This window comes from Jaculus jaculus, chromosome 19, assembly GCF_020740685.1.
Source record: "Jaculus jaculus isolate mJacJac1 chromosome 19, mJacJac1.mat.Y.cur, whole genome shotgun sequence".
Classification (NCBI taxonomy): Eukaryota; Metazoa; Chordata; class Mammalia; order Rodentia; family Dipodidae; genus Jaculus; species Jaculus jaculus.
Window position 1 is genome coordinate 42754311 of NC_059120.1, and position 144179 is coordinate 42898489.

General features: G+C 42.2%; 4 protein-coding genes and 2 non-coding genes across 7 annotated transcripts in view; 4 read left to right on the forward strand and 2 right to left on the reverse strand.

Annotated features, from left to right (window-relative positions):
- The window catches only part of Prok1 (prokineticin 1), a 4426-nt gene extending 4060 nt beyond the window's left edge, over window positions 1-366 (reverse strand). Inside the window, exon 1 of the mRNA XM_004659007.2 lies at window positions 295-366. Within this exon, the coding sequence (XP_004659064.1) occupies window positions 295-366 (72 nt within the window). The remainder of the gene's footprint in view (window positions 1-294) is intronic.
- Window positions 367-25158: 24792 nt separating this feature from the next.
- Window positions 25159-25260, forward strand: LOC123456095. Its single transcript, XR_006634316.1, has one exon. It is a non-coding gene; the product is annotated as a U6 spliceosomal RNA (small nuclear RNA).
- Window positions 25261-39747: 14487 nt separating this feature from the next.
- On the forward strand, window positions 39748-46478 carry Lamtor5 (late endosomal/lysosomal adaptor, MAPK and MTOR activator 5). Its single transcript, XM_004658911.3, has 4 exons — window positions 39748-40168; window positions 40842-40903; window positions 45013-45130; window positions 46017-46478. The coding sequence occupies exons 1-4, from the start codon at window positions 39978-39980 to the stop codon at window positions 46075-46077; spliced, it is 432 nt and encodes a 143-aa protein (XP_004658968.3). The 5' UTR covers window positions 39748-39977; the 3' UTR covers window positions 46078-46478.
- A 1564-nt stretch (window positions 46479-48042) lies between these two features.
- Slc16a4 (solute carrier family 16 member 4) lies at window positions 48043-75652 on the forward strand. Of its 2 annotated transcripts, none has more exons than XM_045138707.1 (9): window positions 48043-48182; window positions 50667-50759; window positions 57225-57357; window positions 57933-58076; window positions 58236-58397; window positions 59622-60137; window positions 62984-63195; window positions 64277-64370; window positions 74817-75652. In XM_045138707.1, the coding sequence occupies exons 2-9, from the start codon at window positions 50676-50678 to the stop codon at window positions 74975-74977; spliced, it is 1506 nt and encodes a 501-aa protein (XP_044994642.1). In that variant the 5' UTR covers window positions 48043-48182; window positions 50667-50675; the 3' UTR covers window positions 74978-75652. The 2 variants fall into 2 exon arrangements, with proteins under 2 accessions (XP_044994642.1, XP_044994643.1); XM_045138708.1 differs by having other exon boundaries at window positions 58317-58397.
- A 3317-nt stretch (window positions 75653-78969) lies between these two features.
- LOC123456166 lies at window positions 78970-79094 on the forward strand. Its single transcript, XR_006634380.1, has one exon. It is a non-coding gene; the product is annotated as a small nucleolar RNA SNORA40 (small nucleolar RNA).
- Window positions 79095-91902: 12808 nt separating this feature from the next.
- Window positions 91903-99660, reverse strand: Rbm15 (RNA binding motif protein 15). The gene is made up of 2 exons (XM_004659009.2): window positions 96694-99660; window positions 91903-92797 (listed from the first exon to the last, which is right to left on the reverse strand). The coding sequence occupies exons 1-2, from the start codon at window positions 99566-99568 to the stop codon at window positions 92775-92777; spliced, it is 2898 nt and encodes a 965-aa protein (XP_004659066.1). The 5' UTR covers window positions 99569-99660; the 3' UTR covers window positions 91903-92774.
- Window positions 99661-144179: the final 44519 nt, after the last annotated feature.

The window sequence follows — 144179 nt, forward strand, 5'->3', positions numbered from 1 at the left end:
TCTTCATTTTACCAAAAGACTCGACTTCAAACTCCTCGGTGCTCTCCTAAGGGATTTAAAGCACGATCTGATTCATATATAGCCCCTTGAAAGCCAACTGTGTTCATCAGAGTGAGGTCTACTGATCTGAAGATAGCATTCATATCCTTCCTGCTGTCTGGTGACCACCTTCCCGGACTCCTTGGCTAATGGTGAGTTGCACTGAGGGCTTCCTACGTGGTCTAGGGCTCACATCCTATGCAGAACCTGACATCACCCCAAAATTCAGACCTGCAGAGAATGTTAGAGACTTACCCCAGTGATCACAGCACAGTCAGATGCAGTTGCCAGGAGGAACATGATGGAGACATGCACAGCACCTCTCATGGTCGCTGTCTGCCTGATGTCTCCCTTCCTCCTCCTCAGCCGCGTGCCCGGCAAGCTCGGCAGGCCAGGCCGTCCTGTGCCTGCCTCCTCCAAATTTATGTATAGGGTCAGATCTAGAGCTGCCTATGGATGCTTCATCTCGAGCTCGCCTCCACGTCAGCAATGTTATTCAGATGAGCACAGAGGCAAAGATGAGACCTGAATCCTTAACAACATCAAAACTAATAAAAATGGACACACCGCGGACCTTGACAGTTGCTCTAACTCTTCCAAGAGCACGGTGCTTGCTTGAGACAGTTGTGTGCAACTCACTCGATATTCATTTCTGTGTCGACATCATTCTGTGCTACTTGAGGCAGGGACACAGTTTTGGTAATGAATTAAAGGATTTGCAAAGTCACCATTTATCCTTCCCCACACTGAGCCATGCAACTTACAGTAATATTTATCCCCTCACATTCAAATCATCAAGGATGAGGTGGTAGCCAGGTATTGGTGGCACATGCCTTTAATCCCAGCACTTGGGAGGCAGAAGTAGGAGGATCACCGTGAGTTCGAGGCCACCCTGAGACTACATAGGGAATTCCGGATTAGCCTGGGCTAGAGTGAAACCCTACCTCAAAAAACCAAATATATATAATCTCCAGGTTTATAGGGTCTTTGCTCTTGATTGACACACAGGGGATCTACTCTGTCACAGGCTCAGGACAGGAGTCAGGATCACTTCAGCTAGCATACAGTTCCTCCCCTCTCAGTGTCCTGAAAGGAGTGAGCTTGGCTGGGCTGCTCCAAAAGGAACCATACTACAGTTCTTCCCGTTGCATGTGGTGAACATGAGAGTGGCCTTCTCTATGAGCCAGCAAACTCAGGGGGTCAGTTAGCAGTCTGCTGGGAAAATGGGTTTGGGGATAGCCTCTCGTGCTGAGAGGAAGCCCTTGGTCCCAGATCTCTCTACTCCAAGCAACACTGAGAGAGATCTGGAATCTTCTATCAGACAATCAACTACTCTCCACAAATGGTGAAAGTTGATTTTTTTTTTCTCCAAGGTATGCTTTACATTATCTTAATACAGGTTAAATATCCCTAATCCAAAATCATATCTCAAGAATTTTAGATAAGGGATTCTCAATTTATAGGTGTTCCGTACACAAATAAAAATAAATAAATAGGGCCTGGCGTGGTGGCGCACGCCTTTAATCCCAGCACTCAGGAGGCAGAGGTATGCGGATCACCATGAGTTCGAGGCCACCCTGAGACACCATAGTGAATTTCAGGTCAGCCTGGGCTAGAGTGAGACCCTACCTCGAAAAATCAAAATAAATAAAAAGACTTCCATAGCCAAGAGATTTGGGGAACAGTGAGTTCTCATGTCTAACCTACCTCTTTCTGCAGAACTTTCTCAGGGCCTTTCATATGTGTTAAAATAAAAATATCAAGTGGGAAATGCAAGTTGAAGTATTTCCCAAACAGATTCTTCCCCAAAGGCCTGTTTTCTCAAAGTGTCTTGTGGGAATGGGTTCTCCCACAGAAGTGCTGCCCGACATTACAAGCAGCGAGAGAACAATGCCAGTGGGCCTGGCACCGTGGCCAGTGCCCCATGGGCAGCCATGCTGGCTTCTGGCCCCCTCTAGCTTCATGGCCTTAAGAATATTGCTAAGTGTCGGACCCCCAGCTGCTGAATGCCTCCACTGTTGCCCTCTTCCCCAGCTCCTGTCCTCCCAACTGCCACAGGAAAGGAGAGTGAGGAAACCTTGCAAAATTAGACCAGGAGCCTTGACGGAAAGCATTTTCTCATTTTCTTTCCTTTGAAGGCTGGTGCTTGGAGAAAAGCCAGCTTAATGAGAACAGGGTAAGGGGCTAGCAGATGGCTCGTGGTGCTCTCAGAAGAGATCTGGAAGCTTCAGGAAGAAGGGCCACTGTGTCCTCTTACGGTGACTCAATTAAGCGTCCACTGTGAGCCTTCCCTGTGTCAGGACCTGGAGCTCCTCAGCACAGGGCCAAATGGCTCTGCAACTCCGAGCTCTGCTCCTCTCACAGAAGTGCCCCAACAATTCTCCTGAAACAACTGGGGTTACTTTCTGGCTGACAGATGTACTGTGGAAAAGGAGGGGGAGGGAACCAAGCCGGCAGGACGCCAAAGAGTCAAAGGCAGAAAGTCAGGAGTGAAGTGAATTGAGCAGTGACTGGTGGAAAGTGGAGCAAAAAAACAATGGGTGGAAAGTGCTACAAAGGTTCTGGGTTTGCTAATGAGAGAGAAGAAGGAAGGTGGGGAGATGTGCAGGGCAAGCCTTTCACGGACTCCCGCCCGCCTGCAGAACGGCCAGGGCAGAGGGCTGCTGGGCGGCCGCCAGCGGCAGCGGAGCACGTGCGGGAAAGGTCACAATCCAGCCTTTGGCTCTGGCCCCCAGGTTCTCTGTTTCAGTTCATGCCTATGTCACAACTTTCCAGGACAATCTGTACAAAGGACAAAAGGGTGGGAGTGAGGGCCACTCGTATGCATAAACCCGGGGATGGAGGCCCAGGCCCCAGACCAGCCCTGACCTAGGATAGGCCCCTGAGAAGGACTTGCGGTCATGGCCATTGGCCGGTAAGTTACACAAGGAGCCCACGCCCGCCACAACATAAAACAAGTGTTGCAACATGCTCTTTATTATTGGGTCCTTGCTAATGATTTAATGAGAGCTGATTGTGCTGCACTTTAGAAAAAGATGAAGAGGGCTGCAGAGATAGCTTAGCAGTTAAGGTGTTTGCCTGCGAAGCCTAAGGACCAAGGTTTGATTCCCCAGAACCCACGTAAGCCAGATGTACATGGTGGCACATGCGTCTAGAGTCTGTGTGTGGTGGCTAGAGGCCCTGGCATGCTCATTCTCTCTCTCTCTTTCTATCTGCCTCTTTTTCTCACTCTCTCAAAAATTTTGTTTAAAAAAAAGAGGGCTTGATGGAGAGGTAATATGATAGAGAATGGAATTTCAAAGGGGAAAGTGTGGGGGTGGAGGGAATTAACATGGGATTTTTTTATAATCATGGAAAATACTAATAAAAATTTTTTAAAAAAGAGGGCTGGAGAGATGGCTTAGCAGTTAAGGCACTTGCCTACAAAGCCAAAGAATCCGGTTCAATTCTCCAGGACCCACGTAAGCTAGATGCACAAGGTAGTGCATGCGTCTGGAATTTGTTTGCAGTGGCTAGAGGCCCTGGCGTCCTCTCTCTCTCTCTCTCGCTCTGTCTCTCTCTTTCTCTCTCTCCTTCTCTCTCTCACATAAATAAATAAAATATACTTAAAGAAAAAGAATAAATAAAGAATAGAACAAAGGAAACCTGAGCATCCAATCTGGACCAGGGCTCTTAACCTGAGGCCTCAGGCCCCGCCCATCCCTATCCCCAGGTAGACCCTAAACAGAATTCAAGTAACCTGGGAACTTGGGTATAGAGAAAAATAATATCTTTATTTTCACTAGCTTCTAACTGAATTTTAATGTTTTCTTCTATTTTAACTGCTAGCCAAAAACTTCATGATGATTCATAGCACTTGTGACTTTGTCACAAAAAAAGTTGTTTTATTATCATATTACTATTGCTACAAATAGCTAAAAATATCCCTTTTCCTTATCTCTACACTGGAATCTGGTGTGTATCAAACCACGTCTAGATTGTCTTACTTGACACATTAATAAAGATGCATATATATTACCACATCACAAATAGATTTTCACAGATACTTTGGTAATTGTATTTCATAATTGATTTCCTTTGTAATCTTATTTTATTTTATACATTTTAAAGCCATTATCTGGAAAGAACCATGGACTTCAAAGCATTAATGATACAAAAATAACCAAGGATGCCTAAAATAGATGGTAAAATCTTAGAAGGGAAAAAAAAAAAGACTTGGTTTAGTGCAGTGTAGGAGCATAATAAATTGAGATTAGCCCAAAGATAACCTGAGTCTAGATAAATCTGCAGAGCAATTGTCAAGAGCGGTGGGGGGGGGGGGGCTGGAGAGATGGCTCAGCAGTTAAGGCACTTGCCTGCAAAGCCAAAGGACTCAGGTTCAATTCCCCAGGACCCACATAAGCCAAATGCACAAAGTGGTACATACATCTGGAGTTCATTTGCAGTGGCTGAAGGCCCTGACGTGCCCATTCTCCCTCTCTCTGCCTCTCTCTCCTTCTCTCTCTCTCTCTCAAATAAGTAAATAAATAAATAATAACTTTTTAAAGGAGGTGAAAAAGGAGAAGGAGGAACCAATTAGAGCAAGGAGGAGTGTACAGTCTCTGGGGATCAGACAAAGCCACAGGAGATCAGACAGAGCCACAGGAGCTCAGAGCAGGGGAGTGTCTGTTCCAGCTGTAGAACAAAATACCTTAGACAGTAATTTATAAACAACAGAAATCAATAGTTCGTGATCATAGTGGCTAAGTTCAAGATCAGTGTTCTGGCAAATCCAACGTCTAGTGAGGCCCATACTCTGTTTCACAGAGGCGTCTCCTTGTTGTGTCAATCATGTGGCAGGAGAAACAAACGAACCCCCTCTGGCACCCTCATCGTGACATGAAGCCCATTTCTGAGGATTCTGCCTCCTAACTAAATCACCATCCCAAAGACCCAACTTCCTAATGCTGTCCTCCTGGGAACTAGGTTTCTATATATGGATTTTTGAAGGAACACAAGCATTCAGACTGTAGTGGGGGACTGTATACACATGTACATAGGGAAAACATGACTCTTAACGTGGGTTCAGTTAGACTTCATCCTAGGTCCCTGAGGTTCCCCAGCCCACATACAGTTAATTCATAATCTCACACTACCTTGTCTTCAGAGCTCTTTGAGTTAAAAACAATAAAACAAGGGCTGGAGACTCCCTAGTCCTTAAGAATTAATCTTCAACCAAGTGACTTTGATTCCTACAGTCAAACTGGGTTTCAAATGATTGGGAGACATTTTATTCTATAACTAAAATGTGTAAGGACAAGACAGCCTACAGTGCTATCAGAGAGCATCAAGGGCCTTCAAATGAACAACGACAACTGGGCCAGCATCTGGTGATCCCCACCCGGTCCCCCTCCTCGGACTGGACCACACAGCTCCTCCCTCAGGACTGCGAGCGCAGCCAGGCGTCAGTCCTCTCCTGGCCACCTCTTCCTCCTCCCGCCATTCTCTCCTGCGCCTCGCCAGTCCCACTCCTAGCCCATTGTTCCAGGGGCTCTGCTTCCTCTCTCGCCCTTCACCTTCCTCATACCAAAAGCAAAGGGGTATCTTCGGTCCTCCTTCCCCACCATGCCTCTTGCCACAGGTATTTACTCTCTCCTTTCAGGATATCATTTTCCTTTTTAAAAAATTTATTTGCCAGGCGTAGTGGCACACGCCTTTAATCCCAGCACTTGGGAGGCAGAGGTAGGAGGATCGCCATGAGTTCGAGGCCACCATGAGACTTCATAGTGAATTCCAGGTCAGCCTGAGCTACAGTGAGACTCTACCTCAGAAAACCAATATATATATGTATATATATATATAGTCATTTACTTACTTATTTGGGAGACATAGAGAGAATGGGCATGCCAGGGTCTCTAGCCTCTGTAAATGAACTCCAAACTCATGTGCCACCTTGTGCATCTGGCTTATGTGGGTACTGGGAAATCTAAACTGGGTCTTTAAGATTTGTAGCCAAGTGCCTTATACCTGCTAAGCCATCTCTCCATCCCAAGGCATCATTTTCCTTTCCTCTAGGTCCTTTTTCCCTCAGGGATTTCTCCCAGCTCCTCTGCACCACCCTACCCCTGGAAACTGCCCTGAGGTTACTTACACACATGCCAATAAACTTCACAGATGCTAAGTGCTAAGGGTCCCAAGTCTGTGCTCCTGACCCACAGCTTTGTGGCCTACAGCTCCTTGGACGTCACTGTGTTGGTACCCTGCTGGCACCCTCAGGACGCACCTGTGCCCTGGCATCTCTTTGCCCCTTCATTCCTATGCCTACCCTAGTGGCTCAAGTTCATACCAGTCAATAATAGGATCAGCCTGGCTGGCGTAAGCAGAAAGGGAATTGAATGAGACTGCTAAGTAGTTAATTTCTGGGTGTCTTGAGAAACAGGATGAAATAAGAACAAAACCCAGAACCACAAACAGTTGCCTAATGAGGAACGGGCCTCGCTAAGCCAGATCTCTGCCGACATCCAGGCCAGGAGCCTTGCCCTTCACGATGCTTAGGACCCGTGGAGGGCTCACGTAGGCTGTGGACTTGTAGGTCCAGCTCTCAACCTTGCCTTCTGCAAGCACAGGCTCATAGCTGCATAAAGGAAAAGACTTAGGCAAATACAACAAAGCCCCACTCTCCTCCTGTCCCACTACACACACGTTAGCTGAACCTGGAAATTTCCTAGACCTGAGTTTCCACTCTTTTTTTTTTTTTTTAACATTTTAGGGCTGATGAGATCACTCAGCATTTAAGGCATTTGCTTGTGAAGCCAAAGGACCCAGGTTCCATTCTCCAGGACCCACATAAGCCAGATGCACAAGGTGGCGCATGCATCTGGAGTTCGTTTACAGTGGCTGAAGGCCCTGATGTGCCCATTCTTTCTCTTTCTCTCTCTCTCTCCATATATATATGCCTCTTTCCTCTCTTACATAAATAAGATAAATTAAAATAATCTTTTAAAAGATTAAACTATTTTATTTTATTTTATTTTATTTTATTTTATTTTATTTTATTTTATTTTATTTTATTTTATTTTATTTGAGAGAGAGAAAGAGACTGAGAATAGGTGTACCGGGGCCTCTAGGCACTGTAAACAAAGTCCAGATGCATGTGCCACCTTGTGCATCTGGTTCATGTGGGTACTGAGTAATTGAGGAATCAAACCTGGGTGTCTCTCTCTCTCTCTCTCTCCATATATATATATATACACACATATATAATAAAGAAAAGAAAAGAAACAAAAAAAAGCCCACTATAAACTTATGCAAGCACATTGGGAGCATATGGCATTCCAGTGTACCAGCACCATGTCGGTTTATAGGTGGCACACACCTGTCATTCCAGCACTTGGGAGGTGGAAGTAGCTGGAGCAGGAGCTCAAGGCCAGTCTTGGCTACGTAGTGAGTTTTAGGCTAGCCTGGACTACATGAGACCCTGTCCCAACAGCAATCGTGAAAGTAAGACCTGAAAACTTACAGAACACACCAGACCAGTGAAAGTCACAAAACCTTCACCTGGGCTCTGCACCTGTCATCCGGCCACCCAGTGTGTACATCAAGGAGCCTACAGGCAGAGAATTCAACTGTCCCCAGGACTTTGACTTAACAAGATCCCCACTGGTTGACATGGACTATTAAGACTGCTGTCTATAGTGGTTTGGATCAGATGTCCCCAGAAGCCCATATGTTTTGTAGGCCTGGTCCCCAGCTGATGGCGATTTGGGAGGTGGAGCCCAGCTGAGGAGGCGTGCTGCTGGGGGGTGGGCCTTGAGGTTTATTAACCCCTAGCTTGGCAGCGTTCACGTGGCTCACTCTCCTGCTGCTGTTTGCCACCTGCCATGGCAGAGGTGATGACCAGCCTCTGCTCATGCCATGCTTTCTCCTGATATCTTATAGTTTCCCCTCAACACTATAAGCCAAAATAAATAAATAAATAAATAAATAAATAAATAAATAAAAATCTTTCCTCCTATCAGCTGCTTTTGGTCAAGTGCTTTATCCTAACAATGAGATGATAACTACAACACCATCTGTCTGCCTGTCTATCTGTCCAAAGAGTCCTGCACCTAGCCTTGAGTCTCCTACACTTTATGGCTGTCACACACACACACACACACACACACACACACACACACACACACGTGGGGGGTTGTAACATATGATTTAGTCTTGCTATAGCTCAGGCTGACCTAGAATTCACTGTCTTGAACTCATGATGATCCTCCTACCTCTGCCTCCCAAGAGCTGGGATTAAAGAGCTAATGTTGGTAATTAAGATTGGAATAAAAGTGCCTATAATTGCCAGTGGCTAGCTATGAAGGGAAATTGGGATTATTTGGTAAATTGTACCCAATAAACTAATGTATCTTGTGAATTTATTATTCAGCAAATTCTGACATGGTACAAAAACACAAATATTCTAGCCTATTTCCAACATAGGATGCTTACTACAGTAAGGAAGAAAGTCCCAGCAGATAAGGGAGCTGGTTGCCATGGAAACAGTGAACAGCTCATTGCTAGATGTATTAAGGGGTTGGGGGCTTAGGGTTGATCATCCATCAAGGAGGGTGGCAGGATATTCCCGGCCTTAGCAGCCTTAAAGATCCTAGAGACTGACTTTACAGATGGACGATGGCCAGGCCATATTCTAGCAGATTATTGTTGCCAGGTATGGTGGCACACACCTTTAATCCCAGCACTTGGGAGACAGAGGTAGGAGGATCGCTGTGAATTTGAAGCCATACTGAGACTATATAGTGAATTCCAGGTCAGCCTGGACTAGAGCAGGACACTACTTCTAAAAACAAGGACCCAGGTTTGATTCTCCAGGTCCCACATAAGCCAGATGCACAAGGAGGCACACGTGTCTGGAGTTTGTTTGCAGTGGCTAGAGGCCCCGGCCTGCCCATTCTCTCTTTCTTTCTCTCTCTCTCTCTCAATCCCTCCCCTCTCTGTCTCAAATAAATAAGCAAACCTTTTAAAAATTATTGTTTTGTTTGGTTGATTTTAGCATGTTGGAGATTGAACCCAGGACTTTGCTTATGTAGGGCAAATGCTCTCCCACTGAGCTACTTTCCCAAATCTTAGGCAAGTGCCTTAACTGTGGAGCCATCTCTCCAGCCCTAAGAGTTCACCACTTGTATCAATTGTTGTTGTTGTTTTTTTAATTATTTATTCTTTATTTGCAAGCAAAGAGAGAAATATCAGCATGCTAGGGTCTCCTGCAACTGAACTTCAGATGCATGTGCCACTGTGCATCTGGCTTTGCATGGGTACTGGGGAATTAAACTCCAGCCATCAGGTATTGTAGCAAGGACTTTAACCTCTGCGCCAGCTCTCCAGGACCTTATTTGTTTTCTGTTTGTTTGTTGCTTTTCAAGGTAGAATCTTGTCCTAGCCCAGATTGACCTGGAATTCACCGTGTAGTCTCTAGCTGGTCTTGAACTCACATCAATCCTCTTACTTCTGCTTCCCCAGTGCTGGGAGTAAAGGCGTCTGCCACCATGCCCCACTGTCCCCATACCTTAGAATAGGCCTTTGATAGGCAATCTGCAGCGATGGCCAGGAATGTGCCATATGTGCAGTAAACAACCCAGGAAGTGAGCCTGGTGTTGGCCACACACAGGAAATCAGACAGCAGTCACTCATGGCAATCCAGGAAGCCAAATAATAACTCCTAAAAACAGTAGCTCCCCAGATATCTAGAACATGATTAATAAATGACATTTTCCCTAATTTTTGTCCACATTTCCAAATTAGTACAAGCCAAAAAAAAAAAGATATGCGCCTTCAACCAATCTCCCAGGATGCCCTGCTTCTGTTTAGCCAGCCCTTACAGCAGTATGTTTCAAACAGAGAATTGGAATCCATTAGTGAGCCTTGAAATCAGTTTAGACCATGACTCATGGGACGATTTCAGTTCATCTTCTGTTTTTATAAGTACGGTTTTATTGGAACTCTGCCACCCCTATTTGTTTCCTATCATCTATGACAGATCTCCTGCTACAAAGGCAGAGTGACAGAGATCCTATGTCCCTGGAAGCCTGAAATGTTTACTGCCTGGCCATTTACAGAAAAAGTTTGCTGATCCCTGGATTAGAGATTTCGAACCAGCAAAAGCCATGTCTGTGGTAGTAGGGCTCAGACAGAACTCAGTGTATGTGGGGAGCCCTGGACAAGGACTGTTGGGCATGAAGAATCATGTGAAGGAATCTGTGTGTTATGTCAACAGATCTTGAGCCAGAATGAGATGAATGAGTGGAGTGGGGTCAGGCCTGAAGGCACCAGGTCAGTTGGCGGCTGTTTCCGTAAATGGGGCAAACCCAAGGGCAGCAGAGAGGAGTGAGGCTACAGGAATAGACTCCAGAGGCATTTGGGTCCTAGACTAAGTGAGGGAGAAAGCCAAGTAGAGAGAGATTAAAGTTAGGGCCAGGCTCACTGTGCAGATACTGGGGCTGTTTGCCAACTTGATTTACACAGAAGGAAAACGCATCACTCATGGTCATGACAGGAAACAAAGAGGCCAGTTACATTCGTTACTTGTCCTGTTGTGACAAAATCCCCACAAAAGGCAACTGGAGGTAGCAAAGGTTTATTTGTGGCTCGTGGTTTGAGGGAATAGTCCATCACGGAGTAGAAGATATGGTGGCTGGTCACGGTGCATCCGCAGTGTAGCAAGATGAATGCTGGTGATCAGGTGCCTTCTTCCTTTTGATTCCATCCGGGACGCTGGTCCATGGGATAGGGCTGCCCAGATTCAGGGTGGGTCTTTATTTCTGTTAAAGCTCTCTGGAAACATGCTCACAGACACACGTAGAAGCAAAGCTCTAGGTCTTCCCAGTCAGAGGCTGGAGGCTGGGTGGGTGGGTGGGTGGGTGGGTGGATGGATGGATGGATGGATGGATGGATGGATGGATGGATAGATAGATAGATAGATAGATAGATAGATAGATAGATAGATAGATAGATAGATAGATAGATAGATAGCTCTTGCTATCTAAAAGAGAAAAAAGAAAAAAATAGGGAAAAAAAGAGAGGCCCTGGAAGAAAGCCTCTCCAACTGACAAGGGAAGCCAGCTGCTGCTTCAACCAGAAAAGGGACTCCGCATGCTGATGTACAACTTTCAGTTTCACCAGCCACAGGCTTCCCAGGCGCACAGCTTCCAGTCCACCAAGTCACGGGGATTTCGTTGGATCGTGGAGGGTGAGGATGGGGGAGGTGGTTCCACTCGGGTCAGAGGAGGAGCAAGTACACATGAGGTCACCTAGTGGTCACTGAGACGTATCATGACCTAAGTGAAGTCTCCGGGACATGGCACCGACTGTCTGGAGCCCTCATGACTAGAGCAAGGCGTCCCAAAGCAGCAGGCATGGCTTCAGCAGTTGCCATGGTCCTGACGGTCTTCAGAGCCAGTGTGGAGCTTCTCCAGGGTGTGGGTCCCATGTTTAAAGCGAAGGGGTGCCATCAGGACAGTCAAGCCCGGGACTAAAGAAGGGGTTGCTTGATTGACAGCCCCCCGAGGCACCGTCGGGGTGGGTCTACAGTTGGCAGCTCAGCTGCTAAGTGACTGCTCTGCTCAGCCTATATGAAGGGAGAAGAGATTTATGGGTGCTCCCAGGAAAGATCTGTCATGATGCTAACATTCTTGACATTTTTAAAGTGGGGAATTGTAACCATCCAGCAGGAATTAAGTTGTTCCTTCCTAATTGATTATGCTCACAGTGTGTTTATATGCAGGTACACACACACACACACACACACACACACACACACACACACACACATGCCCTGGCCTGTGTGTGGAGGTCAAAGGACAACTTTGGGTGCTTAACCTTTCTTTTTTTAAAAAATTATTCTATTAATTAATAAATTTATTTATTTATTTTGGTTTTTCGAAGTAGGGTCTCTCTCTTTCTAGCCCAGGCTGACCTAGAATTCACCATGTAGTCTCAGGGTGGCCTCGAACTCACAGCGATCCTATTCTCTGCTTCACAAATGCTGGGGTTAAAGGTGTAGGCCACCACGTCCGGCTGCTTTTCGCCTTTTCACTTCATTCAAGGCAGGGTTTCTCTCCGGAGTCTCTTCTGCTGTTGATCTTTGCTGTACTCAGCACAAGATTGTAGGAGACTCTCCTGCCTCCACCTCCTCTCTCACCATCAGAAGCCCTCGGTAGCTTCCAGCTTTGTATGAGGAGTCTGGGGAATTGAACTCAGGTACTCTGGCTTGAGCAGCAAGCGCTTTATCCACTGAGCCATTCTCCAGCCCTGACATTGACATTCTTGTTTTTTAAAGTATATTTTTCTTCATTTGCAAGGAGAGACAGGCGGGAGGAGAGAGGCACAACAGGGTCTCTTGCCACTGCAAATAATTCCACTCGTGCAGGCACCACTTTGTGCATTTGGCTTTACGTGGCTTCTGGGGAATGGAACATAGGCTGTCAGACTTTGCAAGCAACCACCTTTAATTACTGAGCCATCTCTCCAGCCCAACATTCCTTTTTTTAACATATTTTTTAAATTTTTTGTTTTTATTTATTTATTTAAGAGCGACAGAGAGAGAAAGAGAGAGAATGGGCATGCCAGGGCCTCCAGCCACTGCAAATGAACTCCAGACACGTGTGCCCCCCCCTTGTGCATCTGGTTAACGTGGGTCCTGGGGAATCGAGCCTTGAACTGGGTCCTTAGGCTTCACAGGCAAGCGCCTAACCACTAAGCCATCTCTCCAGCCCAGCCCAACATTCTTTTTTTTTTTTGAGAAGCAGTTAAATCACTTTATTTTTTTTTAATTTTTATTAACATTTTCCATGATTATAAAAAAATATCCCATGGTAATTCCCTCCCTCCCCACCCCCACACTTTCCCCTTTGAAATTCCATTCTCCATCATATTACCTCCCCATCACAATCATTGTATTTACATATATACAATATCAACCTATTAAGTATCCTCCTCCCTTCCTTTCTCTTCCCTTTATGTCTCCTTTTTAACTTACTGGCCTCTGCTACCAAGTATTTTCCTTCTCACATAGAAGCCCAATCATGTGTAGCTAGGATCCACATATGAGAGAGAACATGTGGCGCTTGGCTTTCTGGGCCTGGGTTACCTCACTTAGTATAATCCTTTCCAGGTCCATCCATTTTTCTGCAAATTTCATAACTTCATTTTTCTTTACCGCTGAGTAGAACTCCATTGTATAAATGTGCCACATCTTCATTATCCACTCATCAGTTGAGGGACATCTAGGCTGGTTCCATTTCCCAGCTATTATAAATTGAGCAGCAATAAAGATGGTACAGCACGTACTTCTAAGGAAATGAGATGAGTCCTTTGGATATATGCCTAGGAGTGCTATAGCTGGGTCATATGGTAGATCAATCTTTAGCTGTTTTAGGAACCTCCACACTGATTTCCACAATGGCTGGACCAGATTGCATTCCCACCAGCAGTGTAGAAGGGTTCCTGTTTTTCCACATCCCTGCCAACATTTATGATCATTTGTTTTCATGATGGTCAGCCCAACATTCTTAAGAGTACTTAGCTCCCAGCCAATTACCATGAGAAAGATGCAGATCTTTCTATTTGTTTCACTCCTAGCAGTGTGACCTTGACCAAATCAGCCTCGTCTCTCTGACCCTCTAAAGGAGGTTGGGAACCAAATAGTCTGGAGTCATAATGGAAGTAGATGCCATACACAGATGTGGCTCTGATTCCTAGAAAGGTTAGATCAGGAAAGAGGGCTCAGGGGAGGCCTGGGGAAGGAGGAAGAAGGACAGGCAGTGGAAAGGCTGGGAGGAAGCCATCATGGTGGCTTCTCCCTCTGGGATCCTCAAAATTTGTCCCTGCAACTTCTCTCTAACACTGTACTGATTTTTGTTGTCGGTGGGCTTGTTTGTGACAGGATCCCATATAGCCTCAAACTCCCCATGAAGCTGAGCTGATCTTGAACCCCTGATCCTCCTGCCTCCACTTCCCAAGGGCTGGGATTATAGGTGTGTATCATAACACCCAAAATTGTACAAATTTTTTATCCCCTCTGTTTCCTATGTATTTCCTGTAAAAGTATAAGTGCTTTTGCCTCCCAGCACCTCTAGGTTAACATGTGGTCCTTCCTTTTTGGTGGGAGGATGAATAAATAACACTGAGAATTGGTCTTTGAGAACTAGTGCGTTCATAAACAGGTTCCAGCAGAACATAGAAGACAGCCTACAGGAGAGGCTCAAGAGGAGAAGGGCAGGGCTGAAGGGATGGCTTAGTGGTTAAGGCGCACGCCTGTGAAACCTAAGGACCCACATTCGATTCTCCAGTTCCCACATAAACCAGACGCACCTGGTGGCACATGCATCTGAAGTTTGTTTGCAGTGGCTGGAAGCCCTGGTGTGCCCATTCTCTGTCTCTCTCTCTCTAATAAATAAAAAACAAAGTATTTAAAAAAAAAAAAAAGGAGAGGGGCAGTGAGATTAGGATGGCTGTGAGACCTTGAGCCCATCTGATGGACATTAAGTAGGGGTTACCAGGTGAGAGGCTGTGCTCAGAACTAACAACTAGGGCCTAGAGGGATGGCTTAGTGTTTAAGGTATTTGTCTGCAAAGCCAAAGAACACAGGTTTGATTCCTCAGAATCCAGATGCACAAGGTGGCACATGCATCTGGAGTTCGTTTGCAGTAGCTGAAGGCTCTGTTGTGCCCATTCTCTCCCTCTCTCTGCCTCTTTCTCTCTTTCTCTTAAATAAATAAATAAAATACAAATTTTAAAACAGAACTAACAACTAACAGCAGTAAGGAGACAAGAACAACCACCAAGCCAGATCATGCCAGTCCCTCCTCCACGGAGCTATCCATGTATTTCTCTGAGTACAGGCAGCTGTCCGTGAAGGTAGGGTCCGGTAGGCTGGAAGATGTGGCAAGGAGCAAAAACTGACTTGTCAGTGAGGAAGGGGGAAAAATTCACAATGATGAGCCCCGTCCACAGTTTAGAGCAGAAGTGCAGTGCAAGGAGCAGTAGTGAGGAAAGGCTGGAGACGTTGGTGGACCAGAGCTCACAGAGGCCCAAGTGCTTAGAGCGTGGTTTTGTGTGTGTCTAGAGGCAAAGAACGTCAGAGCCTCTTGCCACTGCAAACAGAACACTTGATGCTTATGCCACTTTGGGGATCCATCTGTATGTGGGCGCCTGGGGAACTGAATCCCAAGCTGGCAGGTTTTGCAAGCAAGCACCTGTAACCACTGAGTCATTTCCACAGTCCCTAGACTTAGACTTTGAACTACTAGGCAGAGGAATGCCCAAGGGACCATAGGAGGGGGAAAGGACGTAGTGAGGTGAGCTTTTTAGGGAAACACTGATCAGGGATGTTCCAAACACAGAACCTCAGTGGGTATGATCACAGTGATTGTGAGAAAGCTTCTTTTTTTGAACTTGCCAGTGGGCAGACATCCCAAACCTCCAAGTAAACTTCTAGCCCATCTCTCTGGCGAGGTCATGAGTCCCTCATCATGCTAAGCCTCTGGAGGTTAGGAAAGCCAGCCTCACACCTCCCACGCAACCTCCTCCTGCACAGACCTGTCCACATGGAAAAGCCAGTAGACTTACCAACGCTCAGCACAGCTGACAGCTGACGGTTGTGCTCTATGACCATAAACTCAAAAGATTTACTGGAAATCACAGTCTGAGAGTTGCCCCAAGGAAGCCAATCATCATTTTCCAGAGACCCTGGAACAGAGCCATGGGGCTCCATAAACTCCATAGTCCCTCACCCAGGCCGAGCCATTCGAAGGCCCAGGGGTCAGATCCCCAAGATGGCCTGACTCTAGGGCAGGTAGAGAGTCAGTGCAGACAGCAGCCTGCCCACCCTCCCATCTGCGCACAGAGCCGGGATCTTACTACCATGGAGGGAACAGCCCTTCCCCCCAGTGTTGGCGGAGGGCAGCAATAAACAGGAGCTGCTATGGGAATGCTGGGAGCAGGGGCTTTGCGCGGCTGATAAACCTGTGCTGGCCAATCTTCCAGCGCAATTAGTCAGCCTCGTGCTCCCAGGGAGCCCCAGCGTCCCCAGCCCAGCTCAGAAGCTGCATCACTTTTTCTCATTAAGGAATAATCTTTCAATTTATTAACATGCTTAGAGGGTGCAAGGGCTATTACCTAACTCTTGACTATATGCCCTTTCATGCTTTTGAAGTCTGTCATTAAAATAAACAAAAGCAATTAAAAACAAACAATGTTCTTGGTGACACAGAGAAACCTTCTTAGGCATAGGGACATTCACTACTTCCTTCTTTTTCTTCCCTCACAAATGCTAGTGACCAAATCGGCTTTTCCCTAAAGAGTGAGGCCAGTGAGGCCTCTCCGCACAGTTGCATTCTGTGTGACCTGGGGGCCTGGGTTACCTGCCTGGATTCAGTGCCAGGTCTCTGCTGCCTGCGGCATTGCCAGCAGAGATACATCTCAACTTAAATCAGAAAATGCCTGGAGCAGAAAAGAATCCCTTGCCTCTCTTCAACCCAACTTCCCATGAGTCTCCACCATCCACCTTTGCCCTCATTCTTGTGAGAAAACAAAGGGAAAAAAAAAAAAAAACTTCAAGCCTTCTATTTATTTTCTCCAATAACAATGTAATATACAAGGTCTTGCCTGGGATTAAAAAACTAATTCAGAAATAGCAAACAGTTGCATTCCTGAGGCAAATTCTGGTTGGTTTCAATGGCTGCCTAGAGAAGTGTATTAAGACAATGTCTGGCGCCACCTCCAGGCTCGGTAGGAAGAAAGCCAGCCAGCTAATCTGATGCCTGCCAGGCGCAGAATGGGGAAACGATGGCACTCACGCTGTGCATGTTCCAAACAAAGGGATCCACAAAGAAATAACCTATTCATCCTTGAAAATATTAACGAGATAGCAACCGCAGGCCCAGGATCAAAAGAATTTTCAGCTCCTGGCAGGAGGCTCGAAATGTTTTGTGTCAACTCGTGCAATGCATTCAGCCCACAAATTCAGGTCTTCCTGCCATAGCCCGGGTTCTTCCTTGAGAAGCTGTCCACGGACTGCCGAGGTGGGGAGTGGGCTGCACATCATCAGTACTTTCCTCTCTAGCGCACACGGTTCACAGAATAAACTGCTTTTTGGCAAATGTAGTAATGCACACCTGTAATCCCAACACTTGGGAGGCTGAGACAGGAAAAGAGAGTTCAAAGCTAATAAGGGTTACATAGTAAAACCCTGTTTCAAAAAAAGGAAACAGGGGGCTAGAGAGATGTCTTAGCAGTTAAGGTACTTGCCTGTGAAGCCTAAGGACCCATGTTCAACTCTCCAGATCCCATGTTAGCTGGAGGCACAAAGGTGAGTCAAGTGCAAGGTCGCATATGCCCACTAGGTGGCGCAAGCATCCAGAATTGGATTGCAGTAGTTGAGGCCCTGGCATGCTAATTCTCTCTCCCTCTCTCTCCCTCCCTCCCTCCCTCCCTCCTTCCCTCCCTCCCTCCTTCTCTCTCTCTTTCTCTCTCTCTAAAATAAAAAATAAAATTGAAAAATGAAGGAACCAAAAAAGCCATGAATGACTGTCTGTGTCATTTAGAACTGAGCACACACAGGTCCTTGTTTCTCTGTCCTTTTTAGCTGGTGCCCTTAAGCCAAATTATTTCACGTCTCTGGGCCTCTGATTTCCTCTTCCCTTAAATCACCTAACTAGTTCATGCTTAGACTAAAAAACCAGACCCACAGTTTTCATGGTTGTTATTGTCTTCGGAGCAGGGGTGTTGAGCCATCAGCAAAAGATGCTTGTGGTCTGGAGAGATGGCTTAGCGGTTAAGCGCTTGCCTGTGAAGCCAAAGGACCCCGGTTCGAGGCTCGATTTTCCAGGACCCATGTTAGCCAGATGCACAAGAGGGCACATGTGTCTGGAGTTCATTTGCAGTGGCTGGAAGCCATGGCGTGCCCATTCTTTCTCTCTCTCTCTATCTCCCTCTTTCTCTCTCTGTCACTCTCAATAAATAAAAATGAACAAAAAAAAATTTTAAAAAAAGATGATTGTGGTGCTAACATGGTTCCTAATTTTTTCTGTAGAGACTGGGTTCTAGAGAGAAATAGTGCAACCCCCAGTAAATGGTCCAACCCTGGCGTGGAGAACAGAAAGCAAAACCCAGACGTTTGGGTCCCACAGCTAGCCCCCAGCCCCTTCTGTGGCCACGACTAATGGGAGCTGACACACTGGAGTCTAGGACTCATCGCTGGAGGCCAGCGGCAGATGACTTCTGAACCCCTTGTGAGTGCTCGCAAGCAGGGGACCGAGCTGTGCTGGGAGGGGTGGGGGGACGCACCTGCAGACTGGTGAAACCACGACCAAGCCAAGTTGCAAGACCTCCAAGGCACTAGCTCAAGAGACTTGGGCAGGGACAGGAGAAAGGACCTGTGGGATAGGCCAGGGCATGGCTCCAAAGGCCTCTAAGAACATTGCACGTCATGGGAAAAGAGGTGGCAGCATCCACAGTGCGCCCCCAGCGCCTGCCAAAGCAGCAGCCCCAGCCGGCTCCACTGCGCCGTGAAAATCTCGCACCAAAGCACTCAAATTAACTTCTGTCAGAGCTCCCCAGAGCTCCCAACTGGATCGGCCAGACTCTTGTTCTTAAGAAAAACAAGAAAGGAACAGCCAGAATTTGTCAGGAAATTAATTGAGAACAGCAATGAGAGTCTCATGAATTTGTAATTAGACAGTAGTTTGCTTCCTCCAGGGCAGCCTTGGGTACTGGCTTCTTCTCCCTGGAGTCTGATGAGCCAGGCCCTCCAGCTTCTGGGAGGAGACGTCTTGCCACCAGCAAGTAGTTGTTCCCTGGGCAACCAAGTGACAAACCACATGCCCTCACCCACTTCCCGGCCCAGGAGCCAGAACCCTAGACTCCAAGTAATGCCTCTTCCAAGAAAATGTTGCTGGTGTTACATGCGCCTAAAAACAGGCTCCTCGTTTATTCATGATGTTTGGTTTATGTGTTTGCATTGACTAGCGCCTTTCTTTTGCAGAGGATTAAACCAAGCTAGAATCCAAGCATAGTAGAGCTGGAAGGAACCCGAGAGATTAGGCCCTCCCTCCCCTCTAAGGCCCCATCTAGATGCAAGCTAGCAGTTTGATGGGGAAGAACAGTGAGGCTCAGTGAAACCTCAGGGCTGGTCAAGGTCATGGAAACACGGAGAACACAACCTCCCAGTCCACTCTGCCATGTCGCCTCTTCCTCAGTTCTAGTTAACAACCCAGAGTGAGGAGGCAAAGTTGAATAAAACATAGTCCCCATTCCCAAGAGAGTAGTGGGGCAAACAAGGACATAAATGACATGATGTTAATAACACTAATAATGCATGCCTTAGAAATAAGGCCAAGAGAGTACTGCATGTCCTGCCAACCTTGTTTGAGGCATTGTTTCACAAGCCTTCCCAAGCATTGCTTAATGGCTTTGGGGAATATGCCCTGTATCTATGGGCTATTAAAGGCTAAGTCTCTTTTTTAAAACTTTTTATTGACAACCTCCATACATAGACACAACATCCCCTGATCATAATCTTCCAGCATTCTTCTTTGTCCGCCTTCCTGTTTCCACCTTCTACTGAAACCTTTCTTTCCAACTGGTCTCTCTTCTATTTTGATGTCCTCATGTTTTGTTTTTGTTTTTGCTTTGGGGGGGTGGTTGAGGCAGGGTCTCACTCTAGCCTAGGCTGACTTGGAATTCACTATGTAGTCTCAGGGTGGCCTCAAACTCATGGTGATCCTCCTACCTCTGCCTCCCAGGTGCTGGGATTAAAGGTGTGCACCACCACGCCAGGCTTTTTTTTTTTTAATTATATTACACAGGTCTTGTGTAGGTAGCATCACCCATTGTGAGGTCATAAATACAACAGCCACTTTGTGTTTGAAAGATGGCATTCAAAAACATGCTTCCCCATCATTACACTCTTACATCCTTTCAACACCTCTTTCACAATGGTCTTAGAGCGTCGAAGGGTGTGAGAGAAATGTCTCAGTACTGAACGTTCTTCTTGTCACTTCTAAGCACTTTGATGAGTTCTCAGTGTCCCCAGTAGTCACCATCAGCTGCAAAGTGCTCCTTCTCTAACCAAAAGTGAGAGTAGCATTAATATATGGGCATAAACATAAGTAGTTAGATGACAATTTGATGGTCACAGTATATCTATTTATCCAAAAAAAAAAAAAAAAAAAAAACCTGTAGTAGCTTTCCCTCAGGGCTTACAACCTCCCTCGCCATAAGTTTTTGACTAGATTTTCAATACCAGGCATGAACTCCTTCCTGTGGCACAGGCCTCAAATATAATAAGAGAGCAGTAGGTCTTCCCCTTAAGAGGCGTGCCACCATTGTACCAGTTGGCACATTTGCCTATAGGCTCAGTCTTTATAAAGTTGCCTATCACATTATAGATCTATCTGGTCCAGAAAAGATATAAATAATTTGATATAATAGAAAATGCCAAAGCTTATGTCTTGAATTGTCTGGTTTGGTTTTAACTGTGATAGAAGGCACAGGACATGAAAGTCCCCACTTTAACCATTTCTCAGCACGCACCGCAGTGACAATGAGCACTACGTGTCCACGCTGAGCAACCCGTCACTGCATCGATACCCAGAACTTGTTCTGTTTATAAAACTAGATCTCTGCTCATTAAGCAACAAATTCCCATTTCATCCCTCCTTCCCCACAACCAGCCCCTGGAACTAACATTCTGCTTTTGGTCTCTACGAATTTGAATGCCCCTCCAGTTTCTACCATGTTGTGGTATGTGCCAGAATCCCCTTCCCTTTTAAAGGCTGAAATACATTCTGTTGCGTATATGCATCAGTTTCCTTCTTCATTCATCCACTGGTAGATATCTGCTATTATAAACAATGATGCTGTATATACGAGGTTGTACAAATATGTGAGTAAGCCTATTCCTTCAATTCTCTTGGACATATACCCAGAATTGGAATTGCTAAATCATTGAGTAGTAGTCTAAATTTTTAGTCTAGACTTTTTTTGAGGAAACAGTCTGTTTTTCACAGTGACTTATACCATTTTACATTCCACCAACAAAGCACAAAGGGTCCAGTTTCTCCACATCCTTGCCTGCCCTTATCATTTTCTGATTGATATTAGTACTATGGTGATTCTAATGGACTGTAACTTTAATTTGCATTTTCCTAATTATTAGTGATGGTGAATATCTGTTCGCATGTTTGCTGACCTTTTTGTGTATCTTCTCTGGAGAAATGTTTATCCAAGTTATCTGTAACTTATCAAACTGAGCGTGTTGCTATTGAATTGTATTTTTTACATTTTTATTTACATATTTGTCTGTTTCTTTGAGAACAAGAAAAAGGAACATATATAAAGAGAAAAGGGGAGAGAAAGGAAGAGGCAGATAAAGAGAATGGGTGTGCCAGGGCCTCCAGCTAGTGCAAATAAACTCAAGATGCATGTACCACCTTGTGCATCTGCTTTACGTGAGTACCGGTGAATTGAACCTGGGTCATTAGGCTTTGCACACAAGCACCTTAACAGCTGAGCCATCTCTGCAGACTTAATATTTCTTCCTAAGTATATATGAATACCCAGTTCCCCAGACTTCACATTGAGCCAGACTACTTATTGGTCCCTTTATCCATGAATTACTAAGCCCTTGGCAAGTATCCATTCTAGATTTTGTTTTTCATTTTAGATTTTAAGAAACTCATGGTGTTTTTGTTGTTGTTGTTGTTGTTGTTTGTTTTTAATTCTTGAGCACTATGTTTTGACAACATTATACCCAGTTTCGTGGAAATCAAGGTGAAGGTCACTTCTGGTTGGAGGACTCACAAGGTTTATCCCTTTTGAGATCAGCCTTGTAGTCCATATAATGACTTCTGATAGGGAGTAATGAAGCTTGGGGCATACAGTTCAGACCCTATAAATGGAAAAAACATGCCACTATAGAACACACTAAGAAATGTCTAAGACAGGAACTTTTTACCAATTTGCTTCCTTTTTTGTGTGTCTTACCCAGCAGAGGCTTATGGCCAGCAGAGATGGGACACATCTCTATGAGAAAGCCCAAGGAACAGTGTCTTGGCTCCCTCCCACGTTATTTCCCTTCCAGACTTTCTTGAGAGGTCCTGGCTCCTGCTTGGGTGAGCCAGCCCCTCCCCTAAGCTCCCAGTGCCCATTTCCATTACCCCACAAGGAGCTTAAAAGACCTAGGCCTTTCTGCCACAACCATCATCTCCCACTCAGTCTTAACTAGGGAATTACTTTTCCTGGCTGTTTCTACCCACCTCATGGAGCCTCTGTGAAATATTTCCTGACACACTCTAAATGTTGCCAGCATCAATCACAGGATAAGCAGCAAACAATCCTGAGACAGAGCAGCCATCTCTGTCACATCCAAAGTGGTATTAATCAGCAAGCCACGATGAGATCCACAGCCCTGGAGTGATCTTAGCTTCGGTCCCTGCCAGACTCTTATCTCCTTTGGGTGTATCTGCCCATGGTTGGTGCAACGAGTCAGAATTTAACATTGAGACTTGTATATTCTAAGCCTTCCAGGCATGCACACTCACCCTGGGTTTTTGGAGTGATAATATTGTGGCCCCGGGACTTTCTAACCCATAGCCACAGCGTGTCCTGTGCTTCTTCGAAGTCGTGACAGGCTGCATGTTATTGCTCACTGTCCATGGCTCCATTTGTGTTCACTGGCAAGTCACACTCACAGGCAACCAGGAGGCAGCTCAGCTCACTGAGCACCATGCACCACAGAGACCCTCTGCCTGCAGTTTGCCTATCTCTCCGCCCATTCTGAAGCCTTGGCTGTCCAGACCCTCAGACTGTGCAGTCCTGCCCCTCACCTGTGACCCAGTCTCTATAACAAGGGAAGGGCATGGCTTCCATGGGGTGAGCAGGGATCACTGAGGCTCACCAAGGATGAGGGAGGGGGATGGAGAGAAGGCACAGCAGGGCTGCCTGGGCCGCTTTTGGACCCTAGTCACTTGCATGTGCTGTGGAATGGGGAGCTGATAGCAGGCTTTGGGTCTGCCATCTGCATCTGATTTCACCCTTTACTAATAACCATGGACAAGGCAACCTCCTTAAATTTAAGTTTCCTGTGACTCAAAATGACGCAAATAACCATACTTACTTAATAGGCTTCTGGAGCTAAACACTGTCCTGTGTCACCTAACAATGCTTGCCAGCGACAGGTAGCCTCCGAGATTATAATGGAATTGAACGCCATAGCCATCTTAACATGTTAGCACAATGCATTGCTTATGTTTGTGGTGACCTTGGTGTGACAGGTAGAGTATGCAATGACAGGGAGTCCACAAGATTATAATGGAGCTTGAAAATTCCTATCACCTAATGGTATATCCAGAAGCCATAGATTGTTACTAGAAAAATTTCAGTGCCTGGGTGGGATACCTTCCAGTGAGTTGTTGGTGGGGAGGTCCCTGGTGCCCCAAAACATTACAGGCCATTGCCAAGGCTCTTGGTTGCCCACCAGAACTAGGTGGTAAGACCCTACTGCTGAAGACTCCACATGGTAGGCTGCAGGTCATTGAGAAATCAAGGTGGAGCTGAGCTGAAAACTTCATTCCTGTGGGCCAGCTTACAGAAAGCTGGAAAAAGCTATGCTGCATGCAGCCCTATGGAAGGAAGAATTCATTAACAGTGGTAAGCAGTAGTGTACTTTGCAAGCCTTAAGATTGGCCAGCCAGGCCAAATGTGCCAACTGGTGCAATAGTGGCATGTCTGTTATGGGGGAAACCAAGCACTCTCTCATTGGACTGGAGGCCTGCTCCATGAGAGGGAATACATGCCTGGTACTAAAAACCTAGGCAAAAGCCTATGGCTGGGAAGGTCATGAACCCTAAGGGAGTAATTCCTGCTGTTGTCTGGCTAATTGTATATATTATGCTCACCAAACTGCCCTTTAGACACTTTTTTTTTCTTTTGGTTTTTCGAGGTAGGGTCTCACTCTAGCCCAGGCTGACCTGGAATTCACTATGTATTGTCAGGGTGGCCTTGAACTCACGGTGATCCTCCTACCTCTGCCTCCCAAGTGCTGGGATTAAAGGCTTGTGCCACCATTTCTGGCCTCCTTTAAGCATTTTTAAAATGCTTATACCCATATATTAATGCTACTCTCACTTTTAATTTTTTTATTTATTTGAAAGAGAGAAAGAGAGAGGTAGATAGAGAGAATGAGTGTGCCAGGAGCTCCAACCACTGCAAACAAACTTCAGATGCAGGTGTCACCTGTGCATCTGCTTACCTGAGTCCAATTGAACCTGAGTCCTTTGGCTTTGCAGCCAAGTGCTTTAACTGATAAGCCATCTCTCCAGCCGTACTCTCACTTTTGGTTAGAGAAGCTTCTCTTTTCAGATTGCAGTGACCTCTGGGATGACTCAAAAGTCACCATGGTGATAAGAAGTGACAGTGGAGTGTTCAGCACTGAGACATCTCTATCATACCTTTCAAGGCTCAAGGTCCATTGTGGAAGAGGTAGCAGAAAGAGTATAAGAGCCAAAGGAGTGCTGGAGAGATGGATTAGTGGTTGAGGTGGCCCACCTGCGAAGCCTAAGGACCCAGGTTCAATTCCTCAGTACCCATGTAAGCCAGAAGCACAAGGTAGTGCATGCACCTGGAGTTCCTTTGCAGTGGCTGGAGGCCCTGGTGCATCCATTTTCTATTAAAGGAAAAAAAAGAGCCAAAGGAAAGGTAGGACTGCTTACAATGTAATCTTACAGACACAAAATTCATGATCTCACAGTGTCTAACATTACCTACACAAGACCTTCATAATAGAAAAAGATGATGCCATCAAAATAAATAAAAGAGAGACTAGTTGAAAGGGGTAGGGAATTTGATGGAGGGTGGATTTGAAAGGAGGAGAATGGAAGTGGGGGAAGAAATTATTATGGTTTATTGTCTATAATTATGGAAGCTGTCAATAAAAAGTTTTGTGGTTTTTTTTTTTTAATGTGTATCACCTACCTGTAATCCCGGTGTTGGAGAAGTAAAGACAGGTGGAGCCCTGAAGCTCACTGGCCTACTCTGGCCTAATTGGTGAGCTCCAGGCCAATGAGAGACCCTGTCTCAACGAAAGAGGTTGGCAGCACATATACTAAAATTGGAACAATACAGAGAGGATTAGCATGGCCCCTGCGCAAGGATGAGACACAAATTCATGAAGCGTTCCATATTAATCCAGGCATGGAGGTGCACTCCTTTAATCCCAGCACTCAGAAGGCAGAGGTAGGAGGATCACTGTGAGTTCAAGGCCACCCTAAGACTCTATAGTGAATTCCAGGTCAGCCTGGGCTAGAATGAGACCCTACCTGTTCTCATTGCTTCAGAGTGTGCTCGTTTTCCTTATAAAAACAGTTTGTAGTAAATGAGTTGGTGGTGTTCCACCTGGGGCAGCCTTCTGCCTGTATCTTGCCTTTACTTCACTCTTGAATACATCACTTTCTTCTGGAATTGGTTTAATCCCATGTGGTTTGGTTCATGATGGCCCCTTGATGGTCAAAGGCCACTGTGAATGTAGGCAGGTAGCAGGCATGTTGCAACTGACTCTGAAACAAAGGCTGGTGAGATGGCGTAGCAGTTAAGGTACTTGCCTATGAAGTCTAAAGGCCCAGGTTCAATTCCCCAGTACCCACATAAGCCAGATGCACAAGGTTGCACATGTGTCTGGAGTTCATCTGCAGTGGCTAGAGGCCCTGATGTGCCCATTCTCTCTCTCTCTCAAATAAATAAAATATTTCTTTCTTTTTTTAAGTGAAGGAAAGCAAAGGTTGAAAACTGGGTGATGGTTGTCACTTGTTAGTCAGGCACGTCCCACCCCACCTTAGCTACAATCTTGAGAAGCAAAGTGCCAGAAGCTGTGAAGCATCTGTCACTGAAGGCAATGAGATGACCACAGCCTCAAGAAAGCCCATGTCAGCTGTGGAGGAATATCAGATATGGATGTCAGGGCCACAGCAAAGAGTGTGTTTGCAACCCTGAAAGAAAAGGCCGGGCCTGACTACAGTGTTAGTGTTGGGTGGTTTAAATGACCCAGGAATCATGATTTGTTCCATAATGTGAATGTGAAGCGTGGGGAAGTCAAATGCAAATGCCAGTGTGAAGGCAACTGAGAATTTCTGGAAACTCTAGATAAGCTGATTGGGGAAGAAAATTACTTTCCAAGCCAGGCGTAGTGGCGCATGCCTTTCATCCCAGCATTCAGAAGACAGAGGGAGGAGGGTTACCATGAGTTCGAGGCCACCCTGGGACTACATAGTGAATTGCAGGTCAGCCTGAGCTAGAGTGAGACCCTACCACAGAAAAAAGAAAAGAAAATTACTTTCCAGTAATTGGAGTGTGTTTTTCCCGATCTATGTAGATGTATACACACACACACACACACACACACACACACACACACACGTGATCTGTGCCGCTTTCAGATCATCCCTTCTCTGCCTTGACAGATGGGATTATACTCATTTCTCTTCTTCTGTGGCAAATGAAATCCCAATGAGACGTGTGTGTGTGTGTGTGTGTGTGTGTGTGTGTGTGTGTGTGTGTGTGTGCGCGTCAGCCAGCCATAGTGGCTTTTGTCTGTAATCTCAGAATTTGGGAGGCTGAGGCAGGGTTGTCCTAAATTCAAGTGTCCTAAGTTGTAGCCTGGGCTACAAAGTGAGATTCTGTCTAAAAATAAATAAATAAATAAACAGGCTGGGGAGATTTCACAGTGGTTAAAATTGCTTGCTGGCAAAGCCTGCCGACCCAGGTTCAATTCCCCGACCAACCCACATAAAGCTGGATGCAAAGCGGCACAAGCATCTGTGCTCCCGACATAACTACAGCACGGTGGGTTAGGTGGACCCAGAAGAATTCAAAGCCAGGGACCAGTTAGTCTGACATTCCTTTGCAGCCTAGCAGCTCATTTCAGCAGTAAGAGACCTTGTCTCAAAGAAGGTGGAGCACACCTTGAATTTGTCCTCTGACCTCCATACACTGTGGCACACGTGCCCATACAGACATAAGTTAACAAAAATTTAAGAAAGGGAAGAAAGAAAGATACCAGGTGGAGCAGTGCATGACTTTAAGCCCAGCACTCAGGAGGCAGAGATAGAAGGATCACTGTGATTTCAGGGCCAGCCTGAGACTACATAGTGAATTGCAGGTCAGCCTGGGCTATAGTGCGACCCTACCTCAAAAAAAATAAATAAATAAATAAATAAAAATAAAGAAAGGAAGGAAGGAAAGAGAAAGAAAGAGAGAGGGAGAGATAGAGAAATAGAAGAAGAAAGGAAGGAAGGGAGGGAGGGAGGAAGGAAGGAATGAAGGAAGGGAGGAAGAAGGAAAGAAAGGAAGAAAGAAAAAGAAGGAAGAAATCCCTCTTTGGGTGAGACAAGTGGAAAAAGAGCCAGAGAACCTGCTGTACATGTCCTAGACATTGACTCTGCTGATCAATACTTCTCCCAGCCTGTGCAGGAGGTTATTTACTTCATATTCTCTGGTCCCGGAGTGATGGACTGTTCTTTCCTTAAAGTGATCTGTGCCACTTTCAGATCATCCCTTCTCTATCTTGACAGATGGGATTATACTCGTTTCTCTTCTTCTGTGGCAATTGAAATCCCAATGAGACATTTGTGTCCCTGTCTCTGGCTCTCTCCTGAGGTAAAATGCTGATGGCCCAGAATTAATGTGGCAGTTGATTTACTGATGTTTAAAGGCACTAGGGAAAACACTATGGTCACTGGGGAGCAGGATAAGAAGGCAGCCCTTGGCCACTTTATGGGACTGGCTCAGAGGTCTGCATTATCTAAGCTGGTTGGGAAAATATTGTTGCAGAGATGCTGGCTCACCCGGGATCAACTTCCTAAATAGTTGATCTCAGCCTAGGAGTCCCAAGGTCATGGCACCCTCACAATTAATCTCCCCAAACCTCATTCATTTCATCCATAACATGGAGCTTGAGATCTCTCAGGAGATGGTGGTGGGATTAAAATAAGATATTGTATATGACTAGATGTGCTTTGCAAAAGCTAAGGTTTTTTCATCGTTAAGCACAAGAGTCAATGTCAAGTTTCTAAACACTACAGCTGAGACCTTAAGGAGAAATCTGTAGCAGTGAGCATTCCTCATTGGCGGTGGTGCACACACCTATAGTTCCAAAACTCAGGAGACAGAGACAGAAGAGTCATCAAAAGTTCAAGACATAGCCGGGCATGGTGGCCCATGCCTTTAATCCCAGCACTCGGGAGGCAGAGGTATGCGGATCACCATGAGTTCGAGGCCACCCTGAGACACCATAGTGAATTCCAGGTCAGCCTGAGCTAGAGTGAGACCCTACCTCAAAAAACAAACAAACAAAAAAGCTCAAGACCAACCTGACTATACAGTGAATACCAGGTCATCCAGGGTTATGTAGTAAGACGTTGTCGTAATAACAAAATAACAAAAACAATGAGCATCTTCTGCCCCGGCTGTTACTGGCCCTCTAGTAGCCAGCCTCTTTCCTGATGCCTTGAGAGTTGAGGGTCAAAGAAGAGACCAGACATGTGTTGAGCACCTCGTACAAGCCAAGTGTTTGCCTAAGCACCACAATGGAGTGCTGATTACTTTTACCATCGCTGTGACAAAAATGTCTGACAAACGCAACTTAAGAAAGGATGGGTCTGTTTTGGGCTCACAGCTTGAGGGCACAGTCCATTATGACATAGCATGTGTGGTAGCAAGAGTGTGAGGTGGCTGGTCATATTACATCCACAGTCGGGAATCAGGGAGACATTTGCTAGTGCTCAGCTTCCTCCTTTTTATTCAGTCTAGAATGCCAATCCATGGAATGGTGCTGCCCACTTTGAGGTGGGCCCTCCCACCTCAGTGAAACTTCTCCCTTGAGGACATGTTCAGAGGATCATCTCTTAGGTTGATTTTCAATCTCACCAACTTGACAGCCGAGACTAACCATTACGAAGAGGGAAGGGAAAGCAATCAAATTTGGAAAAAGCCTTGGCCTGAAGGTTTCTCTGTCTTGTTTTTTCTTCCTCCTACCCATTCTTTTTTTCTCCCTCTCAGAAACAGCTCAGTCCCTGATTGGCATGGAGACAGATGTCTGCCTCCTAAGTCCTCTCCTTAGAATCTGGTGAAGGGCAACAGCAGTGTTGGGCACTGGGGCAAGCCAAATACACACAGCCTATGTTTGGCACCATGACTGCAAAGTATCTCTTACCCAAAACTCAATGTGATATTTTTGTTTATCTCTCTAGCTCACTTATTGTATAGAACCACAAGCTTCTTGAAGAAAGGAACCTTGTCTGCTGCCCTACTATCCCTGGCACAGGGTTTGGCCGGCCAGGGGCAAGGGATCCATAAAGTAATAGAATTCCAGGTCTACAGTGAGGCCACAGCATGAAATGGGCTCTTAGCTTCAGGCACACCATGTAAAACGGTCAACCCTGTGGACTTTCCTGTTCAAACAGGCCTCACCCAGCGGAGAGGGCAGAAAGTACCTTCCCCCTAACGCTGCCAATAGAGCTGCTCCCAAAGCTGCCCCTGAGCTGAGAATGTCTGACCCGAGCGCTCCTGCACCAATACAAAATCTCTCTGGAGGTGACACTTCATGTCTTTTTTCTAGCTCGACACACAGCATTAACAAAACAGTTACGGAAAGTAGAACGTTCCCTCCATAGGCTCCTTTACAACTAAAGCCAGGTGTGTGGTCCAGGGTTCACACCCAAGTTTGCCTACACAGGACCTCAGTTCTGAGGCCCTGGGAAAATTCCACTTTGCTGGCAAGGGCAGCAGCAGGCGTGCTTGGCGTTAGAATCGCAGGGGTATGGGCTGGGTTATGTTCTGACTGCAGAAGTGATTATGGTGCTACGGGCAAGTGTGAGCGCTGTCCTGCCAGGGGCGGGGGCATTTTCTTCACATGTGCTTGGAAGTTTTGTTGGGGGAGCTTACACGGAGCTCTCTCGTCTGCCCCACACTCCCTGAGCTGCCCAGTGTCATTTCCTATTCCATAAGCCAAGGTCAGCTCTTAGTACCTGCCACCAAGATCAAAGTGCTAGCTTAATTCAGTTTGCTTTTGCTATCACTTCCTAAGATCCTAACAACACAAACAGAGAGGGTGCTTTTGTACACACTGTCTCCTGGAAATCTCACAATACTACAAGATAGCACTATTTATATTCCTTACACAGGAAAGCTTCTGAGTTATCAAGGCATCAGAGGACCTGTTCAGTCTCACAAGGGGATAATTAAATGTTGTAATCAGAGACAAGCTCTTAAAACTAAACATGGATTCCAGGATACATTGTGGCAGTCATGAAAAAAAAAAAAAAAAGTGTGCTGTGCCTTGTGCCAGGGTGGGCTTAACTGTGCAGATCATGATGACTCGACAAAATTCTGCTCACTGAGGCAAGAGCTCACAGTGCTTTACTAAATCACTGAACAAGTGGTGAAATGAAGACATGAAAAATATTTCACGATGCAAGAAGGACTTTCCTAGAGCAAGAGCGGCGCTGGTTGAGAAGGGAAGGGAACCTATTTTAGCCACAATCAGGCTCTCTGAAATCAACCTGGGGCTGAGAAGTCAGACCACCAGTTAAGAGTGGCACACAGCCAAAGCAGATGCAAGCCAGCATTTGACTAAAAGGCTCTGTGCACAGGCCTGCTTCAAATACATTTAATACAGGTAATTTCTTTTCCATTTATTTTTTCAAGCACTTATTTCATTTACCCAATCCCAAGGCCAATAAATCTTGACATTAAGGCTGATTTGATGTGCGATGCAGACAGTCTAATTAAGGCTAGGGTATTTTATCAGCTCCTCTAAATTTTCTTTTCTCTGGTCTGCAATTTTTTTATACTGAGGTTGATCTCTTTTTTATTCATAAGGACTTCATTTTCATTTGTCATGGCTGCATTAACTAGGCATCTAATGAAGGCTTGGATATAGAAGTCTGCATCTCATTTATCCTTGGTAGCAAAATTAATAAAGCAATGGGAAAATAGCATTCTGTACTGGAACATTGTTAGCCCACCCTGAGTCACCTAACATACCTTTTACCATGTCATTCAGAATCAGGGTTCAGCTCTAAACTTTAGGGAAAGCAACCAGCCACCTTCCATCCACTGACAGACTCATAGTCGATTCACCTACCCATCCCATGGCTTTGAGAGGCTGGGGTAAGAATGGTCATGAGCCTATTTTCCCACTCACTTCCTCAATATGCATTTTATAAATAAGGCCTAGATATAAAAATAAAATAGATCGAAAAACCAAAAAAAAAAAAATATCCAAAAAAGCCAGGCGTGGTGGCACACATCTTTAATCCCCGTACTCGGGAGGCAGAGGCAGGAGGATCGCCTTGAGTTCGAGGCCCCCCTGAGACTACAGAGTGAATTCCAGGTCAGCTTGGGCTAGAGTGAGACCCCACCTTGAAAAACAAACAAACAAATAAATAAATAAAAATAAAACAGATGCAAGGCCCAGGTCAAATGGGTCATGCCACCATCACTGGCCAATGTCCAAGGAAAGAGAAATGTCTTAGCCGAAAAGCAACGGTGAGAGCGAGCCTCTGGGTGGGTGACCTTCCTAAACAGTCCTTCTGTTAACCTGAGGCTGCCAAGTGTTTGTGACATCTTTGACTTGTCGGCTTTCTGCACACATGAATGTACTGGTGTCCTAGGGCTGCCATAATGAACCACAAACTGAGTGGCGTGCCCAACAGAGGCTTCTGGTATTACCGGTCAAGGGTGGTTTCCTTCTGGAGGCTGTGAGGGAGGGATCGGCTCTAAGCCGCCCTCCTTGGCTGTCTGTTTCGGGTGAACTCATTGTCTGGCCTCCGTGCGTGTCTCTGTGTTCAGCTTTACCCTTTCTGAGGGCACTAGATTAAGACCCTACCCTGCCATCCTCTTTCCAACTTGATTCCCCTCTGTAAAGACCCCATCTCGAAGCAACACCACACCCTGAGGGACTGGGGGATTCTGTTAGGAACCTAACAGGTGTTGAGAAGAGACAAGTTTCAACTCACTAACAACAAGTGTCTGTGAGGTGGGTTTAACTAAAGCTCCGAGACAGTGTCTGTAGGGATGCAGTACTGGAAAGAATCCGAAGTTTAAGTGTAACATTTTCCCTCGCTGAACCTGCTTGCTTCTCTGCAGAGTAGACGTGGACTGGGTTCCCACCGTCCCTCTGTTGAGTTCTTTGACTGTGTTCATGATGAAGGGCAGGGTGAGGCACAACAAGAGGGAAGGTGACAGCTCAGCTCCATCACTTTCAAGCAGGGTGACCTTGGGTACATTACAGTCAGTTTTGTTTTTTGTGGGTTTTTTTTGTTGTTGTTGTGGGGTTTTTGTTGTTGTTGTTGTTGCTTTTGAGGTAGGGTCTCACTCTGGTCCAGGCTGACCTGGAATTAACTCTGTAGTCTCAGGGTGGCCTCGAACTCTCGGTGATCCTCCTACCTCTGCCTCCCGAGTGCTGGGATTAAAGGCAAGCACCACCACGCCCGGCTTTGTTATTTTGTTTTGAGACTGGATCAAGCTATATGCCTCTGGCTGTCCTGGAACTTGCTATGCAGAACAGACTGGCCTAAGACTTGTGGCTACCTGAGCACTAGGATTATAGGCAAGTGACCACATGTCCAATTTACATACTTGTCACTAGTTTCAGGTTTTCAACAATAAAAGGAAGGTAGTAAGGGCTGGGGATGTCATCAATTGGTAGAGTACTTGCCTAGCATGCATAAATGCTCTAGGTTAGATCCCCAACACTGCCCACAGCTAGGAATGGTGGCCCGCCCCGGGAATTTTAGGGCTCAGCAGGGGAAGCAGGAGGGTACTCTGCTACATGGGCTACAAAAGAGAGAGAGAGAAGCCGGGTGTGGTGGCGCACGCCTTTAATCCCAGCACTCGGGAGGCAGAGGTAGGAGGATCGCCGAGAGTTCGAGGCCACCCTGAGACTACAGAGTTAATTCCAGGTCAGCCTGGACCAGAGTGAGACCCTACCTCGAAAAACAAAACAAAAAAAAAAAAAAAAGAGAGAGAGAGAGAGAGAGAGAGAGAGAGAGAGAGAGAAAAGAAAAAATAAATAGAGAAAGAAGAGATGGAAGGAAGGAAGGAAGGGGGGAAGGAGAAGGGAAGGAGGGAAAGGGAGGGGAGGGGAGGGGAAGGGAAAGGAAGGAGAAGAGAGGGGAAGGGAAGGGTGGGGAAGGGAAGGGAAGGGAAGGGAGGGGAGGGAGAAAGAAGGGGAGAGAAGAGAAGGGAAGAAAAGAAAAAAAGTAATATTAGCTACTTCAAAATAGGTTGTGGGTCCAGGCATGGTGGCACATGCCTTTATTCCCAGCACTTGGGAAGTTAGGAGGCTCTTCATGAGTTCAAGGCCAATCTGGGGTTATAGAATGAATTTTAGTTCAGGCCTGAGCTAGAGTGAGACTCTGCCTCAAAAAAAAAAAAGAAAGAAAGAAAGAAAGAAAGAAAGAAAGAAAGAAAGAAAGAAAGAGGGAGGGAGGGAGGGAGGGAGAAAGGGAGAGAGGGAGGAAAGGAAGGAAGGAAAGAAGGATAGGTAGTAGGTTGTGGGGACTAAGGAATCCTGTGGGTTGTCTGGCACATGGCTGTCACTGCCCACTCCCCCGCCTGCATATGGACTATTAATGACATTGATACTTTGAGCAGGAATTGCCTTTGGATCTAAGGCTCAGGACTCTGGTGTCCCCTGCTAGAAGGCAGGACATGCTCACCCTTCTCACTCCCACCAGGGTGCTATGCTGTAGCTTCAATGGAGTGAGATGTTTGAACTGGTGAGACTTTGGGGATCCTTGTGACATGCTTTTGTCATCTTTACCTTACCCAACTCCCACCTCATTCTATTTCACTCCACATTCATGCCTTTAGAGTTTGAGCTAGAAATTCAGGGAACTTCTTTTTTTTCGTTTCAATTTTTTTAAATTAACAATTTCCATGATTGTAAACAAAATCCCATGGTAATGCCCTCCCTCCCACCACTTTCCCTTTTGAAATTCCATTCTCCATCGTATCCTCTCCCCTCTCAGTCTCTCTTGGATTTTGATGTCATGATCTTTTCCTCAAAATTCGGGTAATTTCTTTACTTGCTGTATTTTTTTTTTTTTTTCAAGGTAGGGTCTCACTCTAGCCCAGGCTGACCTGGAATTCGCTATGTACTCTCAGGGTGGCCTCGAATTCATGGCAATCCTCCTACCTTTGCCTCTCAAGTGCTGGGATTAAAGGTGTGCACCACCACGCCTGGCTTTTACTTGCTGTATTTTATAATTTTACATCAAAATGTGTAACTTTATCTAGAAAAGTCAAATAAAAACTACTTAATTATCTCATTTACCAGCTTTATAGAAAAGTTATGTAGGTTCAAACCCACGGACACTAGAGTGCTTGATGTTTACAGCCATGTTTGGCCCTGTCACATCCTCACCTAGATTATAAGCAACTGGAGGAAACAAACAGGTTTCCTTCTGCAGACTCTCCAACAGTGCACTATCCCCTCTTTTATAAAATATCTTAGGTAATCCTCCCATACCCTGCATTACCCTCATGTCAGAGGCACCCTGTGAGACTCAGAGGTCACACTGGTAGCCAGTGATCTGGCCAGGATGCAAACTTACATCTGTCTGACTCTGAGGCCACCTACCTCACTTGACTTTCTCCTTACCATTCTCTGCCAGCTCAGGAGACATACAAAACCCTTTCCTTACTTCAAAGCCTCATCAACACAGGGCCTTGGTGCCCCCTGGTGGATCATAAGGGTTTGTTTCACTGAAGGCCTGTGACCCTCCGCACTTGAGGAATCCAAAGGCCAGAATGAGAGACTCCGGGTGGCAGAGACCTCTGTACCAGAGAGCTGGACCACCAACCATCAAAGCTGTTTCTCCCTCTTTCCTCTCTCCCTCCTTTTCCTTCCATTACTCTCTTTCTTTGGGGGAATTTTGAGACAAGGTCTTGCTATGTAGCTCAGAAGGTTGTCCTTACAACCACTAAGTCATGAAAATCCTTCTCCTCAGTCTCCCAAGTGCTGGAATTACAGGCACGAGCCATCATGACTGGTGACAGCTGTACTTCTTAAGTGATCCCCACATGCTGAAGGATTCTGCAAGGGTCAGGGAGAGGGAAGGAACAGCACTGAAATGGCACACACGATCCAGAGTCTCACTCTCACTCCTAGTCATGGGCTTGCACCTGCCCTACAGCACCATCCGGGGACTTTGATTGCCAAGGATGTTTTATGGGTGAAGGGAGAAAGAGAAGGATAAAAGAGGCTGACATTAGGAACACAATCAAGACGCCCCAGGAAGTGGTGAGTTCCAGTTCCTGTACAGGTCTTCTTTGTAGGAGAAGGAATTTTTAATGTTTCTGAAAAGTAAACATGAAAAATCACAACACAATGAGGCAAACGCTCAGATATGTATGTCGTAGACCTTTTCATGATCACTGCAGAAATGGCTACCAGTATTCAGACTAAGAATAAAGAATCATTGTGGGGACTGAAGAGATGGCTTAGTGATTAAGGTGCTTGATGGTGAAGCCTAAGAACCTAGGTTTGATTCCCCAGTACTCACATATGCCAAGCTGGCTCATGTGTCTGGAGTTTTTTGCAGCAAGTGGAGGCTCTGGAGTGCCCTTTTTTCTCTCCCTGCTGCCTCTTCCTCTCTTTCTCTCTCAAAAAAATAAAATTAAAACTTTTAAGAATGAAAACTCATCAATGATGTTCATAATACGTTTTATGCATATATGAAAGTATCCAAAAATGATTTTTAATTTATTTATTAGAGAGAGAGAGAGAGAGAATAGGCACACGAGGGCCTCTAATCACTGCAAACAAACTCCAGATGCATGCACGTCCTTGTGCATCTGGCTTATGTGGCTACTGAGGAATCAAACCTGGGTCCTTAGGCTTCACAAGCAAGCGCCTTAAGGACTAAGCCATCTCTCCAGAACCCCCCAAATATTTTTTAATAGTGTAACAAAAAAAATATTATTAAGTGCCCACAAGCCGAAGAAAGTAGAAAACAATACAAGGTCAGGTGCCTCCTGAAACTGCCAGCCCAGCCCACGGCACTTTGGCTTCGAGGGCTACTCCCTTCCCTCTCCCTACCTGCCCAGGGAAGAAGGAAACAGAGAAAAAAGGCTTGGCCAACCTACCAGACCTGAATCACAAAGAACGCCAGCCCCTATCTTCCTCTTGCTTTCTCCTTTTCCTCTCAAAGGTATTCCTTACCGTTTAACAAGGTACCAAACCTGGAGCCTTTCTGATAATCCTCTAGTCACTGATCTATCTGGTTTTGAGATAATCTGAGATACCCTGAAGCTACATTGGCTATATTATAGCCACTGTTCACCTATAATTATTGGACAATATAGCTAGTCTGAATTGAAATGTGCTATGAAATATACTTAGGGTTTTTTTGTTTGTTTGTTTGGTTGGTTTGGTTTGGTTTGGTTTTTCGAGGTAGGGCCTCACGCTAGCCCAGGCTGACCTGGAATTCACTATGTAGTCTCAGGGTGGCCTTGAACTCATGGCAATCCTCTTACCTCTGCCTCACAAGTGCTGGGATTAAAGGCATGTGCCACCATGCCCAGTTTATATTTAGGATTTTAAGGAATTAGTATGGGGAAAAAATATAAAATGTTTTAGTATTTTTGTTTTGTTTTGTTTTTTGAGGTAGGGTCTCACTCTAGCCCAGGCTGACCTGGAATTCACTATGTAGTCTTAGGGTGGCCTCAAACTCATGGTGATCCTCCCGAGTGCTGGAATCAAAGGCGTGTGCCACCACGCCCAGCTTAGTATTTTTTTTAATCAATTACATGATGAAATATTTTAGAACTACTTTTTATTTGGTTTTTCGAGGTAGGGTCTCACTCCACCCCAGGCTGACCTGGAATTCACTATGGAGTCTCAGGGTGGCCTCGAACTCAGCGATCCTCCTACCTCTGCCTCCTGAGTGCTAGGATCAAAGGCGTGCACCACCACGCCCAGCTTAGAACTACTTTTTTGATATGCAAAACCTTTTAAACTAATTTTGTGGGGCTGAAAAGATGGCTAAGTGGTTAAAGTGCTTCCTGGCAAAGTTAAAGGACCCAGGTTCAATTCCCCAGTACCCACATGAAGCCAGATGCACAAGATGGCACAAGCATCTGGAGTTGGTTTGCAGTGGTTAGAGGCCCTGGTATGCCCATTCTCTCTATCTACCTCTTTCTGTCTTTCATATAAATAAATAAATAAATAAAAATATGTAAAAATTGTAAATGTGGCTCACATTACTTTTGTTCCGATAGTGATGTCAACTTGAGAAAACAAGAGCTGGGCTGAGGATGTAAGTCAGTGGTAGAGCATTCATCTAGTATGTGCAAGGTCCTGGTTTAGTTTGCCAGCGTGGCTAAAAACAAAACAGAAAACCAAAACAGAGTCCAACCCAGCAAACTTTATTACATAGGACCACAAGAGGGCAGAATGGAGATGTCGTTTCTTCAGGAATCATGTGGGCAGGGAGCAGCAGGCTGAGACCACTGGCCACAAACTGCTTCAAGTAGACAGTATTTTCTAATGCTATCTTTTTTTTTTTCTTTCCCACATGGACCTCTTTATGTATCCCAGGCTGCCCTGGAACTCACAATCATAGTTCTAATGCTATCTTATTTATTTACTTATTTGAGATAGAGAAAGAATGGGCATACCAGGGCCTCCTGCCACTGCAAATGAACTCCAGATGCATGTGCCACTAGGTACATCTGGCTTATGTGGGTAATGAGGAATCAAACCTGGGTCCTTATGCTTCATAGGCAAGTGCCTTAACCACTAAGCCATCTCTCTGGCCCTAATGCTATCTTTTAAAGGTTACATTAAACCACTTTTCTAAAATTTGTATGGTCCATAGTGTGTCAACCCATAACTATCCTAATTTGGCTACAGTAGGAGTCTAAAAACCCTAAATTACATCATTCAAATTTGAATTTTAAGGAAGTTAAAAATGTGTAAGCCTAGTCAGGCATGATATCTCAAAACTGGAGTCCCAGTACTAAGGAGGCTGAAGCAGGAGGATGAATGTGAATTTAAGGTCAGCTGGTCTACAGAGTAAGACTGTCAAAAAAATTCTCCAAGCTTCATTGTAATATCTTGATAATGGATAGACTCTAAATTCATGCCCACAAGAGCCTTGGTTCATCATCTGGGCAGTGGATCAGAAGATGGGCTAAGTCAGAAGGCCAGAGAAATACTGAATCACGATGTTAGAGGTTCAGAAAGGTCCTTGAATCCCAAACCCTGGGTTCGCATTTGGAGTTAACCAAAAAATTTGGCAAATCAAACTGAGAAGGATAATTATTGTTGTATTTATTGGGGAAAGTGCAAAACAAAGGAAAGGAAAGCGAAGACACCCATGTTGTCTGAGAGCCCATGTGGTGGCCTGGAAAAAAAAAAGTAAAAAGAGCTCCTGCCACGTGGAGGGCAGAAGGCAGTGGGAGTAGGACTCAGGAGGTTCTCCCCTCAGCTCAGCCCAGCCAGTGGCGAAACTCACCAGACCTTGGAGGCTTACATGTAGTCAGGTAGCACACAGAGAGGGGGTCTACTTCTGGCTCAGCTCAGCCACACAGACAGCCATCGGTCTGGGCTAGGGGCTATCTTAGGAAGAGGGTAGCCATGATGCCAAGTTCTGGGGGTAAACTATAAGAATATTTACCCAACAATGCAAGAGGAAAGGAGAAGAAGGTCGGGAAGGACAAGGAAGAAAACCACTACAAGCAATCTAATTGGACATTAAATTAGTGAAGTCAAGGTAGAGCTATAGTATGAAATGTTTTGCAACTATGGCAAAAGATGTCATGAAAAGATATGCAAAAAATCTGTGAATCTCCGCTACAAAACAGTATGTGCAGCACATCAATTTTGCTTTTTATACAGTGTAAGTATATACTTTCAAAGGCAGCCATCTGAAAAGAATATTCGCTAGGGGATTAGCTGTCATCTCTAAACAGAACTCTAAAAGTTTTGGGCTGGAGAGATGGCTAGGTGGCTAAGGCACTTGCCCGAAACGCCTACTAATCAGAATTCGATTCCTCAGTAACCACTTAAAGCCAGATGTACAAAGTGGCACATGCATCTGGAGTTTTTTTGCAGTGGCTGGAGGCCCTGGCAGGCCCATTCCCTCTTTCCCTCCTTGCAAATAACTAAGTAAAATATATTTTTTTTTAAGTTTTAAGTTATTTTTAGTATTCCTGCCTAAAGTATCCCTTCATTATGAGTTAGGACTTAAGTATTAAGGCAGAGGGTATGGAGATAACATAGTCGGTAAAATGCTTGCTACCATCTAGTACAAGCTGGGTGCCATACCATCTGGAATCCTCGCGCTGGGGAGGTGACAATAGATCCCTGGGGCTTGCTGGCTAGATAGTCTGACAGACTTAGTGCCTTTCCCGAAAAAAAAAAAAAAAAAAAAAAAAAAGAAGACTGAGGAAGCCACCCAACGACGACCTCAGGCCTCCCACACACGTGAACACGCGTGCACACGTACATGCGTAAAAGCAACAACAATGAACGTCCCAATGCAAGCCACACACACCAATATCTTTGTTAAGATCCCGGCAGTTCCCCAACCTAGTGTCGTGAGCCCCTGCCCAGCGGCGGGCCGGGTGTCTGTTCCCGGCGCAAACCCCCCAGCCCGGATGAGACCCGGCCCGACCCGCCGGGTTACTGTAAAACCTGTCCGGCCCGGCCTACGGCTGGAAGTCGTTTGAACGAAATCCAAAGGTTAATCCCGGTGCCAGGCCAGCACCAGGGCCCTGAGGCCAGGTTGCACACCTCTCTGCCAAAGGAGAGTAACCTGCCTGCTACGTTAAGCAACCAGACTCCGGCCGCGGGCCCCAGCACAGCTCTCTGCCTGGCTCCAGGAGGCAAAAGTGTAGTGATGCCTTCCGGTAAAAAACGCGGACGCTGCGTCGCGATGAATTTAGTCCCTCTGGAGTCGCCGTCCGGGTACGCGGCTCGCCCGGGTCACGTGACTGCGTCTAGTGGCGGAGTGGGGCGCGCTGAACCGTGGGGTCCTGGGCAGACAACTGGTGGGATGGAGGCGACCTTAGAGCAGCACTTGGAGGACACGTGAGTAGTGCGGACAGCTTCTGCCAGTCCTGAGCCCACGGTCGGGGGACTTCAGCGCGACAAACGGCACGAACTGCGAGTGTGCCGGGGCGTTTTGGGGACGCCGCTCCCCACACTCTCCGGAGTGTTTTGCTATCCCTGGCAGCTGGGGGAGTCCGCTTTAACCCCCGAGGCGCGAGGCGGGTGACCCGGAATCAAAATCTAGTCGGACTTCATACACGTCCTGTGTGCTACAGGCCAGAACCGCGTCCAGGCAAACTGTGTGGGAAGGATGTGCCAGGTGTGTATAAACGCACAGCGGTCTCCTCCCGTGTGTGCCGTCCAGTCACTGACGCTTAGGTATTCGTTCCCACCACTGGCCCTCACTCGCTCACATCCCCTGGGAGCCAACTCCTGTTATCAACAGTTGTCTTAAACGAACTGCTGTACTAAAGCATGCATCTGTACCAAGGGCAGAATCCTAAATACTGCCATATTTGTGGCTGTCTTAAGCATGGCACAGTCTTTTCTCTCACCAGAGAAAAGTCTTTAACTTTTTACAATTTTTCTTTTAGGTGGATAATGAGCAAAACTTATGTGAAGTAGTTAATACCTAGTCCATAGAAAGCTTGGGTGTGCTGTAATTAAATATTTGGTCACAGCTGATTCCTCTCTCCCTTGTTTCTGGAATTAGAATGAAGAATCCATCCATTGTTGGCGTCCTGTGCACAGATTCACAAGGACTTAATCTGGGCTGTAAGTGTTTCATAATGTCAACTTCCCTTTAATGTTGACCGGAAGTCTCTTGTGCTAGTATTTTCTGGGTTTTATTCTTGATATTTTGCCACTTGTATGAGTACACTTGTGAGAGTAGAGATTGTCTTCAAATCAGACTAGAAAATTGAAAATTGCAGTTTTTGAAAATTTATTTGAGAGCGTGTGTGTGCAGCTCCAGGGCCTCTTGCTACTCACTGCAAACAAACTCCAGACATAAGTGCCACTTTGTGTATCAGGGTTTATGTTTGTGCTTGAGAATCAAACCTGGATCATTAGGCTTTGCAATCAAGCCATTAACCCCACGCAATAAAATTTTTTTAAATTTTTTTTAATACTATTTATTGGAGAGAGAGAAAGAGGCAGAGAGAGAATGGGTACTCCAGGGCCTCCAACCACTGCAAACGAACTATAGATGCATGCACCACCTTGTGCATCTGGCCTTACATGGGTCCTGGAGAATCCAACCGAAGTCTTTTGGCTTTGCAGGTAAGTGCGCCCTAACTGCTAAGCCATCTCTACAGCCCAAAAGTTTACTTTTTATTTGTTTGTTTGTTTTAGTTTTTCGAGGTAGGGTCTCACTTTGGTTCAGGCTGACCTGGAATTCACTATGTAGTCCCAGGGTGGCCTCGAACTCTCAGTGATCCTCCTACCTCTGCCTCCCGAGTGCTGGGATTAAAGGCGTGCACCACCACGCCCGGCTCAAAATTTTACTTTTTTTTTTTTTTTAAATATTTTTTGTTCACTTTTTATTTATTTATTTGAGAGCGGCAGACACAGAGAGAAAGACAGATAGAGGGAGAGAGAGAGAATGGGCGCGCCAGGGCTTCCAGCCTCTGCAAACGAACTCCAGACGCGTGCGCCCCCTTGTGCATCTGGCTAACGTGGGACCTGGGGAACCGAGCCTTGAACCGGGGTCCATAGGCTTCACAGGCGAGCGCTTAACCTCTAAGCCATCCCTCCAGCCCAAATTTTACTTTTTAAAAGACAGAAATGGGGCTGGAGGGATGGCTTAGTGGTTAAGGCATTTGCTTGCCAAGCCAAAGGACCCAAGTTCAATTCTTCAGGACCCACGTTCGCCAGATGCACAAGGGGGCGCACACGTCTGGAGTTCGTTTGCAGTGGCAGGAGGCCCTGGCATGCCCATTCTTTCTCTCCGTATCCCTCCTTCTCTGTCAAATAAATAAATAAATAAAAATATTTTTTTAAAAAAGGCAGAAACGTTTTCTGGGTTCTAACACAAACAAGTTCTCCCTACTAGAGCAGTATTTGAATCATTTTTAATGGACTTCAGGTAACCACAGGTGATATTTGTTGAATGCATCCCATACTCAGGTACAATTAGGGATTATATGTACAGTGTCTCTAAGTGTCACAATAACCCAATAAGCCTATAAAGCAGATGGTGCCATTAGTACAACTACTCTTTACAGTTATCAGTAGGTAGTAAAATAGGGTTTTATTGTTGGGCATATGTAAATTCCACATCCTGCACTCCCATTTGCTAGCAATGTTAGTTGAGACCAAAAAGAACCTGTTAGAGCCTCAATTTCTTTACTTTTAAATTGTTCTAAAATGATGATAATTATAGAGTAATATGTATTGAGTTCTTGTTTAACAGTCACCATTATACAAATTCACATGTTCCTCAAAACAACCCTCTATGGTAGATGATAAATTGAGACATGGAGCTTAAGTAACTTACCCAATAGACAATTAGTGGTTGAAACAGGCTTTTCACTTGATTCCAGAGCTTCTTAATCATAGTATGATAAAACACTCTGCAAGGGGTCTGGAGCGATGGTTTAGCAGTTAAGGAGCTTGCCTACAAAGCTAAAGGACCTTGGTTCAATTACCCAGAACCCACATAAGCCACCTGCACAAGGTGGCACATGTGTCTGGAGTTTGTTTGCAGTGCCTGGAGGCCCTGGCATGTCCATATTCATTCTCTCCCTCTTTCTCTCTCTCACATAAATAAAAATAAAATTTAGAAAACTCAGCAAGGATCAAGACATAATGTTCAATAAGTTGTAACAATTACAGATGAGGACATAAATCCAGAGAGGTAAATAACTAGCATTTAATTAATAAATGTCCGAAGTAGTTAGCCCAGGAATTCTTACTCCTAGTACAGGAATTTTTGGAACTCTGAAATTTTACTGGAAGGATAACAGGAAAAAAGTAATGTGTGCCTCAGTTTGTTTTATACACAAATCAGTCATTTAGAGAAAAAGGTAAACTTTTTGAAGCATTGGTCAGGTGCACTAATAAAGCCAAGTGTAAAAATCTAAAACTGAGAGCCGGGCGTGGTGGTGCATACCTTTAATCTCAGCACTCAGGAGGCAAAGGTAAGAGGATTGCCATGAATATGAGGCCACCCTAAGACTACATAGTAAATTCCCGGTCAACCTGAACCAGAGTGAGACCCTACCTCAAAAAACAAAAAACGACGACAAAAAAAGCCAGGCATGATGGCACATACCTTTAATCCCAGCACTCTGGAGACAAAGGTAGGAGGATTGCTGAGTTTGAGGCCACTCTGAGACTACATAGTTAATTCTAGGTCAGCCTGGACCAGAGTGAGACCCTACCTTAAAAAATCAATCAATCAATAAATAAAACTGAGTGAATGGAGCCTTTAAGGTCTGAAATTACTAAGATTGCAATACCTTCAAGACTGCACTGTGTGTAAGATATTCTATATAAACAGTGAATCCGAATATTCTAAGGTTTTTTAAATGTTTTATTTATTTATTTGAGAGAAAGAGAATGGGTATGCCAGGCCTGTAGCCACTGTAAATGAACTCCAGGTTCATGTACCACTTTGTACATCTGGTTTATGTGGGTACTGGGGAATTGAACCTGAGTCCTTAAGCTTCACAGGCAAATGCCTTAACTGCTCAGCCATCTCTCCAGCCCTAAATTTGTGTGGTTTTGTTTGTTTGTTTTGGTTTTTCAAGGCAGGGTCTCACTGTAGCTCAGGCTGACCTGGAATTCACACTGCATTCTCAGGGTGGCCTTGAACTCATGGTGATTAAAGGCGTGTGCCACCATGCCCGGCTTGTTTTTTTTTTTTTAATTTGCATGTGTGTGTGCACACACATTCACATCAAGGTATCTTGTTGCTGCAAATGAATCCCCACCCAGTTTTAATGGGCGGCTAGAGAATTAAATCCAGGCTGGCAGGCTTTACAAGCAAATACCTTTAACAGCTGAGCCACCTTACCAACCCCACTGTGGTTTTATTGTCAAGAATCTATGGTAAAATAGTAATGTACTTGGGACCCAACACTTACACAAACTAAATCAATACTAAAAGACAATTATTTGGGAATGGGGGAAGTGGCTTAGCAGTTGAGGCACTTGCCTGCAAAGCCAAAGGACCTAGGTTCGATTCCCCAGGACCCACGTAAGCCAGATATAGAAAGGCAAGCACAAGGTCCAATATTTCACTAGGTGGGCCAAGCATCTGGAGTTTGATTTTAGTGGCTGAGGCCTTGGCATGCCAATTCTCTCTCCAAAAAAAAACAATAAAAAATAACTTATTCTAGCAAAAGTAATTACTTACAGAATATTCACATAATACATTGTCATAGCCTTAAGCTACTCCTAAGACTTGTGTTCTTTGAGGCTGAACTTAATAAAACCAGATTTCTCAAAAAAAAAAAAAAATTAGTTTCAACAAGTTTTTTGGCCTTTACTGAATGCTTCTGGTCAGTCTCACCTCTGAATTTCTTACTGGCCTCAGTGATGTTCTTATACAGTGATTTTATATCTTATAGACTGACTTGAATCATAGCGTCTTTATATACTTAAAATGGTGATGGAAGTGACTTTGAAAACTGAGTGTCATTTACTACTCTCTCTATATATTTTAGAGTGTCATTTACTATTGATTAAGAACTGTTTCTTGGCCTCCTCGCTTATGTAATTAGTGGATATCAGAGGGAAAGAATTGGTAATTTCATGTCAGTACTTCTCCTAAAAGACCATGAACTGAACCTTTCTTTTAGTGGCTAATTCTGGAAGAGATACAGCTATATCTCTATATTCATTGCAAGACAATTAACAGTACTGTCCTCATTTTCCAGGCCGTGGTACCCTGTCAGATGAGCATGCTGGAGTGGTATCTGTTCTAGCCCAGCAAGCAGCTAAGCTAACGTCTGACCCCACTGACATTCCTGTGGTATGTCTAGAGTCAGATAATGGGTGAGTAGATATCAGCAGCTCCTTCTCATTCTTTTTGTTCAGAAAACCCCCAGGGAGATCTGCCTGTATTCATCAGTGATTGAGTTAGTGTTCCATAGGACCAGCTGGATCACTTCTAAAGATAACATTCCTTCAGGCCACATGATCTTGAAATGAAGGGTAAAACAGGTCACGAAATATTAGTTTGCCAAGAAAAAGAAACTAGTAAATTGCACAAAAGATGATTAGTTGAAGAATAAGAACTTCTAAAGTAACAGAAATATTAAGGATATTCTTTGTAAAAATGCTAAATGAAGAACACCATAATAGAAAACTATGCACACTGAATTTTTTTTTTTTTTTTTTTTTTTTGGGAGAGGGCAGAAAGAATAAAAATGAATTTATGGCCAGGTGTGGTGGCACACGCCTTTAATCTCAGCACTTGGGAGGCAGAGGTAGAAGGATCGCTGTGAATTCGAGGCCACCCTGAAACTATATAGTGAATTCCAGGTCAGCCCAGGCTAGAGTGAGACCCTACCTCAAAAAAAAAAAAAAGCAACAAAAAAGAATGTATGTGTAGTACGTGTGCAGATGAGAAAGAACCAGGAGGCTGGGTATGTAGCTCAGTGGTAGCATGTACAAGGTCCTAAATTCCACTCACCATTACCCTCCCTCCCCCCCCAAAGAAAAATCAAAACCCTACAAGAAAAAACACTATCATTGTGAGTAGTAGGGTTAAAGATTTTTTAAAATGTATTTTATAAGTAGACTTGCCTATATTTCCCAAAGGCTTTGTGCTCATATGTTTTTGTATATGTAATAATGTCACTGTTTTGTGTCTTTAATCTTACACTTCAGTCCACATGCTAAAGTTTTACTGTGTGTTTTCCTCTTTGCCTTCCTCTAGGAACATTATGATCCAGAAACATGACGGCATCACGGTGGCAGTGCACAAAATGGCCTCTTGACGTCTCGTGTCAGTTTTCCAGCAGCCTGTTATAGGGACTCAATCCTACCTGTGCTAATTATCTTGTAAAATTATTAAAGTTCTAGAATTTAGGCCATTCATTTGCTGTGCAGTATACACCTTTTTATTTATATGGTAGCCAACCTAGCAAGAATTAGTAAGGGAGAGTCATAGTTTGGTCATCTGTTGTTTTACTTTTCTGCCTCACTGTGTAGTCTAGCATTGCCTGAAACTCACTGGGTCCAGGCTGCCCTCAACTGCTGGTCCCTCTGCCTCGGCCGCCTCTGTTCAGGAATTGAGGGCTTGTCTGCATGCCTGGCTGAAGGATAAGGTTCTGAAGTGGCAGGTCCAGGTCACATGTACATAGGCTTTATATGTTCAATAAATCTGTTCAAAGGAAAAGTTTGGCTCTTTTCTGATTCTTCATTTTTTTTTTCAATTATCAGATTGTAAAATTTTCTTATGTGTGTGATGTGTGTGCACATTTGTGTGTGTGGAAGTCAGGACAACTTTGAATGTTGGTCTTGCCTCCCACCTTGTTTCAGGCAAAGTCTCATTCACTGATCTGTTTACCGGGCTAGCTGGCTCACAAGCAGATTTTTCTGGTCTCTACCTTCCTTCTTGCTGTACCAGGATTACCAAAGCCCACTCTGTCTGCCTCTTTCTCTCTCCCTCTCTCAAATAAAAACAAAATATAAAAAGTTTTAAATGCAAAGTTAAAATCTAGCCAAGTCTGCATTTTGTACTATTCCTCAAATCTTTCTGTTAACATAGTTATATAAAAGATATGAAGGGGTTCACCTCTGAGGACTTTGCCATCCTCTTAGCTTCTGAATTACTATTATTCCACATTTCAAATCTGGTCTCAGGCCTTCAGATCACAACAGTCTCAATAGCAAGCTGAGCCCCATCTTGTGACTAGTTTTGCTTTTAAAACAGCAGTACATGTGCTGCCAAAGAAACTGAAAATGGCTTGCTGAAGCTACTTACTAAAAATGTTTTCTGGGGTATATAATTAACAAAGAACTCTTTGAAAGGCATTCCTCTGCCTCTGGATTTGCCTTCTCCTGAATGTTTACTTGATCTCTACCACCAAGCACTACATAATTGCACAATCTCCCCAGTTACATTTACTGACCATCCTTCCAGTCTGTCCTTCGGCAAGCATTTTTATCAAAAAGTACTACTTTGGATGAGAGGATGAGAAGTCTGCTTTTAAAAGGAAACATTCATAAACATGTTCAGGTTTTCCAGATAAGACAAGAAAAATATACTCTGATTTAAAATCTGGGGAATGTTGGTTGTGGAGATGAAAGGCAATTTCCTGTTGGCTTTTTTTTTTTTAATGTGGAGGGTGGGGCAAAGGAAGGAAATTGGAATAAATGTTGAATTATCCAGATAGTTTTCTAGGATATTCAGCCAACAAATTGCAGTAAGAGAAAAAAAACTTAAACTAATATTAATATAAGTGTACATTTTTCAGGGGAGACATCAGTGGGTACCAAAAAGATAAAACAGAACTTTAGTAATTGGAATCTTTAGTGAACATAAGAAAATGACCACACAAGCAGACTGAACTTACTGGACTGTTTTCTGTATGCACACATGTCAGTTACAAGGGACAGAGCCCAGGGTCTTTACACATGAACTGCATTCCCAACCCCAAGACTGCCATTTGTGCTCCTGGAAATTTATCTCCCACCTCTGGAAGAGTTATGAATTTCTCTTTTAAAACAAGTGGTCTCTTTAGACTCTCTCTGAGGAACTTCAGACAGGCATATAAAAATTCTGGAGCCCCATCCCCCAATCATGAGAAGTCACCAGAAAGATTTTCTCCTTGGTTTATTTCAACAACTGCTTTTGGCCCAGTGGAGAAAAAAAGTCTACCTCCTAGGCAAGTGGGCAGGCCAGCTTGAGACACTCTCAAGTTACCTCCTCCCTCAGGAAGTAAAGTCCACTGGCTCTGCCCTGCTTGACTCCACAAGGCTCACTTGTTTTCAGAGTGCAGTGGAAATGAAATGTCTTTGATAGAGTAACATTCTAGGAAAGTACATCATTTTTTCCTTGGAAACTTGTCTGTAGAGAACTCTGCCAAACATACCAAAGGTAAGGTGGAAATGGAACTGTGTGTAGGGTTGGTTTGCTCTGGGGTTTGGGGTGACTTCTCTGTCCAGCCTGCTCACTAAACACATGCATGCACAGTCACACTTTTTGTATGCTTCAGGTTGTTTCTCTTATCTGAAAAGAAACAGCATGCCTTCAAGGTGACAGTGGGAAATGACTACAGTACTCATTCCTCAGAACACATTTTCCTTGCATGATCTTTATGTGTGTGTGTGTGCTTGTATGCACATATTGTGCATGCATGTGAAGGCCAGAAGTCAAATGAGATGGTCATTCTCGGGTGCCATACACATATTTTTTAAAATTACTTATTTGCAAGCAGAGAGATGAGAGAGAATAACAATGTGTTATGCCAGGGCCTCTAGCTGTTGCAATCAAACTCAAGTCGTTAGGCTTTGAAGGCAAGCTCCTTAACTGCTGAGCCATCTCTCCAGCCCACCATCCACATTTTGTAAAGCAGGGTTTCTCACTGGCCTGGAGCTTGCCAAGTAGGCCAATCTGGCTGACCAGCAAGTCCCAGGGGTCCACTTGTCTTCACCTCCTCAGTGCTGGGATTAAAAGCACATACCAACATGTCTGGGTTTTTTTGTTTACTGTTATGAGATTGGGAACAGATTTTAGATGTAGGCACCACTTTATGCATCTGGCCATAGGTACTGGGGAATCAAACCTGGACCAGCAGGCTTTGCATGCAAGTGCCTTTAATCATGGAGCCATTATCTCCCCAGCCTGTTTTTTAACTATTATTTTAGGTAGGGTCTCACTCTAGCCCAGGCTGACCAAGGAACTCACTCTGTAATCCTAGGCTATCCTCAAACGTGGTGATCCTCCTACCTCTCTGCCTCCCAAGTGTGCTGGGAGTAAAGGCATGCGGCACCATGCCCAAATGTTTTTTTAAAATATTTTTATTAATTTGTTTATTTAAGAGAGAAAGAGTGGCACACACCTTTAATCCCAGCACTCAGGAGGGAGAGGTAGGAGGATCACTATGAGTTCAAGGCCACCCTGAGACTACATAGTGAATTCCAGGTCAGCCTGGGTCAGAGTGAGACCCTACCTCGAAAAACCAAAAAAAAAAGGGGGGGGGGGTCAGATAGAAAGAGAATAGCCACACACGTGCTTCTTAACTAATGCAAGCAAATGCCAGACACATGTGTCACCTTGTGCCCCTGGCTTTATGTGGGTACTGGGGATTCAAGCCCAGGTCCTTGGGCTTTGCAGGAAATGCCTTAAGTACTGAGAAATCTCTCCAGCCCTTTTCATTTTATTATTATTTATTTGAGAGGCAAACTGAGAAAGAGGCAGACATGGAAACAGTATGGGCACACCAGGGCCTCCCACCTCTGCAAATGTACTCCAGATGCATGCAGTACTTTCTGCATCTGGTTTTACATAGGCACTGGGCAGTCAAACCTGGTTCATCAGGCTTTTACAATCAAGTGCCTTTAACCACTGAGCCATCTCTCCAGCCCTTGTCACTTTAAGGTAAGTGTTCTGGGTATCTACCTCATTAATGAGCTATCTTCCCAGTGCTAAACACATTCATTTACTGAACTGTGTGATGGTAGCAACACTAAAACATCACTTGTAAATACGTCAGCATTTCTCTCCTAAAACCAGTAATCTGCAGAAGCAGATTACCTCCTTCATACCGAAGGGTTTTTTGTTTGTTTATTTAGGCTTTTCAAGGTAGGGACGTGCTCAAGCCCAGGTCGACCTGAATTCACTATGTAGTCTCACAGTAGCCTCCAACTCATGGCGATCCTACCTCTGCTTCCATCACCATGCCTGGTTTATACTGAAGATTTAACCTCTGTACAGTACTATTACGGGTCATATTCAAATTTCCCCAACTGACCTTTCTAACTTTTTTCTAATCTAATATCTATTCAAGGAACAGATACTGTACATTGCAGGCATAGCTACTTAGTTTTTTAAAACAGCTACAATTTAGCAAGGGACTTCCTAAATCCAAGGCCCTTTTTTGCTTAAAGTTAAAAGCTGGTCCACAGGACTGGGCTCCTGGTAGAAATGGCTTGTAGCCTGGCAAATTCTGAGGACAGGTGGGAAGAGTGCTGCTCCAAATCAGGTGAGGCTTTGCAGTTAACTGAGCACTCAGTTACATCAAGCAGGCCTCACATATAACTAAGAAAGAAAAGAAAAAATACAGAACATTTTAAAAGCTATAGATGTGTTGGCACACACCTTTAATCCCAGCACTCAGGAGGCAGAGGTAGGGGAATTGCTGTGAATTTGAGGCTAACCTGAGACTACAGAGTGAGTTCCAAGTTAGCTTGGGCTAAAGCGAGACCCTACACCCCCCTCCCCAACACACACACACAGTTTAGCTATAAACCAGGAATTCTAGGCCAGCCAGGGGCCAGGGCTACACAGCAGCTTAAATCAAATTTCTCGACTAAATCAACTAAGTCTTGGGTGTGTCACGTGCTTTTCTGCACATAACAGAGAAGTGTTATGACGGAGAGAAAGAAGGCTCCACCTTACACCAAGGCCCTGGATGGAGGATGGGGATGGATGATTGTATTACATTTTTTCCTGGTAAGTACTTCCTTTCCCCTTTTCAACTGTCTAAAGAAAGGCTTGAAGTATCCTAACAAAATCACTAGAATTTGAGTGGATAGGGAGCCAGGAACTGTTCCAAACTGCTAATCATGCTGAACCCAGACCCAAGCTATTCTATACTCTACTCTGCTTCCTGATCATTCCTTAATCCTTGAGACTACTCCAGGCATGATCAACAGTTCTGCCCTGGCAGCATGGCAATTAGGATTTGGGGACAATTTTAACCATAAGAGAAGTAGCACTGGGTAGTGCTCAGATGTGCCCAGTTTGGCCACACGTGATGGTATATATACATGTTATCTCGGCACCCAAGAGGCAAAGGCAGGATGATTGCTGAAGAGTTCAAGGCCAGCCAGTGACACATAGGTAGGGCCTATCTCAAGACAAAGTGCCCATCTCAGCACAGCATGAACATAACATTGCTGGCGGTAATCCTCTGTTCTCTGAAGGATAAGGAACATTTCAGCCTGCTGCCAAATTCCCAGGCCTCCATTCACTAACTAGACTTTGACTCAATGTGTATACGATGTATGTGGAAAAGAATAGACTTCTTGCCCTCAGCCTTCCAGAAGCTGTAACAGTGATGATATGCACCATCAGCATTCCCATTCTGGAATGTTGGTGAATCTCATCTCAGAGTAACACCAGGCCTACAATTCTTAAGTGTCCCCAGATACACTTTGAGATGCACTTACAAAAACATCCTGCTGCTCCCCCACCCCCCCGGTTGGCTCCGCAGCAGTAAGAGCAGGTCTTGGTTGCTCTCTGCAGCACACTGAACAAGAGCACTACAATCTCAGAGGGAGAAGATATTGCCTCCACTCTGATGACAAGGCAGGGAAGGCAGGATGCCCCAGCCAGGGTTCATGTATTGTATCTCCTGACAAAAGAGTGTAATTTGGTAAACACTGGCTTCTTCATTAGCAAACAGCATGGGATCTCTTCTTCACCAGAAATACTACTAATAGGAAAATTAAGGTTGTTTAAAGCTTGAAGGTTCTGCCTGGCTAAGCCATTTCTCAAATCATGACTTGCAGAGTTAGCATTATTGGCAATAGTATTTAGTTCTCACCTTTCTCCCCCAAAACCACCCTTTCCTATATTATCCTCAATGAATATGATGTTATTTGATTTAGTTGCTGCTAGGAAAAACTTCCCACAACCAGTTTAACAAACAACATCTCTTTTGGGCAATGCAGCTTATTGAAGCACAGAAATATGTACCAAAATGTTAACAATGGATTCAACCTAATTCCTCACAGGTGGGATGTGGTTTCTTAGAGGGCTGGGCTGTATTTCTACATGACTTACAAGGGTGCTTGTCTACAACAGATGAGCTGCAGAAAAAGTAAAAAAAAAAAAAAAAAGAGTAAAAAGAAGCGGCTTTGGGAGTTTCCCCAAAAGAGGAGATTCTCAGAAATAACTTACCACACTTTGTAACTATGAATTTTTGACTATTTTTGTGTTTAGTCTGTTGATAGTTCAAATGAGGGCACAGGCCACATCCAAACTGTCCACCAGTATATGCTCATTTCTATAACCTAGTCATGGTATATAGAACAGTAGGGAATCATTATAGGATGGACAAAATTAGAGGCTGCATAAGAGAGCCAGGTGTGGTGGTGCATATCTGTAATCCTAGCACCTGGCAGGCAGTGGCAGGAGGATCATCAGTTCAAAGCTGGCCTGGGCTACACACTCTCTCCAATACACACACACACACACACACACACACCACACACACACACACCACACACACACACACGTTAAGAATGTTGGTTCTTATTTTGAGGTTATGCAGTTCTAATGAGAAAAGTTAGGCAAGGAAGTAGCATTTCAGATGTAAAGCTTTGGTTGTGGAATCACTAATGGACTAATGAGGGTTGTGCCCAGACAGATCTATTGAAGAAATGCTGCATTCTAGATGAGGTCCCCAAATTAAGGAATAACCAGAATGAAGAGAAAATACAGAACGTAACATATCAAGGAGATGAAGCTGTAAGATGTGATGACAAGGAACCAGGAAGGCTTGGGCTGTTGGTTTGAGCTACTTGGTGAATGATGAATGCTATCCCCTGAGTTGGAGGGCATAGACAGTTTGATGGCTTAATTGTGGACAGAGTATCAGTGATTTGTAGCCATGAATGTGCTTGATGCAATGTCTCTGCATCTGAAGCATAGGGTCCGCACACTGAACACATGCATCTCCAACAAACAATGTAGTTTGAATTTAAGATGGGGGTGTGAAATCACCAGGGAGAGGGAGAAGGGAGCAGGAAGGACATAAACTTAGGGAATATCAATGTAGGGAATAAGAAGAGCCCAAAGAGGGCGAGATAGGGAAGAGAGAAAAAAGAAAAAGATGTGTGTTGCTGCTGAGGTCAAACATAATAGAAATGATAACAATCGGGATAGAGAGATGGCTTAGTGGTTAAGGTGCTTGCCTGTGAAGGCTAAGGACCCAGGTTCGATTCTCCAGTACCCACATAAGTATGCACAAGGTGCATGCATCTAGAGTTAATTTATACTGGCTGGAGGCTCTGGCATGCCCATTCTATTTATTTACCTAAATAAAACAAACATTTAAAAAATGACAAAGGAGCTGGAGAAATGGCTTAGCAGTTAAGACCTGGTTCGAGGGTCAATTCCCCAGGACCTACGTTAGCCAGATGTACAAGGGGGTGCATGCATCTGGGGTTCGTTTGCAGTGGCTGGAGGCCCTGGCATGCCCATTCTCTCCTCTTTCTATCTGCCTTTCTCTGTCTGTTGCTCTCAAATAAATAAATAAAAATAAACAAAAACAATGACCACAGTCTAATGGCTTAGCAAGAAAGTCTCTGATAACCTTGGTCAGAATCCTTCCTGAATATGGGGGCTAAAGCCAGTAAGCTTTGGTTTTCAGTGGAGTGATAGAAGACAAGAAAGTAGACTTTTTCTTGAAGAAGCTGTCTGTGAAGGTAATAGATAGGATGATACCAGTGAGGGGCCTAGAGTAAAAAGAAGCTATTATCAAACAGTATATCTGATAAAACCTGGAACTCTGATTTCAAAATAGGCAACCAGGACTGCCTCAGACCCCACCTCCCAGTCAATTAGAATGATCTGGTAAGGAACCTTATGGGGAGGGTGGGAGAAGTCCAGTATAAAGGGCTCTTACTGGGTTCTACCCACCTAACTGCTCTTAAAAATGAAAGTGAAGGACTGGAGAATATCTAGGTTTTTGTTTTGTTTTGAAGACAGGGTCTCATGTATCCAAATGGCTTGGAACTCCATATATACCTAAGGGTAACCTTGAACTGATCCCCCTGCCTCTACCTCTTTAGTGCTAGAATTGCAGATGTGTGCTACCATGCCCAGTTTTATGTAATAGTGGGGATAAAGCCCAGGGCTTTATGCATGCTAAGCAAGCACTCTACCAACTGAGCTATATCTTTAGCAGTAGGCTTTTATTTGAAAGTGAACCACTTAGAATGCCTGATGAGGACTCTTAACAGGACTGAACCCAACCAACCTCGGTCCAAGGTACGAGGGTTAAGCACATTAGTAGACTGACATACTACTCTTGCTTGGTTAAGGGAAAATATAGGCCTTAGGAGGATTTTTAGTACTTTCAGTGGAAACAAAGTTAAGGAAAGGTAGTTGGGTAGATGCAAGAGCTTTTTCTGCCCTTGGCCTTCCTGGTACTGAACAGAAAACAGGCAGATCTATCTACTTCACAGCTACTAAAGCCAAACATCAAGGACAGATTAAAGAAGAAAAGTTCTGAACTTAGGACCAACAGCTAGCTAAATATTGATAGTCTGGGAACAAGAGCATTCTGTGGACACTAGCACAAAGCTCATGTCCACAGCCAAAAAAAAGGAAGCTTTAAGAATGAACCCTCCATGGAAGCCAGATGCACAAGGTAGCACATGCATCTGGAGTTCATTTGCAGTGGCTGGAGGCCCTGGTGTACCCATTCTCTCTCTCTCTCGTCTGTCATTCTCAAATAAATAAATTAATTAATAAACAAAATTTAAAAAAAAAAAAAAGAATGAACCCTAACATCAGTACTCCTTGCTCATGAGGGCACAATCACTTTAGTTTGATCTAAGATGAAGTTCAGGGTACTTTAAGATTTCATATATTTTCTAGCTTGATTTCTTAATAATGTCTTAGAAGACAATAAATTTCCTGAATGGAAAACTTGATTAAGTGTCTTTCCCACTGGCTATATTTACAGCCCTAATGTCCACAACATTTTTTCCCTTTTTTTAAAAAAAAGTATTATTTATGAAAAAGAGAAAGAGGCAAAGGCAGAGAGAGAGAGAATGGGTGTACCAGGGCCTCCAAACCACCTTGTGCATCTGGCTTACATTGGCACTACGGAATTGAACCTGGGTCCTTTGGCTTTGTAGGCAAGCACCTTAACTAATAGGCCATATTTTCTAGCCCATATTTTTTCTTTTTAAATAAGGAAGGTTGTCCTTTCTATTAAATCAAAATAAGAAAAAATGATGAAGGTCTACCTACCTTCTCTTGACCTCAACTTCTGCAGCCTCTAAGCAATGCTGCCAGTTCTTAGTCTCTTGCCAGAAGGAGGGGAAGATCTTGATTTAGAAGTAGGGTTGAAGAGTCTATGAGGATGTAGGCCTCTGACTCTGCTGAGGGTATAGGTAGCAAACACTGAGAGTAGGCATGGGTAAGGGAAAAATGAGTTCAGGTCTGGACAACTCTGTCAGTTTCAAGCTCTTGGGAACACAAGCTAACGAAATCTTTTTTTGCTATTTAAGTGGCAAATATTAACATTCCAACAAAAATCCTAAATAAACTTTCATTCTTACTTCAGAAAGAAATTGGTTCACAGTATCCAAAGTTACACCTATAATGGGAAGCAGAACCGAGATGCAAACAAGAACACCCGGTTATAGACCTAAAGTCGCAGCCATGCCATTCGTATGTGGTGGGAATCAAAACCTTAACAGTTAATGCCTGAGCAGAGGAGTAAGTGAAATGAGTGCAGAACTACAGGGGAAAACATGCACCTGGTGGAAAGAGCAATCAGTTAAAGGAAACCTAGGGCTTCATGGTTCTCAGTGAATGCCTGGCCACACTGAGGTCTGGAAAAACCAACTGGAACAAGGAGAAGGGGAAGCTAGGAAGCCCTTGGACACAGTGTGCATAAAGTGGCACCTACCTTTGAGAGTGAATATGAGCCCTGGCTAGGTCTCCATTTTAGTTTCCCTTTTGTACTCCCTGGAGGGATAGTTTGCCTGGCAAGCAAATGAGAAGGAATAGTTGTTCACCAACTTCAGGCTAATTAAGAATTCTAAGAAACTGAAGGAGGAAATCCCACAGCAAGGTGAGGCGGGGGGAACAATTTGAATGGAAGGGAAGGAGCGTTTGATGGAACAAAGAAAAGGGAAAGGATGGAGCCCAAGACCCAACCACAATACGACCAGAGTCTGGCCAACCCTTGCCATCCTGGCATTGCTAAGCATTTTCTTTCATTCTCAAGTGTTCCAATTTGAATGACAAATTATATGGACACTATATATTGAGGACTACTCACGAGCAGAATACAAATGAAGGTAACTTAAGAACTCACAGAAAAAATTCTTATTTTTTGGACAAAGGCCTCTCTCCCACAAATGTACCTGGAACTGCTCACCTTCACAGATGCAATGGTAATGGGTAAGAAAGCAGTGGTGGATTTGGAGTCAGTCCATCTGGACAGATATAAGAAATTTAGCCTCAGGTACCATCTTTGGCAATTTTTTTTCCTCTCAAAACTTCAACTTTAGAGCTGGAGAGGTGGCTTGGTGGTTAAGGTGCTTGCCTGTGAAGCCTAAGGACCTAGGTTTGATTCCCCAGGACCCATGTAAGCCAGATGCACAAGGTGGCATGTGTGTCTGGAGTTCATTTTCAGTGGCTGCCATGCACCATTCTCTCCCTCTCTCAAATAAATATATTAAAACAAACTTCAACTTCAGAATCTGCAATACTGACACAGCCACTATACCACAGCTTTGAAATGAGAATTCAGATACTTTGATGAACACCCTCAGCCACTTTAAAAAGGAACAGAACTGGCCGGGTGCAGTGGCGCACGCCTTTAATCCCAGCACTTGGGAGGCAAAGGTAGGAGGATCGCTGTGAGTTCAAGGCCACCCTGAGACTAGAGTTAATTCCAGGTCAGCCTGGACCAGAGTGAGACCCTACCTCGAAAAACCAAAAAAAAAAAAAAAGGAACAGAACCATTCCAATAAGATGTAATGAGAAAGCACTGATAAAATAAAATGGGCCCCTTCTCTTCCATATAAGACATAATGAGGAAGCACCAATTAAGCAAACAGGTAAGTAAGTACTTAAGAGCTTGTACAACCGAAGCCATAGCAGCTGCTGCCCTGTCTGTACTAGTTCCCTTCCCACCTGAGACAGTGTTGGTGTGCTCTGATTTAGGTAAATGTGTTTGTGATGGGGATGACCAAGACGTTTGCAATTTTTTTTGTGGTCTTTCAAGAAGAGTTTGAAGCTACCGCAGAGCAAATTGGTTGGATTGGATCCATCATGTCATCACTTCGTTTTTTTGCAGGTAAACAATAAAACTGTTGTCAATAAAACTGTTGTCCATGGAGAATAACCACAAAGGGCAATTCCATGAAATTCTTTTGTCACTTAAGACTAAAGTATTGCTAACATTCAGGTTCATTATTAGTATGTATTAATATACATATGTAACACTGAAAAAAATTGTACTGTTTAGGTTCTACTCAATTTGATAAGTGAAGAAAACTAGAATTCAAAGAGTTAAAGAATTCAATTACTTAATTCTTCATTCCATTTTACATGCCTTATTTCCCATTTGTTAATGCTTTAACATAAATCCAGAGAGCCAAGACCTCAATCTGGAAGTCAAACCATTCAGTTCAAAAACACAACAAAACAAACAACTATGAGCTCTAATTTTAGTTGGCACCATAAAATGAAATTAGTGACTTAATCTCGTACTAGTCAGAGACCATGAGTACAAATACATTTTGTTTTGTACACCTTTTATGAACACAACACTCCCAAGTAGTCTTGTCTTCCTCTATTCATTCAAATCACGTCAAAGGATCAGGGACTCCAGAGCACTCACCTAGCACTCACTACCTTTTTCTTCTTAAGGTCCCCTGGCTGCAATTATTTGTGACATACTTGGAGAGAAAGCTACTTCCATTCTTGGGACTTTTCTTGTTTCCAGTGGCTATCTGGTCAGCAGCTGGGCTACAAGTATTCCCTTCCTTTGTGTGACTATGGGACTGTTACCTGGTAAGTCTACTACAAACAGATGACTATAAGAATTGAAGTAGGAATATTCTCTTCTACTGCCCAAGCATGAGCTTAGATTTATTACCTCAGATCCAGAACATTCCATCTGGTACCAAACAACTTAATGTGAAAGTTACTCCAAACTTGTTTTTTTTTTAGGGTTGGGGTCTGCTTTCTTGTACCAAGTAGCTGCTGTGGTAATTACCAAATACTTCAAAAAACGACTGGGTCTTTCTACAGCTATTGCCCGTTCTGGAATGGGACTGACGTTTCTGTTGGCACCCTTTACAAAATTCCTGATAGATCTCTACGACTGGACAGGTGAGTCAGTCTAAGTCTCTAAATGACAACCTCTGTAAGATCCAGTAATTTTGATGACTGGAAGTGGAGCTTTCAGAGTACTCAGCTCTCTCCTCTATGAAGCCCTGGTGGCCTCAAACTTGCAGTGATCCTTCTGCCTCTGGCATGCACCACCACACCTAGCTAAGAGAAAACTTTTATAAGGTACTGCCATAGCATACACAAGAGCTTAGGTTTGAACCTCGGGATTTAAAAAAGGCAAAAAAAAAAAGTTGGTATTGCCAGAGAGGCAGAATGTTACCTAAAGGAAACATACTCTTCATTGAAGAACACATGACAAGAGATCTTTAGTGACTTGGAGGCTTTGCCAGCTCACATAAGCAACCAAAAATTCACCTTGGTATTCACTGTCTGAAGTGATGGAAGATGAAAACACCTTGAAGTGACAGTGACACCCCAGGAGAAACAAGGCTCCTTTCTCCTCTGTTCCCTCACCAACTAATTTACTTCATAATTTCCTCCTAAAAAAAAAAAGAAAAAATCTGCACTTTCTTCCATCATACTAAAATAGATGAAATGGAAAAAGTAGTACTGTTCCCTAATAATCTTCTATGTATAAACTTGTATTATCACAAAGACCACTCCATAATTTTCTTTGCATCTGAAATACTTGATAGGATGGTAGTTTATACAGCTTGTCCCCTAGAATTACCCTAACACTGTCTTTGGTCAAGACATACTGAATTCAAATACTTTGCTTTAAAAGCAAGACTAACATCTGCCTTCTTTCAAGAAAAAATTTAAAAGTATAGAATGAAAGGCTGCTCCCTTTTCTAAGGTGGTTTCCACAATTTCCATCAACCAATTCTTAATGTTTTCCCCTTTTAAACTTTTTAACAATTTCATACACAATAGCGTTAATCTCTATTGAAAACATGCTATAATTTTTTAACATTCAGAATATCTGCCCCAAACACACCCACTGGTTCCCCCTCTTTTATCAAAAGGTACAATTTCTCTTCTCCCATCTCATTTCTTGGACCAGTCTCCTGGTTTTCTTTCTGGAAGTGGCTCTATTTTTACAGTAGTGTATATGGCTAAAAAATGTTTTCAGTTAAACTTGGAAGGCAAGGTAGTATTCTCAAATTCTGGGATTACATAGCATGGTATCTTCTGAGCCTATGAACAGAAAATGTTGTGAATTGGGGGTTATTTTTAACTTCTCAACTTCTCTCTTGTATTTAGGTGCTGTTATATTATTTGGAGCTATTGCACTGAATTTGGTGCCTTCCAGCATGCTCTTACGGCCCATACATATCAAAAGGGACAGCAATTCTGATATTAAAGACAAAGGTAGCAAGTTGTCTGAGAATGGTCTAGAGATACTGTGTGGGGCAGAAACACCAGACAGCACTGAGATACAAGAGTCTTCCATCAAGAACAGTGCTATGAAGAAATCTGAACATGATAGAAGCTTAGTTGTCTTACAAAATCAAGAGGAAGATTTCAACAATGAGCCTCACAGAAATAGTCTGTTACTAAGGAGTAATGAAGAAAGTCACAATAATGGGACTATTTCATGGAGCTGCATACAAAAACTCTTTGATATTTCTCTCTTCAGGAATCCTTTCTTTTATATATTTACTTGGTCTTTTCTCCTCAGTCAACTAGCATATTTCATCCCTACCTTTCACCTAGTAGCCAGAGCCAGAACACTGGGGATTGACATAATGGATGCCTCCTATCTTGTATCTGTAGCTGGTAAGAACGCCCACTTCAAATTTAAGTAGAAAGGGAAATGAGCCTTCTTTCATAAAAGTTTATTTGAAAATTGAAGAAAAAACAAGAACAGCTATGGAAGGTCCAGAAAAAGCAAGTTTCTGAGGGTAGGAAGAACACCAGGGCATTTCCTTACACAGACTTGTCACTGTACCTTGCTCAGATTCTCCTTCCAAATAGGGGATCCTTACTTGTCAGCTCATTTACATGTGCCTTGATAGTGGGTATCATTACCTTTCTGGGTAGGCACAAAACTTCAAAAAGCTGCTGCAAAGTGACAGCACTACTTGGGAAGGAGACAATCCTAGCGAGAGAACACAGTGCGCTAACTGGAAGGGCGCTTCTGAAGCCTGACTTCCCAGCAGGAGGCTTGGCTACACGTTTTGGCTGTGGGACCTTCAACAAGATATTTTGCCTTCCTTATCCACAAGACAGATATCATAATAAGGTTGTCAGGATTAAAAATATAATTCAAGCTGAGTGTGATAGTGTAAGCCTTTAATCCCAGCACCTGGCCGGCCTAGACAAGGAGGATAACTCACAGTTTGAGGCCAGCCTGAAACTAGAGTGAGTTCCAGATCACTCTTAGCTAGAGTGAGACCCTACCTCAGGGAATAAAAAAACAAAAATAAGCAATGCATGTGGAATTTAGTGTAATGACTGGCTCACAATAAATGTTTTATAATATCCTATTAATATTTGTAGCTAAGTATATTTCCTTTCAAAATAACAGACAGATAATTATGGCTATTCATTAATAGATTTGAAGCTATTCATTAATAGATTAGCTAATATTTAAAATAAATTAGAAGTTAAAAAAATAAGAATGACCATTTTGTGTTACCACAAAATGCTTAGATACTGAGTGCTTAATCAACAAGTTATAGATTCATTTGACAAAATAGCAAATCTGAAAATATTACAAAGGGATGAAATGGAGTTGGTTTCTTCTAATCTGGATATTCTCAACAGTTCAACACTAACTTTTCTCCTTCTTGGGAAAATGAATTTACCAAGCCCCTATAAAGATAAATTACACCTTGTTTTAAATTTGTTTTGGTCAGATAATATGGACACAAGAGAAATATCTAACTAATTTTTTTTGTTCATTTTATTTTATTTATTTATTTGAGAGCGACAGACACAGAGAGAAAGACAGATAGAGGGAGAGAGAGAGAGAGAATGGGTGCGCCAGGGCTTCCAGCCACTGCAAACGAACTCCAGATGCATGTGCCCCCTTGTGCATCTGGCTAACGTGGGACCTAGGGAACCGAGCCTCGAACCGGGGTCCATAGGCTTCACAGGCGAGCGCTTAACTGCTAAGCCATCTCTCCAGCCCTAATCATTCTTTTAACACTATAATATCTAGCAGACTCAATTTAGATCAGACTAAGGCTGCACAAATGGGACAGAAAATGGTAATATGCAGTATTAATATGCAGCCTAGGAAATAGCTGTAAAAGGCATAGTAGCATCCACTATCCACTTTTGTTCTCCTTTTTTATATATAGATTTTTTAAGAATACATTTAAGGTTTTTATTTATTTATGAGATGGGGGGGGAATGGGCACGCCAGGTCCTCTAGCCACTGCAAACAAACTCCAGATGTATGTGCCACCATGTGCATCTGCTTACATGGGACCTGGAGAACCAAACCTGAGTCCTTAGGCTTTGCAGGCATGCATCTTAACCACTAAGCCATCTCTCTAGCCCTTGTTCTCCTTTTTAATGGAGTGAGTGGTTGAACCCAAGGAAGAATGTGAGACCATACCAACTGCAGCTCATGCTGTTCTCAATGTAAATTTCTTTCAATGTTTAACTGCTGTAATGTCTTGTAATAGGATAATTGATAAAAATGCTGTTATCAAGAAAATAAGTGAAAAAAAAGTGATCTTAATCTTATTCAAGTTGTACCATATCTTGAATGGTCCAAATGTTTCTGCATTTCTTACAAAGTTTCAAATTTAGTATAATCTGAAGTATTTAGAGGTTTTAATTCCCAAAGCTTCCTATGCAGATATAAGAAATGTAGACTTTATTATGGTTTTTTCTCTAGTATTTCACCATATGACTTCCTTAGAACAATAAACTGAGGATCAAGTAGTCTTTCAGAAAGCTTCACATTCTCACTTGCAGAAGCTTGTAAGATGAAGGGACTTTAAGGCCTATTTAGCCCTTGATCCTTTGTAAGCAAGGACTCACCATTTGGCATATGAGCTTTCCACACACACATTAGGAAAAAAAAAAAAATACCCTGGTGGGGTTGGGACATGAAAGCACTTAAAGGTGCTCACTTATAAAGCCTGCTGGCCTCGGTTCAACTCCTCAGCACCTATGTAAAGCAGCATGCAAAGTGGCACATGCATCTATGATGCCAATGCACTTATAATGGTAGGAAGACCCCTAGAGAATCCCAAGTTTTTCAGGTCAGCTAGTATGACATTTGATTGTAGTCTGTTTGCAGGGGCAAGAAACCCTGTATCAAAGAAGTGGAGCACAGACACTTGAAAGCTGTCTTCTGACAACTGTAGCATGAACACACACACACACACACACACACACACACACACACACACACACACAAACATGTTAACTTAATGGTTTCCTGTCTAGCTGGAAAAGCCCTCATTTTGGCATTTCATAAATGTGTTTAGAATAAGAAAGTAAATTATAGATCCTATTTTGGTATACAGATGAAACCACGTTTTGTGTATTCTTGTCTCACTCAGGAAAGCAACCTTATTACTTAGAAAGATGCCTCATGCATTTACATACTTTTCAATGGGGCTAGGAAAATGGATTTCCTGACTTTGTGTTTATTGTTTCAGGTATCATTGAGACAGTCAGTCAGCTCATTTCTGGATGGGTTGCTGATCAAAACTGGATCAAGAAGTATCAATACCACAAGTCTTACCTCATCCTATGTGGCATTACTAACCTGCTTGCTCCTTTAGCCACTACATTTCCGCTACTTATGACCTATACTATCTTCTTTTCCATTTTCACTGGTGGTTACCTGGCATTAATACTTCCTGTACTGGTGAGTAGACACATTAAACATCTTAGTTCATTGTACTTTTTTGGGGGGGAGAGGGTGTTTCAAAGTAGGCTCTCTCTGACCTGGAATTTACTATGTTGTCAGTCTTAGGGTGGCCTCGAACTCACAGTGATACACCTATCTCTGCCTCCCAAGTGCTGGGATTAAAAGTGTGTGCCACCATGCTTGGCTAACATCTTAATTTAAATATCAGTAACAATCTTCCCAAAAGAGAATACAAATTCTGTTTTATTTTTATAATTTAAGGAAAGCAACATGAGGCCTCAGAAATCCTGTATTTAACTATATCCTATCATTATTCATGGGAGGAAGGATGAGAGGACTAGCCACACCACATGGACCAGGAAAGGAATGAAAGCACAGAGCTAGCAGCAAGATTCCAATTGTCTTATGTTCCATCCTTTCTTTCAGTTTTATGGGTCTTTGGCTCCCACTGGGGCAAACTCTTAATTCTTCTAACAAGTATGGCTCTCTCTGTCTGAGGTCACTGCCTTAGTCCTGTAGTTTAAAGGGCATTGATTTTGTTGTTTAGAACTTGCTTCTCCATTTTTACTTCAAATTGACTTAAATTTTAGACTCAAATAGAACAGAAATACGTATGCCTAAGTTCTCGGGATACTGTATGAGGCTTAGGCAAAATTCCAAGTTCCTAAAGGTAAAATCAGCTCTTTATGGTATCTGTCTAATGTTTTAGAAATCCATGGTTGGTACTCAGCCATGGACGGATTCCGTATCACTGTCAGCTTAGATGTCTTGGAGAAGGAAGATTACTGAGGTTCAGTGGGGTAAAAAGAACTCCTGAATTACATAAAAGGTTAAAATAAAACCAAACACCTATTTTCTTCCACTAAAACTAAAACTGAAACACTGCCTACTTAGCCAAGTTATGATTCTGTACTTGAATTTTGCAATTTTCAATACTGGGGACATGAGGCCATCCAAATTACATCAGAAGTTAAACTGTTCAGTTTGAGATTACATAAATATCTGCCCCTTTGTAGGCATCAGTCTCTATATAATTTCATCCTTAGTATGGCTAACACTGAATTCTAATTTCCTACAGGTTGAACTATGTAAGAATTCTAGTGTACACAAGTTTTTGGGATTTGCTGCTTTCTTTGCTGGAATGGCTGTCCTTTCTGGACCACCTATAGCAGGTAAAAACTAAGCCACATTCTGATCAAATTATGATAGTATCAGGCTAGAGTAATTGATAACTCTGACTTTCCTGTATCTGCTCTACTCTATCACCAATAAAGAAAAATGTGAGAATTCACGAGATAGGCACTAAGAAGATTCTTAGATTCTCTTGAGAACTTGCTACAAGGAACAAATGCATGACTACTTATCTGGGGAGACAATCCAGAGTTTCCCAGAGCCTCGAAGACCTAGGATTCATGAGAGAGAAGGGAAAGGGAGGGAGGGAGGGAGGAAGGGAAGAAGGAACGAAGGAAGGAAGGGAAGGAGAGAGGGAAGGAGGAGAAAAAAGATGAAAAGAAAAGAGGGAAAAGGAAAGGAAAGGGAAGTACAAAAAAGGATGGACAAACACCTTTCATATGATCAGGAGTCATTTTTAAAAAGCTTAAAGGCAGTAAAACTGACCCTTTTGTTACCTGTTTAGCACCAGGGCTACTCAGATCTGTTCAAAGAAAAGCAGCCAGTGTGGTGGCACACACCTTTAATCCTAGCACTCAGGAGGCAGAGGTAGGAGGACTGCTGTGAGTTCAAGGCTACCCTGAGACTACCTAGTGAATTCCAGGTCAGCCTGAGCTAGAGTGAGACCCTACCTTGAGAAACAAAAACAGAAAAGGGAAAGAAGCTCCTCACATTCTAGGTAAACCAAGGGTGCAGAGACACAAGCAGGCTGCTTAGCCTAATGTCCATAGAAAGAATCTTCACAGAAAGGATATTAGGACCACTGGTAAACATCACATACAAAGACATGTTTGGCAAGCTTTGATTGTTTAAACTAACTTTAAAACTGAAATGGAATTCACTGTGTAGTCTCAGGCTAGCCTCAAATTCACAGCAATCCTACCTTTCTGCCTTCCAAGTGCTAGGATTAAAGGCATGAACCACCATGCCAGGCAAAGTTTGCATTTTTAAGGAATTATTAAGGGCACGTACACATGACACTCAAAAAATACAAACAAAAAACAATAAAACTAGGATCGTAGAGCTGGAGAGATGGTTCACAGTTAAAGGTACTTGTTTGCAAAGCCTCATGGCCTAGGTTCAAATCGCTAATACCCACGTAAAGCCAGATGCACAAAGCAGCACGTCTATCTGGGAGTTTGTTAGCAGTGGCAAGATGCCCTGGTGTACCCCTTCCCTCTCTCTCTCTGCTTGCAAATAAATAAATATAGTTTTTAATTAGGCTAGTAAAGTATATTTATAAGAGGAATAGCCATCACTAAATATTCTCAAGGCAAAATTCATACAAACATGCAACCATCTTATTTGCACTTATGAATACACCCTTCCCCATGTTGCTTTTCAGCCCACACTTCATACCTGTCAAGCAGTTAAGTCAAGCCCAGAATTGTTACATAGTAACTGGTAAAAGGAAGCCAAACAGCAGGCTTTCCTAAAGAAATACTCTATGACTAATACAGGGGTCAGTGTGCTAAAGAAGACAGCTCAAATACAGTTTGCTGACACATTTTTCTAACATGTTTTAATACAGGGTCTCCTAGCCTGGGTCACATAGCCCAGGCTGACTTATCTTCTTGCCTTCACGTCCCAAGTGCTAGAATTATAGAAGTGCACCCTCTATGCAATGCTGGGGATCAAACCCAAAGCTTCAAAGCTTCATGCATGCTAGTCAAACACTGTACCAAGTAAACTATAACCCCAATTCGCAGAACGTTGTTTTTTTTTTTCAGGGTAGGGTCTCACTCAGTAAGCCAAAAGTACAGCCAGACATGGTGGCTCATGGCTTTAATTCCAGCACTGAGGAGGCTGAGGTAGGAGAATTGCCATGGCTTCAAGGGCAAGTCAGCCTGGGCTAGAGTGAGACCCTGCCAAAAAAGAAATAAATACATGAAAAAGAGAAGAGGAATATAGTAAAGTAAAATAACAAACATATGATAAAGACAAATAACAAAAATTACAATTGTTGGGCTGGAGATATGGGTTAGCAGTTAAGGCACTTGCCTATGAAACCAAAGGACCCAGGTTCAATTCCCATGAAAAGCCAGCTGCACAAGGTGGCACATGCATCTGGAGTTTGTTTGTGATGACTAAAGGCCCTGGAACACCTATTTTTCCCCTGACTCTCTCAAATAAATAAATAAAAATTGAAATTAATTTTTTAACTTGATTTTTACTTATTTATTTGAGAGAGAGAAAAAGGCAGAGAGAGAGAGAGAGAGAGAGAATGGGCATGCCAGGGCCTCCAGTCACTGCAAACGAACTCCAGATGCATGCGCCCCCCCCCTTGAGCATCTGGCTTACGTGGGTCCTAGAGAGTTGAACCAGGATCCTTTGGCTTTGCAGGCATATACCTTAACTGCTAAGCCATCTCTCCAGCCCAGAGATTAATTATTTTTACTTATTTTTTTATTAACAACTTCCATGACTGCAAACAGTATCCCACGGTAATGCTCTTAATTTTTTAATTACAATTGTTTGATGTTATATATGTTTTTGTATACAATATACAATTTTTTTATTTTTAGTTGTTCGAGGTAGGGTCCTGCTCTAGCTCAGGCTGACCTGCATATGCAATTTTTTTGTTTTGTTTTGTTTTTGTTTTTCAAGGTAGGGTTTCACTCTATCCCAGGCTGACCTGGAATTCACTATGGAGTCTCAGGGTGGCCTCGAACTCACAGCAATCCTTCTATCTCTGCCTCCCAAGTCTGAATACACAATTTTTAAAGAGTTCAATGTATGTGGAACCAAATCAAGTTTTATGAGCACCACTTCCTAAAAATAAACACCCTCGGTTGTATGGGCCTTGAAATCAATCATATTTTAATTAATTAAAAAATTTTTTTTGAGGTAAGGTCAAGCTGGCCTTAAACATGCAATGTAGGAAAAACTGGCCTTGGACTCCTGATCCTCCTGCCTCCAGCTTCCAACCACTAGAAATACGGGCATGTACCACCATACCACCAGTCCTGCCCTCTTTTTAACATTTTTCAAAAACTTTAACTTACTTATTTGAGAGGATGGGAGTATCAGAGCCTCTTGCTGCTGCAAGCAAACTCCAAACACATGCACCCCTGTGTGTATCTGGCTTTATGTGGCTACTGGGAAATCAAACCTGAGCCATCAGGCTTTTTAAGCAAGTATCTCAAATGGTTGAGCCATCTCCTCAGACCACTCTACTTTTTTTGTTTTTTAAAAAAGAATAGACTACAACAGAGCAAATTAAAAACAGAACAAGTCACTTTATTGTAAAACTTTTATTTCATGTACCCATCTGTGCAATAAATATATATATATCTTACCACCAGTCAGTAAGAAAAAAATATATCTACCGCCTTTACCTAAAACCTGGAATATCTAGATGTATATGTGAAAATAAATACAAAACACGTGATAAATATCTATATCCACTAATCCTAAGATTATTACAAAAGCAGTCATAAGTCTACTAGTAAAAGCTTATGTATAGATTTAGTTTAGGAGTTGCTCACTGTATCTCAAATGAGGTTATGATTAATACATAACTCAGGTAAGTTTCCTTCTCTATACCAAGATGTTTCATTGATAATATTTTATGCATCTTGTTTGAGTGAGAAATTTTAGGGAAGTCCTTCTATAAAATCATTCCTCTGTGAAATGACAAACAAGACTTTACCAAAACCATTAGATCCATTCCTAACTTTTGATTTCAGCAACAACTACCAAAGAAACACCACAAATGTTGATTTATAGCTTTTGGGCTGGGGATGCAGCTCAGTGGTGAAGTCCTAGCTTAGCATATGAGAGAGGCCCTTGGTTCAATTCCCAGTACTGCAAAACCAAGATAAAAAGCAGATTAACTCAGTTCTTAAATGGTGTGGACTATTACTGTGTTCTTCTTTTAATGCTTACTGATGATAAAGATACTATATTCTCAGTTAAAGTTAGATCTTCAGAACTGTATAGGTCATTTCTTTTACTTACCTATATCTGTCATTACCAAATTGAAAAGATAAAATTCCTATAAAAGAATAAAGACATTTTTAAGTAGGAATCTAGCAAACAGTAAATCCTCAGTCAAAACGCTAGTTAAAAGTGGTAACAGTGATTTTATGAAAAATATACTTCTCCTTCCTGTATAGAAATGAAAAAGAAAAAAAAGTTAGTTATTCATAACATTTTAACAATTCAAAAAAAGAAAAAAGCATGGAAAATCTATATGAACCATCTAACTTTAAAATATATATACTTTAAAAACTAAGTAGATTACATGGACAATAAAGTTATTTGTAAGCCTTACTTATGATGAATATAATATATATAAGCAGCTACAAAATTACTTAAAAACACAGTTAAAACTGACAGGGATTAAAAGCACAAAAGTGAAAACAATAGTCCATACGGCACAACTCTTACCTACTCCAACCTTTGCAATAATCAGGAACACATCCAATTTGAGTTAATAACATGGCCACAATGATAACTAATTCAATTTCAAGGATGTTCCCAGTTCCCTGGTCCTGGTAAGTCAGCAGACCTAAGTGTTGGCTAAAAGTCTTTGTTCATCCAAACCTAACTACTCATTTTGTTTTTGTATTGTGTGTGTGTGTGTGTTGGCACACATGTGTGCACATAGTTGCACATGAATATAAAGGCCAGAAGTCAGTCAGGTGTCTTCCTCAGTCATTCTCAACATTGTTTTTTGAGACAGGCTTTTGTGTTGAGCCTAGAGTTGGCTGATTTGGTGAGACTAGCTAGCCAGCAAGCCTCATGATCTCTTCTGTGTCCACTTCCCCAGTTCTGGGGTTACAAGTGAGCAGCACTACATCTGGCTTTTACATGGGTGCTTGGGATCCAAACTCTGGTCCCACTGCTTGCATGGCAAGCACTTTACTCACTGAGCCATCCCCCCCAGCCCCACTAACTGCTGCTTTTTTTTTTTTTTTTTTTTGCTGGTAGATGCCATTCAGTACCACACCCTGCACCACAACACAGCTGTGGAAGGTTGTGGGAGATGTCTTATTATTTTAAAATCTCATGTTTCTAGACAACCTTGGCTAACAAAACCTACAAATGCACCAATATAATAGACAATGCTTTGGGCAGAAAACCAAGAATACAATAATAATCTCCAACATACAAGTCAAATATAACTTAATAACATAAAATTCCTAATCTTGGGGCTGGAGAGATAGCTTAAGGGTTAAGGTGCTTGCCAACAAAGTTAAAGGACCCACATGAACCAGATACACAAGGTGGCACATGTGTTTGGAGTTCATTTGCAATGGCCCTGGTGCGGCCATTCTCTCCCCCCCCACATCTACCTTCCTCTTACTTAGATCTCTCAAATAAAGTTCCTTAAAAAATAATTTTTTAGCCAGGCATGATGGCGCATGCCTTTAGTCCTAGCCCTTGGGAGGCAGAGGTAGGAGGATCACCTTCAGTTCAAGGCAACCCTGAGATTACAGTGAATTCCAGGTCAGCCTGAGCTACAGCAAGACCCTACCTCGGGGGGGGGGGGGGGAGACTAATCTTGAACCTAAACTATGAGGTCACAATATACAGTTTCACTTCAAGATAAAACCACAGGCTATATTAGCTGCCAATAAAATATAGCTGAATGAAGGCCAGGTGTGATGGTGCACGTCTTTAATCCCAGCACTTGGGAGACAGGGGTAGGAGGATCACTGTGAGTTCCAGGCCAGCACGGGACTACAGAGTGAGTCTCATGTTAGCCTGGGCTAGAGTGAGACCCTACCTTGAAAATAAATAAATATTTGTTTTATTTTATTTTATTTTTTTTATTTGCAAGCAGAGAGAGAGAGTAACAGAGGAGATAAGACAAGAGAGAGAATGGGCATACCAGGGCCTCCAGCCACTGTAAACGAACTCCAGATGCATGCGCCCCATTGTGGATCTGACTTATGTGGGTACTGGGGAATTGAACCTGGGTCCTTTGCCTTTGCAGGCAAGCGCCTTAACCACTAAGCCATCTCTCCAGCCCAATAAATAAATTTTTTAAAAAGGTGAATGCAGTTCCCATTCTCCCACTATCACTCATTCCTAATAACTACATTATGCTAGTATGCACTCAAACACTTACCTAAATCACAAATGAAAACTTTCTTAAATTTTCAAATTCTAGTCTGATAATTCATTGAGCAACTTTAGCTCAACATTCCGCTACATGGTGCACACAGAAAACAAACACTTTTCTCTCAGAGTCTGGCTATGATCAAACTCTAGATTGAGGCCAGGTATGGTGGTGCATGCCTTTAATCCCAGCACTTGGGAGGCAGAGGTAGGTGGATCTCTTTGAGTTTGAGGCTACCCTGAGACTCCATAGTGAATTCCAGATCAGCCTGGGCTACATAAAGATCCTACCTCAAAGAACAAACAAAAAAATCTAGTCTAATAATTCTGTAATCATGAAGCAACTTAGTTCGGCACTCAAGCTACATGGAGCAAAAAGAAGTCACACACTTCTCTCTCAGAGTCTGCCTATGGCTCTTCAGCATTCATTCTGCCACACACACCACTAGGACTTCAAACTGAGAACAAAAGGCTAAAACCTCTAAAATTATGAATTATTGGAATCTGCATTCTTCTACTTCGTTCTTGGAAATCTGATTTGGCCTACTGTAAGTCCCATTTGGACATAAGAAGTGAGTGAAAGAGAGAAAGCACAGCAAAGTTCTCTACCCTCTATAAATTATAACCTATCTATTGCTTTAAGACCCTGAGCTATGGGATAATAAAAATGTTTACTCAAAATTTAGAAAAGTGACTGCTTTCAACATGTACACATGCATACTCGTGGGGTTTTGTAAAAGGACAACTTTCAACTTCTACACCATTTAAGGTGTGGTGATTGTGTGCCTCCCCCTGCCCCACCCCATTCTTACTCTGCTATTGTTCTTTCCTGTATAGGCCATGAGCTGCTGGGAAAGTTTTCCTGTCTGTGCCTCCCATCTTACTTCAGAGTGCTGGGATTACAGAATCCCACTAGGGCTTCTGCTTTTTAAGTGAGGTCTGGGGACTGAATTTGGGTTCTCAGGCTTGAGTGTTTTATCCACTGAGCCCTAACCCCAGCCTCTAAAAAGAGCCTTTCAAAACACTACTTTTTTTAAAATTTTTTTTGTTTATTTTTACTTACTTATTTGAGAGCTACAGACAGAGAAAGGCAGAGAGAGAGAGAGAGAGAGAGAGAGGGAGGGAGGGAGGGAGGGAGGGAGGGAGGGAGGGAGGGAGGGAGGGAGGGAGGGGGGGGGGAGAATGGGTGCGCCAGGGCCTCCAGCCACTGCAAATGAACTCCAGATGCGTGCACCCGCTTGTTCATCTGGCTAACGTGGGTCCTGGGGAATTGAGCCTTGAACCGGGGCCCTTAGGCTTCACAGGCAAGCGCTTAACCGCTAAGCCATCTCTCCAGCCCTCAAAACACTACTTTTAATTTTCTGAGGTAAGGTCTCTTATAGTACCGGTTGCCTAGAACTTGCTACATAGCCCATGCTGTCCTTAAACTTGAGGATCCTCCTGCCTCCCAAATGCTGGGATTACAGGCTTGTGTTGGTGTCACTATGCCCCAGTTAAGAAAACATTCCTAATCCTGGAGAGACTATAACTGGCTGTACTGAACAACAGGTTAAAACTATTAAAGAGATATTATCTCTCTTGCAAGTACTTGTCAACCTCATGAGAGTCATCAGAAATGACTGAGAAACAGGCAACTTTGCACCAGCTATGTGTATTATACAGATATATTTTTTAAATACTTTATGAGAGAATGGATGCACCAGGACCTCTACCCACTACAAACAAAATCCAGACATATGTGCCACCTTGTGCATCTGGCTTTACATAGACACTGGAGAATCAAACCTGGATCCTTTGGCTTTGCAGGCATGTTCCTTAACCACTAAGCCATCTCTCTAGCCCAATACAGATAAACTGTAAAGTCATCCATTCAAGCCTGTCTCTGTCCCTTTAATACAAGTCATCTCATGACCTGAAAAATCATTCCCTATCTATTCCACCCTCAGTTCAAATACAATATTGAACAAAACTTCCATCTAATTCTTACTCCACCATTTACCAAACGTAACCTCTACAGTTTTACAAGTCATGTTATTTATCAACTGAAAACTTCCCTGTAGTCTAAAATTTTATTTGAAGAAAAAAAAAGTGTTGATCAACATTTTGGTCTGTTTTAAGTCCTTTTAGGGGATTTGAGTAGAAGACAAGTGACAAAGCAAAGCAAAGTCCTTTGTAGATCATAAGAATACATTACAACTGAAAAAAGCAACGTTAAGTATTCATTTATCTGGGATTTCCCTTTCCTCAAAACAGCAAAGTCCTCCCCCTATGCTGCTCCATTCTGACCCACCAAAAATCCATTGTAATAGCCCTCTATGATGGCTTAAAATGATGATGAGAAAGAGATGGTGAGTACTTCCTTTGCAAATATAACACATTTACAAGGCCAAGACCAAGTGTCAAAATGCCTCTTTTATCAAAATTTATAGCAGAGCATTGGCATTTAAGTGCGCCTAATAAATCTTACTGCGAATTCCTGTCCTGGGGCCTTTACTAATTTCCATCTAAAAAGGCCCCAATATTTAAATTTGACAAACCACGTTCCAGTATCTTACAGGACACTCAAAATAAAGGGTAAGGCTACTAATTCCTAGCTGGTAGCCCAAAGGTGCAAAAACATCAGGGAAGTTTGCCAACTATACTCTTATCAGAGCTAGAGTTTCTGATTCAAACTCGCCAAAGAATTCTCAGCTACTTATTTGAACTAGCATCAAGGAACTTTGGGATAAAGAATTTTCTGGGTATATTTCTATGTTTTATTAAGATGACTGATGTGAACAAAATAGTAAACCCTAATAGAAAGGATTCTTAACTCAGCTCAACAATCAAGTTTGGAAATACTGGGTGATAAATACTTCTTAGGATGCTAACTTCCTTTTTACATGGCTTGACTCCTAAAATGATGTATAATGATTGAAAGTGTGAACATTCCTAGGTATAAAGATATAGACTCTGTCTTCTCTACTCTTCCCCTTCCCATTCAATAGGATAATAGTGTGCAAACTGTGAAGCTTTAGTATGCTATTTGTGATAGAAAACATGAAGTGAAATATAAAGTATAGAATTGTATCATAGTATTGATAATCTTACAAAAATACAGTTTAAGCATCTTTAATACAAAATATAAAATGCTCCAAATAATGAAAATTCTTTTGAGTATTGACATAATGTCAATAGGAAAATCCAATATAATTATTTCATATACAAAATAATTAAAATTATTATTGGCTGCTGGACGTAGTGGTGCATGCCTTTTATCCTAGCACAAAGGAAGCACAGGTAGGAGGATTGCTGTGAGTTTGAGGCCATACTATGAGACTAGATAGTGAGTTCAAGGTCAGCCTGGGCTAGAGCAAGACCCCTACCTTTAAGAACAAACAAACAGGGTTGGAGAGATGGCTTAGCTAAGCGCTTGCCTGTGAAGCCTAAGGACCCAAGGCTCGATTCTCCAGGACCCACGTTAGCTGGATGCGCAAGAGGGCGCACACTTCTGGAGTTCACTTGCAGTGGCCGGAGGTCCTAAAGTGCCCATTTTCTCTCTGCCTCTTTCTCCTCTGTCTGTTGCTCTCAAATAAATAAATAAAAACAAACAACAACAACAAAAAAAGAAGTCCCCTTAAGGAGCTTACTTAAAAAAAAAAAAAGAACAAACAAAAAAGATTACTTTTGGCCAAAAGACTTCAAGGCCCCTCCCAGTCCTACTTTACAAGAAGCCTTTAGTTAGGAATGTAGCTTGCTGACCAAGGGCTTGCCTACCATGTACCACAGGCCCTTGGTTCAATGCCCAGAGACAGAAACACATACCATTTAGATTTCAGGGAAGACTCTTTAGCCCATGTGATCAAGCAGTTCATTCTCATGTGTTCTCATAGCCCCTGAGCCTTCCTTCATAGGACTTACCAAATATAAAATTTATGTGGTTAAAACCTATCTCCCCACTAAACTGTAAGCTTTGTGAGAGTAGAAACCATGCTTGTTTTGGCTCAACATAATCCTTAACACACAGCATATTATCAGAAATATAATAAGGACTCAAATTTTACCTCAGTAAAAGGAAAAGTATTCAGTCTGTTTTCATTGGAAAATAGTAATTCATAATTATTACATTCCTTGTAAGAATAGTGGTCTTGTGGTAACAGTCATCATAAAATGAAATGATGTACGTCCCTAATTTTCTTCAACCTCCATTATAAGTTTTGAGTCCACAATGACTTTTTCCACAGAGAAAAGTTCCTAACTTAGATGAAAATGATTCAGCGTCCAGAAAAAGACTGGCTCACAGTAGACAGCACAGGAGGCCCTTCCTTCAAGGTATACGAATGTTGAGAATTATGAATGGAAAATTTGTTTCACTAACAGATATCATTCCTTCCTTCCAGGTTTGTTATATGATTATACACAGACATACACAGGCTCTTTCTACTTCTCTGGCACGTGCTATCTCTTCTCTTCAGTTTCCTTTTTCTTTGTACCATTGGCTGAGAGATGGAAAAGCAAACAGCCTGACAAGAAAGAGAACTACAATCAAACAACAGCTTAACAAAAGAAAAGTTAAACAAACGAGTCACTGGAAACCAAAGGTCAGAAAAAAAGCTTCTGCAAAATTAGGAACTAAGCTGAGCACTCGGGAGGCAGACTTGGAAGGACTGTGGTGAGTTTAAGGCCAGCCTGAGACTACACAGTGAACTTCAGGTCAACATGGACTAAAGTGAAACCCTACCTCAACATCGCCCACAAAAAAAGATTAGGAAGTAAAGCAGATAGTTTTCAATATTCTGTCTTGTTCTATTAGCATTGTAAAGAATTCCTAGTTGGTAATGAAATAGTAATAGCAACCTAAATTGTTTGTTAGGATTCAATCAAATAGACTACAAACTGAATCAGGTGAAGTAGCTATCTAGGCAGTAAATAAAATCAGAGTGTACTAATATAAATTAACTCAAGCTCTCATTTTGTTATGGCAATTCAGTCATTAAAACATGTGACAACAGAAAAAAAATGTGATTTTTTTTCCTTTAATATAGCCACTGGTTGACTAGAACTCTGGAATCTGAGTAAGTATTAAAATCTTGATTAGTGACTAAAATTATCTCCTCTAAGAAAAGTTTATCATTGTTTATGGAATAGAAGCAATCCATGTTTTACTTTTATATTATCTTGTCTCTTAAATTTCTGTGATATGTAATAAAAATTAAAATTGCTTGAAAACCATAAACAGATTTATCTCAAGATCACTGACTGGTACTCCTGTACATCTAAACAATATTACCTTTTTACTACATCTAATTAAAATATTCACATTAAACATCTAAAGATGTCTCTTCAGAAGTGCAAGTTCCTTGTGAAAGATAAAAAGATGGATTCAATAGGCCATGTTTAAATTAATGGATGTGTGCTATACATAGGCTAATTAAAAATGCCACTTAGACTAAGCATTTACATGTAGAGAGAAAGCCCTTCCCTAAGGTGAAATCGCAGGGGAAGTGACAACATGAACACTGCTCATACTGCTAGCCTGACAAGCCACAGGTTGATGGTGACAAACATGGTGATCAATCAAAACCTATGAAAGCCAAAATCCAGAGGCTACAGAAAACTCAACACTAAACTAGACTGCCAACAGGCCAGCTATGATTCAGGGAACGTTGTGGAAGAGGGGGCAGAAAGACTGTAAGAACCAGAGTAGGTATGAATAACCTACACTTCCCCGCTACCCCACAAGGACTGACTGAAGCCTTACCATAACCCCACTGAGGAGGGGCTCCAGGGTATGGGTGCTAGAGCGAGGGGATAAAAGAGAACAACCTATTAAAATCAATATAAAATAAAAAAATAAAGGCTTAGCAGTTAAGGCGCTTGTCTGCAAAGTCTAAGGACCCAAGTTTGATTCCCCAGTACCCACATAAGCCAGATGCACAAGGTAATACATGTGTCTGGAGTTCATCTGCAACAGCTGGAGGCCCTGGCGCTCCAATTAGCTCTATCTGCCTCTTCCTATCTCTCTCTCTCTCTCTCTCTCAAATAAATGAACAAATATATATATTTTTAAATAAGCCAGGTGTGGTGGCATATGCCTTCAATCCCAGCACTCAGAGGCAGAGGTAGGAAAATCGCCCTAAATCCAAGGCTATCCTGAGACTACGTAGTGAATTCCAGGTCAGCCTGAGTTAAGTAAGGCCCTACCTTGAAAAACAAAACAACAACAAAATTAATATATAACCTATCACTGAAGTAGACTTAAATACACCCAACATGACTCAGGATTTTATAGAAGAGGGAACAGAAAGATTGTTAAGAGTCACAAGTTGGGACATCTTGCCCAGAGGCATTGCCTCTCCCCAGTTTCAGACTGCTGCTCCCACAGTGCATAACCCATTTTATCCTTATGGGGATAACCTGCAACTCCAATGAGGAAGGCCGCCTTTGGGAAGGGGACAGGGATGAGGGAAAGGATGGTACCAACACATGTTCCCATCTCAAGTGTGTCCATAATTAATAAAAAAATAATATATAAAAAAGAAAGCCCTTCTCTAATCAAGAAGACAACTTGTTTTCTGGCATTCTCATACATATCTGTAAGCCCAGCACTCAGAAAGTTGAGGCAAGAGCATCTTAAGAGGCCAGTTTGGGATAACACAGTGACCCTGTCTTCAAAATAAAAACAACTTTCTCTAACATTAATCTTCCTTAAAATTTCCCTCAGAATGCTACTTCAGCTGTTATAACTATTATTATTAATTTATGATATCTCAGTGCTTTAAAATATCTATTGATAGCTAGGCATGGTGGCACATTCCTTTAGTCCCAGCACTCAGAAGGCTGAAGTAGGAAGATCAGCATTAAGTTCCAGCACAGCCTGGAACTATAGAGTGAGTTTAAGGTCAGCCTGGGCTATGAAAAACCCAAAAATCAAAACAAAATAAAATATCTATGGATTCCTTAGAAAGAAAAGCCCTAAACTGAATGCCTGAATTTAGTTCCAAGAAACTGCTTGTTTCCACATACGCCTTTGTACAAGCTCTGAGTTATGTCCCCATACCCCATATGTCTAAATAGAGTACTTTATGAGCTCATATCATTAGGCTGAAAAATAAACAATATATTATTGTATTATATATATTACAAACCTCAGAAACAAAGTAATCCGAGGTAAAATCTTAGCTGTCCCAAATACAGTTAAGTAGTTAGTCTTATTTCAAGTGTAGTTATTACATTCATCTTCTCCCTCTCCTCCCTCTTTAGAGACAAGGTCTTACTATATAAACTAAGCTGACCTCAAACTCCCAATCCTCCTGCCTCAACCTCCTGAGCACTGAGATTATAGGTAAGCACCACCACAGTCACCAACATATTATGAATTTAAATATATGTATATGTTAATAGCCTTTTTAAGCTTTACATGTAAAACATAAATAAAAACCAAAAACATTTATCCCTCTTTCACAGGGCACTAATATTAAATCCCAACTTGGGTGCTTGTTACCATATGATCTCATAAGTTACTCAACCTCTCTGAGCCCCAGTTTTCTGCCCTGTAAAATGAGAGAGAGAAAAAAAACCAATCAACTTCACAGATACATTTTGAGGATTAAATGAAAATGTACTTCTCAAGCAATCATAAACAGTCACTAGTACTTTCTTCTGCTTTCTATGTAAAAAAAAGATAATGAGGGCTGAAGAGATAGATGGCTTAGCAGTTAAGGCACTCACTTGCAAAGCCAAAGGAACCAGGCTCGATTTCCCGGAATCCATGTAAGCCAGAGGTACAGGGTGGCACATGTATCTGGAGTTCATTTTCAGAGACTGGAGGCCCTGGCATGCCCATTCTCTTTCTCTCTCACTGTTTCTGTCTCTCCTTCTCAAATAAATATTTTTTAAAAAAGATAATAAAAGTAATCAATGATTTGCTAGGAACCACTCTCAACTCCCCTTCTATTTTAAGCAGCAATTAACTTCAAAGGACTTCAACTATCCAAAGCAACTAGATTTTTTCCTATTTCAGGAAACTGCATATTTTAAGTAGGAACAACTAAAAGATTCCAAATTGAATTCTGAGACAGGCTCTATCAATCTTATGCAACAGTAACGCTCTTCATCCCAATCAATGATAACAGTACCCTCACAACCTACAGTGTGAATTAGAATGGCCTAAATCTAGTTTAAGGCAGTGACACACACCTGTAACCCCAGAACTCAGAAATAAAGGCAGGAAGCAGGAAGAGCACAAGTCTGAGACTAGCTTTAAGGTCTCAGAGTACGAATTAAAAACAAAAAAAGAAGAAAAAAAAAAAAAAAGAGCCGGGCTTGGTGATGCACACCTTTAATCCCAGCACTCAGGAGGCAGAGGTAGGAGTATCACCATGAGTTCAAGGCCACCCTGAGACTCCATAGTGAATTCCAGGTCAGCCTGGGCTAGAGTGAAACCCTACCTCGAAAAACAAAACAAAAAACAAAAAAAGTGTAAATCCCTAGCTCTAGAAAGCAAAGGCCTCTGTAATGTGTTCACTGTACTAACCATAAACTTATAATGTTCCCAGTACTTGTGTTTTCGTTGAACTGTTAGACAAAAACTTAAACATAGCTGCAAAAATAAATCTTCTCTGCAACCCAGAGCTCACTGTTGGGTATGAGCCTAAATACACATAAGGAGTATGATACCCAAGACAGTTCAAATGATGATGATATTAGTAAGAACAGAGAGTTGGAAATTTAAAAGCAAAAAAACCCTCCTGATGTTCTTTTCACTATAATGTTGTTTTCATAGACAAATACACATTTCTAGGAATCCATAATATAGGAGGAGTATAACCCCAGTGTATATGTAGTTTTAACAAAAGCATAATTGTCACTACACATCTTTTCCTTCCTCCTCAAGAAATCAGAGACAAGAAGGAAACAAATGTTAGGCTTGATACACATTATGTGCCTAAGTCAGAAAATAACTACTTCAACAGCTAACAATACAACTCCTTGAAGTGTGCACTTTAAAAAGAAAAAAATTATTTCCAAGTGGAGAGGAAGAGAGAGAGAATGGGCATGCCAGCCACTGCAAACCAATTCCAGATGCATACACCCTCTTGTACATCTTGCTTACATGGGTACTCAGGAATTGAACCTGGGTCCTTTGGCTTTGCAGGCAAGCACCTTAACTGCTAAGCCATCCCTCCAGCCACTATTTTTTTTTTTAACAAGTTCTCATTAAGTTACCCAACCTGGCCTTGACCTTTCTCCACAGCTCAGACAGTCCACCAAATTTACAATTCTTCTGCCTCAACCATCTGAGTAGCTAGAATTATAGCCATATGCCACCATGTCCAGCTAGTGTGCATATTTTATATAGATTTAAATTTTTGGACTTTAAAAGACTGTTTAATTGGGCTGGAGGGATGGCTTAGTAATTAAAGCATTTGCCTACAAAGCCAAAGGACCCAGGTTTAATTCCCCAGGACCCACGTTAGCCAGATGCACAAGGGGGCGCACACGACTAGAGTTCATTTGCAGTGGCTGGAGGCCCCGGTGTGCCCATTCTCTCTCTCTCTCTTTTTCTGTCAAATAAATAAAGTAATTTAATTAAATATGTTTTTTAAAAAAACTTTCTGGGGGATGGAGAGATTGCTTAGTGGTTTAAGTGCTTGCCTGTGAAGCCTAAGGACTGGTTGGAGGCTCAATTCCCTAGGACACACATAAGCCAGATGCACAAGGTGGCGCATGCATCTGGAGTTCATTTGCAGTGGCTGGAGGCCCTGGTGCAACCATTCTCTCTCTCTCTGCCTTTTTCTCTGTTGCTCTCAAATAAATAAAAATAAACAAAAAAATTAAAAACTGTTTTATTGATAATTTTCATAAATGACATAATGTATTTTGAGCATAACCCTCTTCCATTACCTTTTGTCTCCTGATCCCCTTCCACTGAATCTTTTCTTCTTTCCAATTACGTCCCTCTTCTATTTTGATATTTTTTCCCCCTCCTCCATCATACATGACGGAAGACTGGTAGGCCCAAATACCACGCAGATCTTCTGCAGATAACAACGTTATTATTATTACTTGGTGTTTGGATACAAACTCATGTAGCCTATATGGCCTCTAACTATGTAGCTAAGAATGACCTTGCACTCCTGACCTTCCACCTCCATCTCCCTGATGCTAAGATTGCAAACATGCTACCTTGCTCATCTTAATCTTATTTAAATCTTCATAATCCAACCTTCAGAAACAAGTTATAAAGTGCCCATTTTCAAACGAATAGACAGAGTCAAAGAGATTAAATATCCAGTAAGTAGTAGAGTCTTAATTTAAACATAATGATACAAATCCCTTTATATTACTTTTGCCTCTTGGCAAGTAACAACAAATTCTGAAAGCAAATTTCATTAAAACCAGCTATAAATTTGTTTTAAACCCAAATTTGCCTAGAATTTAATTTATAGATTAAAAATACAGAGTATCCAAGAACCAATCTCTTCCCCCAAAATCATCATACGAGGTAGTCTGCTATACACTGTAACTACAATGTAGGCAAACGCCCTCCTGACCCTCAGGCCAAATCCATTTCATCACAAATATTATGTGCCCAAATTGACTCAGGTTTATCACCTATGGACTTTTCACCATTTTGTTTTGTTTTTATTTTTCAAAGTAGGTTGTCATTCTAGCTCAAGCTGACCTGGTACTCAGTCTGCAGTCCCAGACTGGCCTCAAACTCACAGTGATACTACCTCTGCCTCCTGAGTGCTGGGATTACAGGCATGCACCACAATGCCTGGTCTGACCTGTGGTTTTAACATAGACACACAAGCAAAAAATAATGTACTTGGAATCAGCTATTAAAATCAGTTCAAAAGTCTTCATGAGAGATACACTGTCCATAACTAATATCACTAAGGAAAAATAAGTAATTTCTTTTAAAAAATGAATCTATGGCTGGGTGAAAACAAGATTTCACCTGTTTAATGTCAGAACCAACGAACTAAGTAAAATTTAAAGAGCAACAGCTAAGAATGTCTTCTAGTATCTAGAGTTTAATATGTTATCTATAAACAAGAACCTATAAATCATAAAGAATTTGTATATTATTAAAGCTAATTTCAAGCCTAAATACTACAGGCGTGCAACAAAGTCCTATGCAGCCACAGCAATAGCATGACTAAACCAACTGGCAGGTGTTAAGTTCTACAAATATTAAGTGTCTGGAGGAGAACAAATTCATGTGGTCCCATAGAGGAACTCATCCTGCTCATTAACTAAGAGAAAAGAAAGGCTAAAGAGAACTGGTCAATAGTACAGACCTCGTTTTAAAATACAAAGAAGAATCAGACTGCTACAGATTGGTTTATAATTCATACAGACTTTAAAATGTCCTTTATACATATTTTCACTTATCAGAAAAGCACAAGAGTATAAAAACTAAAACTATAATTCCTCAAATTAAAAAATAAATGGAAAATGATAACTATATTTAATTCATTTCTTTACGAAATGTAAAGTCAGAGTCACAAGAAAAATAAATCCATATTTAAACCCTCATGTTTAGTGACATGATGTCAGTTTCCACTCAGATGAAAATTACTAGTTCCTATTTGGAAAGTGATACCATGTCACAGTTAATAAGATATGGGTTTATAAATATGGCATTAAAAGAAACTTACCCATTCCCTTTGTGTAGCTCTGACTTCTAACCCCGTCTCTATAGAAAGAGGAAGACAAGTTGCCAGTATCAGAAGTCTGACATTTAGAACTCATCTTTCAGTTGCTGAGTAATAAAGCCAGATCCCAAAGTCGGCTATAGGTTTTGGATTGTCAGTAGTTCCTAAAAAGAAACCCGGGAGGAGAAAAAGATGTTTAACCAATTACTGTACTTAGGAATGCTATCTTTAAACTTGCCTGTTAAAAAAGAGAAGGGAAATCCAATTACTGTATATTAAAATCAAGCCAGTCATGGTGGCATAAGCCTTTAGTACAGGACTCAGGAGGCAGAGGTAGGAGGATCTATGAGTTCAAGGCCACCCTGAGATTGCACAGTGAATTCCAGGTCAGCCTGGGATACAGGGAGACTCTACCTTGAAAAACTAAATATGTATGCATGTATGTATGTATGTGTGTATGTATATATGTATAGAGTGTTTTAGTCATTACTAAAGAAAAGCAAGCAAACAGAATAAAGAGTGACTCTGAAGGTTCACAATACCTTTAAATTGCTACACTAGAAGAAAAAGCACTATTGATTACCAATCAGTAGTTCCAATGACCAAATCTTAAAGTCCAAATGATTTATTTTTATAAAATGAATTTTCAGTAAGAATATGACATTACAGAGAGTAAACTTCATAAATGAAATTTGTCAGGAGGCTGAGGTCATAGCTCAGTAGAGTGCTTGCTCTAGCCATTTATGAAGTCCTAGGTTCAATCCTCAGTTCCACCAAAAAAAAAAAAAAAAAGGTTAAAAGGCTAAAGAAGAAAACATAATGATGTATGTCAGGACAAATTGATGATATATTTAGCTCCACTAAAATCAAATCACATTCGTGAAGATAAATCAATGTATATCATAAATAAACCCTTGAGAACTTTTCTAGAGATGCTAAAATTGCAGTGTATGAAAATAATTCAGCAGTTTTTCATTAGATATCAACATATTTGCTTGGCAAATATATCTCAGAATTTTTATTATAAAAACTTACGCATTTGGCTGGAGGGATGGCTTAGCGGTTAAGGCACTTGCTTGCAAAGCCTAAGGACCCAGGCTCATTTCCCCACTCACATAAGCCAGATGCATAAGGTGCATCTGGAGTTCATTTGCAATGCCTAGAGGCCCTGGAGCGCTCATTTTCTCTCTGTGTGTCTGCCTCTCTCACTCTCTCAAATAAATAAATTAAATAAAGAATACCAGATGTCTTTTAAAAAACACTTTACAAATTAAAAATATCCAGCTGGAGGGCTGGAGAGGTGGCTTAACAGTTGATACTTGCCTACAAAGCCAGATGCACAAGGTGGTGCTTGCATCTGGAATTCCTTTGCAGGAGCTGAAGGCCCTGACATGCCCATTCTCTCTCTGCCTCTTTCTCTCTCTCCTTCCCTCCCTCATTTTCTCAAATAAATAAATAAATAAATACCGCTGGGGAGATGGCTTAGTGGTTAAGGTGCTTTGCAGACAAAGTCAAAGGACTCAGGTTCGATTCCCAAGTACCCACGTAAAGCCATATGCACAGGTGGCACATGTGTCTGGAGTTTGTTTGAGTGGCTAGTTTCCCTGGTGCATCCATTCTATATCTACCTCTGTCTCTCTCAAATAAATAATAAAATACTTTAAAAAATAAGCCAGGCATGGTGGTGCACACCTCTAAATCCAGCACTCAGGAGGCAGAGGAAGGAGGATTGCCATGAGTTCAAGGCCACCCTGAAACTACATAGTGACTTCCAGGTCAGCCTGGACCAGAGTGAGACCCTACCTCCATAAACCAAAAAAAAATAATCATTCCTCTTAGTAAATTCATATAATGTGATCTAAGAGTCTTCTCTGAACATATACATTTGACCACACCTCTAATACACATGAATTTTAAGATTTTTGTTACCATATAATTTGATATGAATTACAGATTCTTCATTTTTTGTTACTATGTGAAGAAAATCATTTTATGAAGTATAATTAAAAACCAAAGACACTTAAGAACCATTCCTCAATCCTGCCCATATCTACTCTACCAAAGAAAACCCTAAGGCTGGGAGCAAAACAGTGACAGAACACTTGTCTCTTATATCAGGGTCCTGAGCTCTATCCACAACACCACAAAAATATTGAGTAAAGTAAGTAAAAAAAAAAAAAAAAAAAAAAAAAAAACTGGGTGTGGTGGTGTACACCTTTAATCCCAGCACTCAGGAGGCAGAGGTAGGAGGATTGCCGTGAGTTCAAGACCACCCTGAGACTCCATAGTGAATTCCAGGTCAGCCTGGACCAAAGTGAGACCCTACCTCGGGAAAAAAAAACAAACTGTATCTATCAAGTTTTCTAAATCCATGGGGCACCTATCAGCAGTTAGTCAGTCTCTCAAATATGCTCATCTGTACTTGTGAAATAAAAAAATGTGTAATAGTAGAATAGGAAAGGGGAAAAATGTAAGCATAACAAAATAATCAGGAGCCAACCAAGAAATGCAAAAATAGCAATACTTCCAGCTGTCTCAGTGAAAGACACTAGTTATTTTCTGGTCACTTGAAGCTCACTACTTCAGAACTTTTATTCCTACTTTTCTCATTGAAAATAAGCAAACCTATGTAGATATACTTAGGTGGGTTTTTTTTTTCAAATCCTGAAAACAAAGCAAAATATTTAATAGTTCACAGTAAATGTAACCAACACACAAATTTAGAGATTCTTATGCATGAAGAATTATCAAATTTTTAGCACACAGAATACTTTTATGGACATCTAAAGCAGTACTTCTCAAACTTTTTATATGTGAATGAATGGAGCTGGGGATCAAACTCATGGCCAGGAAGCATTTGTCAAACTTTGATGTATATATAAAACAACTTCACATCTCCATACCATTCAACAGATGTGGGGTGAGGTCTTGCAATTCTACATTTCCAATAAGCTTCCAAGTGATAGTAATGCTAGTGGAATAGGAACCATAATTTTGGTAGCAGGGATTCAAGAAGATTCTGCAATACCTACTATATTGCCCAAATTACACACACACACACACACACACACACACACACACACACACACACAAAATTAATTTGTTTTCAAACACTTTTTAAAAGGTTGATTGTGTTTGGGTACGTGTAAGCTTTGTCTCTATAGAGCAGTGGAAAAACAATCCTTGGGTCTTTGGAGAGTGCCACTCTAACCTAGATCAAGTAAATCCAAGGATCTTAGATAATGGAATTAAAGTTCCTGAGGGGATTCTAATGTACAGCTGCCAGGACTGAGACCTCTGCTACAGAATGAAAAAAAATTTCAATTAAGAGATTCAGGTTACTTTTGTGTTTATATAAAGAATATAAACTGGGTGTGGTGATGCACTTGAAATCCAGCACTTGGGAGGGGCAGGAGGATCAGAAATTCAAGGTCATCCTTGGCTATATCGAGAGCTGTAGGCTAGCTTGAGCTACAGGAGACCCTGACTCAAAAATAAAATAAATAAAAAACCACATGTAAAATATCTTTGGCTAGGTGTGGTAGAGCACACCTTTAATTCCAGTACTTGGGAGGCTGAGGTTGGAAGATCACTGTTGAGTTCAGAGCAGCCTGAGACTAGTGAATTGCAGGTCAGCCTGGGCTAGACCGAGACAAAACCTCAAAAAGCCAAAATATATATACATGTATGTATATATTTATTTATCTATCTTGGAAACCAAATAAAACTATTGGTAATTTTTAGAGACTAAAATGTAAGGGGTTGGAGAGATGGCTTAGCGGTTAAGGTGCTTGCCTGTCAGAACTACAGACCCAGGTTTGATTCCCCAGCACCCATGTGGTCAGATGCACATGGTGGCGCATCTGGAGTTTGTCTGCAGCAGCTAGAATCCCAGGCCCACCTCTCTCTCTCAAAAAAATAAAAAACAAAACTTTTTTTAAAGAATGTAAGTCAATAGCACCAATTTTCCCAGTATGTTTTACATATACAGTAAAAGGCTGAAGAGATGGTTCATCATTCAAAGGCACTTGTTTGCAAAACCTAACTGCACACGTTCGATTCCACAGGACCCATATAAAGTCAGATGCACAAACTTGCACATGCACCTGAAGTTCATCGGCAGTGGTGGAAGCCCTGGCTTGCTCATGCCCATAACCATACCCATACTGACTCTGTCTGCCCTCCCTTCCTCCCTCTCTCTCTTCCTCACTCCCTCTCTCTCTCTCTCTTGCTCGCTCGCTCGCTCACTTTTTTTTTTTCTTTTTGGTTTTTCGCCATAGGGTCTCACTCTGGCCCAGGCTGACCTGGAACTCACTATGTAATCTCAGGGTGGCCTAGAACACAGGAGATCCTCCCACCTCTGCCTCCCGAGTGCTGGGATTAAAGGCATGCGACACCACGCCCGGCTTCTCTTTCTCTCTCTCTCTCTCTTTCTCCAATAAGTAAGAATATTTTAAAAACAAAGTGTGCAAAAAAATAAACATATAAGCAACTCAAGGGGTTAATTTTGCCTATAATAATAGTTCTATTGTGGACACAGTTGTACCAACTTATGCCCATCCATAAAAACTCATATGTCTTTTTCCTGGTTACCTGCAGAAAAGTCAGGTAACATTTACACAATTAAAGTTTTCTTCAACCTGTGATGTCTCAGTCCTATAAGTAACCTAGTTAATAAATAGTAGTTATAGATGATGGTCCATTAATTAAAATAACTTTCATGTCTACACTTTCCTATACTTTAACCCCAGAATTACTTTCAATTTTGGGGGGATAGTTGTTTGTTTTGTTTTTTCAAGGTAGGATCTCACTCTAGCTCAAGCTGACCTAGCCTTCACTATGTAGTCTCAGGGTAGCCTCAAACTCACAGCAATCCTCCTACCTCTGCCTCCTGAATACTGGGATTAAAGGCGTGCACCACCAAGCCCGACTAATTTTTTTGTTTTTTGTTTTTCAGGGTAAGGTCTCACTCTAGCCCAGGCTGACCTGGAATTCATTATATAGTTATTTCAGGCCGGTCTTGAAACTCACAGAGATCCTACCACCTCAGCCTCTTGAGTGCCGAGATTAAAGGAATGCACCATCACCCAGCAGAGAACGCCTTAACTGCTGAGCTCCAGCTTTCAACTTTCAGACAGACTATAGCTGCATTACTTAATAATATATAAAAGATATATATAAATATATGAAAATTCAGGAATACCTTACAGGTGTATATATGTTACCCAAGGAATGAAGCTTTCTGGTGTCACTTTAGTGTTTCTTCTGAGTTGGGGGGAAGGGATAAGGATCAAGTCCCAGGCCTTTCACACGCTAGATAAGTGCTCTACTAGTAAATTAAATCCCACCCTCCATCTTTCCTTTAACCTTACATAAACAGTGGGCCCCTCTTTGTAGACTTGGTATAAGCCAAAATTAAATATTAAGCAAGACTAAATGCCTCAGAAAAATAATCATGATTATAAACTATAATCTTAACAATTCTTCTTCTGGTTTTCTGTTTTCCTATAATACGGGGTCTTGCTATTTAACAGCCCAGGCAGAACTTGAACTATCCCGCCACCAAGTGTTGAGATTATAGGCACGAGCCACCACACCCTGCCCTTAAGTGGCAATTTTAAGTGATAGCACTTGGGATTGTGTTCCATAGGCTGCAACCATTTTGCGTTTATCTTCTGGCAGCTCCTCCTCCCAGCTCTGAAACAAAACATTATTTTATAGTCTCCTGCCTATACTTTCAAGCATCACCACTCTTCTCATCCCTTAAATATGACACAATCCTGGGTTCCAAACCTCAGCAAACTACTCTCTATAGGCCAGTGTTATTAAACACATAGCCCCACTCACCAAGAACACAACAGAACTACCCAGGGAGCTTATAAAGGAATAAAAACTCCTGGGCCATGCTGGTTCTAACAAAGCTCAAGGTGTCTGTGGTAGAGTAAAGAGCCTATTTCCCAAGTACTGGAAATGTTGATACAATATAGTTTGAAATTCCCTACCTTGGCAATTGGTTAGCGTAACATATTTAAATGAAATTTGCAACTCAGATCTTTGCTCTAATTTATATGTTTAATCCTATCCCTGGCCTACAGAAAAATAGCAGGCAAAAACAATGACAAAAAGAGCTTTAGCTGGTACAAATGCCTTGTTAAGGTCCTGGTTCCATCACTATCAGATTAACATGTGGTGAGACTTAAACAATGTGTGTACTTTGCACAATGCTTGGCTTTAAATAGGTGTTCAATAAATGACTGCTTATCAATATGCTACAAGTGATCACTTATCTCCATTCCCATCCTCCTCAAATTGGCTTAACCTATTTTTGCTGATTCAACCATCTTCCTACACTTTCCCAAGCTTGAGTCTGCACTCAATCTTTTCCATCCTTCAACAAGCTGCTTTATTATTCTTTATTCTGCCTCCCATCTGTCAACCCAATCTCCCTCTGCCACTCTAATCTTTCTCAAGCAAACTCTAATGTAAAGCCTTTCCTGACCATTCTTGCTTGAAGAAACCTGTTCATACAATCACACCCATTACCACCCATAAAAATTCATTAGCAACTGACCGTGACATTTTTCCTATTGTAACTTTCCCCTGATAGTTAACTATTAACCTGTTTATACCTATTTTCTCCAGTTAGTATAGAAACTGCTACAGCTAGTAGAAGAGATACTTTCCTCAATTTCCTACTGCCAGTACCTTAGTTAAGGTAGGGTCTCACTCTAGCTCAGGCTGACCTGAAATTCACTATGTAGTCTCAGGGTGGCCTCGAACTCTTGGCAATCCTCCTACCTCTGCCTCCCAAGTGCTGGGATTAAAGGCATGTGCCACCAAGGCCAGCTTTCTTTTTTTGAGGTAGGGTCTTGCTTTAGCCCAGGCTGACCTGAAACTCACTATGTAGTTTAAGGGTGGCCCTCGAACTCACAGCAAGCTTTCTACCTCTGCCTCCTGTGTGCTGGGAGTGTGTCACCACACCCAGCTGGCCTTAGTTCTTAATATACAACTTCAAATGTTTATAAAGAAACCTCAACTGGAAGACCAATAATATGGCCACTTAAGTGGAAGCATGCTAAATTATTTTACCACAAACTCAAACTTCCTTACCTGCTAAAACCAAGCTTGCCTCAGGCTTGAAAAAACTTTATTATTCAATAAGTCCTTTAAGTCCTTAAGAATAAATTCAAGTTACTAATAGATGCTGTAAAGCCAAGTGTGGAGGCACACACTTGTAATCTCAGTTTTAGAGAAGTGGAAGCCGGAGGACCTTGGGTTTGAGACCAGTCTGGGTTTTGAGATGGCAAGACCATCTCAAGAAACCATAAACAAATAGTTTACAAACAACTGGCTTAAGCTATGAAAATAGAAATTCATAAAATCTGGTTTGTTTTACGCAAATCAAGACAATCCTTACTTTTATCTTTAATATCACAGCCAACCCCTTCAAAATGAACTCAATTCAATGTAGGTGGTCCTAGAACTATATGATTTAAATAAATTTAAATTCAGATATGAAAGACAATGGGAAAATATACAAATACTGCAAATGGCAGTTTCCACGTTTTAAAATCAGAACATGGGATCTAACTCTCCACCAGCCAATTTTACCTTTTTAGTATAGCTAGGAATTCACAGATACTAGTCTCAAAACAGTGTCATGCTGTGCACCTTCTCATTTTATATAACATGGTCTTCTACACAACTATACAAATGCCCTGCACACTTTTCCCTTATTCTTGAAATGAAACCTGAGACATTAGAAAGTTAACCAACAAACAGAAATATATGTGTAATAATAATCCTCCTTAATCTCCACAGTGATTTAAAATATTTCCTTTCTAAAAAACTCCTTAATGGGTTTACAATGTGGGCTAGCAAGAGAAAGAAAATAAACTGAAAACTGACATTTCCAACAGATTAGAATGCTTAAAGAAATATGAGACCATTCAGCAAAGCCTTAGGTGGCAACTACCCTATAAGCAAACTTCTGTTTAAAACACTTGGAAATTACAGAGTGAGAATCTGGAAAAAAAAAAAAAAAAAAAACTTCCCTTTGCCCCTTTTACAATATGGTACATAAACCATCCAGCTAAACAATACAAAGGGCTCAAACAAACCTATAGGAAAAATTAACTAGCAGAGACCACATACTATGGTTACGAGATTAAGTCTTCTAGAAGAGATGAAGAAAAATTCTGATTCCATTTAAAACCAGGCAAGAAAACCCACAATGTAGGATATTCTAATAAAGTTGTGCTTGTGGTAACTTGCCAAAGCCTCACACTTCATTAATGTGTAGGTGGAGGCTAAAGAGGCTGGTAAGACTAAGCGGACAATCAAAATGGTTAAGGATGGGCTGGAAGGATGGCTTAATGTTTAAGGCATTTGCGGGCAAAGCCAAAGGACCCAGGCTCAATTCCCTAGGACCCACGGTATCCAGATGTACAAGGGGGTGCACATGTCTGGAGTTCATTTGCAGTGGCTGGAGGCCCAGGCACACCTATTCATTCTCTTTCTCCGTCAAATAATAAAAAAAAAAAAAAGAAGAAAATGGTTAAGGTTAACAGCAGACAAGAAGTCATACTTTCTCAACATGATTTACTCATTTCCTTCAAGCTTCAGTTGCCTATTTTTATAAATCAATCTCTGTGGGACATGAAAAAAAATACATAAACCATTTTGGCTAAAATATCATCTCCCGTCAAAAATGGCATCCCTTATTTTGTTGTTAACTCTTAATTTTGAAATTAAAAAGTTTAGTTTGTAAATGAGGAACAGTTTGATACCAGTAAGTCCTGCACCACTGAATCACAGCAAAAGGTAATCACCACGGTTAATAGGTAATGTCAAGAATTTAAGGGCCACCAAGGCCTAAATCCTTAACCAAAACTTTAACACCTTGGCTCCCACATCAATGGAATTTTTTTCAAATGATAAAATACACTTAAAAATAACAACTAGGAAAAAAAATATATCAACTTGAACAAAGTTCCAGCCTAGAATTTTTTAACTATACCTAAATGAAAAAGAAACTAATTACGGTAGCAGTACTTGAATATTCCATCCAGAGAAACATACCCAAAACATTAAACGCCCTCATCCTATTAGTTATAATGCATTTTTTTGACCTCTAAAAAAACCCTCTTACCTGTTCATAAGAGTTTATACAGCTGTTTGCCACCGGAACACCACCTTGCAGAATATAACCGTGACATCCTTGGTTGATAATCACCTGTTGCCTAGCAATCATCATCCCGCATGGAGACTAGGGCTCTTCCATCCGAGGTTAAAATTCAAAACAAGCCCAACAAGCCTGCATTTCAAGGTGGTCTTCGTCTGCAACTAGTTAAGTTTAAAACTGGCAAACAACCATGGTGTCTGAAGCAAAAGGTGCAGCATTGCTGGCTTCCTCTTGAACTCCAGCGTAGTCACTGAGCACCGAAGTATCCTGCTGCCAACAGGGGAGTTGTTCTCCTGCACTGGGAACAGGTTTCCAAAGCTCAGGAGCCCCTGTACAGGATAATGCAGGAACTAAAGGCAAACACTTTCTCCTCCTTAAGGATGCCTCCATTTTTTTCCTCACAATCTGTACTACCAACCGAAGTGACTGGGCCTGAGTGTGCGTTCGTACCTATGAAACCGTCACGGTGCGTGCACATCCAAGGCATGTGGAACCACAGGTCAAATAAGGCACAGATACCAAGTAATGGTTCTAATTACAAACGCTAGCTCTCAGGAACTCTTCATCCATTCAGAACTAAACCCATCACTGCATAACTCTCGTAAGAAGCCCCTGGAGATGGAGGAGCTCCTCAAATGTGTCAGGAAAGGCTTTATTAACATCATCATTTTAACATTTTTAAAGCAAACGGAGCAATTCTCCTTCTTTTGGCAATTTGGTGCAAATGTTAAAGTGCAAGATAAAGCAATTCAAACTTTTCTTCAAATTAAAAATGAAACTAAGGCCAAACGTGATAGGTGAACAAAATAAATCAAAACTTAAATTTCAGCAATTCCAGCTCTTCAAACCAGCAAAGCCCCCGACTCGCGTGCACTGTGGTGAGGCTTAGGGTGCTTGCCCCAGCTTCTTGTGTGCCAGCAAACAGCACCATTCCCTCATCACGTTGAGGACCGAGAAGCAAAGGATCCCCTTCACTGCAAACAAAGGGGGTCACTGTAACACTATGATCCTTCAGAATTGACACACCGTGATAGTCAAAATGAAATTGATGGTCTCCCTGCTTCTTGCTCAAAACATACAAGATCTGAGCAGCAGCAAGTACCCCCTCCGCTGCAAACAAAGGGGTCAAGGTTTGCCGTCAATTCACTTCCAGGCAGAAAAACATTTTCCTCAAAAGAAACAATTTATTTAGAATAAAACAAAAGCAGCTCGACTGTGAGCGCATGTTTGAGTGACAGCTACTTTAAGCTGTGTGAGCCATAAAAAGGGTTTTTCTTTACTTTTCCAGAAATCTTGTGTACACAGCACAAAGCAAAGAGGTCATTTTTTCCACTTAAAACACCGGCATTGGCATCACAATAGCAGATACACAATGTTAAGCTGCCATTTTAGTAAAATGTACAAAATACTAAACAGATTAGCTTTCTTCCATCAGAGGCCCATGTAAACTCCACATAAGCCACAACTTCTCTTCAAAAAGGTCCATTAGTGCTTTGAATTCCATATCTTCATCCGCTGTTCACCAGTTTTGCTTGCGGGGGGGAAAAAAAGGTTATTCAGTACAAACGTTTACAATATTAAAAAAATATACATTTCCCCTATGCCATTATAGATGAACATAATATTAACAAGACCTTCCTGGATGGTCCATCTCGACTTCAAAAAGCACCAATAATACCCACTGGCACAAACCTTGAAATGAATTTACTGTATGAATACACAAACAGAACAGCATCAGTTTTTTAAAGGCTGAAATTGAGGATCATAGGAATAAAAAATATCCTTTACCCTCAAATGTGACTAACTAAAACATGGCCAAAATGTTCAGAAAAAAAAAAAGTCTAGTTTATGATCACTTTATAATCATTATCTCCTAAAAATATAACTTAAAAAGTGAAACAATAGAAAGGTGGAGTTTAGGCAAACTTGTACCCTCTACTTTCATTCTGTAATTTACATGGAGCAATACAAACTACTCCATTACTGTAGAAAAGGGTCAAGATATGTTTATAAATCCACCATACCAAAGATAGCAGCTGTTATTTTCTGTTAGGAAAATATGCATACAATTATTAAACAGTAAAAGAACACTTCAGGACTCTCACTTTTCAACTCTGTTCAAAACATGCACACGAGAACTCTTCATCAAGCTTAACACTTCACTGTAGTTACCTGAAATAATTGTCCACCTTTAGGGGTATCATAACCAGAATGTAAACAGAGCCAACTCCAGTTTTTGATCTCATACCTAACTCCTATCTGAAAACCAAACTTTGTGACAGACAAAAATGTCCAGAAATTCTCTCCACATTTCCTGGGCTTTGCTTCCCCTCCTCCTCCACAAAAAGGTCATTAAGGCCCTCTTTTCAAGAGGATTTCCTAATTCTATAACTACAGAAGTTTTGGCAAATGGTTCCTATATGAATCCAAATTGCAGTTCATGCTATGCCTGAAATGGGCAAATTCAACATCTTAAAAAAGCAAATTTAAATCTTTCCAAAAATAGTCAGTGAACATCTGCTCATAAAATAGTTTTTCAATAAACCTAAAAAGGTCTGATTCTGAAAAACACCTTTCATTGCTATATATCAAATGATCTAAAGGGAATCAAAATGCATGTATAACACCTTGGAAATATAACAAAAGCTAATGCAAGCCAGAGAATGGACATTTTAAGAGATAATTCTTAAAGGAAAACTTATCCTCAGTGTGATAAGAGTCCAAGTACACATCAGAAATTTAGGCTTTTGTGTGAAAAATTCTTTATAGGAATCCCAATTACAATTAACAAAATATTACCCCCAAATTAAGTAGGACCATTTGCTAGGAGCTGAGTGCTTGCTCAATTGTCTATAATCTCTGAAGTTGCAATCTTAAAAGTCTTAATTGCCTTATTTTTACCACTAATACTTAACAAGTAATTAAGTAATATTCTTGAATTCTCCTTCTGTTCATTTTAACTGAGTTTCTGAAAAATTAAAGTAATTAAAGAAATAAATTGAAAAAAGAGCTGTTACAAATATTCAATGTGGAATTATGAAATTCTGGCTAAGGAGACTAAGAATTGATTTTAAATTTTTGCTTTCATTCAAATTCTGAAGGTTTAAATTTACAGATACTATGAATCTGCACAACAGATTGGGCAAAACAAATAAGAAATTAACCTGGGCAATGGTACTTTATATTTTATAGATAAGTACCAAACTAACCATCATTACTTTTTTTAATACATACATTTAGAAATAGCATCAAGCCACTATTTCAACAATGAAGCACAAATTGCCCAGATCTAACAAAAGCAGCAATGTCCAATACAGGATTCAAACAAGGATGGATCAAAAATCAGTACGGATCAAAAGCCAGTACTCCCCAATTTGCTGTTACACCAACTGAAGTTTAAAAAAAATGAGAAAAGACACATTTTGATATATAGTAAAATTAGATGTCATGAACTTCACTTTCCAACAGAATAAAACTGTACCCATCTTATCAAAAAGATATTCAGAAGTTAATGGCTAGTTAAATTATTTTAACTGGAAACATTTATCTCACTATAAACTCCATTTACACAGACTCCATTTGCATTCACTCCTGAATAGGTGTCTATTCCATGTCAACTACTGCTTTTTGGAAGCAAAAGGCACCCATAGTCTAAGCTGTAGTATTTCAGATACTTTTCCTATAGGCACACCAAGGATCTTTGTGCTCAATAAGCACATAGTACATTCCTTCTCTCAAAATGTATAAGTTTTTCCAGTTTTAAAACACACAAATCTCCAAACTCAAAAAAAAAAAATTTTTTTTAAATAAATGCATAGTGGAAACTAAATAAGATGATGGAGTAGTGGTGAGGTTTTCATGCTGACATGCATTAGACACCTGTCATAATGGAAAATAAAAATGACATTTCCCTGGGTTATTATTGGTGCTATTTTAAACTACCAGCTTTGATAACAGAAAGAAACCAGTTGGGTTCTGCCAGGTTTTGAATTAGTCATTTCACAAAACAGAAAAAGACCATGATCCAGAAAGTCCTAAATAATCATAATTAAACATTAAAAGCCTTAGCTTAAGTCCTCAGTATTTAAATCAAGGGCAAAAAACCATACTTAGTAATTAGAGAAACTAGAGGTGGTGGCAGAGAGCTAGGCCAAAAAACAAAACAAAACAAAAAACAAAAAAAACAAAAAAAAAAACAAAAACTATAAAGTAGCAGAAGCCCTTATTAAGAACCAGAAGTCCTTAGCTTTTGGGGGACAGGGAGAACCTTTGCAAGTAGGTTAAATTACTTTAATTACAAGTACCTGGGCAAAACAAAGGGAAGAGAGTTCTTACACTGAACATTTCAAACCTCTATAGCTAGGCAGTAGTGAAAATACTAAACATAAAATTTCAAAGATATTCAAAACATTTTAGGTATCACTACCACTGTTTAAATATGAAAATAAAAAAAAAGAAGCAAAATTTTCTCAAAGCATACCAAGGACATTTTACAGTAACTTTCTTAAAAATTCTGCCATCCAGATATGGCTAATTAACGCCCACTGAAAAAAAGATGACTTAAGAGCCCGAAGACAACTTTTCTATTACTGAAACCAGAAATTTGAATCAATACAAAAACAATACCTCATCTCTGATGAACACTTAACCTTTGAAATGTGCAGTTAGAACTGTATTTGCTACACCTCTCAAAGTAAAAACACCAACACACAACTATAAACTGACCAAAGAATTCTCATTTTAAAAGCACCTACTCACTTCTTGCATATAAGATGTAAATGGTTTGTAACACAGTCCTCAATCTTTACTAGTAACAGCTACAAACCAAAAGTGCATACAGGGATACAAAAATTCAAGTAGTAATGATAAAAGTGAATGTTAAAGAAAACTTTCTGGGACAAACTGTGTATTCTTAAGAGATATAGTCAAAAAACTGATTAATTACATACTTTTGTGGTGCTTGATCAAATTTTAGACAATCAATGCTTCTGGTTCAGGAATTATTTATCTATTCATCCATTAAAGCCATTTTCAGTGCAGTTTACCATCTAAATATTGTCAGTGGGCTCTTTTCTCCAAATTCTGATTTTTTCAAAATTCTGTTTGGTCACTTTTGAGATTTTTTTTTAAGCTCAAGATTTAAAAAGAAGAAAAAACTGAAGAAAAAGAAGGAAAAAGTTACAAGGATAGGAACTCCTAAAGTAAATCCATCTTCCTACTACTTTCAGGGCATCCCATTCACTTAAATTAATAGTCAAACTGCTGACTTCTATTTTAAGGAAGTTTATAAAAATATATATATATAAAAGGCTACAACCAAACTAATGAAAAGAAATTCTCATATGATGCTGTATCCCATTACACATCACAAAACAGGAATCATGTCAAAGTAGTAAATACAAGTTACACATGGACTTTAGGACGCACCACGGACAATGATCATGACCAGGTAATCTTCCTCAGATTTGGCCAGTGCCTTGGCAGGGGAATCCAGGAACTGCTGGGAGAACTCACAAGGTGGGAAGGCATGAAGAACCCCGGTGTTTTCTTTGTCTTTGTTGCCTCCCACAGGGAGGCTGATCACCCCAGCTGCCTGCTTTTGCTTTAAATAGGACACAAGGTTCCTAAGTGGCCGCTGAGTAGAGGTGGCAGTGTCTGATGTGGCCGAGGAAGAAGAGCGGCTGTCAGAATTTCCAGGTACAGCTAGAAGAATGGCATAACCATTGGGCCCTGCTACTTTGATGCGACGAGTTACTTCATCCAACTTGGGCTGGTCCAAACGAAGACGCTGAGTGATCTTGAGCTGGGCCACTTTGCCTCCAGTAGAACCCTCCACAAGAAGACTGCTAGCAACTTGGAGGTCACCCTGCAACAGATGCATGTTGGAAGGAAAGTTGCTGTTCTTCAGTAGAAGCATGCCCTGCCAGGCCAAACAGAGTTTGGGAGAGGCTGCTGCAGCAGGAGCTGTCCCCCCATCCTGTTTCTGGGAAGGGGACTTCAGCTTTGATGAAACAGTGCTGGCACTGGATGCATTTCCATCAGACCGGTCCTCTTTTTTCAGAGGGCTTTTTCCCTCAGTGGAAGCAGTTGTGCGGTGCTTCCTATCCCGTTCAGCTGATGCAGAGTTCTTACGGTCTCGCTTGTCACCCTGGCTCTTTTCCAAACTGCCTCTCCTGTCTCTGATTGGAGAGGGCCTTTCCAAGAGAAGACGGGAAGATCGATCATTGTCGCTATTGTAACGATCTCTGCTACTGCTCAGTTCTGGACTGCGATCTGGAGAAGGAGCACAGTGGCGTTTTCGTGGCCTGTCACTCTCAGGAGATCTATCCAGATGCCGTCCTCCACTGTCCTCTGGCAGCCGGCGCTTCCTAGGCTGGTCTCTGCTACTGGGCATATCTCGATCACCTCTGTCCCGATCCAAGGACCAGCCATCTCGCCTTCGATCCAAGCTATCCAATGGCTCATAAGCAGTCACAGCACTAGATGCTGCCCTGGTGCTGCGTTCTCGAACTGGTGGTGGGGGTGGCACCCAATCAGAGTCAGGATAAAGGTCTCTATCACGATCTCTGTACAATAAAGGTGGTGTCCTATCCCGAGCACCCCGCAAAGGGTCAGGTGCCCGATGTCCAAAAGCATCTGTCACCAGTTCATAATGAGTCAAGGGCAGAGGCTGCAGATACTGCTGCTGGTAACGATGTTCTGTGTCTGCAAAGTCTACTCTAAGGCGACGATCTGGGCCACCAAGTGGGAATCCTCGCATATGGGTCCAGGCAGCATGTGCTGCATCTAGGCTTTCATACTGGATATATGCCCAACTATCACCTTTTCGGTAGTCTATGGTACGTATGGTGCCAAATCGGTCAAATTCTCGTGCCAGCGCAGCAAGAGGCACCCAAGGTCCCAAGCCACCCACCCAGAGGCGGGTGGTGGGTGTAGCTTTACCATAACCAATTTTGATAGGATTCCGAATTATAATTTTGCCAGACATTGCAAGTTTGGCTCGGTGAGACATGTCTAGGTTCTCAAATTTGAGAAAGCCATAAGTACTGGTCTGGCCACGAGAAGGCCTCTTGATGTCTACCTCTGTGATGACTCCAAAGCGATCAAAAGCCCTTCTAAGATCATTCTCAGTCACAGTGATGTCTAGGTTACCCAAGAAAAGTGTTCGGTTAGCACGCTGATCATCCTCGGGTGATATCTCATCCACCTCTCGGAAAGGAGCGGCACCTGCTCCAGCGCCCACCCTCGGTTCAAGACTATAGGCTGGGCGCACTCTCTCATAGAACGGGTAGTCTCGTTCTCTCTCCAGCTCCCGGGGCAATGGTGGCGGGGGAGGAGGAGGCAGGCGGCCAAGAGCCAGCTGCTGCAACCGGTAGTCTCGGTATCCCAAAGCAGCGCCACCAGGAGAGAGCGATCTCTGTCCTCCACCCCCTCCTCCTCCAGGGGCGTGTCGGTGCCCACCTACCGAGGACCCGACCACGCTGGCGGACGGAGGGTAGGGATCTTTGTCTAGCGGGGAGCGGCTGCGGCGCCGGCTCACGTACACGGCTTCGATCTTCAGAGGCCGGTCGTACAGCACCAGGCGGCCTCGGGCATGCTTGGCCGCCCGCGCGTCCTCCGGCCGCCGGAAGTTCACAAAGGCCACCCGTTCATCCCCGCTGCCGGAACCCGACAGATGACTGATTTTGACACTTACATCACCGAACCGCTTGAACTCGTGAAACAGTCCGTCCTCCACCGCCTCGTCGCTCAGCTGGGACCCCAACTCGCTGATCTTCAGCGTCTTGTACTCCACGCCGTCCCCGCCGCCGCCGCCGCCGGGAGCCGAGGAGGCGGCCCCGGAGGAACGTGACTCCCCGCCTCCACCCCGGGAGCTGCTTCGAGACTCGCCCCCGCCTGAGGAATTTTTGGTGCTCGGGGAGCTGTAGCTGTGCAAGCGGCTGCTGGAGCTGCCCCCGCCCGTGTCGTACTCGCGGCTGCCGCCTCGGCTGCTGGACTTGTCCAGATGAAGGCTCCGCCGCGACCCGCCGCCGCCGTCCGGCTTCCCGCTGCTGCTCCCATTGCTGCCGCCGGAGCCCCCTAACTTCTTGCTCCGTTCCCCGCGAGAGCTCGAGTCCTCACCACCTCTGGAGCGCTTGGGCTTCACCGGAGAGCGCTCTTTTCCCTTCATCGTCGAGGGTCGCCGGAGGTCGTCCCCGCGGAGCCGACTGACTCGCCACCCCGCGCTCGTTTCACACAGCGGACTCGCACGCCGCCATCTTGGACTCCGCCGCGGCGAAGGGTCCCGCCCCGCAGACCTCATTGGTCAATTCGCTCTCTCTCCTACCGTCTCATTGGGAAAACTCTTTGTCCGTCTTCACATCTCCCCGCGCTCCGGGAAGGCGCCCGCCCGCACACTTTTATTGGGTCCCCGACGCCCCTGGTCCGAAGATCTCATTGGTTGGAATCGTTGTCTATCTTAACGGTTCCTCGCGCCAGGCTGTGGCTCCGCCCCTCGCACGTCTATGGTCACCTGATCCAAAATCCAGAGGCGTTGATTGGACGAGGAGTCTGCCCTGTAACGGTACTTCAAGCGCGGCGAAAGCGGCTGGCCCACCTCCTCTCCTCGTTCATTGGCTTCTGACCCCGTCCTTTAAATCGCTACTTGGGAAGTCGGGCCATCGCTTCTGGAGTTTTTTTTTTTTTTTCCTGAGAGCTTGGCGCTCGATGATCTCGCGAGAGACAAAGCGCTTTCGCTCTCTAGCTCTCTCTCTTCAGACCCGTCTTCCAACTTCTCCAGCGGCTGAAAGAAATTTAAATCTGATTGGACGCTGATGAGGAACTTGATAGGCTAAGAAAGCTGTCCATCATTTTCTTAAAGGGGTAGGCTCGTTACACTGAAGAGTCTGCGTGAAGGTGAAAGACTAGAACAGGCGCTTGCTTTGCGACGTCACGTCGTTGTCGCGAGATGGTGACAGCAGGCCAGGTCCGCCTCCCCGCGCTTTTGGCGCACTCTTAAACGTTTGCTGGGTCCCTCGGCGTACTTGGCTTTGCTTGGATCCTACCTGTGCGGACAGCGGGCTGGGTAGATCACCTTAGTCAGACGTCTCGGGCCGCCCAGCGGACACCATCTTAGTCCTTGCAGCCGCCAAAGCCCCACCCCTGTGCGCAAGCAAGCGTCTTCCTGGGTCTCTGGGGCCAGCCAGTGCCGTGGGTTCAAGGTTCACGGAGCCTCGGGTCACGCCGACGCCCTGGGCGGTGCGGAGAACGAGGAAGTGGCGACACGACTCTCCCGCGCGCTCCCGTCCCCGCCCAAGGCCTCGCAGTGTGACCTCTGCGGCCCGCCGTCGTCGTGGCCCCAACCCAAGGGCCACCGTGACTGGGCGGCCCATTGTGTGTCTTCTCTGAAATAGCTGTGTAACGATGCCCTGCTTCTCCCCGTAAGATAACCTCCACCTCCAGTTCGCGCTCGGTGAAAGCACGTTGTTTTTTCTCTGGTGTCCCACCTTCGAGCAGCCGGGTTCTATGAAAGAATGCAGAAGCAGGTGCACTGCTGCTCTGCCCTAGGTGCACCTCCTTTGGCTCCTGTAATCGGGATGCACTGGATATATTTTTTTCCACACACCTTGATTGTGTCAGACAAGCGCTTGGGTAATGTGCTGGGGACACGAGATTAGCTGTGTAGGGTCTATGCAGCTAGTGAAGGGGCACGAGGCTTTTGCAGAGATGATTCTGGTATGTACCGCCACCACATCATACGACATAGTCCTGTAGGAGAGGCCGGGAGGCGATCTTAAACATGACAGTTTTCAAGGTAGCGATAATGACCCCGAAACTTGGAAGTGCTTTTAATATTAGACACAGCACCCTATTTTGCCCTACTTGAACCATGTCGTTTCGTTGGCAAATAATCCTGAAGTTGATGGAGATGTAGGCTATCTCTTAATTAGAAAAAGGAACTCCAAAGAAGCCCAATATGCAAAGCATAAAACCCACAGTATTGTAGTATTAAAAGTAACTGCAGGCTGGAGAGTTGGCTTAGTGATCAAGGCACTTGCATGCAAAGCCAAAGGACACAGGTTTGATTCCCTAGGACTCACATAAACCAGATGCACAAGATGGCCCACACGTCTGGAGTTCGTTTACAGTAGCTGGATGCCCTGGCACACCCGTTCTCTCTCTCTACCTGCCTCTTTCCCCCCCCCCCTCTCTCTCTAATAAATAAATAAAAATTTAAGAAATTGCTGCCAGGCGTGGTGGCGCATGCCTTTTATCCCAGCACTCAGGAGGCAAAGGTAAGAGGATCGCCATGAGTTCCAGGCCACCCTGAGACTACATAGTGAATTGCAGGTCAACCTGGGCCACAGTGAGACCCTGGGGGGGGGGGGGGGTAATAACTGCTATTAAGGCTTTGTAAAACAGACCTGAAGTCCCAGCTGCTCCTGTGGTAGAGTCAAGAGTTCCCTTGTTAGCCTGAGCTAGATTGAGTTCAAAGACAGCCTGAATAACTTAGATGATGTCTCAAAAAAAAAAAAGTCCTGGGGATATAGATGGTAAAATACTTCATGTATGAAAATAGTAACTGCAAAAAAAATTGCTAAAACTTCATGGTTTAGAATAATGTATACAATAAGGTACCAGTTACAGTTTTTAAAATTGTATGTATATTATGTAGATTTATGCACATATTTTTTATTTCTCCTAATTGACAAACCCTTGAAATTGCTATAGAGATCGTCTTCAAGAGTTGGGGGGTTGGGCTGGAGAGGTGGTTTAGCAGTTAAGCGCTTGCCTGTGAAGCCTAAGGACCCGGGTTCAAGGCTCGGTTCCCCAGGTCCCGCGTTAGCCAGATGCACAAGGGGGCGCACGCTCCTGGAGTTCGTTTGCAGTGGCTGGAAGCCCTGGCACGCCCATTCTCTCTCTCTCCCTCTATCTGTCTTTCTCTCTGTGTCTGTCGCTCTCAAATAAATAAATAAATAAATAAATTTAACAGTTGGGGGGCACTGAGAATCTAAAGTGAGCAAGGGACTTCTTGGCATGCATTATTAAATGAAAATTTTCATTAGGTGCATATTACTCATGTAATTTTAACTTTTTTTTTCCAAGGTAAGGTTTCACTCTAGCCCAGGCTGACCTGGAATTCACTATGTAATCTCAGTGTGGCCTCAAACTCACCATGAGATACCCTACCTCCAAAAAAAATTTATACATGCATACATACATACATAAACACTCTCAAAATAGTGGTCTGGAGAGATGGTATAACAGTTAAAGCGCTTGCCTGCAAACCCTAACACCCCAGGTTCGATTCCCTAGTACCCATGTAAAGCCAGATGCACAAAGTGGTGCATGCATCTGGAGTTCATCTGCAGCAGCTAGAAGCACTGGTGTGCCCATATTCTCCCTCCCTCTCCCTCTCTCTCTCTCTCTCTCTCTCATTTTTCTCTGCAAATGAATATTTTAAATATACACACACACTGGGAAGGCAGAAGTAGGATTGCTATGAGCTCCAGGCCAGCCTAGGAATACAGAGTGAGTTTCATGTCAGCCTGAGCTAGAGTGAGAACGCTACCTCAAAAAAAAAAAAAAAATACCTATCCGTGTGTGCACGTGTGCATGCACATACACACAGACACACACAATATACATACATATATATATACATATATATGTAATATATATGTGTATATATATACATATATATATATTAGAATACTATAAAAAGAAAAAATTTGCAAAGGGTAGGGATATGGCTCTCCATCTCATAAATAAATACATTAAAAGTTTTTTTTTTTTAGTTAGGGGCTGGGGAAATTGCTTAGTGGTTAAGGTGCTTGCCTACAAAGAGTTCAACTCTCCAGATCCCGTGTAAGCCAGATGCACAAAGGTGAGGGAAGCACAAGGTGCAAGCATCTGGAGTTCCATAGCAGTGGCTGAGGCCCTGGCATGCCAATTCTCTCTCTCTAAAATTAAAAAATAATAATAATAAGGCTGGGGAGATGGTTCAGTGGTTAAAGGCACTTGTTTGCAAAGCCTGACAGCTCGGGTTCTATTCCATTCCCCAGAACCCACATCAAGCCAGATGCTGTAAGTAGTGCATTCATCTGGAGTTTGTTTGCAGCAGTAGGAGGCCATGTTTCTACCCCCCCCCCCCAGTAAATAAATAAACATATTTATCTTAAACAACTAGACACTGGGAGATAAAGCATACACACATAGCCACAGTCTATCTATAATAGTACACATACAAAGAGTTCTAATTAGGGGAGTTTAATCTGTCTCAAGGTTAGATGAATACTAAACAGAGTGAAGTTGAGCCTTTATCTTATTACTCCATGTAATAGCCAATCCAGATCAAGTGAGCTGAAGAGTGACTATTTTTAGCCTAAACCGATCAGCATAAAAGATTCATTGATCAATGGAAAAGATGAAAACCAAATCTGTAGTTTCCCAAACCTCACAGCAGAGTTTTGAAGAAACAGAAGAATGGAGGAAGAGAATTGAAGGAGGTAAATATGCAGCACTATGTAGGACACTGTTAGAAGCACTTCAGACTTAGTGATTTGTCACTTGGGAGCACCAGGAAGCTGGTCAGAAGCTACTTGCCCACAGCTGGTAGCAGTGAGACAGATAGCCCAAGGGAATTGGTAGCCTGCCTGGAGCCAAGAGGACTGATAACTTTAATAGCAATAAAAGGCATTACCAGTTAGAGTCAAGCACAGCCACTTATATATGTGTTTGCACACAACAGAATAATGACACTAGGGACACACGTATCCTCCTTAAAAGTATTATCCTTTAGGTTTACTTACATTTGAAATTAAACACGCAGTCATTCAGAACCCATGCTGTAGATAAGTGACATGTTTTACTTTTTCTTTCTAGTTTCAAGGTAGGGTCTCGTTCTAGCCCAGGTTGACCTGGAATTCACTATGTAGTCTCAGGTTGGCCTCGAACTCACAATGATCCTCCTATCTCTGCCTCCCAAATGCTGGGATTAAAGGCATGTGCCATCACACCCAGTTTGTTTTCATTTTTTGTTTGTTTGCTTATTTATTTATTTATTTTGCCCTTTTTTTTTTTTTTTTTTTTTGAGGTAGGGTCTCACTCTAATTCAGTCTGACCTGAAATTCACTACGTAGTCTCAGGGTGACCTTGAACTCACAGCGATCCTCCTACCTCTGCCTCCCCCAAGTGCTGGGATTAAAGGCATGCGCTACCATACCTGGCTGCTTTTTTATTTTTATTTTTTGAGAGAGAGGGAGGGCGGGAGGGAGAGAATGGGCGCACCAGTACTTCCAGCCATGCAAACGAACTCCAGATGCATGCACCACTTTGTGCATCTGCCTTACATGGCTACTGGGGAATCGAACCTGGGTCATAAGGCTTTGCAGGCAAGCGCCTCAACCACTAAGCCATTTCTCCAGCCCGTTTTATTTGTTGTTGTTGTTGTTTATTTTTGGTTTTTTTTTGGGGGGGGTATTTTTTGAGGTAGAGGCTCACTGTAGCTCAGACTGACCTGGACTTCACTAGGTAGTCTCAGGGTGGCCTCAAACTCACAGCAACCCTCCTACCTCTGACTCCCAAGTGCTGGGATTAAAGGCATGCACCATGTCCAGCTGTTTTCATTTTCTTTAAAGCATGGAGCATGAAGTGAGGTTTTAATAACCTCTATGTATGTACCTGTGTCCTAGAAGACAGCTGCAAAAGGATAAATGAGACCCTTGAGTTAGAGGCCAGGACTTTGAACTCTTCTGGTGGTGTTGAGGTGCAATCCAAGTTTTCATCTTGTCTCTGTGCTCAAAGGCCTAGGCAAGGAGGATCTTTCAACAGGTAGCAGAGTTAAGTCAGCCACAGATTCTCTGAGCATAATAACAGCGTATTGATCGATCTCTCCTCTTTGTGTTTTGCCAAGAAACAAGACATAGTATTAAGGAAAACACTGCCATGGCCTTTTTTTTTTTCTAATTTTTATTTATTTATTTGCATCAATGTTGGCTCATTGGACTTGTAAGATTCCAAGACCCTAAAGAAACAGCCCAGTTAGGCTGGAGAGATGGCTTAGTGCTTAAGAAACAGCCCAAGATTACAGCTAGCTTCCTCTAAGAAGTACGTTTCTCCTATTCCTCCTCCTCCTCCTCCTTCTTTTTATTTATTTATTTATCTTTATTTTTCAAGGTAGGGTCTCACTCTAGTCCAGGCTGACCTGGAATTCACTATGTAGTCTCAAGGTGGCCTCGAACTCACAGCAATCCTCCTCCCCTCTGCCTGCTGAGTGATGGGATTTGGGATTAAAGCATGCACCACCTTGCCTGGCTTCCATCTTCTTTTTTTTTTCCTCAATTTTTATTAACATTTTCCATGATTATAAAAAATATCCCATGGTAATACACCCCCCCATTTTTTTCTCTCTTCTTTAAAACCAGTTTTAAAGAGCAAAAGTTTGTGCACAATTTTTATAAATCAAGATGATTTCAGTTCTCTTTCTACTCTTGTTCTTCCTAGGTTTTATTGATTGTATATCTTGAATGCACACAACTATGATTTCAAAATGACTTTATCTCGGGAACTAAGCCCTGTTTTGATTTCCTGGCAGATGCAAAAAGAGATAAAGCTAGCAATTAAATATCTTCTACCTCTCATAACAGTACATTAAAATTTTCCCATCAAGAAGTGAGTGGTCTCTTGTCAGAAAGATTTGTTTGGTTTATTGAGAAAGAGCGCATCAGAGTCCCATTTTGAATTATAAGGGGACATACTTACTTGTAGTTTGTGAGGAGTATTTCATAGATCTTTATTAAAATGTAAATTACATGAGAAGCTGAAGCAGTAGGGCCACCACAAGTTGAGGCCAGCCTAAGCTGCATAGTGAGTTAAAGGTCAGCCTGGGCTACAGAGAGAGATTTGGTCTCAAAAACAAGACAGATAATTAATACAACATAAAGTTCACCCATTTAAAATATACAGTTTGGGGTTGGAGAGATGGCTTAGCAGTTAAAGCTCTTGCCAGCAAAGCCAAAGGACCTAGGTTCACTTCCTCAGTACCCATGTAAATCCAGATGCACAAAGTAACACATGCATCTGGAGTTCATTTGCAATGGCTAGAGGACTTGATATGCCCATTCTCTCTCTCTCTCTAGCTGCCTCTATCTTTTTTAAATAAATAAATAAAATGATTTTAAAAAATAAATGTACAGCCGGGCATGGTGACACATGCCTTTAATCCCAGCACTCGGGAGGCAGAGGTAGGAGGATCACTGTGAGTTCGAGGCCACCCTGAGATTACATAGTGAATTCCAGATCAGCCTGAATTAGAGTGAGACCCTACCTCAAAAAACCAAAAAATAAAAAAATAAAAATAAAATAAATGTACAATTTAGTGATTTTTAGAGCTATGTATATATGTATATGGAGCAATGTATGTATTCTTTAAATATTGTTATAAAAATCATAATGCTATAACTTCATCATTATTAAACCCTAAAATTATATCATTTATTTAGGTAACCTTATAGGGTAATGATTAAGAGCACAGACTCTAGTCCCAACCAGCCTGAATTAAATCCCAGCTCTGCTGTGGGCCTTGGAAATAAGTTACTATTAATTTCAAGGCTTTTGTTGTCTCATCATAAAAATAAAAATAAACAGCTGGGCATAGTGACGCACCTTTAATCGCAGCACTCGGGAGGTAGAGGTAGGAGGATCGCCATGAGTTCGAGGCCACCCTGAGACTACAAGGTTAATTTTAGGTCAGCCTGGACCAGAGTGAGACCCTACCTTGAAAAACCAAAATATTACTACTAATAATAATAACCATGGATTCTTCTTACTGGGAGGATGAAATAGGTTAAAATATAAGAAAATATTAGAAAGTGTCTACCACATGACAAATGCTACATGAATGCTTGATATTACTAACATACTCACTCTTTGAACCTGGTTATCTAGAATTGGATTAGCCATAATCCTTAGTTTATGACACACCATTATCAATTATCCATAGGCCTTTAGGTATTTCATAATTTCTCAATAACACAGTGAACACCCATGAACTCAGCACTCTTATCAAGTGCCAAAGAATTATCATTAATTTCATCTATGTACATATTCCTCCTCAAGCCTAACCACTGACTGCTTGCCCTCATTAATATATCCTGAATCTAATGTTCAATGATCCTTGTTTTTTTAAAAAAACATTTTTTGAAATTTTTTGTTCATTTTTATTTATTTATTTGAGTGTGACAGAGAGAGAGACAGAGAAAGAGAGAGAGAATGGGCGCACCAGGGCTTCCAGCCACGACTGATGAACTCCAGACGCGTGCGCCCCCTTGTGCATCTGGCTAACGTAGGTCCTGGGGAATTGAGCCTGGAATCGGGGTCCTTAGGCTTCAAAGGCAAGCACTTAATCGCTAAGCCATCTCTCCAGCCTTATTTATTTATTTTTGAGAGAGAGAGAATGGGCGTGCCAGGGCCTCCAGCCACTGCAAACGAACTCTAGATGAATACGTCCCATTGTGAATCTGGGGAATCGAACCCGGGTCCTTAGGTTTCACAGGCATATGTCTTAAACCACTAAGCCATCTCTCCAGCCCTCCTTGTATTTTTTTAAATAATTTAAAAGAATTATTTATGTATATGTGTGTAAGCTTGAACATAAAACCTTTGCCCTTTAAAATATTACTTTGATTTTGCTTATACTTATACCTGAAAATATTGTATATGATCTTCTGAGGCTTGCTGTTTTCTTTCATTGTCTTACTATGATTTTTCTATGTCATCATATATAATTATACATAGGTATATATAGTTTATTTTCATTCCTGAAAAATATCCCATTATATTGAATATATGTCTAGTCTTCTTTTGTTAGACACATGAATAACATCCAGCTGGGTTTTTTTTGTTTTGTTTTGTTTTTGGTGTTTCGAGGTAGGTTTTCACTCTGGTCCAAGCTGACCTGGAATTAACTATGTAGTCCCAGGATGGGTAGCCTCAAACGCAAGGCAATCCCACCACCTCTGTCTCCCGAGTACTGGGATTAAAGGCATGTGCCAACACACCCGGCTAATAGCCAGCTTTTATGCTGTTATAAGCAGTGATACTAAGATAATGTTACTCACGTATCCTGGGGCACACATGCAAACATCTCTCTGGAATGGGCTGAGGAGGTGGAGAGTAGGGGATACACAGGAGTGGGATGCCTGGATTAAAGGGTGTATTGAATGTTCATTTTCATAACATAATGTGATATTGTTTTCTGAATTTCTTTTTTGTAATTTTCTTTTCATTTTTTTTTGTGGGGAGGTTAGAGGTAGGGTTTCACTCTAGCCCAGGCTGACCTGGAGTTCACTATGTAGTCTCAGGATGGCCTTGAACTCATGGTGATCCTCCTACCTCTGCCTCCCAAGTATTGGGAGTAAAGGTGTGTGCCACCATGCTGGGCTTTACCCTACTTTGAAAAGACCAAAAAAAAAAAAAAAAAAAAAACATTTTTATAAAGAATATTTTTATTTATTTATTTGAGAGAGAAAGAGGCAGATAGAGAAAGAGAATGAAAATGAGAGAATATGTGCCAAGTCCTCCAGGCACGGCAAATGAACTCCAGACATGTGTGCCACCTTGTGCATCTGGCTAAAGTGGGTTCTGGAGAATCAAACCTGGGTCCTTTGGCCTTGCAGGCAAACACCTCAACTGCTAAACCATTCCTCTAGCCCTGTTAACTTAAAAAAAAAAATTCTTATATATTTATTTGCAAGCAGAAGGAGGGAGAAAGAGAGAACAGGAACACCATGGCTGCTAGCCACTGCAAGCAAACTCCAGATGCATGTGCCACTTTGTGCATATGTCTCTACATAGGTGCTGGGGAGTTGAACCCAGATCATTAAGCTTTTGTTTTGTTTTGGTTTGGTTTTTTGTTGTTGTTGATTATTTGTTTGTTTGTTCGTTTGAGGCAGGATCTCGCTCTAGTCCAGGCTGACCTGGAATTAACTGTGTAGTCTCAGGGTGGCCTCAAATTCATGGCAATCCTCCTACCTCTGCCTACCAAGTGCTGGGATTAAAGGCGTGCGCCACCATGCCCAGCTCCCATCTAAGTTTTTTAACCAAACTGATGGATATAAAATAATGTCTCTTTCTGGTTTTGATGTTTTATTTCCCTGACTACTAGTACAATTGTGTTTATCCTTATTAAATTTACTAGCCATACATATTCCTTAATCTATGAAATATCTATTTCATGTCTTTTCCTCATCCATTATCTTTCTTTTAAAAAAATCTTATTTATTTATTTGAGAGAGAGAAGAGGCAGATATGCACATAGACAGAGAATGGGCATGCCATGATCTCCAGCCACTACAAACAAACTCCAGACACATGTGCCGCCTAGCTTTACCTAGGTACTAGGGAATCAAACTCTGGTCCTAAGGCTTTGCAGGCAAGTGCCTTAACCACTGAACTCTCTCCAGTCCCTAGTTCTCTTTCTTATATGTATTGAGATCCTGTATATTCTTTTTATTTATTTATTTGAGAGCGACAGACAGAGAAAGAGAGAGAGAGAGAGAGAGAGAGAGAATGGGTGCGCCAGGGCCTCCAGCCACTGCAAACAAACTCCAGGTGCATGCACCCCCTTGTGCATCTGGCTAACATGGATCCTGGGAATCGAGCCTCGAACCAGGGTTCTTAGGCTTCACAGGCAAGCACTTAACCACTAAGCCATCTCTCCAGCCCTAGATCCTCTTATATTCTTGATTCTAATCCTTTTCAGGGCACATATGTAACAAATCTTTTTCCCTGCTTGTTAGTTTTCTTTTCACATACCATAAGCTGGTATTTAAGGAACAGAAGTTCTTAATTTCAGATTGAATTTATCAACCATTATAGTTAGCACTTTTTAGATGTTATTTAAGATATCCTCATTACTTCCCACAGTACTGTCATCAGTATTCACTTCAAGCTTTGTTCTTTCTTATAAATTTTATAATCAGTTCATCAAATCCTATGAACAGCTGTCTGTAATTTGGATGTCATTAAATGTATGAATTAATTTAGAAAAAAGTGGTGTTTATAAAATTAAGTCTTCAGTGAACAGGGATATTTTCTATTGACACTTTTAACACATGTACGTAATATATTTTGATCATAATCCCCTCCTGTTACCTTTGTAATCGTCCTTCCCAAAGCCCCTCCCATAGAGCCCCCCTCCTTTTTTTTGTCTCACTCTAGCTAAGGCTGACCTGGAATTCACTATGGAGTCTCAGGGTGGCCTAGAACTCACGGCAATCCTCCTACCTCTGCCTCCCAAGTGCTGGGATTAAAGGCATGCGCCACCACGCCTGGCATTCCCTTTCTAGTTTTAAAATATTTTATTGTTTATTTTCAAGCAGAGAAGATAAAGAAAAGAGAGACAGAGAGAATGGGAATAACAGGGTCTCTAACCACTGCAAACAAACTCTAGATGCATGTGCCACCTTGTGCATCTGGCTTTACATGGGTACTGGGGAGTTGAACCTGGGTCCTTATGCTTTGCAGGCAAGTGCTTTAACTGCTGAGCCATCTCTCCAGTCCCCAGAGCCCCTACTTATTTCCAACTTGTGATGTCTTTTCATGTAATTAGGTCTTATTTCATTTCCTTCATCAAAACTTTTACTTTAGGAATATTTTGTGAGGTTTTGGTTGATTTAAATATTAAATTTCATACGAATGGCATATAAGCATCTAAAAAAGTGTTCTACATCCCTAGTCATCAGGGAAATGCAGATTAAAACTACATTGAGATTCCATCTCACTTCTGTCAGATTGGCCACCATCATGAAAACAAATGATCATAAATGTTGGTGGGATGTGGAAAAAGAGGAACCCTTCTACACTGCTGGTGGGAATGCAATCTGGTCCAGCCGTTGTGGAAAACAGTGTGGAGGTTCCTAAAACAGCTAAAGATTGATCTACCATATGACCCAGCTATAGCACTCCTAGGCATATATCCGAAGGACTCATCTCATTTCCTTAGAAGTATGTGCTCAACCATGTTTATTGTTGCTCAATTTATAATAGCTGGGAAATAGAACCAGCCTAGATGTCCCTCAACTGATGAGTGGATAATGAAGATGTGGCACATTTATACAATGGAGTTCTACTCAGCGGTAAAGAAAAATGAAGTTATGAGATTTGCAGAAAAATGGATGGACCTGGAAAGGATTATACTAAGTGAGTTAACCCAGGCCCAGAAAGCCAAGTGCCACATGTTCTCTCTCATATGTGGATACTAGCTACAGATGATTGGGCTTCTGCGGGAGAAGGAAAATACTTGGTAGCAGAGGCCAGTAAGTTAAAAAGGAGACATAAAGGGAAGAGAAAGGAAGGGAGGAGGATACTTAATAGGTTGATATTGTGTATATGTAAGTACAATGATTGTAATGGGGAGATAATATGATGGAGAATGTAATTTCAAAGGGGAAAGTGTCGGGGGGGGAGGGAGGGAATTACCATGGGACTTTTTTTATAATCATGGAAAATGTTAATAAAAATTTAAAAAATAAAAAAATAAATAAAAATAAAAAATAAATATTAAATTTCAAATTTATTGACATTCTGAATAAGGTGAATAAAATGAAAAAAGCATCAGTCATAGCTATGAGAACATTACATATTTAGTAGTGCTTATAATTTATCACAGAAGTTACTTCCCAAAAATATTAATCACAGCTGGACTGAAAGAGTATTTGTGTCATGTAGCAACATGGTTTATATAAGTATACCACACTATAAGTCTACTGGAGACCAAGGGAAGTTATTTGCCTCTGTGGCATTTGAGACAAAGAACAAGTAGCAAAAGCTATTGAAGTAGATCCAGACCCTGACTTCAGAACAGTGGGAGGAAAAGAAGCAGCAAGCCCCTCTTCTTTTTCTTTGTAGTGTCTCCTTATTTATTCCAGGCTGGCCTCCAGCTTGTGATCCCCTGCCTTAGCTTCCCAAGTGCTGGGATTATAAGCATGTACCACAACCAGCATGGCCTCTTCCTTTTAAAACACCTAGAAGCATCAAACTAATCATATATATATATATATATATATATATATATATATATATATACACACACACACACACACACACACACACACACACACACACACACACACACACACACACATATATATATATATATATATATATATATATATATATATATATATATCTTACAGGCCAAACAAAGACACCTAACTATGCTTAGCTGCAAGGGAAGCTGAAAGTATATCCTTTAAACCAGCTAAAAAGAAAAAAAAACAAAACAGGAGTTTAATTTCTTTTTAACTCACTAGAAACTTCGTATGAACAAATCAAGTGTTGGTACCATTCCCCTCTTCCCTGCCTCCATTCCACTGACGGCCCTCCACAATGGGGTTGCTGATATTCACCACGGGGTTATGGGTCGAGTTGTGACAGCAGCAGTCAGTCAGTCATGGGGGTAGGGGAAGGGCAATGCCTCTGGATACTCCTTTCCACTCTACAGCTCTTACAATCTTCCCACCCTCTCTTCACAAATTCCCTGAACCATGGTGGGTATATTTTAAGGCTACTCTAGTGTTGTGCTCTCAGCAGCTCCTGGATTTCTGCTTTGGTCCTTTCTTCAGTGTCCTCACTGTCTATTGCCATTACCTTAGCGCAGGTTGTCAGGCTTGTCACAGGATCAGTAGTCTTACTTAACTGGCCAATTCCTCTGTGGTTTCACCTGGACCCTGGCTGATGTGTGAGAAGTGGCGCATACAGGAGTTTTTCTTTTAGCCCAATTGAACAGCTTAAGTTTTACTTTTCAGGAAAAAAAAGGGAAAGGAAACTTAGAGTCAACCAGCAGTGTTCTGTACTGGGTGAATTACAAGACATAACACATGTAAAACATATGTCACAAAAAAGGAGTCATTTATAAGATGTCATTTCATGACTTTACTTACATTACCCAAAATAGGGCAAATATGATTATCTTTTTTGTTTTGTTTTGAAATGGGATCTCACTGCCCATACTGATTTTGAACTTGTCAACCCAGCTGTCCTAGGCTCCTGAATACCAAGACTATAGGTGTGAGTTGTACCCAGCTCACATATGAGCTGAAGATATTTGTTTGTTTGTTTTTAATTTTTGAGACAGTCTTACTCTAGCCCATGCTGACCTAAAACTTTTGTTTTCATTTTTTTAATTATTAATATTTTTATTTTTTTGGTTTTTGAGGTAGGGTCTCACTCTAGCCCAGAGTGACCTGGAGTTCACTCTATTCTCAGGGTGGCCTGGAACTCACTGTGATCCTCCTACCTCTGCTTCCAGAGTGCTGGGATTAAAGGCGTGTACCACCACACCTGGCAAAACTTTTGTTTTTAAAGAAGGAGACAAGAGAGTTTGGGGTAAAGGAGGAGAAATCCCATTCTGGAGTCCCAGATTCTCTAGGCAAGAATTTACCCTCAGAATCCCTATGATGCTATGTTGTGTGACTTTTCCAATCTGTTATATAAATCTGCAAGGCATAGAACAGAACTGAGTTCTCCTGACTGTTGTCATGGGATACTTAACCACACTATAGCTCATATGAGCCAAGTTGTTGGAAATGGCATGGTTCTTCCACAGCAGACACTGCCTTCCTGTAAGCAGAAATGGGAACAGATGGGTTTTATTACATGATCCATTCACCAATAGATATCAAATAAAGCCAGTGCTTTGTTTGAGAACATACTCCATGCCAGGCATTCTGCTAAAGCTTTCCTCACATTAACTTACTTTATTCTCACTGTTTTTATTTTTATTTTTTGAGACCATTTTACTATAGCCCAGGCTGGCCTGAAATTTTTTTTGTTTTTAAAGGAGTTTTTTTTTTTTTCAATAAGGAAACTGAGGCTTAGAGATCCCACATACGTTACAAATATTTAAGGAGAATAAGTATGCCTTGGAGGCTTTTTTTCTCCCTCATTCTGTACAAAGCAATTTGTTTTTTTAAGTCATCCTTACATATTATATGGATGGTATTGCTAGTTACCTAACCAATACCAATTCTCTCCTCCTTTGTTGTAATCAAACATAGTATTTTAAGAATGGTATTTGCCCTCTGTAAGGGGACTGATGACCCCTGGGCAACCTAGTGAGATTGCTATTTCAATAATTAAATTTGAGCAAACATAGTAGAGTATTTCATATGACTAAAGGCAGTTTAGAAATGCAAATTATAGCTGGGTGTGGTGGTGCACGCCTTTAATCCCAGCACTGGGGAGGCAGAGGTAGGAGGATTGCCATGAGTTCAAGGCTACCTGAGACTACATAGAGAATTCCAGGTCAACTTGGGCTAGAGTGAGACCCTACCTTGAAAAACCAAAAAAGAAAAAAAGAAAGAAAGAAATGCAAATTATATATGTGGCAAAGGGTGGAGATTCCAGGGTGCTCAATTATTGGAAAAGTTTTTGAAGTCACAGGCAGTTAAGGCTTGATGGACAGCTTCCTGTTATGTGTTAGGCAAAATCCTGTTGCTGTGCTGTGGGTCCAGTGGGGAGTTTAACTTAAGAAACTTTGACATTTTTATATTTTATGTAGTTATTTTTATATTTTGTGTACTCTTTCTGTCATATCTCAAATTCCACTCACCTGTAAAGGTTGGTATGGTTATAACATAGTTTAAATATGAGTGTGTTTATCACCAAGTATGTTTCAATTAAAAGTGGTTGATTTATGGGCTGGAGAGATGGCTTACTGGTTAAGCGCTTGCCTGTGAAGCCTAAGGACCCCTGTTCAAGGCTTGATTTCCCAGGACCCACATTAGCCAGATGCACAAGGGGCGCACGCGTCTGGAGTTCGTTTACAGTGGCTGGAAGCCCTGGTGCGCCCATTCTCTCTCTCTAGCTCTCCCTCTCTCTCTCTCCTGCCTTCTCTCCCTGTCTGTCACTCAAATAAATAAAAATAAACAAACAAAAAAATAAAAAAGTGGTTAATTTAGATTTTAATGTCTGGATATTTCCAGTGAAGAGGGCAGAATAGGGGTCTCACCAAAGAAACCTGAGATGGGAGAGGAAAGGAGGTCAGTTAATACAAGATATTCTCCTTTTCACCCTTTTTCTGTAAGCCAAGATGCATAAGGAGTTTATTAAGCCAAATTAGACCCCTTAAGACAGGTAGGAGGGAGCTGCTGGCAATCAGCAAGGAGCTGACTCCAGACAGGTCCTCACCTCACCCTGTCTGAACCAGAGGGAGCATTGGAGATGGTTGGCAAGGGGCTCTCCCCACTCTCCCTGCATGATCAGGGGATCCTGGGAGACAGAACAGGGACCCAGGAGGATACCTCCAGATAGCATTCCAGGGCCTCCCTTCCTCAAGCACCAGCAAGAAGCCAAAAGCATCTCTCTCACCCCTCTCCTGCTTAACATTTAGACCAGATGACTGAAACTTCTGACTGACGCAGCCATCTGAGATAAGCCAAAGAGGAAACTGACATCATGGCTGATTAAACAAACAGAACATCCAAGCAATAAAATAATCTGAGATGCAAAAATCTCAACATAGTAATACAAGAAACACAAAAACTTAAGGCAACATAACCCCTCCAAAAAATCTGGAATCCCACAGTTAATGACAGTGAGACTGAATTAGAAATGCCAGAAAGAATTCAAAAGAAATGATTATAAGTACACTCTAAAAAAATCAAAGGAAATGAAGAAGAAAACAAACTCCTGGAGGATAACACAGAAATCAGCTTAATGAAATAAGGAGGCTAATACAAGATATGAGTAAGGAAACATTCTGAGTTGCTGGTTAAGGTACTTGCCTATGAAGCCTAAGGACCTAGGTTTAATTTCCCAGTAGCCATATAAGCCAGATGCACAAGTTGACACATGCATCTGGAGTTCATTTACAGTGGCTGGAAGCCCTGGTACATCCGTTCTCTCTCTCTGTCTCTTCCTCTCTGTCTCTCTTCTTCTCTCAAGTAAATAAATAAAATGTTAAAAAAAAAAAAACCTGCATAGTAAGACTCACCAATAGAATGGATCAAGAAGTGGACAGAAGGGCTGGAGAGATGGCTTAGCGGTTAAGCGCTTGCCTGTGAAGCCTAAGGACCCCGGTTCAAGGCTCGGTTCCCCAGGTCCCACGTTAGCCAGATGCACAAGGGGGCGCACGTGTCTGGAGTTCATTTGCAGTGGCTGGAAGCCCTGGCTCGCCCATTCTCTCTCTCTCCCTCTATCTGTCTTTCTCTCTGTCTGTCACTCTCAAATAAATAAATAAAAAATGAACAAAAAATATTTTTTTAAAAAAAGAAGTGGACAGAATGTCTGAGTTTGAAGACAAGGTAGAAGATTTGGAACATTTCAACAAGGAGAAAGATAAATTAATAAGAGGGTATAGCAGGCAGCTTCAGGTTGCTGGGATGAACTTCCAAACCAGGCTCAGTTATGGAGGAAGGGATTTACTGAAGCTTACCAATGGAGGGAAGTTCCATAATGGCAGAAGAAGCTGGCCTCCATAAACAAGTCCACACAGAGAGAAGCCAAAAGCAAGCACCACCAGCATAAATAAGCACACTTCCGGAACCCCAGGCCATACTCTGGCACTTTGTATGTCTTTTGTGTGGAGACAGATTTGCCCCCAAACATGTCTTGGTACTGGACCCTAGGATCTGCCCACAGTGACACCTCCTCCAGCTGAAAATCTAAGTTATAAGCTAATATAACCTCTCCAAAAAATCTGGAATCCCACAATAATGATCAACAATGAGACTGATTGGAAGTAATGCCAGAAAGAATTCAAATGATTATAAGCATGCTCTAAAAATCAAAGGAATTGAAAGAATGGAAAATGGTGTTTCAAGGAAATGGGCCCATTTGCTGATGTTGGTGACCTGACAGGATAAAATTTGAATCAACATTTGTCAGAAGACATGATGGTTATTTTATGCTAATTATAGGAGCAATCCAACAAGAGGACATTACAATTCTAAATACATATGCACTAAACACAGGTGTACCCAATTTCATTAAACAACACTATTAGATGTAAAATCACAGAATAACCCAAACACAATAGTAGTGGGTGGCTTCAGAGTCCCCAGTGTTAACCACTGCACCACTGAACCTCACCAGAGTAGGTTATTCTTACCAGTTGATAGATCATCCCAGCAAAGAAAGAAGGGGGGAGCATTCAAATTAAATGATATCATAGAACAAATGGACCTAACAGATACATACTGAACATTTCGTCCAAAGGCTACAGAATGCATATTCAGCAGCACATGGAACTTGTACTCTAAAATAGATCATACATTAGGACACAAAGCAAACCTTAACGGATAGTCTTCCATCTGATCACAATGGGATAAAACTTACTATCAACAGCAAAAAGGACTATAGAGCATAACAAACTCATGGAAACTAAAATATGCACTATTGAATGATGAATGGGTCAAGGAAGAAATAAAAGAAACCAAAAAATTCTAGAATCAAATAACGATGAAAATACTACATACTAAAACATGGGACACAATGAAGGTGATCCTAAGAGGGAGGGAAATTTATAACTTTAAGTGCCTACATTAAGAAATTAGAGGCTGTCACATAGCTAAATGCTCAAATGTGCACATGATTATGGAGAATAATTTTAAAATCTTACAAAGCCATATATCCAAGGAGACATGGAAAACAATCTTAATGTTCTGGCAGGGGAATTGGCATTGTTGATAAAGCCATTCTCTTCATCTAACTGTCTTTTAGGATGTTCTCTCTTATGGCCATGAATATTGCAGGCAATACAGTATATTCATAAGAATATCAATCTTGGGGCTGAAATGCCTTGATTCTTTGCACCTCTTTTACAAGTCCTTCCATGTAATTACTAATTGGTAAGCAGCAGCTTCCTTCATAGGGTAGGAGATTGCCACAGATGTGCTATCACGATTGCTGCTGCTGTTCCTAGTAATTCTGATTCCATTTTATCAATAAAGCTTGATTTAACAAACAACAACAAAAAAAGAAAGAAAGAAAGAAGGAAATTAGAGGCTGGGTGTGGTAGTGCACACCTTTAATCCCAGCACTTGGCAGGCAGAAGTAGGAGAATCTCTGTGATTTCAAGGTCACCCTAAGACTACATAGTGAATTCCAGGTCAGCCTGAGCTAAAGTGATATCCTATCTCAAAAAAAAAAAAAAGAGAATAGAGAAGTCATAAATGATTAACATTAAGTCATGCATAAAACTTTAGTGAGGGGTTGGGGAGATGGTTTAGAAGCTAAAGGCACTTGCTTTCAAGTTTGATCCACATCCGCCCACATGTAAGGTCAGTCACATAGTGGTGGGGTTGTCTGCAATCCTAATGTGCCTATGGCAATGGGAAGAAAAGCTGGGAGAATAAGGAAGCTCTCAGGCAGCAATAGAGAGATTACCCCCCCCATCTCAAAAGGAGGTTCTGACTGTAGCATGCACACACAAATAAATTTTTAAAAACTACTTAGTGAAGGGAAGCTTTAGCACTGACTAGGTAGTGGGAGAATTGTTTGTTTGTTCTAGTAGTTCAGTCAGTACAGAATGCAGAAAGTAGTTTTCTGATTAAGTTCGGAGCAGTATTTTGTTCAAGAAGCTGACCCTAAACTTCCTTATTGTGTAACTTTGACCTTGGTACCAAATGTCTCCATAAATTGATGCTTTCGTGAGAAAATAGAGGGTTGGAGCCAGGTTTGGTGGCACATGCCTTTAATCCCAGCACTTGGGAGGCAGAGGTAGAAGGATTGGCCATGAGTTCAAGGCCACCCTGAGACTACATAGTGAATTTCAGATTTCAGGTCAGCCTGGGCCAGAGTGAGACCCTACCTCAGAAAAACCAAAAAAAAAAAAAAAAAAAAAAACAACATTAATACAGCCCAAAATATTATTGGCTCTGGATTGGTAACTTTTTTTTTTAATAACAAATACATAAAAGTCTTACCCAATAGGAAAATATATGAGTATAGCATTTAAGAAACCTATTGTTGAAAATAGGTATCCTATGTAACAAAATAAAGACATAGTTTGATTTTTATGCCACATTCTGATAGAATCTAAAAAAATAAAGCTGGGCATGGTGGCGCACGCCTTTAATCTCAGCACTTGGGAGGCAGAGGTAGGAGGCCTGCCATTAGTTCGAGGCCACCCTGAGACTTTGCAGTGAATTTCAGGTCAGCCTGGGCTGGAGCAAGACCCTACCTCGAAAACTCAAAAATAAATAAATAAACAAAACTAGTTAAATATCTTGATCTTGTTAACTTAGACATTGATATGTGAAATTAAAGCTTGCAGAATTGGCACCAGAGCTGGAGTGGAGATTCAGTCTATTTTTATATCACTGTGAGTCCAGGGGAATCTCTTCCAAAGCCTGAGAAAATGGCTAGTTAGTAGAGAGATATCTGTAGTTGCGTTATGGGGTTAAGAAGAAACATAAGATAACTTTACTACTGGCCAGAAGCTGTAATACAAACTATGGCCTCGAAACAGTACAAAATCTACAGTTTTAGTACAAAAGACTATGTAGTATGGGGCATAATTAGCATGAAAGTTTATTACAAGTCATAACTTTGTGCCAGAGGCTTTTAACTTTTCTTTCATCATAATATGAGGTATGAAATTATAAATAAATTTATCACCTTATTATAGAGAACTGTTTGAACTACATAAACAAGGCAAGAAAAATACAGAGAAACAGTTTTTTAGAAAGATCTTATTCTTTGAATAGGTAGTTGGTATAAAATACAGGCAGAACATGTCAAGTAAGGCAGCATAAAGTTTTGGCATTTGTACTTGGTAACATCTTTTGGTTAGTTAGTTTAGATACCTGTGTGGGTACCAATTACCCAACAAAATGGAATCAGAACAGCCGCATTTAATATCATTTTTCTAAAGCAGGGAATATGTCTTAATTACCAATATATCTATAAGCAGTGAATTTAAGATACAAGAAATTAGACAATTATTTAAGTAAAACCTTGTTTGAGACTGAGTATACATAGCTTAAGAATAAAGCTGGTCATTGTTGAGCTAAATTAGTCGATTTTAACATACATTAGAGACCTTATGATAGAAATAAAGTGATTTTTTTTCATCAACTACCTTTAATCATTGAACCTTTGTTTTTGGTTTTTCGAGGTAGGGTTTCATTCTAGCTCAGGCTGACCTGGAATTCACTATGTAGTCTCAGGGTGACCTAGAACTCATGGAGATCCTCCTACCTCTGCTTCCTGAGTGCTGGGATAACAGGCATGCACCACCACGCCCAGCTTTGAACTATTTTTTAAGTTTAACATAGGCATTACTTATGAATGGTAGAATATATGACACCTAGACAAACTATCTATTAGCATTGTTTGATTATTGCAGGCTTTCCTAGGACAGGAGGAGTTTCCTCAGTTTCCCTAAGAACAAAGTTACAATCAGTAAATCTCCTTTAATAATACTTAGACAATAATCTCAGTGATAACCACCCAGTAAAGCAGCATGACCAAGACAGGAACCATCTTAAGGTTACAGTTTTTTGTTTGTTTTTCCAGTATAATAATCTTATTAAATAGTAAAAGGTTGACAAATAGAGGAACATAGTAAACTTGGTTGAGAACTTTAGAGTCAGTTTTTTTTATAACCATTACCATGACCAGATTAATATCAATGAGTTAAAGTTTTTAAATTTACCACCTGAACATTATAGCATCCTGTTACCAGCCTGGGTCATCCTTTGTTAGTCTGATATGAGCCCTAGGTTAATAGTCATCTTATATACCTCAAGGAGTCTGTAATCTGATCAAGTACTTTAAGACTTAATCAACTGTGTCTTTAACCTTCTCTTTAAGCTTACTCATACCTTCACCTAATATGACCACCTTGTAACAATCTTTTTCATCAAATATTTACCAACATTTCAAGTTTTCTATCCAGTTTATCTTCCTTAGCCAGCCAGTTTATCTCACAACTTTCAACAAAAACTTTCTTACCATAAGACTTTTAAAAAGACCATTTCAGGTTTGTTTTTTTTTTTAACTTCTGCTTGTATCTTTTTTTTAAAAAAATGGTTAATTATAGACTGCCTGGATTCTGATTTTCTGTCTCTTTCCAGTTACCTGGGTCAGTAGCCCCCTTAGGCTTCCCTCTTTTTTTAAAAAAAAATTTTTAGAAGGTCAATTATATTAATTTTATATTTTTGATTTTTATGTTACATTTAGATGAGGTTTAAATAAACTCATTAAAATGACTCTTAGAGCTGGGCATGGTGGCTCATGCCTTTTTAAAAAACTTTTTAAAAAATATTTTTATTATTTTTATTTATTTATTTGAAAGTGACAGACAGAGAAAGGGGCAAATAGAGAGAGAGAATGGGCGCGCCAGGACCTCCAGCAACTGCAAACGAACTCCAGACGCATGTACCCCCTTGTGCATCTGGCTAATGTGGGTCCTGGGGAATTGAGCCTCAAACCAGGGTCCTTAGGCTTCACAGGCAAGCGCTTAACTGCTAAGGCATCTCTCCAGCCCAGCTTATGCCTTTAATCCCCGCACTCGGGAGGGAGAGGTAGGAGGATTTCTGTGAATTTGAGGCCACCCTGAGACTACATAGTGAATTCCAGGTCAGCCTGGGCTACAGTGAGATCCTACCTCAAAACAACAACAACAAAAAAAGACTTGATTGTTAAACATTTAGATTTTTTTTCAGTAGTCAGAGTTTAACAGTAGGAAATATAGTATAGTTCAATTGAAGTTTGATTTGAGACATGACAATATAGATAAATTTATCAACTTATTACAAAGAGTAAATTCTGAACTATATGAACAATTAAGGTGAGAAAAAAATATGAAGAATAAAAACTTTTTTTTTTTTTTTTTTTTTTTTTTTGGTTTTTCGAGGTAGGGTCTCACTCTGGTCCAGGCTGACCTGGAATTAACTCTGTCATCTCAGGGTGGTCTTGAACTCATGGTGATCCTCCTACCTCTCCCTCCCAAGTGCTGGGATTAAAGGCGTGCGCCACCACGCCCGGCCCAAGAATAAAAACTTTTAAGTTAACCCATTTTATCATAGGCAACCCAAACCTGTTTTAGTTTAAGTCTCATAACCTTTTCATATCCTTTTAATAACATACCTTACAACAATCTTTTATCTTATAAAGTCTTTTCTGATCCCAAAACACATTTATTTCTGTAGAAGCAAGATTAGAATTTGGGGGCTGGAGAGATGGCTTAGCACTAAGGTTAAGGCGTTTGCCTGCAAAGCCAAAGGATCCTGGTTTGACTCTCCAGGACCCACGTAAGCCAGATGCACAAGGGAGTGCATACATGTGGAGTTCGTTTGCAGTGGCTAGAGGCTATAGTGTGCCCATTCTCTCTCTCATTCTCTCTCTCTGCCTCCTTCTGTCTCACAAATAAATAAATAAATAATTTTTTAAAATTATGAAAACAAAAATATTTTTGTAAAAATATTAGAATTTAGTATACAAATATTGTAGTAAGCATGAACAAGCATGTTGTAAAAACATGAGGTTAATTATTTTAAATATATTATAAACCTGGTTTTAATAAATTAACATCACCTTAAAATATATGTACATCAGAACATTTAATGACCATAAGCATTGGAAAAATTAATAACCATAAATTTAGTCATACATAAGGACAGACTACATGAACCATAGAACACATGACATGACATGGTTGGCCAACATTAGACATGACAACATGAAACAGGGAGAGACATCCTTTTAAGCCCGGCTTGAATTTTTTTTTTTTTTTCCGAGGTAGGGTCTCACTCTGGCTCAGGCTGAATTCACTATGTAGTCTCAGGGTGGCCTCGAACTCACAGCGATCCTCCTACCTCTGCCTCCCAAGTGCTGGGATTAAAGGCCTGCGCCACCATGCCTGGCCCGGCTTGAATTTTAAGTTGACTTTTTTTTTTTTCCTTTTTGTGGCTTGTAATGAAAAGAAGGAGGAAAGGGAAAAGAAAGGAAAAACCCTAGAGGCTGTATAGTGATTTTAACTTTTAGCAAGGAGAGAAAATATAGATATCCATATGTAGAAGAAGTTAAAGAAGCCCAGCAAAGACGGGAGTTTCTTAAGAGGGCAGAGTTTGTATTTGACTTAGTGAGATGGCTTGAATTTGGGGTGACAGGGAGAGACCCTAGAATGTCATGGCAGAACTGTGTGTGAGATGTAGAGTTTTAGAAGGGGCAGGATTTTAGAGGGTTTTGGTGACAGAGGAGAATTTGGTAGGTAGAACAAACAGTTCAAAGGGAAGGGCGGGAACTGAGGACAAAGAAGCCCTGCAGGTAAGGAACCTTGGACCACGTGCCATGTCTTCTGAGGAAGTTATCAAGATCAATAAGAATATTAAAATCAAAAGTACCAAATTTAGGCCAGAGGTGGCTGTTATCTAAGGAATATCGTGGCCAATTTCAATAGAGTCAGAGTCATTTGGCATTCAGGAGCTCAGAAAGTTTAAGCTCCTTTAAATTAGCCTTGAGACATGCCAATGGAGTATTTTTTATAACAGACAACTTTTGACACATTTTGGAGGATAAGGACTAGAGTGGCCAATCTTGCCACCAGGGTCATCTCCCAGGCTTAGGGTTTAGGAGGGAGTGTCCTCACACTCATAAGGCTTGGGGTGTCTGGTGGAATGACACTTGGGAGGCTCCCATAGTCTCTGATCATCCAGGGACCAAAAAGTGAGACATCGCAGAGGAGACAGGGCACCTCCCACCACAGACCAAGAACGAATACCTTGTCCTGAAGTTGTAATTTGATGAGGGTGTGGATGCAGTTGATCACGTGGCCAGAGGCCTCCAGCCTGGAGTTCAAAAGTCCAGTGGGAGAGGGTGAAAAGAAGAAAGGGAAGAAGCCCCAGGTCTCAAGCTAGAAAGATTGAAGGTTTTAGGTCACAGGAGTCTGTTTAGTTCAGAGTAGTGAGCACAGTGAGTTTTTCTGCCCCTCAGAGGGTAAAATATTGGCAGGGAGATAGAGAGGAGAGAGAAAGAAGAAGAGAAAGGGAGGGCATGGCCCCAAAGCCCCAGAGGGCTCTGATTTGAGACATGGTACCAGAATGTAAGGAAAGGGTAAGAGAAAAGCACAAGAAAATATTTGATCTCTACAGACAAGACTGTTTTATTTAGAGAAAACAGTAAGGGGCCTCAGCTTTCCTGCTAGATGAGGGCTGAAGCACTGGGCCAGGCTGGGGGCCCAAGCTTATAAGAAAAACAGACTGGACCAGGTGCAGTTGATAAGAAAATTAAGCTGTTTGGGTCCTTGTTCAGAATAGGCTTCTTTAGCCAGGAATGTCTAAGGGAGTATACACAGATGGTCTCTGGTCCTTCAAGGCCATCTAGGCCTAAGGGGAGCACATCAATCAGGGAAGGGTGCCAAATGTCTTTATTGCCCACAAGCTTTAGGGATAGTTAATTCTTTAGTTTTCAGGGAAAGCTATTATCCCTTCAGTATTTAAACTCTGAAATGCCCAGGGGCTATGATATAGGGTGAAAAACTAGTATCCGGGATCCTAATAATTACTGTAATTGGGGATTGTAGCAGTCAGCCTCACCTTACTGGGCCAAACTACCAAACCAGGCATAGTTATGGGAGGAGGGGCACTTATTTGAAAATTACAGATCAAGGGGAAGTTCCACAATGGCAGAAGAAGCTAGCCCACTTTTACAGATCCATGGCTAAAGACAAAGCCACCACTACCAAAAGGCAAGCAAGTCCACTTCAAGAACCCAAGCAGAACTGAGGCACTTTGCATATCTTCGGCTGGAATTCAGATCTGCCCCCAGTGACACTTCCTCCAGCCAGGTAGCTGGAGATCTAAATTACAAACTTTAATAGCTCCTGAATCAATTGGGGAATATCCATTCAAACCACCATAGGGACAGACTGAGTTAACTCTTGATCCAGATGCTTTCAGACATACAGAAGGAAATCTTGCATTTTTGGAACCGATTGTGGCCTCTATGATCCACCCAAGCTTTGAAGTTCCCAGATCCAGGAAACAAACTTGCAGTCACACAAGGTAAAAGAATGGGCCCCAGAGAACAATGTAATGGGAGAGAATGAGGCTAGAAAGAATGTTCTGGGTCTCTCTTTGGAAAACAACGGTGCTACTCCAGGATCTGGGACAAGTATTTATTTATTTATTTTATTTTATTTATTTTTTTTTGAGGTAGGATCTTACTCTAGCCCAGGCTGACCTGTAATTCACTGTGTAGTCTCAGGTTGGTCTCAAACTCACGTCAGTCTTCCTACCTCTGCCACCTGAGTGCTGAGATTAAAGGCATGTACCACCACGCCTGGTTTGTGGCACATACTTCTACACAGTGCTTTTGCTTGGATGAATTAAGGTGAGAGCAGACTGATCACTTCCTTTTCCACCCACCTCCCACACGTTTGTTACCAGAGTTGTTAGGGTCAAAGCTTGGGCCAAGGAAGGCTCAGCAACACACCCTGAAGAGGCCCAATTAAACCAGCTACGTAATCCTGAAAAGCAGGAAAAGGAGATCTATTCAACGTGGCCATATTCAGAAAAGGAACAAAGAGGTCTGGTGATACTTGCTCAAAAAAACAAAAACTATCTTCTTGTTCTGCCTGAGGCTCAGACTTAAGTAGAAGGCAGGAGTTATGCATAACTCACCAGTCCTGGTCAAAGATGCGGCCCCTCCCATCATCATCGTCGTCTAGGCCCCAGTGACACCAACAAGGTGTCTATGAAGGATTACAGAGTTCAGCTCTGTGTGGGCTTAAACTAACATATGGGAATTGGGTTCTTTTCAGCCTCCCTCCCACCATTGTCACTGTTTTCCAAGTGAGCCACTTTCAACAGCCTTCCCCACAGCTAACCTGGACCCATTCTGTCCCTGTGCGGATCAGCTATCCATTCAAGAGTTTGAGTCATTTTTCCAAAATGCAGCCAGACATGGTGGCATGCATGTCTTTAATCCCAGCAATGTGGGGCTTGGGGGCAGAGTTAGGAGGATCACCATGAGTTCGAGGCCACCTTTTGACTACAGAGTGAATTCTAGGTCAGCCTGGGGTAGAGCAACACCCTATCTTGAAAAACCACAAACAAAACACAACACACACACACACACACACACACACACACCCCAGATGGCTTCCATTGCTCCTTGGATCAAAATTAAAATATCCAACACACAGCCCTTCCCTCCCCATAAAGCCAGCCATGTATCCTATAGTATGACCTCTGATACCACTCCAGCCTCACATTGCTGTCCATCTTTCCAGTGGCCCCCTTTCTGTCCCACATAGTGCATCCCTTCCTCCCATTTTTGGGGAGGTATTTTTCACCTGCATCATCACTTCAGGAATCAGCTCCAGGTCAACTCCCAGGGAAATCTCTTCACTACACTTGTCATACACAGTTTTACACTTGCTGTGGTTATTTGCCTTGGAGTTTAGTGCATTTAATTCCTGTCTATCTCCTGTTAAAGGCTTCATGAGAAGAGGCCTACACATCTGGTTAATCATTTTATTCTCAGTACACAACCAGATACATAAAAACTTTTGTTATGTAAATGAAGGAAAATAATCTCTGACAGTATTTCCCAATATCCTATAAAATGAACCTCAGAAAAAGTTAAAGGAGATTAGAAAATACTTTATATGGTTTCACTCAAACTTCCACCTTACCCTCATGTAGCTTTGCATATAGGATCAAAAAAAAAAAAAAATCCTGTAATAAAGAATGTCTCATGCCGGGCATGGTGGTGCACACCTTTAAGCACAGCACTTGGGAGGCAGAGGTAGGAGGATCGCCATGAGTTCAAGGCCACCCTGAGACTACATAGTGAATTCCTGGTCAGCCTGAGCTAGAGTGAGACCCTACGTAGAAAAAAGAAAAGAAAAGAAAAGAATGTCTCAGGGCTGGAGAGATGGATTAGCAGTTAAGGCGCTTGCCTGCAAAATCTAAGGACCCAGGTTTGATTCCAGTATCCAAGTAAACAAGATACAAAAGATGGTGCATGCACTTGGACTTTGTTTGCAGTGGCTAGAGGCCCTAGTGTGCACATTCTCTCTCTCTCTTTTCGGTTTTTCAAGGTAGGGTCTCACTGTAGCCCAGGCTGAGCTGTAATATACTGTGTATTCTCAGGGTGGCCTCGAACTCTTGGCGATCTTCCTATTTTTGCCTCCTGAGTGCTGGAATTAAAGGCATGCGCCACCACTGCCCAGCAATAAATAAATATTTTTAAAAGAATGTTTCAAGTTATTTGACCACAGGATATAAACCAGAGTTCCCCGGGACATGCTCGGGGCAATATTTTTATTCCCAGAAGATATTCTGGATGTCCATGCTAGTATTGTATCTGGAAACAGCAAATGGCAGGAAGAACTCTAAATCTTTCCTGGAAGAAGTTCCCAATTCAACTGCCCTAAGAATATAGGCAAGTTTAGGACTTAAGATCTTAAACATGCTTTAACCACAAGCACAGACATGCTCTGCAGCTGGAACCTGTATCACTGGCTGAAGAAGGGGCACCTTAGTGTGAGTGCAACAGTTTAGGGCTGACAGAGCCTGGAAAGGAAAGGTGAGGAACATCCTTGAACCTGTAAAGGAGAATCTGCTTTTTTCCCCCTTAATTCCCTTCTGCCCAAAGGAGTCCTTGTATTGAAGGAATACCGTGTATCTAATATTTCTAGCTTATGTTAGTTTAGATGGAGTATAATCAATGTATCTATAAGAAATATAAATGCTCCTAGGACTTTCAGTGGAGCGATAGATGCTGCACTCCCCTCCTCTGAAACTCCAGCGGGGACATTCCTCTGCTGGTAGCTAACAAGAATCCTGTGACTCTGAGGCTGACCCCTTTGGACAATATGTAACTACCTCATCTCAGCAGACAGCTGCCTGTACTTGATCTTATTTGACAGAATCCTACATTCATGGATGTAAATCTCTCTCTGCTTTAAGTGCCGAAGAATTCAGACAAAGGATTGTAAAAGGTATATAAATCCAGCAAAATCTGAGTTCAGGACCTCTGTTGGTTTTGGCGTTAGCCAGCACAGGTCGGTGTGTGAATAAAGGCTCTCTGCCTCTCTCTAGAGTGGATTTTGCCTGATTATTCTCACTGACTCATTAATTCCTATAACATAGTTGTGCGTTGCCTGGGAAACTGAGTCACAAGAGTCTTGCATCCAAACTCCTGGCCCTCTGAGCCACTTACATAGCCGATAGCCAGGGAGTTCCCATAAGGAGGGAGGGAACTGTAACTTAACCTCCATGTATGCGGGAGTGAATGGGCAACTCTGTCTGCTTGTGTTCTGAATTCGAGTTTGTATCCTATGGCTGGGCATCCTTAAGATGCCCACTAAGGCCATGGGATTAAAATGGACTCATTTTGTGGTACCGCAGCAAGTGGCATAAAGTCTCATGGCGGATTGGAATAGTACACAAGTCACAAGCCGAACCTGCTACAGCCAAGCGCTGCCCAAGTTCCTCTGGGACATGGCCAGATGGGCATCAGAATGGCTTCCTTCCAAGGTGACAACCCCATCCCTGGTCTGTCATGTTACAGGTTTCCTTAAGGACCCAAGGGTAACTTCTTATAGATATTATGAAAGAGGGGCTGGAGAGATAGCTCAGAGGTTAAGGTGCTTGCCTGCAAAGCCAAAGGAGCCATTTTGATTCCCCAGGGCCCACGTAAAGTTCTCTCTCAAATAAATATGCAATACTTGAATTAAAAAATAAAGAAATTGTGAAAGAATTTGCTGCAGTTGTTTCAGTTCCTTTTGTCTCCCTTGGCCTGCACAAATGGACAATGGGGCGCTGGGGGAAGGAGGCAGACTGCAGTGCAGTCTCACTGCAGGGTTTAGGCTATCTCGCTGTGCTCCCCAGTGGTGGGGGTCCATCAGAAGAAGTTAAACACTAGGCCTGTGAGGGGGGTCACTGAAGTTTCTGGGTGGCAGAGCAGTCTGAGACTGGGCTATGGGAGAGTGGAGATAAAATTAAACTTCTGCTGTTTGCTTTTCCTTGGGAGGGATAGTAGGAAGATAAACCCTTTCCCTTTTGTTTAGTGATTGCCTGTTGAGAGGGGATTAAGGCTGTTCCCCACAGGGCCTGGTAACTCCAAGGTCAAATCTAGCTATCTGTGAGCATGTGAGTTTTATGGTCCAAAAGAATTTTTCCATGGAGGTCAGTGGTTCATAAATCTTTCATTTGTGTTGAAGTCTTATGCTGAGGTGGTAAGGAGTATCCTAAGACATTGTTCCCCCACAGAGACTGGCTGATGCATTCATGACCCCACTGAGTAAATAAGGAAGAAAGACCAGAAAAGGTAAATAAGCAGAAATAGATCTCTGGAAGACTTGCGAGCAAAATAAAATCCCATGAAACCATAAAATCCTATGAAACCAAGCCACACTAGGGTTGATTAGCAAAGAGAAACTGTCACAAATTTTACAACTGGGAAATATGTGCTTAAGAGATTCTCTTTACTTTTTTTTTTTTAAGATTTATTTATTTATTTATTTGAGAGTGACAGAGAGAGAAAGAGGCAGATAGAGGGAGAGAGAGAATGGGCGCGCCAGGGCTTCCAGCCACTGCAAACGAACTCCAGACGCGTGCGCCCCCTTGTGCATCTGGCTAACGTGGGACCTGGGGAACCGAGCCTCGAACCGGGGTCCTGAGGCTTCACAGACAAGCGCTTAACCGCTAAGCCATGTCTCCAGCCCCTCTCTTTACTTTTGTCCTGATGGAGCATACAACTTTTAATTACACAGACACATGGATGACAGGTCATCTGGATCTGTCAAGTATGGTACTTTTGTTTGTTTATTTGAGATTAAACTGTTTAAAAGGGACAAAAGATACTAACTGGTTTTGTGAGTTAAAAAAACTATGAAAATTATAACCCAGAATAATAGATGCCTCAGCTGGTCACAGACATGACAGGTTATGTACAGAAAGACAGTAAATTGTCTATTCTATGGGGCGAATATGGCTCAAGAGTATTTGGCTCTGGGCAGACACCAACTAATTCTACTTATCTGCTGCTGATGAAGGTCTAATAATACAGGTGTAGCCTTAGGATCGTACTCTGGACAGGCACGGAGACCGCGCTTCAGAAAAACAATGCTTATCAGAGCCACCGAGGAAATAATTCCCTGAAGAAAGTTAATTAAAATGAAGAGACTAATAATTAAGTAAAAGACTTTACTTACTTAGAGATATGAAAGGATGTCAAACTAAAAAGACTAAATAAAGGTTTGATTATTTTTGTCAAGTTTTTAAAAATTAATAATTAATATATTTATTTGAGAGAAAGAAGCAGGGTGGGGGGGTGGAGATAGAGTGTGCCAAGGCCTCCGGCCACTACAAAGGAACTCCTGATATATTCACCACCTTGCGCATCTGGCTTACGTGGGTCCTGGGGAATTGAACCTAGGTCTTTTGGCTTTGCAGGCAAGTGCCTTAACAACTAAGCCATCTCTCCAGCTCTGTCAAGTTACATGTAACCATAAAATTATGAGCTTTGTATCTTTGGACCTAATATTGTCTATTGAAATGAATTTCCCTATTAAATGGGGTTTTGTGTAGCAGGAATGATATAATATATGAGAGGGATTTGTGTATTCTATCAAAGCAGCCAGTTTGTTCATTGGGAAAACATACAAGTTTAACATTCAGACATAACTCTAAATGGGGATTAATGAAGGTTTCCATTGAAAAAGATAATAATATTTTAAAAGGAAAAACTCTTATTATGAACAAAAGAACATACAATCAGGAATTAATTAATAAAAAACTAAAGTTCTGTTTGAAAATAACTTTTAATAACCATCAATAGAAATATAGCAATAGGGCTGGAGAAATGGCTTAGTGGTGAAGGTGTTTGCCTACAAAGCCTAAGGACCCAGGTTCGATTCTCCAGGCCCCACGTGAGCTGGATGCACAAGGGGGTGCATATGTCTGGAGTTTGTCTGCAGTGGCTAAAGGCCCCCATGTGCCCATTCTCTCTCTGTATCTAATAAATAAAACGATTAAAAAAAATAAAAAAAAAGAGGGCTGGAGAGATGGCTTAGCGGTTAAGCGCTTGTCTGTGAAGCCTAAGGACCCAGGTTCGAGGCTCGGTTCCCCAGGTCCCACGTTAGCCAGATGCACAAGGGGGCGCACGCGTCTGGAGTTCTTTTGCAGAGGCTGGAAGCCCTGGCGCACCCATTCTTTCTCTCTCCCTCTATCTGTCTTTCTCTCTGTGTCTGTCGCTCTCAAATAAATTTAAAAAAATAAAAATAAAAATAAGAAAAAGAAATATAGCAATAGTTAAGAGTAAAGCTGGATTTGCTAAGACTTGAATTTTGGTTATGGGAGTTTAATATTTCCTAATAACATCTAATACTGTATTTTAACCAGTTCAATATCTTTTAACTTAGAGGTATCTATGACCAGTCTTGTGGTTAGAAGAAAATGGTTTTTTGTTATGTTAATAAAGTTGGGTCAATCTTTGTTGGCCTTTGAGCCTAACTGGTATCTTTATATCATTTCTTTTTATTTTAATTTTTTTGTTTATTTTTATTTACTTATTTGAGAGCAACAGAGAGAGAGAGAGAAAGAGACACAGAGACAGAGAGAAAGAGAGAGAGAATGGGTGTGCCAGGGCTTCCAGCCACTGAAAATGAACTGCAGATGTGTGCGCCCCCTTGTGCATCTGGCTAACGTGGGTCCTTGGGAATCAAACCTCAAACTGGGGTCCTTAGGCTTCACTGGCAAGCACTTAACTGCTAAGCCAACTCTCCAGCTCTATATCATCCCTTTTAAGAGTTAGAACCCATAATAATTTGGAGAATGCATTTAACTTAGTCTGGCTTCTCTACACTGGAAATGAATGGAAAGGTGTTATAAAATCCTTACTCTTATTGGGCAACAATAAGAGAAACCCAGAAAGTCGGCTATAATTAAAAATAACTTTTACATTGGTGTGTGATGGCAATGGAATTTTAGCTTTGCAGCATAAAAGACATAAAAGTATAAGATAATGTGTTCTGTTAGCAAAATTTATACATTGACCTGTTCATAAGAAATGTTTTAAGAATGTCTTATAAATGTTAATATAGAATGTATAATTATTATTATTTTTTTAATTTTTTTTATTTATTTATTTGAGAGCAACAGACACAGAGAGAAAGGTAGATAGAGGGAGAGAGAGAATGGGCGCGCCAGGGCCTCCAGCCACTGCAAACGAACTCCAGACGCGTGCGCCCCCTTGTGCATCTGGCTAACGTGGGACCTGGGAAACCGAGCCTCGAACCGGGGTCCTTAGGCTTCACAGGCAAGCGCTTAACCGCTAAGCCATCTCTCCAGCCCTATAATGTATAATTATTATGTGACAGAAGTCAGTGATCATAACAAGAAAAAGAATATGCTGATCTTGGAAAACTGGTGAAAATAAAGTATACAGAGTGCTGCTAAAACCAACCAACCAAACAAACAAAAACACTTTTGGCCGGGCGTGATGGTGAGTGCCTTTAATCCCAGCACTTGGGAGCCAGAGGTAAGAGGATCACTGTGAGTTCAAGACCAGCCTGAGACTACATAGTGAATTACAGTTTAGCCTGAGGTAGAGTGAGACCCTAGCTCAAAATAAATAAATAAGTAAATAAAATTAAAACATAACTTAAATAAAGCTTGATAAAAGGCAAATATCTTGCTAGGCGTGGTGGCTCATGCCTTTAATCCCCGCACTCGGGAGGCAGAGGTAAGAGGATCACCGTGAGTTCAATGCCACCCTGAGACGACATAATGAATTCCAGGTTAGCCTGAGCTAGAGTGAAACTCTACCTAGAAAAAAATCAAAAAATAAATGAATAAAAACAAGGCAAGTATATTAAATGTAGTTTAATTACATTTGGAGACATTCATAGTTAATCAATTTTAAATAGAGGGAATAACAGATATTGAAAATGATGTTAATTAAGAGTTTGATTAAAAGATAACTTCTTGATGTTTCTGTGAAAAATATGTATTTATTAACCAGTTATGTAATGATATACAAGTTAAAGTTGTGATCGCCATGTCTCAAAATGTAAAGCTCACTGATGTTAACCTGTGCTTGGTAATGTTTGTAACTCAACCACATCAGCTATGCCCCTCTATCTGTCAACCATTTAACTACTAAAAAACAAACAACAACAACAACAACAACAAAAAAAAAAACCTGAGCCTTAACATCAAGGTTTACTCATTAGTATTTAATCTTCTACTAGAATATTATTATATGTAAGATTCTGTAGCTATGAGATGGTCCCTGTCTTGTTCATGTTGGTTCTGCTAGGTAGTCACTGCTAAGGTTATAAGTCTTATAAAAATGATTTAGTTATTGTGAACATGATCATAAATGAAATTACAAAGCTTCCCAATGGTTAGAGGTACTTGCTTACAAGATTGCTTTCTGTCTACCAGAAGGTCTCTAATGCATGTAAAATTCGGACTGGTTTAGCTCAACAATGACAAGGTTCTGCTTTATTCTTAAGCTGTGTGAAATCAAAGTCTCTGTTGAGGCTTTAGGTAGGTGGTGTGTCATTACTAGTATTTTAAGTTCATTGCTTATAGACATATTGATCCTTAAGTCATGTTCCCTGCTCTAGGACACAACCTCATGTCCAAATGGTCTTCATTCATGAAAATAATCTTAAACTCTGCTGTTCTTCTTCCAGTTTTGAGGGTAATTGTTACCTATATAGGTATGCAGACTAGCCAAAGTTGTTTTTAAACACAGATGCTAAGTTTTTATACTGCCTTGTCTTTTCCTGACATACAAGTTCTAGATCAAATCAATTGATTTAAAGTTGGTAAAATATTATTTTCAGTGCTACTAACATGTTTTGCCTGTACTTGTAACTGACAGATACTTAAAAGATAAAATACATATGCTTTCTGTTCCAGATATGGTATATTGTCACCTGACAACTAACTAAACTTAAATATTAACCAGAATGATTTAAACTTTTGTGCTATTTTCTAACCAGATCTGCCTTATTAACCAGATATGTTCTGCACTTCATTAAGCAGATCTGTTTTGTTTATTAGGTATGTATAGACTCTCTGACTAAGTGATTAATAACCATATGTAGAAACTAAAGTCAGTTGGAAATGTCAGAGTTAAGAAGATAACCAATATTTTGGTTCCTACTCCCAGGTCAAAACACCACAGGAGGGCTGGAGAAGATAGATGGCTTAGTGGTTAAGGCATTTGCCTGCAAAGCTAAAGGACCCCGGTTCGATTCCCCAGGACTCACGTAAAGCCAGATGTACAAGGTGTCACATGCATTTGGAGTTCATTTGTAGTGGCTGGAAGCCCTGGTGTGCCCATTCTTTCTTTCTTTCTCTCTCTTTCTCAAATAAACAAGTTAAAAAAAAATATGACCCAGCTATAGCACTCCTAGGCATATATCCGAAGGACTCATCTCATTTCCTTAGAAGTACGTGCTCAACCATGTTTATTGCTGCTCAATTTATAATAGCTGGGAAATGGAACCAGCCTAGATGTCCCTCAACTGATGAGTGAATAATGAAGATGTGGCACATTTATACAATGGAGTTCTACTCAGTGGTAAAGAAAAATGAAGTTATGAAGTTTGCAGAAAAATGGATGGACCTGGAAAGGATTATACTAAGTGAGGTAACCCAGGCCCAGAAAGCCAAGCACCATATGTTCTCTCTCATATGTGGATACTAGCTACAGATGATTGGGCTTCTGCGTGAGAATGAAAATACTTAGTAGCAGAGGCCAGTAAGTTAACAAGGAGACATAAAGGGAAGAGAAAGGAAGGGAGGAGGGTACTTAATAGGTTGATATTATATATATGTAAGTACAATGATTGAGATGGGGAGGTAATATGATAGAGAATGGAATTTCAAAGGGGAAAGTGTCGGGGGGGAGGGAGGGAATTACCACGGGATATTTTTTTATAATCATGGAAAATGCTAATAAAAATTTAAAAAAAAAAGTGGTCCTGAGGTGTCCCCTGCCTTCTAAACTAGGGGACTGCCTTGTCCTGTTGGGCCAGGAGGGAGGTAGCTGTTTCTAAGGGACCCTCATTTCTCCTCTGGGAAAATGAAGAAGGGACACTCCCACAATTGTATCCTGGCTACCCTTTGACCCTTCACGAGGGGATCTGTGTCAGCTACAGGAAGCCTGGCCATGGGCGGGGGACGGGATGTGAATCGGGGTCTCAGTTAGGAGCCAGGGTTAGAGGCAGCTGTGGACGCCAAGGAGAGGGACCGGCCTGACAGTCGCTGGCCCCGGGATGCCTTCCCACTCATTCACACTTAGGATGTGAAGGAGGGCTCCAGGGCCATGGCCACTCACTGTCCCTTAGGGAGCTGGGGAAGGATGGGCTGGTGTTTCTCTAGTGTCTCACAGAACGGAGCTTGGTGTGCAGTGAGAATTCCAAACATGTTTGGAGATGGAACTTTAAGGCAGGTGGTGGATTTGACACTCGAATCCAGGTCAGCCTCGCTCCAGACCTGTTACTTCTCCACTCAGCTTGCAGCAATGAGTCAATGAAGCTCCCAGCAGCTGCTGAACATATTTGCTAGATACATATGTGTCCACATATGTGTCCATGTGCAGAAGAGGAAGTTTCCCCTGTCTGTCCATCAGAAGGCCCTTTGTGAGCTAGGAATATAGCTCAGTGGATGGGTACTGGCCTAGCATGTGCAAGGCCCTGGAATCCACACCTGCCATGCATGGCATTCAAAAACAAGTTTCTGGGCTGGAGAGATGGCTTAGCCACTAAGGTGCTTGCCTGAGAAGCCTAAGGACCCACGTTCTACTCTCCAGGTCCTACATAAGCCAGATGCACAAAGTGACTCAAGCGTGCAAGGTCACATATGTGTTCAAGGTGGTGCACGTGTCTGGAGTTTGATTGCAGTGGTTGGAGGCCCTGACACACCAATTCTCTCTCTCTCTTCTCTTTCTCTTATTCATAAAACAAAAGGCCAATCCGTTATGCTTGCCTCAAAAAACAAAAAAAAAAAAAAACAAAAAAACACCAAATTTCTGGACTGGGGCAATGGTTCAGCTTGCTTGCAAAGCCTGCAGGCCAGGTGTGGTTTGAAGGTAACTAAATGTACGGTCTCTCATAGACTCAGTTTTTGGTTTTTTTTTTTTTTTTTTTTTTTTGAGGTAGGGTCTCACTTTAGCCCAGAGCTGACCTGGATTTCACTATGTAGTCTCAGTGTGGCATCAAACACACAGTGATTCTCCTACCTCTGCCTCACAAGTGCTGGGATTAAAGGCGTGTGTCACCATGCCCGGCTTCAGGTGTTTTATTAAGCTTGTAACTTGGATCTCCAACTGCCTGGCTGGGGTCACAGGGTTTGGGTGGGGGGGAGGTGGATTTTGAAGTCCAGTCCTAAGATGTCACTGAGGGTGGATCTGAATTCCAGTCCAAAGGTGTGCAGAGCAGTCTGAGCTCTGGGGGTGGTGGTGGCGGGGGGGGGGGGGGCGGTGCAGCTTGCTGTACTTTTGTTTTTGCTGGCTGTTTGGCTGTTTCTCTCTGCTGGGATGTATGGGACCCAGCTTCTTCTGCCACACATGGAATCCCCCTTGGATCTGTAAGCTGAATAAATCCCATTCCTCCCAGAAAAAAAAAAGACCACAGGAGACAATGAGACACTTCTGACCTCTAGCCTCTGGTAAATTACCTGTCTTCTTGGTCAGAGAGGACATGGAAACCTGGAGACTGGGAAATGGACTCCAAGTCAGTGAATCTGCAGAAGGAGAGTCACTGCAGATGCTTCTAAAGGAAGCCACATGTTCAGCACAGCCTTAACTTATCCTAGCAGACGACACAATGTTGAGAGTCCTAGAGAGCTCTTCACAGGTCCCTAAGATTCTCTCCTACAGAGCCACAACTGACCTCTAAAGTACAATGTATTATTAACTATGGCTGCCCATATGGTCTTAAACACACAGTAAGGGAATATAACCACAAAATGTTACAACATAAATTACAATTCAGACCAATAGTTTCCTTTGTCTGATGTTGCCTTACATTACTAAGCTCTATGTTAACTTAAGCCTTCTTCTGTCTAAGTCTGGTCCTGATTAATTAGCCATTGTTGGCCTTCAAATGGAAAAAAAAAAAAAAAAAAAAAAAAAAAAAGAGCTGGGCGTGGTGTCACACGCCTTTAATTCCAGCAGGAAGGCAGAGGTAGGAGGATCCCAGTGAGTTCGAGGATACCCTGAGACTACAAAGTAAATTCCAGGTCAGCCCGGGCTAGAGCGTGACCCCATTAAAAAAAAAAAAAGAGCCAAGAAAATGTAAAAAAAAAAAAAAAAATTAAGGGAAAAGGAAGAAAAGAAAATCCACCCGGGAAAGGTGCAATGATTAAGAATTCTTTAAAAGGAGGTAACTCAAAAAGGAAAAAAAAAATTCTAGAAGTAATCTGATCTACGCTGGTGGCTCAGGATGGGATGTTTGACCAGGCCATGATCAGTCCAATTGGAGGGGTAAAACAGACAATCCAAAGATTGTCAGTACTGGTTATGTTTGCCTAGTGGTTATCAACTTATATTGGTCCAGTCTCTCCTCGTTATGCCTTATTACAATGGAAATGCTTACTTTGCCATTTTTATTTTATGAAATTTACAGTTACCAAGCAGTCCCAATTCTCAGATGAAGCTTGAGGCTTTAGAACTATCTTAAAGTTGGTAAAAGGTTGTGGGGACTTACACAGCTGGTCTAAATACAGTTTACTTTATGAAAAGGTCATGAGTGTATGAAAAAAATGTTTAATGGTTTCAATGTGTGGGCCCATAAAATCAGACCTAAATCTTGTCCCCAATGGATCAAGCCTCACCAAGGAAAAAAGTGTGTTTGGAACAAAGCTGGAGCCCAGCCCTAAGATGTGAACTCTGCTCTAAAAATACTAGTGATGCTGGTTGTTTCATGGTGTTCCCTTGGTATTTGTAACACAAGGAGACCCACTTACCCCTAGGAAACTGGACACACCCCCACCAGCCTGGGGATATGATCTAAATAAAAGATCAGAAGAAGGAGCTACTCCAGCCAGTTTGGACAGCCCCATACTGTAACACATCACTCTAAGTGTTATTAAAGTTACAGGTGCCACTCTGTGGACTCATCACACAGCTGAAGGGAGCTCATCTTACACGATGCAACAGTGTCCAGACCAGCCTCACCCGCACCAATCGCACAACCAGGAACAGATTGGCCCATGTGTGCGGGAAGCCTGAGGAAGTCTGGGGTGGGGAGTGTGGTATGGACATCGCTGCACCATGATCATATGCCATTTCATCCAGTTGGGTTGGCAGTGATACTGTTACTAGTATTCTCAGTGGAATGGGGGCAGTGGCCCCACAGAGTTAAAACTTGGGGGAAAGAACAGCACAGAGTGGCAGAAAACACGATTTGGAGGGGCTATTTGTTTTTCCATAACAGTCTATGCCGTATCAAGGCATACAGTATTGGGAAGCATCCACGAATAGGAATTAAAAGTAAAAAAAAAAAAAAAAATAGGAGTCTCTACACACTTTTAAAATATCTTGTTTGCTAAATTCATGGATAATGTATACCAATAGCCATGTCATTGGTAGACCTACAAAAGCAGCTTAATTCCCTGGCCGATGTGGTTATACAAAACCACAGAGGCCTGAGTCTGCTTACAGCTGATAAAGGAGGACTGTGCGTATTTTAAATAAGGAATGCTGCTTTATACAAACAAATCTGGAGTTGCTATGAATAGAATCCAGAGATTTAAAGAAAGCATGGGTAAAGGAGGGAAAATTAACAAACTCCTGGCTGTCATGGGACAACTATTGGTCATGGGCCAACTGGTCTGTGCCCCGATCAGAACATTAACAAATATCTTCTTAGGAGTATTATTTGGGTCTTGCATCTTGGACCACTTAACTAGACTTATCAACAGTAGATGCTGCCAGCCCTGAGGGCCTATTATGGTCCAGTGAAACAAGAAGACACAGACTTATGACGGTAGAAGTCTTTTATATAAAATAGACAAGACTTCAAAGGGGGAGACCATTGAAGGAATACCGTATATCTAATGTTTCTAGCTTATGTTAGTTCAGATGGAGTATACTCAGTGTATCTATAAGAAATGTAAATGCTCCTAGGACTTTCAGTGGAGCGATAGATGCCGCACTTTTCTCCTCTGAAACTGAAGCAGGGAGAGTCCTCTGCTGGTAGCTAACAAGAATTCTGTGACTCTGACCCTAACCCCTTTGGAAAATATGTAACTACCTCATCTCAGGAGACAGCTAGCTGCCTGTACTTAATCTTATTTGACAGAACCCTACCCTTATGGATGTAAATCTCTCCCCTCTGTAAGCACGGGAGAATTCAGACCAAGGATTGTTAAAGATATACAAGTCTAACACAGTCTGAGTTCAGGGTCTCTGTTGGTTTTGGCTTTAGCCAGCAGAGGTCTGCGTGTGAATAAATGCTCTCTCCCTCTCTCTAAAGTGGATTTTGCCTGATTATTCTCATTGACTCATTACTTCCTATAACACTTGCAGCCTCCACTTTGCTAGAGGTCAGGAACATACGGGGAGAGTGTAATTTTTTTTTTTTAATTTCTTACTTTCCTAGAAGAGAAAATAAAACAGATGAAATTGTTCCTTTTCTTAAAAACCTGGAAACTTTTAGACATTTGGCATAAACTCTCTTAAAAGACCCCAATCTGGGTCTCTGGGTGGCTTTTCCCATTTCTGACAACCCCTCCTGGTTCCTCTTGGGCAGGAGCTCTGCCTTCTTCCGTTCTCTTAAGCTCTTTAAGCACTGTCTCTAAAAGCTCTATAATACAGTATTTCTAAACTTAACCTTCTATGGTCTGTGAATATCACTCATTGAAATTCACATGAAAGAACCAGAGGCCACCGACTCAGTGGAGCTTTGTGTGACTGTGATTTTCTGGCATTCTAACTCAAGAGCCTCTTGAAAAGGTTCATCTTTCTTAAAGAAGCCCAAATTTCTGTATCATTAGGTTTGGGGCTTCAGGAGCAAAAGCCAAATGAAAGAAAGTGAGGGTCAGAAAAGGTTTTATGGAGAGAGAAGAAATTTTCTCTTACTTATTTATTTATGAAAGGGAAGGTGGGGAGAGAGAGAGAATGGGCACAACAGACCCTCCAGCCACTGCAAATGAACTCCAAACGCATGTGCCACCTTGTGCATCTGGCTTATGTGGGTCCTGAGGAATCTATCCTGGGTCCTTAGGCTTTGCAGGCAAGTGTCTTAACTGTGCCAAGCCATGTCTCCAGCCCCCAAACTTTCTCTTTATGGAAGAGAAACTGTACTAAAAGAGACGTGCCTTAAGTGGTGTGCCAAGTAGAGGGTCGGGAAACCTTTTCCCTGGGGAGATGCAAACCCAAGTCTTCTCTCCCAGACAGGGCACAAACTGAGCAAAGGACGATTACACCCAAACCAGTAAGGTGAACCAATGAGTTCGTTGGGGTTACTTACAGATCAGGGCGAGGGCTTGCTAACAGCAGCGGCAGGTGACTCAAACGCAGCCACACCATGAGTAGTCTCATCCCATCCTGGACGACGACCTCCCCAACGGCTGCTTCCACTCAAAGGCAGCTGCACAGGGGAGGACTCCCTGACGCTGCATCGCTGGAGCACACTGTGTACCATTTGCAGGCAGATCCACTGGAGAGTTTCTTGAGCGCACTACATCATAGGCAGGCAGCGCGGGAACTTCCTTCCAGCTTCCCCACCCCACCCCACCCCCAGGAAAGGATGTTTCAGTTTCTAGCTAACACGATCTTGGGGAGTGGGTGTGTGACCTTTAAGAGTCAAGTCTCCCAGACTTGACTTCCTGAGTCCCCAGAGCCCCGTTTCTCTCTTTAATAGAGAGCAATCTGCTACACAACAGAGACTTTCCCTCCTTTTAGCCCAGAGGTATGCTTTTTTTAAAAAAAAATTATTTATTTATTTATTTATTTGAGAGAGAGAGAGAGAATGGGCATGCCAGGGCCTCCAGCCACTGCATGCGCCCCCTTGTGCATCTGGCTTATGTGGGTCCTGGAGAATCAAACCGGGATCCTTTGGCTTTGCAGGCATACACCTTCACCATCTCTCCAGCCGGTATCCTTTTTTTTTTTTTTTATTAACATTTTATTCCATACATGTAGACAATATAACATGGTAATAATCCCCTCCCACCATCCTCCTTTTCCCCTTCTGAATCCTCCCTCCACAAAATCTCTTCTTTCAAACTGGTTTCCCCTCTTCTTCCTCCTCCTCCTTCTTTTGGTTTTCCCAAGGTAGGGTCTCACTCTAGCCCAGGCTGACCTGGAACCCATTCTGTTGTCCCAGGCTGCTGGCCTAGAGCTCACAGTGATCCACCTACCTCTGCTGGGATTAAAGGCATTTGCCCCCTACCTGGCTTTTCTTCCTTTTTTTTTTTAAATTATTAATTTATTTTTGGGTTTTGGAGGTAGGGTTTTACTGCAGCTCAGGCTGATGTGGAGTTTACTATATAGTCTCAAGGTGACCTTGAACTCTCAGAGATCCCCCTATCACTGCCTCCCTAGTGCTGGGATTAAAGGCATGGGCCGCCACACCCGGCTTCCATTTTGATAGTGTTTTTTTTTTTTTCACCTCCTATTATGCAGGGCTTGTGCCATCAGCCACTGTGAAGTCATGAGTATCATGGCCCTTTTGTGTGTGGATGACAGTATTGTGAAATACTCCTTCCCTTCTTTTGGCTCTTACATTCTTCCTAGCACCAGAGGTATCCTTAATTACCATACCCAGAGGTAGTCCCAGAATCCCAAGCCTAGCATGGCCAGGTGATAGGGGAGAGAAAAGGGGATGAGAAGAGTTCTTTCTTTCTTTATTACTTTACAAAGGTAATAGGGCTATATCCCCTCTACCCATTTTCCTGAGGGCCCTCTACAGTATGGTCCTTGGTGTTCACTGTGGGTTAATTAGGGCCTCAGGTCATCTCTGGGGGAGGGTGCTGTGCCTCAGGATCTTTCTACCCACCCTGTGTGGCTCTTACAATCCCCACCCCCCACCTTCCACAACAATCCTTCAGCCTTGGCAAGTGTGCTAGCAGTTTGTTTTAGTGCTGAGTTCTCTGCAGTCTCTGTATTTCTGCTTTGGTGTGTTTCACTACATCACAATGTTTGTTGCCATTTTCCTGGAGCTGGTTGTCAGGATAGTATTGGGAGCAATACTCAGTGTTGCTACTTCCTCTGCAGTTTGTCCTGGACCCCTGTAAGTGTGGTAGAGGTGGCTCACCTTGCAGTGAGCAGTTGGCTATCTTTTCTTATTGTATTGATGCATATTAAATCTCCCCAGTATTCTGTGCTATCTGTAAAATAAAAGATTCTCCAACCAAGAGCAGCTTTTTATTGTTTTTGGTTTTGATTTTTTTTTTTTTTTTTGAGGTAGGGTCTCAACTCTAGTGCAGGCTGACCTGGAACTCACTGTGTAGTCTCAGGGTGGCCTTGAACTCATAGCAATCCTCCTACCTGCCTCCCAAGTGCTGGGATTAAAGGCGTGCGCCACCATACCCGGCAAGGTCATCTTACTCCACACCCAGGCTGAGGCTGACCTGGAATTCACTATGTACTCTCAGGGTGGCCTCGAACTCATGGCTGAGAGCAGCTTTGTATAAAGGGGATATGCATAGACATTTGAGAGACATATTGATGTGTATACTCACTCTACTTGTCCAGAAAGCAATGGGAACTTCTATCTGGGGTTTGTGAGCCACCTGGCCACGGGATTCTGACTTGATTCCCAGTGCCAGTTATGAGTTCTCTCCCACTGAGCTGGCCTCATGCCTAACTGGAGGGCCGTCGGTTACCCACAGAGGCTGTGTGACACTATTGCACAAGTGTGTAGTTCTTGTCTGGTGGTGGGCTGTGTGGGTTGCAGGGTCTCCTGCTTCTTCATGCTGTTGATGACCATTGTCACCCAGTAGCTCCCGTAGTACTTTCCAGTGCCATGAGGGTTTAATGCCAGGAAAGGACTGGCTTTCCTTGCAATCCTGTTGGTGTCCTGAGACAGCGGCCTGTGGTGTGTTCAGCAATCGCTCTTACCTTTTGAGCTCTGGGACTCTTTTTAACAATTAGCCCAGTAAATACTTGTTCAGTGAATAAGTGAAGGTAGAAGGTAGCTGGAGTGATTAACCCCTTAGCTAGTGGTCCTAATACTTTCACAAGAAGGAAATTCTGTGGTTAAATCTAAAATTTAGCATGATTGGGAGGTTGGTAAGCTTCAATAACTGATATGTGGACATTGTAACTAGCTAGCCAGTGAAAACTGGCCTAATAAACCTGCAGGGTTCAAAGGCATTTAACTAGTAACTAGATTTTAAGAGGTACCACACTCTGAGAGTGAGAAAATACTAATCTTCACTTGCTGGTTTTGTAAAAAACATTTTGTCAACTGATGTTGTTCTAGGATTTAACATTAACTTTCTTTTTGTCAAATCCATTTTTTTTTTCCCTTCAGTGCTTACCTTCTTTATTTGCTCTCTCTTCGAGAGTATTCAACAACCCCCCATTCCTTGTTACTTCTCCCTGCCTTGTTGCTCTGACCTGAACTTTCAATTTAATCTCATTTCAACCAATATTTATTGGTCATCTGTGATGTGCCAGACACCAGGCTATCATCATTCGTTTATTAGCTCATTCATCAGCATTAATTGAGTTCCTACTGGGTCTTGGGAAGTGTGCCAGTGACTGGGCTATGAAAATGAACAAGCTATAGTCCCTGACATCAGAAGCCACTGCTCCTAGTGAAGGGGAGAGCTAACTGTCTCATGGAGTGGGCAGGCAATGGCAGGATAGAACACAGGGTTTGTGGCCCTCTGAGAAGGAAGCAATTTCTTCTAGATTGGGGAGATGATACATTGCAAAGTACTATGCCTGGAACATAGTCATAGATATTTATCAAAAAAAAATTCTTCTAGGCAAAGAGA

What these genes read in the sequence shown, in the direction of transcription:
- Lamtor5 (XM_004658911.3), top strand. Translation starts at nt 39,978, where the DNA reads ATGCCTTCCGGTAAAAAACGCGGACGCTGCGTCGCGATGAATTTAGTC. An exon ending in GAGCAGCACTTGGAGGACAC is followed by an intron (nt 40,169 to 40,841) that starts GTGAGTAGTGCG and finishes TTCTGGAATTAG; the next exon opens with AATGAAGAATCCATCCATTG. An exon ending in ACAAGGACTTAATCTGGGCT is followed by an intron (nt 40,904 to 45,012) that starts GTAAGTGTTTCA and finishes CTCATTTTCCAG; the next exon opens with GCCGTGGTACCCTGTCAGAT.
- Slc16a4 (XM_045138707.1), top strand. Translation starts at nt 50,676, where the DNA reads ATGACGGAGAGAAAGAAGGCTCCACCTTACACCAAGGCCCTGGATGGA. An exon ending in TTGTATTACATTTTTTCCTG is followed by an intron (nt 50,760 to 57,224) that starts GTAAGTACTTCC and finishes GCTCTGATTTAG; the next exon opens with GTAAATGTGTTTGTGATGGG. An exon ending in TTCTGGACCACCTATAGCAG is followed by an intron (nt 64,371 to 74,816) that starts GTAAAAACTAAG and finishes CCTTCCTTCCAG; the next exon opens with GTTTGTTATATGATTATACA.
- Rbm15 (XM_004659009.2), bottom strand. Translation starts at nt 99,568, where the DNA reads ATGAGGTCTGCGGGGCGGGACCCTTCGCCGCGGCGGAGTCCAAGATGG. An exon ending in GGTCATGATCATTGTCCGTG is followed by an intron (nt 92,798 to 96,693) that starts GTGCGTCCTAAA and finishes CCCCCCCGCAAG; the next exon opens with CAAAACTGGTGAACAGCGGA.